The following is a 131,176-nucleotide window of genomic DNA, read 5'->3' as shown; positions in this document are numbered from 1 at the left end:
AGACCTTTCTGATAAAGCTTACTAAATTTTAGCCTTCTCCTTTATAGACTTTAATATTGTTTCCAAGCAGGAATACCCCAGAGACCAATAGCATTTATACTTTCTAGACCACGTCTCCTTTACCAACATGGACGCTACTTTAAGTGAAGTTAACATCAGACTGAAAACATGCACAAGGGCTTATTTACTCATGGCTGCCATGTTTGTACCCATAGTGCCACCTTCTTTCCTTAATTCTGAGCTTAACGACATGATTCCCAAGGAGCAGCTGGCACCTGCAAACAGAGAGGTGGCATTTACTCATCTTTACATTGCAAAAGAAAAATGGAGCATTGTGCTTACATCCTGATAAAGCCATGTGTTAGATACATGGATTCCTTGGCTCAAAGGAAACTCTACCTTGCACTGAACCTTACACTGAACCTTGCCCCTCATGTACAAAAGTAGGCACAACCATAAAAAAAGGCTTGGATAGACGAGTGCAGTTAGGAGTGAGCACATAACATATTGTGTTAGTAAAGTCAGTGATTTTGATATTGCATGTAAATGAACAACACCCATTGGATATAAAACCAGAATAACAGTGGGTACCCCAAAGGGTAAACTTCTGGTCATCAGTACTGGGAGATCAGGATCATCGTTCTGGGCCCCCTTGTTCCACACATCATTCTCCGCCTCTAATTGGAACAGGGACGGATAATTTGTGGCTGCTCAGATGTTTTTCTAGCCATAGCCAGCTGTTGACTGAATGGGATGGTCTTTCTTTACATTATAAATAATCTATAGAACATGCTATGTTTTCTCCAAAATCTGAACACAAATGGACACTTTTAAAAATAATTCTTAAAAAAAAATATTGACCTTATGCTGATTAGATCCATGTTTTGTCACGAGTTTTAATGAAACACAAACTGCTGAACAAGTTGCTTACACTTCCTGATTCTGAAATGAAACACCTGTTCTTTTATTTCTTTTTAATTCCATGTAATTACGTCCAATGAAAAGGGAGCGACACCTTTTAGTATATTGCGTGCTTGGGTATCCATGATTTTCTTGCATCCTCTTCCGAATCTATAATCACTGGAAACTGACAGAAGTCGATGAAGTCTAATGACTGATGAAGTCATGCAAAGCTGCAGAGTTTACTCGAGTTCTAGTAACCCATAGCAACCAGTCCGAAGTTATGCTATGGGCTCCAGGACCTGCTACAAACCTGAAGGTTTTTATTTCTAAAATACAGTGTCATAGAGTAGGAGGAGGTTAAGGTACAGGATATACTTTGCTTTAGATGAGCTCTATAACAATCTATATACATTGCACTAAGAATACTCCAGGAAGGATAGTGGGTTTAACCAGGCAGCCTGCTGTCCGTGCTGCTCTATAACATAGCCATACACTAGGCATTTCTCTTCTTTCTAGCTGTTTCATATAATGGTTGCACTGATTGTTCATTTTTCGGTGGGACTAGCTCAGGCTCACTTCTGGGAATATGATCTTTTGAGTGACACAATAAACATTTTATAATCGTATTCAAGCATGCCTTTGTAGCAGTGGTAATGGGTGTATGGGTTTGTTTCCCGCTTGTGTCTAGAATCAATCAAGTGAATTTATTACAGATAGGCCTAATGCTGGTATGAGCATCCTATTGCCGTGTGGATTAAGTGGATACTTTTTTTTATAAGCATTGTTGGGTCTATTTTACCTAAAGGTGACATCAGAGAGTGAATGTATAACTTGTATGTGTTTGTCATTCGCATTTATACACGTCATGGTGATCGCTCGTGTTGTTTTCTTTAGGTCGGACATACAGTAAAACCCATTTTACACTTTTCAGGGGATCAGCAAGAAAATGGTGTAAAACAGCAAAATGTATTATATACTGCTAGGATCACAAAAAATGGTGTAGAACGAGGGAGAATTTTAAATCAGGGTCAGTAAAATGAAGCTTTTACTGTAATTCATTTACCCCTCTGCATATTACAGTAAATGGGGCGCTCACCATCTCAATAAATTCTCCTGATATCCCAAAAACTTACATTTTTTTTCTAATCTGGATTCTGAAGGGGTTTATTTGATAGAAACGACTCCACATCAACTCTTTTGTGATCTGGGGTATGATGATTATTGAAGGGTAGACCTTCAAGTGTGTGTAGAATCCTCTTGCTCAGGTGATTGGCCAAAGCAGGAATCAGGGGATTTAGGGCTAAGGATTGAGAATATTTGACCTCTTTCATCTGTTGATCTACTTTAGCCTGGTCCCACATTTGTAGGCTGATAGATTAATTATTATGAATAAATCTGTAGTTGGGGGGTTTCAAATTGAAAGTGATAACTCAGCGCATAGGAGAAGTGGCCCAGTTGCACCGGCCCTGAGCCCTCAGCACGGGGAGCAGACACTCAATGAAGGCAAACTTCCACCAGGCAGTCAGTTGAAGGTAAAAGGAGTTTACTGTGTCCACAGCCTGATTGACTGAGTAGGGCAAGAGGTGGCCTGTGTGTGGCTAGCATGTCATGGTGCTATCTGTAACTTGCTTTCTGAGGAACCCCCATGACACACCACATGCATAAAAGACTGAACTTGCTTATAAACAGGGTATTTCCATTTATGTAAACTGGGAAGATTATGGATTACGTAGAGTAGATGGACTTGGTTAAATTACCATTGAAACCAGTGCAATGGTTCTTCTGTATGGATTTAGGCCTAGAATGTTTCCTATAATATGTATTATATTAGACATAAGACACTTGGGAAGTTTTCATTTCTTTCCCAGTTACTACACTGCTTGCCGGTATGATTGTAACTCTCACACTACTCTTGCATAACTGTGTTTAGATTGAGGCACTCATGTAATTGTAAGATTTGTTTTTGCCGATTTATTATTTATTCACTGATTATTTCCAGAAAAGCCCACGGCTCGTCTCGGCTGCCATGCTCACTGGATCTTCTCCATCTTGGCTTTAGAGGAGATATTTGCACCTTTCCTTGCTTATTGTACTGCTAAATAACTTGACTTCTTTCTTTTTAGGTTGACAGATAACAAGCAATGCCAAAATTAGGTGACATTTTTCAAGCTTTTCTGACTTCAGTATTTCTTGAAGGTTTACAATAAAGCTGTTTCTGCTATTCAATAAAGATCTGTCTACAAAACATGTTCAATGCTTGTTTTTTGAATTATGTTCATCAGTTCCTAAACGTTTCCATTAGTCATGAATGTTTATCCTGCAGATGAAAAGCAAGAATCAATTCTCATGTCTGAGTTGGAACTACAGATGTAGAAAGATGCGAGTTCAACCTGGTATTTGTGGAGAGCCTGGGTCTGTTTGTAGACCACATAAAAGTGTGTGTGTTGTTGGTCTAGATCTTGGCCTCTTCATGGAGTTGAGGCTTAGGCTAAGGCCACACTAGGCGATAGCGCCGCGATTTGACTCGCGGCGACTTTTCGCCGCGACTTTTAAGCCGCAATCGCTGGGGAAACTTTTGCGCTGGCGTCTATGGGGAATCGCGAAAAATCGCCAGCGTAAAAACACACGCGGCGATCTTTTCTCTACTGTCGCTCGAAATTGCCTCGCTAGGCGATTTCGAGCGACAATAGAAAAAAGATCGCCGCGTGTGTTTTTACGCTGGCGATTCCCCATAGACGCCAGCGCAAAAGTTTCCCCAGCAATTGCGGCTTAAAAGTCGCGGCGAAAAGTCGCCGCGAGTCAAATCGCGGCGCTATCGCCTAGTGTGGCCTTAGCCTTAAAAGATAAGTAAACCTTTAAAATAAGTGAATGTAAAATTGATGAGAGTGCTAATCTAAGCACTTTTGTAATTTACATTCATTATTTATTCAGTTTGCAGGGATGGCAGCCCTTTCTGTATTTGTACCCTATAAACAAGCTGCTGTGTAGCCGTGGGGGCAGCCATTCAAGCACAGGATACACAGTAGATAACAGATACGTCCTGAAGAATCCCATTGTATACTACAGAGCTTATCTGTTATCTGCTGTGTAACCTGAGCCTTTTCTCCTGTGGAATGGTTGCCCCCATGGCTACACAGCAGCTTGTTTATATAAACTATAGTAGTGTTTCTGAAGCAAACACACCCATTTTACCAGTGCATGCAACAGTCCATTATATTTTAAAACACTTTCATATTTTGCTGTTACTGTTTCTTTAAGGGGTTGGGTACTAAAAGGCACAACGGTTGCTATGGGTGCATCCAATCAGTAGGTACCATGTACTGCTCACTTGTTTTCTTGCTATGGGTTACTGCACCTGGGCAAATTTTGCAATTTTTTTGTGTAAACCCACTCCAATCAAGTTTTTGTGTTGCCAATTTTTCCTTTTTTCTTCTTTCTATTTGCTCCCATTGAGACCAAATCTTGAGGGTATTCTGGTCTTGTTTTCTACACCTGGGCAGACTTTTTGCTTTTCATTCCATATGGATATTGATTCCTATAAAAAAAACAAACCCACTAGGATTCAACTGAATAACGGAATCATAATGTTTAGCAAAGGTGTCCGACTGAAGAGACCATTATAAAATGAGGGATTATGTCCGTAATTCTGCTTTACCGTCTGTCTATTAGAGCGGCCTTTCAGAATGAAGATATTTTTTGCTATCTGAGCAGAGCACCAGCGGGAGGTTTTGGATCGAGGGCACAGGCCGCTAACAGATAGAGACGTCTGCCTTTAACTCGCCGGTTACATAACATCATCTGGGTATTACTTGGCAGCTGCAATATTTATGCTGGAAGCATCAAGCAAAGGCTTCTGGCACAACTGCTGTGACTCAGAAATGATACAATGTGAATGTATTTGTTATGCAGTTTCCAGATAATATAAAGGCTAAAAATCATGGGATTAAGTATTATTTTCTGGTGCCTAAACTACCTTTGCATTCCTGTGCTTTTTATCAGTAACTCCAGATGTCACAACAGACAAATCACCATATTTAAAAAATGTTGAAAGGCTCCTCTGAGCACCTTTTCAATTTACACTTTTTTTTTTACATTCAGCCTGTATAAAGAATTTACACCACCACCGCCTTTTGTTCTTTTAGGCCAACAGGACACAGTTGGTAGAGAATTAAAGGGGTGGTTCAACTTTAGGTTAACTTTTGGTATGTTATAGAATAGCCAGTTCTTAGCAACTTTTCAATTGGTCTTCATTATTTATTTTTTATAGTTATTTGCCCTTTTCTTCTGACTCTTTGCAGATTTAAAATGGGCGTTGCTGACCCCTTCTAAAAAGTAAATGCTCTGTAAGGCTACAAATGTATTGTTATTGTTAATTTTTATTATTTGCCTTTCTATTCAGGCTTCTCCTTATTCATATTTCAGTCTTTCATTCAAATCAGTACATGGTTGCTAGGGTAATTTGGACCCTAGCTACCAGATTGCTTAAAATGCAAATTGAAGAGCTGCTGAATAAAAAGCTAAATCATTTAAATAATAAAAAAGGAAAACCAATTGCAAATTGTGTCAGAATATCAGTGTCTACATCATTACTAAAAAACAGCAAAGTGGATGGGACAATGGAATATTCATTGTTACATGAACATTTACTGCTCATGCCTTTATTTTAAAGTGTTGGATAGCAACATAAAATGTCTGTGTATGGCCATCTTAAGTTAGAGAGCAGAGAAGAGTCAGCTCACATTTTTCTGGTCAGTTCAAAGCAGAGCAACATCAGAAGACTTTCACTTTCCCACTAATTTAATTTTCCGATTGTGTTAAAGAATGATTATACCTTTATAACTAGAAAAAAATGAATGTAAATTGGGATTGTGCTCAGAAATTACATTAATTTGTTCCAAGGGTTCACACTTCATTTAACTAGCAGCCTTGGAATGGTATACAATATGTGACATGTAAGGGCTACATTAATATGGTCAGAAATATCAGAACCAAAAGTGATTCCACCTCAGTGCAGTAAGTATAATAAAGGGGGTGACACAGACAGAACAAGAGGGCAAAGACTTGTCTGATCCCCTACGTGGAAATCTTTTAATAGTCATTGAACTAGGAATGCACCAAATGCAGAAATGTACCAGAGTCCTGCCACTGAGTGTGGGCATCTACAGAATACCTGCAAAGGTCAGGATTTAGGTGGAAAAACACCTGATGTTCTGACCCTGTAGGCAATTGTACCCAGCAGAGTTAGACAGGTATGATGTGGGTGGCTAGCTTGCTGGTGATCTTGCCTCTCATTCACATCACTTCCTGTTCCCAGTGCCCATGTTGTCCCCACTACTGATGTCACTTCCAGTTAACAGAAATTTATAGTGGGGAAGAGGTCGGCCTTTAGGACGCCTCTTGTTTGTAGATTGTACTTAAATATGTAGGTAATTAGTGCAAAACCATTGCACTTATCCCTGGAAGAGATCAAGCATAGAGCCTGTGTCTGTGCACTGTAAGCTGTTACCTAGCAACCAGCTGTGATCTCAGTGCAGCAGGAAGTGACACAGTAGCTAGGTTGGCAGAAAGAGGAAGTCACAGATGCTGGCAGAAGAGAAAAGCCTGGCAGAGAGAACCACATGGTGGAGAGAGAGAGAGACTAGAGATCTGCAGCTGAGAGGCTGCACCAAAAGCATTCATTTGGATCAGGCTGGCACGGGGAAGCCACATACTGTGCCTGAAGGGACTGAGAGTGTGAAATGAATCCAGACTGGAGGAACAAACAGCAGGAGATTCCTATCTGAGCATCCAAAGGAGCCGGTAGTCGCACTGTATGTCTGAATGTGCTGGACTCGCCTGAAGAGAATCTGTAAAGCATCCGAAGAGGATTTGGAGTGAGTATCCTGTTTAAAGGGACAGTACCCTATAGAAGTGCTTGAAGATACAGAGACTGTTTTGTGGAAGGACATTAAAGTACTTTGCCTTCCTTAGTTAAGTACTCCCACCTGGTTAGGAGTGCTATTTGTACTAGTTGGTCATTTCATTTTATATAAACAATTATTCAGTTTAACCAATACTGTGTGTGTGTGTTATTACTGTATTCCTAGTGGGGCCACCCATAGGTGCATTCCCGGATCCCACTAGGTGGAGGCACTACGCTAGTAAATACCAGGTACCCAGTCTCTCCCCATACCACTGCGGAGTGGCTCAGGTTTGTCCCGTGTCATCAGATAAGCGCCACACGTGGAGTGTAACTGACAAAGGGGTGTCGAAAGGGTTACATATATTTTTTAACATCATAATCTGATAGATTAAAAATGTGGGTTTGGATTCAGTTCTGTGTTTGGCCAACTTTACTGTGGCTCTGTGCATTCCTACAGGAACCCAACAGGAACTTTCCAAAAATGTTAGAGCAGAAAAGGTCACCGAAACATCGGCTGTTGCTAATTTCCCTCACAGAGATACAATGGTGTGATGAAACAATTAATCTGTCTGGGTCGCACAGTGATCAGCACATGCAGGAATCTGCTGTTGGCTTCTGGGAGTCTGCAGGGGTTTATATCGGATGCCTTATGCTTTAATGACTTTCATAACTGCCCTCCAGGCCTGCGCTGATTAGGACTTAATCCATTTCTTAATCAGTCATTTGATTCTAACATATTTAGTATCTAGCTGAAGTGCAATAGGGATGATTCATGGTATTATTGAAAAAGCATTGGGAATATATTTCCCCCACTGGTTTTACCTTCTGTAAATGAAATCAGCAAAGCTGAATACAAAATCGAGTTGTGTGAGATACTGCAGAATAGTTGCTGGAGATGGGCACACGATTCCCTTTAATGTGAACTCTTGCAGCAAGAGATGCTTTTAATTAATAACATTCTGCGCAGGGAATGGAGGCGGCTATGATCTGAATGTGCAGAAATGAGAATTCAATTACTGCTGCCATTGTCGAATGGCTTCCAATTCCTCTAACAGTCTATATTGAGGTCAAGCTTTTTAAATAGCTGCTTTTAATTTTATCAGGAGAGAGCTCTGGAAAGTAGGTCAGTGTGCGCATAGATTTCCTCTCCCTGATGCTGGGTGCCCTTGGAGCACATTACGGCCGCTTTATGCAGCTTCACACTGCTTGGAATCAAATCAACAGCAAAAGATTTAACGTATCATTTCACTTCTCAGTGCTGAGGTTGCAGAAAAATGGAAAACATAACTACTGAATGTGCTGTTTGTAGCAAATTAATGGGGAGACAATATAAAGACATTAAAAAAAGTGCATAAGAGGCACTAATGCACTAACCCCCCTTCCACTACCCTCCACAGTGCCTCCTCCCTGCTTCTGCCCCGCATAGGGCATTAGTGAAACGTGGCCCTAATTGTGAAACTCACATATCTGTGCAGAGTAGTGCAGTGGAGCTCAAGGGCGCCATCTTCCACATCTTGGTTTTCTTTGGGAAGGGAATAGCGACATGGAAATAGTTGGTGCATGCGCAGTCCGGTGTCAGGCTGGTGTTGTTGGCGTCAACTGAGATAAATGGAAGAAGGGAAGGAAAAGGATCTGAAGAAGACCGAAGATGCCAAAGATGGTGTCCTTGAGCTCTGCACAGATATGTGAGTTTCACAATTAGGGGCATATTTTTCACTAATGCACTATGCGGGGCAGAAGCAGGGAGGGGCACTGTGGAGGGTAGTGGAAGGGGCTTTTCACGTTAGGGGGGTTTAGTTCTCCTTTAAGGGGTACTAAACCTAAACTACAGAATTACTTTCTACTAGAACTAGTCCCTAGTAACCATCAATCGAATGGGATTAGGATTCATAGGTAAAATAGTGTAGTTTCAAAACCAGAGCCTTCTGTGGCTGACACCTTTTTGGATGCACTAATGCCAGAACGGAGCACCTGGATACTTAATGGAATTTAGTCTTATTGTTTTTATTGTAGAATGGCTGTGGAGATGGCCTCAGTCTGCAGAGTAATGTGCATTTTAGAAGGAAGAACTGAAAACGGACTGTGCTTTCAGTTTATAAAGTTGCATAGGAAATAGAAAAGCTTAGTTGTTTCCGTTGTGTTTGTTTTCCCTAGATTCTATAACAGTTTTAGTGACTTTTTAGATTCATAGTTACATAGTTATTCTGTGCTGAGAAAAATAAACTTGTCCATCAAGTTCAACCTTTGAAACATTAACCAGAATGACTGAACCATAGAGGAACACCCATGGGTGCTGCGGAGGAATTATAAAGGCAAAGAGAAATATTGCTCATAGCTGAAAAACACCATAAACCAAAATAAGCATACATATATAACTCCTTCAATTGAGACAATAAATATAGGTGTGGGACCTGTTATCCAGAATGCTCAGGACCTGGGGTTTTCTGGATAATGGATCTTTCAGCAATTTGGATCTTCATACATTAAGTCTACTAGAAAATCATGTAAACGTGAAATAAACCCAATAGGCTGGTTTTGCCTCCAGTAAGGTTTAGTTAAATAATCTTAGTTGAGATCAAGTACAGGGTATTATGTTGTATAGGAGTTTACAGGAGATTGCCTTCCCATAATTCAGAACTTTCTGGATAACGGGTTTCCAAATAATGGATCCCATACCTGTACTTGTGGTTAGAAAAATAGTGACACACTGTATATGTTCTTGGATTGCATCAAAAAGTTTTATTTTCTTTAAACGTATTGAGTCCTTCTAATAATACAGAGCATTTATATACAAAAAAATGTAGAAATGGCCGACAGAGCAGATGTAACCGGAAGTCACTTAATAAAAATCTTCTGTTTCTGTCCATATACAGTAAATCCAGTCACTGTCACAGGTTTTTCATCAGGATCTTCCATTATAACTGTGTTTTTAAATCAGTCCTAAATCATTACACTTACTCCTTTACATTCTGCTCTCCTCCAGAGGTCGGCTCATGAAGTCTTGAATAGCTTGGTGAAGGGGTAACCACTTATTAATTGACATTTTCAATGCCGTAATCCAGCTGAAAAGATACGTTTCCATGAATAAAAGCAGAACTAGCAAGAACAGTTTCATTTGCAATATTACCTTGTTATAGAACTATAATTCTGTCCCTACAGTCTCAGGGAACTGAACTCCATTGCTCTGGAAAACTGGGGATCTGCTAAATACCACAAATTGCACCATCAGAAGGGCAGCGGCAGGTCTGGATTTGTGGACAGGCAACAAAGGCCTGGGCCTAGGGCAGAAAATTGCTGGGGGTGGCACGTCATCCACTTGCTGCATCAAACTGGGGACTGAGCAGGAGATTTTGATCATTTCTCATTTTAATCTCCCGCCCGTCCAGTCCCAAGCCATCATGGAAACTGCAGCAGAGAAGAAGGTGCAAGCGTGGGGGGCATAGGTGCGAGTGGGTCGGGTCAAGGGGATTTCGTATGCAAGTGTGTGTGTGTGGGGGGGGTGCAAGCTGGGGGGGTGCACCATTTTTAAATCTGGCTCTGAAAGGCAGGGTATGGAATAAGAATGGGGAACTTAAATAGATGGCTCCAGCAGGACTAATAATTAGGGATGCACCGAATCCACTATTTGGGATTTGGCCGAATCCCCCAATCCTTGGTGAAAGATTCAGCCGAATACCGAACCGAATTTATATATGCAAATTAGGGGCAGGAAAGGAAAAAGTGGAAAAAAATCTTCTTTTATGGTGAAAAGTCACTTGATTTCCCTACCCGCCCCTAATTTACATATGCAAATTAGGATTTGGTTCAGCCAGGCACAAGGAATTGGCCGAATCCGAATCCTGCTGAAAAAGGCCGAATCCTGGCCGAATCCAGAACCGAATCCTGAATTTGTGCATCCCTACTAATAATGCCAGTGTGCAAAAATTACATTTAGGCACAAAGCACACAACTTTTATATCACACAACAACAGAAGGTTACTGCATTTATAGGTGCACAAATGGGGGTAAAATTTCTACTAGTCAGTGGCATGCTTTGCTTGTGTGTGCATAGTGGCAGTGCTACATGGGTGTTACTTCTGTGAAGGGTCGGACTGGTGGGTGCAACACTCCAAAGGGTCCCCCGCAGTGCCCCCACACCACCTACAGGGGCCGCTGCCACCCGCCCTCCACCAAGCACATGTAAATGAAACCTAACTTCAGTGCGTCGGGGGGAGGGAGATCAGGTCTGGGCTGGCAGGACCCACCGGGTCTTTTTCCGGTGTTCTATCAGCCCAGTCCGACAATGATTCGGTGGTGACTGTGGCATGTTGAATGTCTTTTCTGGGTGGTGGTGCTGAATATTTTTCTTTGTGGGGCCTCTGTGGCTTGTGTAGTGGTGCTGGGGGTATTGTGTTTGCAGTTCAATCAAACCTTAGACTAATGGAAAGAGTCTGCAATTCAGTAGCTGTTACAGGGTTCCTGCACCAGGAGCACTAATCCCATTCTGCACAACACAGCAATACAATGGAACAAAATAATTGCCCATAATAATAACAATAATAATAACCAAGTGTTAGAGTGGTTACTAAGAAACTTCTTTCAATGCCTTCCATTTTAGTCCTCTTATATCAATGTGTTTTGTGAGAGAATACAGGGAAACAGAAAGAAAAGGGCAGATGACAAGAAATGAAGGACACAGATAATGGAAGAGCAGAAGAAAAGAACAATGAATTGGATTTGAAACAGAGAAAGGAGGGAGAGGAGCCTACAAGTACCGTTTGTTTTCGGCTGCATTCCCCGCACTCAAGTAGAAAGCTTTAAATTCTTCTGATGGAGGCCTGAGCTCAATGATACAGCGGCGGGAATTAACCGACTGCTCAGTGACGGTGTATCCCTGCAGGTAGATACCACCTGTCGTTGAAAAAGAGGGGTAATTATAAATTCACATCCCTAAGCAAAAATGGTTGCACTGGTATATAAACCTATACAAATAGGTTTGTTTATAGACTCATGCACAACCACTCACTGACACAGACATGGCATAAAGCAAAGGGATAAAATCCAAGCCAAACACAGAACTAGAAGTCATTTGGGACATACCAAGTGCACTGGTCGATCGGATGCTAGAATAGAAATACAAGCAGCCATCTTTCAGAATACAGTAGTGATGCATCCACACGTCTTTGTTTCTGTCCAGCTGATGCAGGAGCCCCAAGCACTCTGGGTTTTTGATGGCGAGGGGAGGCAGGCCGAGGTTGTGCATAGTAACATCTACCCACACGTGGTTCTGACAGAAATACAAGGCAATTTTATTGCAATTTATATAACTTTGTCTATATTTTATTGAGTTTCAGTTTGACCAGGGCACTAGGTGTATACGTGGTATTGTGCAAAGTATTTAGTGTATGAGGGTGTTTTTATCCTCTGAGCTGTGATGTTCTGCATCAGAAAACTGCTACATTTAAGGTCTGATTCACCTTTAAGTTAACTTTTAGTATATTATAGAACAGCTAATCCTTAGCAACTTTTCAATTGGCCTTCATTTTTTCTTTTTTATAGTGTAAGACGCGCCAGGAGATTGGCGAGATCTCTTACCTCCCAGCACGTCTTTCCTAGGCTGTTAGTCCGCAGGCGCGCACTTTTGCATTCTGGCACAAGTGACGCCGGCGTCTGATGCGGAGCGTCCTGACACTCGCATTGTGACGCAGGGCTTCATGACGTCACTTAAAGGCGCCAAATCAGCTTTAAAAAGCCAGTTCTCCATCTTGTGAATGCCCAAGCTGGTTCCAGTTTTACTGATCCTGCCGAAGCATTGCTTTGTGATATTGATTCCTGGTTTTTGACTTTTTGCCTGATTCTTGACTACGATTTCTGCCGCCTGCCTTGAACCTTTTGCCCAACCTTGACTACGTCTTCTCTTCAACCCTGCCAGTACCTCGTTTACGGTTTTGCTATGCACTTCCTTGTTGGATTCCGCAGCAGAAAGCCCGGGGCCCCAAATGGGCGTCAGTGAACCTGTGCGTCCGCAAGGTACAGTCACTGAACAAGGTTCCTGATAACGAGGTCGTTACATATAGTTTTTGAATTGCCTTTTTTTCTGACTTCTGCTTTCAAAACGGGGTCACTGACCCCATCGAAAAAGCCAATGCTCTCTAAGGCTACAAATGTATTGTTATTACTAATTGATATTACTTATCTTTCTATTCAGACCCTCTCCTATTCATATTCCAGTCTCTTATTTATATCAATCATGGTTGCTAAGGTCATTTGTATCCTAATAACCAGATTGCTGAAATTGCAAACTGAAGAGCTGCTGAATAAAAAGCTAAATAACTCAAAAACCACAAATAATAAAAAATGAAAACCAATTGCAAATTGTCTCAGAATATCACTCTCTACATCATACTAAAAGTTAATTTAAAGGTGAACAACCCCTTTAAACTCAATGTAAAATGTTTCTCAAAAGCTTGCAACCTGGAAGAAAAAATATCCTAAATTTGTACCTGAGTGAGGGGATGAACTGCTTTATCCATTGCCTCAAGCCACCTAAAACCAAAGAGATGGACGAAACCATGATTATCTGGGTTGAAACAGGGTGAAAAGGCAAAAAACTATACATTAAAAGACTGATCTCCTTTCTGATTTAAACTTTGATATGCTTCGACATAAAGAATGGCAAAATACATGAAATGGCCAAACGTGTCTGTATAACTGCATATCCAACATCCTATAATGAAAATAACTTTAACAGGTAATAATAGGCGTAATGTTTGCCTATGTGCAGTAACCCATGACAACCAATAAGATTGTGCCCAGTAGATGTTACTTGTTCATTGGCTGTTACAGGTGACTAAACCTATAGCATACTTTTACACCTTTTATTGCATAACCCCCTATGGATATTAAAATAATTTTGGTGCTCCCTTTGATAAAACAGCAACATTTTTTTTCTGCTAAAGCGGTCAACTAGATATTGGGATATTAGTGGGATTTGCTCCTCATTGAGCCAAAAAGGGATTGGTGGCACTGATAAGCGATCACCCCTGTTTGGCAGTTGTCATTTATTGGCCTAGAGTTCGAATCCCATCTGAGCATAGGGGCTGAAACTGCAAATAGTCCCCCCATAAGACCTGAAAATTTTAGTTTTCAAAAATAAAATTGTTTGTTATAGTATTATGGTTTGCTTTCATTGGAACCAGGGGTCTTAGCCCACTATTCCTTCTCCACCAAACAGTCATCATTATGAATTCATGCAGGTAGACTTTTCCTGGAGACCTCCAAACCCAAACTCATATGTCAGAATAGCAGATAGTGAAGCTTGAGTCAGCTCATACAACTGTTCCCATTAATAAACCCATACTGCTGATGAATAGTCCTTGTCCTGTCTTCCCAAGACAGTTTGGAACTCAGCAGAGAGTTTCCCAGCTGGGGACATTGTCTATATCAAAACACACTCCTATAACTAGGACTACATGTTGTATCATGATGCACATCTCTAGCTGCACAGGCACCAACACTGCAGACAACGGGACATGTTTATAAAGCTGAACATTCGAAACTAATTGCATTGGTTGTGGAAAGAAATGCTGTAGAAACTGTTACATCTGGTAAAGTTGAGTCAAAACCGGCACTGCTAGTAAAACTAAGTTGGCTAAATAAGTTACAGAATCTTGTTAACTATGACAGTTTCAGTACAGGTATGGGACTTGTTATCCAGAATGCTCAGGACCTGGGGTTTTCCGGATAAATCTATCTTTCCATGATTTGGATCTCCAAACCTTAAGTCTACTAGAAAATTGTGTAAACATTAAATAAACCCGATTGTTTTGCTTCCAATAAGGATTAATTATATGTTAGTTGGGATCAAGTACAAGTTACTGTTTTATTATTGCAGAGAGAAATCATTTTTAAAAATTCAGATTATTTGGATAAAATGAAGTCTATGGGAGGCGGCCTTTGCGTAATTTGCAGCTTTCTGGATAACGGATCCCATACCTGTACTAGTGTCATAGATTTGCACTGTAACTTATTCTTGCATATCCACTGTTATAATTAGAGCTCTATGGCATTATATGTACATATTTAATGTTATGATGATAATGCTGCTATTTTAGCATAAAATGAGATGCACATGATAAGTATTCGCCAAACTGTGGCACATTGGAGCACCTTTTCATCTCTTGATTTGAGGTTGCACAAAAGTAGAAGATGCGATTTCCAGACTGAGGGACACATTTAAACACAAATGGTTTTCCCAGACTGGTATCCACGCCAATTTCTGAGCCTTCCAGTTTAGTCACCTCAAGAGGTCGACATTTTCCTTCATCCTGGGGCAAAAAAGACAAAGACATTCAGCTTCAGTTATTTACTACTACTGAACTATAATCCCTGCACATGAATATACAACTGTATCTACTCATCTGTAGCAGCGGTGTTATAATTCTGGTTTACAGATTTATAATCATCACTATGGGACACGTGGATCACAGTTACTAAAATGGATTCAGTTGCACATTGACTGCATTCATTCAAGTTCAATCCCAGCTATAGTCAGGTGATCCCACTGGTGTCTAATAAAAGGGCAGCCAAGTTTGGGAGTTTTAATGTTGAAAGCAGCAAGTAAGTTGCAGGTAAAACTTAGTCCCTTTGTAAAATGTATAATGAAGCAATAGAATTCTTAATGAATTAGATAAAATTGAGCATATGACTGGCCAGATATGGAATGACTGACGTAGTTGGCCAGTTTAAATATACTGCAATATATGGACAAACAATCCCTGTTTTGTTTAAAGGGTAAGGCATTTTTCAGTAGCAGTATGCACAAAATGTCTCTGTCTTAAATATATTGATAATGGGTTGAGTGCAGAGGACTCTTGTATTTGTCTATATTCGTATAACTTGCTTGCGTTCAAAGTTATTTGTTGCACTTCCAGCCTCCTGTTCTGAATCGCACAAAAATGCACCTCTATAGCAACCCACGTCAGTATGCACAGATGGCTTATTTAAGGGGTTGGTCACCTTTAAATTAACTTTTAGTATGACATAGAGAGTGATATTCTTTGAAATTTGCAATTGGTTTTCACTTTTTATAATTTGCGTTTTTTTAATTATTTAGCTTTTTGTTCAGCAGCTCTCCAGTTTGAAATTTTGGCATATATATGGTTGCTAGGGTCCAATTAAATCTAGCAGAAATAATATAAGTTGATACCAATTACACCATTACTTGCCTGCGCCACTGCTTCTGTCCCACTTAGAAGCCAATAGACTGTAATTTCTGTAAAGGTTGTGGACAAAACAGGCTCAAAACCGCAGAATCTTTGCTGCAAGGTTTATTCAACACAACATGTTTCGAGCATTGTGGCTCTTTGTCAAAGAGCCACAATGCTCGAAACATGTTGTGTTGAATAAACCTTGCAGCAAAGATTCTGCGGTTTTGAGCCTGTTTTGTCCACAACCTTTACAGAAATTACAATTAAATCTAGCAACCAGGCAGTGGTTTGAAAGAGACAGGAATATTAATAAAGGGGTGCCTAAATAGAAGGACAAGTAATAATAATAATAATAATAATAAAAAGCAACAATAACATTGTAGCCACACAGAGCAATAGTTTTTCGGCTTCTATGGTCAGTGACCCCCATTTGAAAGTCGGAAAGAGTCAGAAGAAGAAGGAAAAAAATTGAAAATCTAAACAAATAAAAAATGAAGGCCAATTGAAAAGCTGCTAAGACTAGGCCATTCTATAACATACTAAAAGTTAACCACCCCTTTAACCCAGAGCAAAAGAATCTACAACATCAGACAGTTTTGCCTGAGTAAAAAATATGGTGAATTGCAATTTGCACTTGTGGTAAATGACCCTTTATGTCACAACAATGTAATGGAAGAAATCTTTGAATTAATAAAATAAATATTTAAAATACAATTATATAATATTAACGAAGGATCATAACATTAATGCAGGACAGCTACTATGCAGATAGATATAATTGTATATGTTTAAAGAAAAAGAAGAAGAAGAGCTCTTAACCATTTTGAAAGACTGGAAAGTGTTTCCTATAACAACATGCTGAGCTCATTCTCTAGTGAGACCCGCCACCTAGTGGATATAGCTTGCAACACCATTATTGAACAGGATATTTTTTCAAAATGAAAAGGAATAAATGTACTGGGATTCTTACTTTTGACTTACGCAATTAATCATTTAAATTCCAAAGCTAATGATGGAAATAACATTTGTGTATCCCAGTACTAGGTGCGATACTAAGGTTTTCTGTATTTTGCTCGTTGACACTTATTTGTGTAATTCCCCACCTTTTTGTGCTTATAATACTGCAAACTGCCGTCGTGTTTCAGAACAAACCATCGCTTCCTCCAGCCTTTCAGCAGGCCCGAGTGTGTTCTCTTATGTAGATATCCCCGGCACGATGGCCTCGGGGTGGTGGGAAATCGACTGATATCGGATCCAACCACAAGAGTCAATAGATCTGGACCTGCAATATAAATATCAAAAATTATTATAAATACCTTAAGCAGCATTTCATTAAAAAAATCCTTATTTTACAGTATAATACATATATGTATGTGATATATGCCAAAGATATATGATGGCACTTTGCACACTGCCTTGGAATTCATTCATAACCCCTAATGCCTTTGATTTTGATTTGATTTAAGGGCGAAGTGGCCGTCACTAGTGAAAATTCTCCAGAAATCACATCAACAGGGACATCGCCAGTTTACTAAAAGGTATAGAGGACAATTCACTAGTGAAAAAGACAGTAGCTAGCGCAGTTTCGCGCCCTATCAAATTTTTGCGCAGACGAACAATTGTAAATCCGCAAACTCACTAAAGTGTGACTTTTACAGAACGTTACCTCTTTCGCCAGAGTTTCCTTCGACACCTCAGACCTGGCGAACTGATAAAATGAAGCTACTTCCTCCTCAATCTTATGTCAGTGACATCATATCCTGTATGCCGACGTCATAAAAGTTCTAAAAAACACTGGCGTTTTTCTTTTCATATTTTAAAGCGGAATTGCCTTCAAAAGTCATAACTATTAAAGATTTTTGTGTTAACATTTCTTTCCAACCATTTGAAGGACATGCCACATTTATTTTAGGGTGGGCTCATGTCTAGGGCATTAGAAGATTTATTTTGTCTTTATTTTGCTTCCTTGGACATTTGTAATAATAAGTGGCCACTTCAAGCATTTGCACCAAATATCCAATAAAGCCGTCTATATGGCCTATATGTACCCGCCCTATTCAAATTGACCTAAGGGTAAGAGCACTAACAAAGTTTCACTAGGCAGAAATTAACGTTAGCAAAAGATCAAATGCTCGTTCTGATAAATTAGTGCTAATGAAACTTCACCAGTATCCGCCAGTCCAGACGCAACTTCGTATTTTAGTGAATTAGAGTAGTGGTATTGAATTTTCGTCTGGTGAAGTGACGTGAAGTGTAGTAGATTGTTCACTGGCGAAAATTTGCCCTTTATTGAATTTGCCCCTTAGGGTGATGACACATGGTATGTTTTCACTCCTGCACTTATTCTCCTTCATAGCTGTTGGCAAACTCGTCATTTGCACACATAAATACAATTGAGGTGCCCAAACTAACAGGAGTTCTTCACTTTGCAAAAGGTAGAGCCATGCATTATTTGACTTTCACTCTTCAGTAGTGTTATAAAGTTATTATATACCTTATAAAGTCATATAACATTGATAGACTCTACCTTTCTTTACAGCCCCATGATGGAGCCAGAGCACTGTTTTAGGCTGGGGGTCACATTTATTTGCTAGGCTGGGAGTTGCAGGGAAAGACTTTAAATGCTGTGAGGTCAATGTGACCTTTGTTTCTGGGAGCTGCAGTATTGATTTACATTGCACACAGGATAAAGCATGCATGAAAATGTTATCAAATGAGTCACATGTGTAATGAAAAGTTGCATTGGGTTCTGGTGGCGTGGGCATGGCATACACAAAATGTCAGCAACTCTACCACAATTTTATGTTGCCAGATTCTGCACATTACTTTAAAAGTAGGTGGACTTTTGCTGCTTCCTTTCCCTCCACATTTTCGAGCCATCCACCACTGGGCCAGGTTATGGATTGATTTCATATCAACGACATTTCTAAACCAATGTACCCTTTCCTTGTTTGATGGTGGAGCAGCAGACCTGCAACTGATCTGTTGATTTTTCTTGCTGGTTTGGGCAGCAAAAAAAAAAAACCGATTAGTATTTACACTCTGCAGTGTAACCAGGCCAATTTGATTTAAATGTTACTTTTATAGGGTAATGATTGGAGCACCATTTGTTGAAATGCTGTAAAAGAAAATTACAGTGTGGCCCTAGCATTATTATAATATTGTGGCCCTGAAATTGTATGACAAAATGAACTCAGATTTTCATGACACTGTGGATCCAGCATTTTTCACAGTGACCCCAGTAATTTATCACAGTGACTTCATCAGTATATGACACAATGGCCCCTGCAATGCAAAAAACAGTGACTACAGACCTCAGCAATATATGATACAGAAGACCTCGAAATATATGGCACAGCACCCACAGCATTTCATCACACAGTGGCCTCAGCCTCCGTCCTAGGGGCACATTTACTAAAGTGTGAATCTTCTCTTATTTTAACTTCACCAGAGTTCACCTCACTTTGCCAGGTGTATTTTCACAACACATCTCATATTTACTAACTAACCGTAAGTTCACTCTTTCAAGAGATACGTGGTGAACTTTCTACTGAAGTATTTTCTCTGTGAAAAGTCGCCAATTTACACAACTGCGGTGGGAAAAATTCTCTAGAGAATTTTCGATATGGAGAAAATTAGCATGGAAAGGGCGATGCTGATGGAGAATTAAACATGGCTGCTCTATGTTTATAATTGAAGTTCGCCAGCCGGAACCTGGAGAAATTTCTTTTGGTGAAAATGCACTCGTGTCACATGATAAAGTGAGGTGAATTTACACCAAAGCAAAGACAATTTTCACCACTGTGAAATTGATTCTCCAAAGCTTGGTGTATTCTCCTTTTAGTAAACTGGTGATTTTGAGGTTAAACTACACCAACTTTTCACATTCACCCTTTAGTAAATGTGCCCCCTGGTCTCCAGCTGCTCTCTGTGCCTTTCCATGTACAGAGCAGAGTGTGTCTATCTGTATATTCTCCTCTGTCTAGAAGTCGAGAGGTCATGCTCATGATGATTTTATACCTAAGAAACATCACTCTGGGAGGCAACTGGCCAAAACGGCTGTAAAGTATAAAAAATGAATGCAGTTTTCCTTCTTTCCTACTGAAACACAGGTCACATGTATGGCCAATATGGTTGTCACTGTATTGTATCTCTCACTGCGCAGCCTGTGAGTAGTTGAGTAGTAGAGAGTATAATGTATGTGGGGCATCCAGATGTTCTTTGTCAGACTTATAAGAAAGATGGATGCCAAAAGATGTTACATGCAGTGAAATATTCTACATCTCCCCTTACAGTTCAATATCATGGTATAGAACAATGTGGAATAAGATAAATGATGCATTTCTGTGCTAAATATTCACTGCAGCAATATCATTTCAAGAAGTTAAAGCATATAGAAATGAAAGGCACAGGAAAACTACACTAAAAACCCCACACACCACAGGTGTATGTACATGTATGGCTGTTTCATACTTGCCATGGACCATTCTTCCCATGCCCTACTCAGTGTGCAAAGTGCAAAAAAAAAGCCCTTTTTGGGCTTTGCATGCAGCAACAGGCATTGTAAATAATGTTGTAATCATTCTTTAAATATGTAACTGACCTCACGCAGTTCTCTTATCAGTTACTAAGTTGAGTCACATGTATCTCCATCATAACGGAGACAATCAGAGGTCTGTTTCTTGGAAGTGAAAGAGTTCTTAACTGCCATCGAATCTTTGTACAACCCACTTGCTTGGAAAGTTTCAAAAGTTTCACAAGGTCCTCCCCATCCAAATCACAGACAAAGGTGGGTATGCAGTAAAGCCTTTGTTATGTTTAAATTTAAAGGGAACTTTTGACTGTGGTCTCAAATTGTCAAGAATGTATATTAATGTGTTATCAGCTATTTATCCAACTGCCATTTTATACTGGGGACATTTTATTATGTGTACATTATAGACATACGTCTTATGCAATGGCTTTTCTTAAAGGAACAGTTCAGTGTGAAAATAAAAACTGGGTAAATAGATAGGCTGTGCAAAATAAACAAATGTTTCTAATATAGTTAGTTAGCCAAAAATGTAATATATAAAGGCTGGAGTGAACAGATGTCTAATAAAACAGCCAGAATCCAACTTCCTGCTTTTCAGCTCTATAACTCTGAGTTAGTCAGCGACTTGAAGGGGGGCCACATGGTACATTTCTGTTCAGTGAGTTTGTTATTGATCCTCAGCATTCAGCTCAGATTCAAAAGCAACAGTTATGACCCATGTGGCCCCCCCCTCAAGTCTCTGATTGGTTACTGACTGGTAGCCAGGGTAACCAGTCAGTGTAAACCAAGAGAGCTGAAAAGCAGGAAGTAGTGTTCTGACTGACAAGTTAAACATCAAATCACTCCAGCCTTTATACATTACATTTTTGGCTAACTAACTATATTAGAAACATTTTTTTTACCCAGTTTTTATTTTTACACTGAACAATTCCTTTAAAGATTAAATGCTGATTACATTTATATATATGTATGTTGAGGGCAGCACGGTCTCCTGTCTACCTCTATTCTTATTTCCATAGGGCACCTATTTGAAGGGGTTGTTCACCTTTGAATTAACTTTTAGTAGTGGGTAATATTTGGAGACAATTGCAATAGGTCGTCATTTTTTATTTGTAGATTTTTTTTTAAATTATTGAGCTTTTCAGCAGCTCTCCAGTTTGGAATTTTAGCAAACTGGTTGCCAGGGTCCAAATTACTATAGCAACCAGGCAGTGGTTTGAATGAGAGACTGGAATATGATGAATAGGAGAGGGCCTGAATAGAAAGATAAATAATAACAAAATTGACAACAACAATGAAATTGTCGCCTCGCAGAGCAATAGTTTATGGGGTCATTGACTCCCATCTGAAAGCTGGAAAGAATCAGATAAAGGAAGCAAATAATTAAAAAAAAATAATGATGACCAATTGAAAAGTTGGCCATTCTATAATATACTAAACGTTAAGTTGAAGGAGAACCATCTCTTTTACCAAATAAATGCATGCCCATAGCGCTTGTGTCTTTATAAGCGACAGCTGAATTGATTCCTAAAACAAATAGGTTCATGGCACACGGACATATTCTGTGCTGCCATTTTTCAATCAGCCAAACCCTTGGAGGAGGTTGTTATTAGTATTAAAAGAAGGTATGACAAGTGGATTGTATACAGAAAACCCACACTAATGACGGGTTCATCTGCAGGATTCAGGTGCTTCTCTAGCAATTTGTGTCGGACTGGCCCACCGGGATACCAGGAAAACTCCCGGTGGGCCCAGGTGTCAGTGGGCCTCTTGCTTCTAAACATTTGGCCTATTTCATGGCCATCCCCTATTTCTTTATGGAAACAAAGAGGTTTAAAAATAAAAGAATAGAGTATAGCATGTATGGAAACAAAGAGGTATGCTATAGAGTATAGCATGTAGAGGTAGGAGAATAGAGGAGAATTGTTTAGAAAGTGGGCCCTCAGCCTAAGGTTTTCTGGTGGGCCCCTGAAATCCGAATCTGACACTGCTAGCAATAAGTCCTGTGCCCCATGATATAAGCAATACGACGGGTACTTTAGCAGCAGCTCATTCTAGCTCAAGTGATGGCTTCAGAACAATTGTGAAACTCACTCATAACTTACACATTTACTGATTCCTATATTTGCTTTCTACAATGCACAAAATGCACACAATGGAATATGAGAAAGGGTGACTAGGGTGCAATCTAAAGCTCTCTCCCCAGGAGCTGTCCCTTGGATGGGGATGAGTTTGGAGTGCAAAGGTAGGAATCAAGAAAATCTCCAGCCTTACCATGATTAATGTCGAAAGTAAAGAACTGATGTATATTTCCTATTTTTGGACCATACATGGGGGATACTCGTTTTGAAAGCACAGCCAGCACTGTTCTGTAGCTGCAGCTTTTCTCTGATGAAAAAAATGAATGGAATATTAAAAATGCTATCCTGATACTTTCTGTCCAAGTCTGTGTATGGTGTGGGGAATGGGAAAAGCATGCCAAACAACAATAAGGGGTGCGTGTTATATATATATATTTTTTTAGGGATGCATCGAATCCACTTTTTTGGATTCGGCCAAACCCCCAAATCCTTCACGAAAGATTTGGCCGAATACAGAACCAAATTTGTATATGCAAATTAGGTGTGGGAAGGGGAAAAATTTTTCACTTCCTTGTTTTGTGACAAAAGGTCAAGTGATTTCCCTCCCCGCCCCTAATTTGCATATACAATTTAGGGTTTGAATTTGGTTCGGCCGGGCAGAAGGATTCATCCAAATCCTGCTGAAAAAGGCCGTATCCTGGCCGAAACAAATCCTGGATTTGGTGTGACATGGATTTATATTTATGTTATATATATGGCAGTATTTTCATTTCCAAGAAATACACTTAAAGGGGTTGTTCACCTCTGAATGAACTTTTAGTATGATGTAGAGACTGATATTCTGAGACAGTTTGCAATTGCTTTTCATTTTTTATCATTTCTGGTTTTTGAGTTATTTAGCTTTTTATTCAGTAATTTGCAAGTTCAGAAATCCGGTTGGTAGGGTCCAAATGACCCCAGCAGCCATGCACTGATTTTAATAAGAGACTGGAATATGAATAGGAGAGGGGCGGACTATAAACATAAGTAATTATAAATAGCAATAACAATACATGTGTAGCCTTACAGAGCATTTGTTTTTAGATGGTGTCACTGACCCCCAATTGAAAGAAAAAATATGGTGAATAATTAAAAAACTAATTTAAAAAATGACAGATGAGAAGTTGCTTAGCATAAGCCATTCTATAACATACTAAAAGTTCACTCAAAAGCGAACCGCCCCTTTAATTAGGAATTTATCCCATAATCCTACAAATCAATTATTACATAGAAACTTTGCAGGATCATAAAAGTCATAGTCAAGACTGTGCATCCGTTTTACCATACCATGATAAAATCTTTTGTGCCTATATCTCAATGGATAATTATAATAAACCAAGATTATTTTATTTCTCAATATGGTGCAAAATAAAACACACAACATCCATGGCTATAAATTCACTATAAACAATTCATGTCAGGGCCTACATATAAAGCTTGGATACTACACACTTGGGGCTTATTTATCGAGGTCTCAATATTCGAATGTTGAATAATTTGTGGTTTTCAGAGAAAAAAAAAACTAAGAGTTTTTCGTGATTTATTTAAGTCTGATGGTCTAAAACTCCGAATCCGGAACTCTGGCATCTATTAGCTCTCGAGGTCCTGTATAAGTCAAAGGGGAAGGTCCCAGTGTCTGCGCTGATGTCTGTACCGATATCCGATGAGTTTGTGGTTTTTTGCAAAAAAAAAAAAAACTCAGAAAACTACGATTTTTTTCGTACATTTCTGAGTTTTTTGTGCAGAAACCACGAACAATTCTGAGTTTTTGGGGAAAGCTCCGAAGTTTGCCCGACCCTATTTTTTCTGGCTTTTTTCTTCATAAATATGGTCCTTTCGGGCAATCGGAGTTGCTCGGATTTGTAACTTAGAAATACGCAGATACATTCGGACCTTGATAAATAACCCCCTTAGTGTTATAACTGCAGAAACCCTGTACCTATACAAGAATTTTAGTGGGAGGTCACTGACCCTGTAAACTGTTCTAAATTGATACATTTAGTTGATACACTTCTTATCTTTGTCCCTGCTGAGCAGCATCTCTGGGTTTCATTACAGACAGCTGTTAGAATTGATACAATAGTTGCTAATATTCTAGAGGTGCTGCTGAGAAATGTATCAACTAAATGTTGCAAAATTGTAACAGTTCAGAATCTGCAGCTGCCAGACTCAAACACCAGAGACACAATCATTCAAACTTTAAACTGAGATTTTGAAAACACAGTAAAAAATTAATAATGGAAAGTAATTGAAAAAAAAATCTGGGGAACAATCTGAAAACAACTGAATTGAAAAAAGTGTTTGGAAGGTGAACAACCCCTTTAAAGTATGATGATCCATATTATGGAAAGACCTGTCATCTGGAAAACCCCAGGTCCCGAGCATTCTGGATAACAGGTCCCATACCTGTACACCAATACACTCTCCTCTGTGCTAAATGTGCTTGTGCTCGATTTCTGGAGCAAGGCACAAATATAGAGGCACGGACACAAGGGACCGTGGGAGTTACTTCCCTTTGCTTTTTGCATCTTTACACCTACCTGACTTGTACCTTATGGATCTCATGCTAATTCCTTTTCTGACCAGCAGACATTGCTGTGCTTGAACTAAGGCATTCCACGTCCCCAATGACACAATTATAATGCTGCTTCAGCTTGTCCATGTTTTACCGACGTGGATACAAAGTTGTAGCACTGTTTTGCCAGGGCTTTCAATAATGCTTGAAATAACACTGCATTGTGGGTAACAATATTGTGAATTGTGTGTGACTTTTGCACTTTGCACATGATCATAAATGAGCGTTCCTGCGCGTGTATAAAGATCTACCCAAAGTCTGCATTGGTTAAGATATAATTGTACAGTTAGGGGTTCATATAACATTCATGATAGGAGACCAGCGGGGGCTCACCTTGCCGTGCTAGGCATGCAGCTTCAGAATGTGGAATACTTGTAACATCGGTCCCATTAACAGCCATTACAATGTCACCAACCTGCAGCCCCGCTTCTTCAGCAGCACCATCTAACATGAAATAAGACAGCATTAGAATGAAAGTTCTGCAGATGGTTTGCTTATATTATGTACAAAGTAATAAAACAGCACCTCATACTCAATGTTAATTAAACTAGCACAACTCCATATTGATGACAAAACCATAGTTTTTTTCCATGCTATGTAGTAGCTTTAACAATCGGTGCTCCAAATTACAGAATATAGTGAATAAAGTACCCCCTCTTGTAAAATATAAGGATATTATAAGTTACCGAGGAGTTTCATGACCATATAAAAACACGAGGCTGAAGGCCGAGTGTTTTTATACAGGTCATGGAACTCCGAGGTAACTTCTAACATCCTCATATTTTACAACTGGGGGTACTTTATTTATTATAATACACAAGTTTCAGTGAGTCATGTGACAGAACTCACCGTTTATAACTGATGACATCAGAACTCACCGTTTATAACTGATGACATCAGAACTCACCGTTTATAAGGATATAATTTACAGGATATTCATGGCTTTTGTGTATTATAATATCCTACATGGCCATGTTAGAATTGTTCAGCTTTCACTTGGCTGGGATAGGCTTAGCCTACTCTCCGTCATAACTAATGTATGACAACCGCTGGTGCCAACAAAGACCTTAAAGGGGAACTGTCACCTTAAGAAATAATTCCAAATCCAATTTTATGATGTTAGTGAAGGAAAATACATTTCACTTACAGTAGAAAAACTATTGAAACCTTGTGTTTTTTAGTCTTGGAATTCACAATCACAGCAGGCAGGCAGTTGCCATTTTGTAGACACTATTATTAAGCTTTAAATCATCTCAAAATCTTGTTTATGTGCCTGAATGGAGGACCTGTTACCCCTGCCCATGCACTGGCTACACAATTAGATGGTGAGGAGGGCAATGAAATCTAGGAAGTGCAGAATTGAAAGTGAAAGTAAATACATGCCCCCAGGTCCAGACTGAGAACTAAAATCGGCCCTGGCATTTCAGGTACAGAGAGGCCCAAACAGCCCCTACCAGCCCACTAAATGGTGACTTTCTATGGCACATTATAGCAGCCCCTCTGGCATTTGCCAGAACCGACAGATTGCCAGTCCAGACCTGCCTGCCACTCCCCTATGACTAAGGCATAGAGGAGGGGCAGGTAATATATGATTGACAGCTGAGACTTTTAAATGAGTTTATAACTGGTATGGATGTTTTAATAACAAAAAAAAATTCAGTTTTACGTTTAATTTGAAAAGGGAGTTTATTATACAGCTTTTTTTTGTCTGGGTGACAGGTCTGCTTTAAGGGAAATCTGTCACTGCTCTAATATGGCACCTGTAATGTTTATCTGGTGAAATTGAGCATTGGATATGGTGGAGGTTGGAATTATTTAACAACAATAATGTTTTAGCTTTTTGTAATGACAATGGTATGGTGCTAAAGAGGTCCGGACTGAGAATTAAAATAGGCCCTGGCATTTCAGGTACACAGAGGCCCAAACATCCCCCACCAGCCACTATATACTGAATTTCTATGGCAACTTATAGCAGCCCCTCTGGCATTTGCCAGAACCCACAGATTGCCAGTCCGGGCCTGGTGCTAAAGATCTTTTAGAAAGCCAGACTTAGTCATTAATTCAAACAACACAACAGAAAATAAAGAATTGACTTACTTGTATCAACCTCAGATACAAGAATAGGTTTTGAAAACTGAATTCGGAATCCCCAAGGATAGTCCCCCGTCCCTTTGGCTATTTGCACAGTACGTTCACGAACTGTATCAGAAAAACATAAGAAAAGGTTGATATGCACATTATATTCAAATATAGCAATATAATGAACAGTAACTAAGCTATGATCGGGTTTTCTTTCATGACTCCAAACACATGCATGGAATAACACCAGTTTTTACATATCAGGGCCCCAATCAGGGGGGGGGGAACAGGGGGGACAAGTGTCCCGGGCCCGGGCATGAAGGGGGGCCCGGCAGTGCTGCACTTTTGAAAGAGCTTGGGCCCCCTTCCGAGCGCCGAAGATTTGCGGCCATCTTTGATTCCGAACAGCCGTATATGCCGAAGTGCCGAACAGCCGAAGTCCAGAAGCAGCGAAAAGACCCGAAGTCACGAAAACAGCCGAAGTCCCGAAGCAGCAAAAAGACCCGAAGTCACGAAAACAGCCGAAGTCCCGAAGCAGCAAAAAGACCCGAAGTCACGAAAACAGCTAAAGCAGAAGTCCCGAAGCGGCGAAAAACCCCGAAGTCACGAAAACAGCCGAAATTTAAGTCCTGAAGCGGCGAAAAGACCTGACGTCACAAAAGGAGGCGAAGTTGAAGTCCTGAAGCCATCAGTTCAATTCTACTGAACACCAATTTGTGTTTTTTTTTATTTTTTTAAATCCCATGGCCACCAATGTATTATTTTAATATTCTATAGGCCCTGCCACCAATGTTTTTTTAAAAAATATTTTTTTTTCGGGCCCCAATTTTTTTTAACTTGTAAGAGGGACCCTGGCGCCAATGTTTTTTTAAAAAATATCTTTTTGGGGCCCTAATTTTTTTTTACTTGTAAGGGGGACCCTTGCACCAATGCTTTTTAGAAAAACTTTTATGGGGGCCCTGACCATCAATAGCTTTTTATAACTTGTGTGTGTGTGGGGGGTTACTTTTTTAGCGCTGATGTGTGGTCTTTTAACTGTGATGTGGAGTGGGCGGGGTCTGGGGCGGGACTTGATGCCAGGGTGGGCTGGGCCCAGGGGCCCCGAAAATGTTGTTGTACCGGGCCCCGTGATTTCTAAAGGCGTCCCTGTTACATGTAATACTATGCTCTTTCCTGAATACATGAGCAATATGGGCGTCACCTTGTATATTGAAGCCCTGCACAAATGCAGAATTACAGGTATGATATGGCAAGCAAACACAACAAAGACCTTACCTGGTCAAATAACATCACACTAATGATGTTATCCCATTAATCTTTATATTTCTGCTCATATTTATAACTCAATAATTGCTACTAACATCAGAAACAAGCAGTGGCGTAAGTGTAGAGGGGGCCCAGTGAAAAGGGGGGCCCAGACTGTGGAGTTGGCTTCCTCTATAGCATGAAAATCCCTCTCCCCCCGCTTCCTTTTCAAATAAATATATATATATATATATATATATATATATATATATATATATATATATATATATATATATATATATATATACAGCTGCCTAGGTTTCGTGTGGATGAAGCACTTTGTTAATCCTGGGCACCTCTGACAATTTTTTTTCGGGGGGCCCGGCACCTGCTTGTTCCGCTACTGGAGACAAAGTGCCACTCCATGGAGTAAGACTGATTATATAATTATACACCGAATATATATATTTTTTATCAGGTTCTGCTATGATTATATCAATTACATTTCCCCCTGAGTTTGTCAAGCTGTTGTTTATCTCCACAGGTAAATCTCTTTATACATTATTCTTACTTACTTGCTACTGATCTGGGCCTTTTACTCAGGCATCTAGGGCTATTATCTGGGCTGCAGTCATCACCTCTAAAGATCCATGAAATGGAATGAAAGCTTTCTGTGTACAATCCTTTATCCTTATCAGAACGCACTCCCAGATCCACTGAACGAGTTTCTTCTGAGTTTCCTAAAAGTGCAAAGCAAATATATCCCAGAATCACATTTTGAGCATAAGTATAAGAAGTATATTGTAGCTGATTTTGAATCCATGCAACACAATGTGATGTATTATCTTAATAATACAAATAAACACCGGGAACCACATCATTTTTCAATCTGAATATGAAACATATGATTTATATCTGTTTAATGATGTCATCAACTAAAGATGAGAATAAGTTTGTCCAATCTTAACGCACTCTGCTCTAATCCTATTTTGTTTGTTTTTTTAGATATCATTTTCTGGTATACAGTAGGTGTGAAATTGCATTTGGACATGTAATGATAGCAACCAGACATTTCACAGGGTTAACCAGAGAAGAAAAGTGCAATGTCTTTAAAATTCTGCAAATATACATGTCAGTATATTACCCTTGTAAGCAAAAGCAAAACGATTATGGTTGGATAAAAAGGGTGGGACTCTAAGTATAAGAGGGGCGTAAATTGGTTGATGAGAGCAGGGAAAGAATTGAGATTTTTAACCCATATTTCATCTGTTTCCTATGGGGCAAATTTAGAACTCATGAAAAAAAAAAACAACAACCACTTTCTATGCATGCCTATAGGATTTTTAGAAATGTATTCATCAAATAGTGAACCCTAAATTTTACACACTGATAAATAAAATAAAATGAATATAACTTATTTCAAGTGTATACTTTGGGCAGAGTACATTATTGGCCAAAATCAGATATGTGAGTTCCTCCAAAAAATGTTTAGACAGCAAGCAAAAAAATGCAAAAATGTATTAGGACATATAAGGACATGGCCTGATGCTTTTCGCGCCTGTTGGGGGTACTTACTTATAAAACACTGTATCCAAAAAGGATGTGAGGATCTCCAATAATAAAGAAACAAATGTAAAAAACAGAAAAATGTATTAGGACATGAGAGCAAACGCGTTTCGTGCCTATTGGGGCACTTACTCATAGGCATGAGTAAGTGCCCCAATAGGCACGAAACGCGTTAGGTCTCATGTCCTAATACATTTTTCTGTTTTTTACATTTGTTTCTTTATTATTGGAGATCCTCACATCCTTTTTGGATACAGTGTTTTTGGACTTTGCACCTTGGGACTGAGGTGAACTGTGAGTGTATCCTCCTTTACTATCTTAACCACAAATTTTGTATTTTTGATTTAATATTTATTTGTTGAGTGGTACCATAGATATTTGTTGTAATGTGGCAGTAGCACACACCCTGTTTCTATAGTACTTACTCATAGGCTCATTTGTTCACTTGAGAAATCCTTCTCTTACTAGGCAATTTTGTAGCAGTTTGAGCAAACTTAAACAGGGTCATTTAAAAAGACCACGGGAAAAAGTGCAATAGCATTATGAGGCACAAAAGCATGCCTCTTAGTTTTCATGCAGAGAACCTATGTGCCAACCCCCTCTACCACCCGTGAATAAAATGCTGCTGGAGACATGCAGTAATTTATTTAGTAAGCAAGGCAAGTCCAAATGGTAAATTGTGCCTCTTTTTTGCACTTTGCACCCTGCCTTTCAGTTTCTAAATGAGCACTGTAGTGATATCTATATGTGTTGTCTTGAAGATCCTCTCATTATTGTGACTTATAAAAGTTCCATAACCATAGAAACAGGCACGGTGCACCAAAGAGGGAGAAGTACAGACTTAAAAAATTCATATTTTATTATTCCATTGTTGTTCCATTAAAACAAGCACTCCGTCTCATAAAGGAACCATAGCTTAATGCGTTTCGTGGCCACTTTCTCAAAAGCACACTATAAAGGTTCCTGTTTATTGGAAAGCAGTATCAGTCTGGATGTTTACATATCGTGCACTTGTCTCTGAACAGAAGCTCCCTGCATTAATTGCATTAATTAATAGACTTGAAAACTAATTGAGTCTTACATTGTTTTTAGAGTCAAACCTAGAGAACAGAAAGGGATACGCCAGTGCTTCTTTCAATAGCAATTACATTTACAACCATTGAAAACGTTAAAATTATTTTATATTGAAAAGATGCTTAAGAATTATATTTTCATTTGTTTTGCAAAAGGTTTTTTGCATCCATTTAATGGCTCCTTTTGTGCTCCACAGTCCCTTTCTCTGGATCCTTCTGTACATACAGTATATAAAATAATCTTTATAATAGTCACTCTGCTATACTGACCTTCAGCCTGACTGGCATTTAATATGGGCCACGGCACCAGGGCCAGAGGGGGGTCCAGTCTACAGCAACAGAGGGGTTAATGTGAAAATGCAGAGGTGGGTTGTTTTGAGAGATGGTTTGGATTCAAGACTGAAATCGTCACACTGTATATTGTAGTCTTGGAAGGAACCAATCCCAATCAGCAGATGTATTAAAAGGCAACTTTTATATAATTAAGAGGAGTATGTAAGATTTGGAGTTATTATTGATACAAATTAAGAATAAGACAGAAGCCTGACCAGTGCACAGTTGTACAATTTTAATAGACATAGAGGTAGCAACACAAACCTCTTATAACATATGCCACAGTCCCCTCCTACAGCACAATACAGGTATGGGATCCATTATCCAGAAAGTTAGGAATTACGGAAAGGCCATCTCCCATAGACTCCATTATAATCAAATAATCCGATTTTTTAAAAATGATTTCCTTTTTTTTCTTGTACTTTATCCCAACTAAGGTATAATTAATCATTTTACATGATTTCTAGTAGACTTAAGGTGTAAAGATCCTGATTATGGAGAGACCCAATACCCTGAAAGCCCCAGGTCCCGAGCATTCTGGATAATAGGTCCCATACCAAATTTAGGAACAGTGCACATTGGTGCCTATTTCTGCCTGTTTTGGAGTGACAATAAAAGGCTAATTTCTCACAAAGAAACCTGTGCAACGCTAATGATTTGATACTGTGAGATTCAGTTGAGCTGATATACGGTAATAGGAGTAATTTAGGGAGAGACACTGCACCCACACAGGATGTATTCATTTAACTTACAATCTGTACTTTGCTCTGCATTATTTACACTCATATTTACAGTTCTGGGTGTTACTCCAGTGAACCTCCACTGACCAAGCATTACTTACAGCCATTGCATTCAACTGCCCAAAGATATTAGAGCCATATCTCACTTTCTGGCTCATTAAATAGCAACTGATCATGATTATAGAGCCTAGCAAGCTGATCTGTAATTCCTGATATACCTTAGGTATTTTTGACACCATTTAAAAAGTAAACTGTATGTCAACCCCAAGACCTGATTTCCTAGAAATTACAATTTTTTTTCAAACTGGAGGATTTTAGGCTTGAATTTGTCCACATTCTCCTTAACAAGTGGACAGTAACTTGACTTCAAAGTGCCCCAAGTGAGCTGGATTTGACCCAAAGCAAAAACACGGGGGCCTTTTTATCAAGAGTCTAATTTTTGTGGTTTTAGTGATTTTTGAAACCATGACTAAACTCTAAAACTATGAATGCCATGAGATTTATTAAAAAATCCGAAAAGAAAGCATGAACGAGAAATTAAGCTGAACAATGTGCTAAAAAAAACCCTAAAAATTCTAGTTTTCCTGACAATTCCTAATGAACAAAAATATATAAACCTCTAAAAGTCTGAATTGATTTAAACAACTCTAATAGGATCAACCCAGCTTCCACTGACTTCTATAGGACCTCAACAACTTTTACCTGGCGAAGTTTTGTATTATAGGTTTTCGTGGTTTTTACACAAATTTTTAGAGATTTGTGGAAAAGAAATCAAAATCCAGTTGTTTAATTATTCTACCCTTATTATGTATTTGTTCTACACTATAAAATGTAACTATCCATGATCATGTCATATAAAATATTTCATTTGGAAATATTTCATACTGGATTCACAGGTAAGAAGACTCTCTGTAGGACAGCAACATATTAAACTGTCAGTTGAGAGAACTACAAGTGAATTATTTGGCCACAATTCTCACATATGACTGGGAAAACAGAGGAAGCTTTGTTCAACTCAGGGCCTTAGAGAGTAATACTTGAGATGACTTTAGGGACTTACTATTTTCACCTAGGGCTTTGCAATATTAAATACAGTGTGACAGTCTCTGAAAGGCAAATCTACTCTACTTGGAAAGTCCACCCATCACTCATTCTAATTGTAGATCTGTAGTTGTAGAACTACCTACAGTCCCTAACACCTAGGGAGGGGGCGCAAGAGAGAAATAACTCTTGTTCTTGAGAGCCACAAATCTGTTTATGTATACAAAGCTATAGGGGACATTTTAACCTTCATGCCTCCAGCTGTTGGAAATCAATTCCCCGTCCCCACAACAGCTGCCCGAGAGGGTCATTTTGGGGGTTGTAATTCCATAATGCACATGGGACTATATTGATGGGTTCTGACACTGAGAGATTTTATACTAATTGCTTAGTCTGCATGCATTAGGGGCCAGTTGTTGATGGCTTGACAAAGAAAGAAAATCAGTTTGGAGATTCATGCAGTACATTTAAATATAACAAACCCACTGCATCTACAAATACAAAGCAAACCCTCCCCTGTTTGTCATATGAAAGTTATCTCTACCATAAAAGAAAAGGACATAAGCCAGATCATTGCAAGATCATATGAATATGTTACTATTAAAAATTAGACTTAAAAGGGTGGTTCACCTTTAAGTTGATTTCTTGTATGTTATAAAATTGCCAAATATAAGCATCTTTTCCATTGGTCTTCGTTATTTTATTTTTAATTTTTGAATTATTTGACTTCTTCTGACTCTTTCTAGCTTTCAATGTTGGTCACTGACCCCATCTAAAAGTCAAATGCTCTGTAAGGCAACACATTTATTCTTATTGCTACTTTTTATTACTCCTCCTTTTATTCAGACCCTCTGCTATTCAAATTGCATTCTTATTCAAATCAATGCATGGTTGCTAGGATAACATGGACCCTAGCAACCTAGAGAGCTGCTGAATAAAAAGCTAAATAACTCAAATATCAAAAGTAATAAAAAATGAAGACCAATAGCAAATTGTCTCAGAATATCACTCTCTACATCATACTAAAAGTTAAATCAAAGGTAAATAACCCCATTTAAAGGTACTAAATTATAACAGGACATAAATATATACATAACACATCGGCCCTTTTTCTGGGTGAATCAAACTATGAAGTTTTTAAGGTAGCTGTCTGGATAACGTTAAAGTGAAAGATTTCAAATTTAACTTACGATTTGTTACATGAATGTCTAACTGCATGCAGCAGCAAGGAAAAATAGTCAGTATAACTGACAATATACTTAAGCTTGCAAGTAAATGATTGTGGTATAACTGATACATATATACATTCCTTTTATACATAAACACATCCTCTTTGTTGTGCACAAATTTTAACTAAACTGAATGATATAACGTTTTTGATATCAGCAATTTTTTAATATAATCAAATATACATGATATCTATTAAGAGACACAGTTCCATCTACAGTTCAGTGAATGGATCTCACCCAAGAAAGGAGACAACGTAGACTCAAGACTTCAACATTTGCTAATCCCTTATAAAAGTCACATTAGAGAATTCATAGGTTGTGTGTTGTGGCAAGCACAGCAGAGGCCACAGTTTTGCTACTCCAGAGACATAGACAGCAAAATAAACTCCCACTAATCTTCCTGCCATGCACATTTTCCTCACACGGAACCAAGATCAGGCTAGAAAACACACGAGCACAAAATAATTACCTTGGTGTTCATCCTGCAACGAATAATTCTCCATTGAACATGGCTAAGGCATCATGCTGCCTATAGATCCAGGAAAAAATGCTACTTTGAAAAACAGGTATATTTATCGTATCCGTGCTGTGTTTATTTCATTTCTACAGAAAGCATTATTTGGATGTATGAATCATCAGGGATCTGGTTAAAAACACAGTGCTAATAACAGATGGTTACATAAGCTGCAAAGTCCTTTGAAGCAGCCAACGCATCCGCTATACATGTCACAGTAAGACAGTCAATTTCTCAGATTTCTCTGATGAGTAACATGGAAAACAAATATATGTATATGTATAGATCACGGAGAATACATATAATAAAATAAATACATTTACTTATCAACAACATTAGAAACGAAACACATACCATGCAATGTTCCAATAACATACACTGGTTTTCTTCCTTTAATCTACAACCTTATTTATCTCCTCCCTTTGGGCTCTCTGTTATACCAGAAGACCACAAGACTATAGTCAAGAATAAAAATGATTTTGAAGAACATGGTCATTGAAGTTCAAGTTCAAGTGTGGTAGACATGACACAATTACAAAAAATAATAGACTTTATTTCCCCATAATGTAATATATAAATATTTGCGCATAAATAAGTTAAAAATACAATAACACTTTATTTACTGTACATACATGGTTCACAAAATTCTTCCCCAGACCCTAAAAACAACAATGAGTTGAAAGGAGGGCCCCCTCCAAATGGTTTCTTGGCCTTTACTGATTGTAGACCATGTATGAACTCCAACAATTATGAATCATATATGGTTCCCTCCAGCAGTTTTTTGTGATTAAAGGTTATAATGACCCACAACACTCAGTGATATATTAGATGAAGTTTGCCCTCTGGCTTTGGTTTCTATGGAGGCTACAATAAGAATACATACATAAAGGGATTTGCACCAAAGTATATGATCGTGTAAGATAAATGATATTTAAGCTTTTACTGTATGTTCCTGCATTCCTTATGGAGTTGCTGAGTTCCCTATTTATTTCCAAAAAGGTTGACAAAAACAGATGAATAGTTATCAGACTGGAACTTAAGAGGGCATGTTTAATTCTTATGTGGCTCTGTTATTAACATCCCTGGAATGCAGTTTTAGATGTAGTTTATAGACATGCTTGGGGAGATGATAAATAGGCCTCTGCATATAAATAATAGCACCATGTTACAAAAATGATAATTGTGTTTTACTATAGGTTTGCACAATATTGATGAAGGTAACAGTAAAATTGTGACAGACTCAATAATAGCAAATACAGTTAGGGGGTTATTTATTAAAATCCAAATGTTCACTAACAAACTATTTTTTTCTGTCAATGGGAGAGACACCTATCTCAATTTGAAGTTATTCTGGTCTGCACTGGGTTTAGCCTGAAAATCTGACTTTTTCAGGGTTTTCGAGCAAAAACTCGAAAAATTAGAGCAATTTGAGAAAAACCCCAGAAAATCTAGCAATTTGGAAAAAAAGTCCCCAAAATTAGAGCAAAGTTTTCGCTTTATTTTATCGAGTTTTTCTACCATCCGATTAAATCGAATTTTGTTTAAATCAATAAATAAGCTAAAAAAGGGCATGGGAGTTTGGATGTGTTTTTTTTTAAATAAAATATGAGATAAATTCAGATTTAAGTACATAACACCCTTTCAGTTACAGCCGAGGTGGCCAATCATGCTAGCAGCTGAGCTTTAAAATCTTTCATGATTCCCACTTGTAGAACAGGAGATCATTTTAGCAAATGCTAAATAGGCTAATCCCTTGCCAAATAAGCCCTTTCCAGACTTGTCTGGGTCATTGTAGTTAATTTGGAGGAAGCGCTATACCTGCTCTACTGTTTTCATTACCAATAATGCTATGAAATCTATTTTACATGACCCAGTTCTTTTTTTATCCACTTGAACCCAGCCTTAGGCTCTTGGCACATATAGCAGCACCGGACAAAACTAACTAAGGCTTGCAATTAGAATTTAAGCAAGCAGCATGTAAAAGATAAATTCTGTGGACTTTGGGTGTTATTTACTAAACCTCAAATTATCTGTTTTTTTTTGGGGCAAAAACTTAAATTTTTATACCCCAATGCATCAAAAAGCCAGAATCTGAAAATCCGCCATCTCAGACCTGTCAAGGTCGTCTATAAGTCAGTGAGAGAGGCACATATCTCAAGTTAAAATTATTGTGGTCTGCGCTGGGTTTAGCTTGAAAATCCAAAAAACACGAAAAAAACAAGTGATTCAGTAAAAAAGCCAAAAAATGATTCAGGTCTTCGCTTGATTTTATGGAGTTTTCCGCAATCCAATTAATTTGGGTTATTTTATTAAAAAATAAGGTCAAATCAAGCATGGGAGTTTGGTTGTGTTTATTTTTAATAAAATATGAGATAAATTTGTATTTTAGTAAATAACCCCCTTCATGTTTATATTTATACCCACTTGCTAGCTTGTGAAGAGTGTTATAATTGCATTCAAAGTAGATAAAAATACTGATGATATTTACAATGATAGGACACTGCATGCTGTCACATGGCTACAATGAATGATTTAGGCTTAAAGGGCACCTATCACAGGCAAAATGAAACACATATTTACAATCTGACCAGTACAAGCTAAACACATTTAATCAAACTACATATATAGTTTTTTTTTTTTTTTTTTTTTAAAAACTGCACTTTTTAAAAAATCCCTTACTTTGTCAACTGGTTTCTTTCACTGAGGGAGGCCAAACTGAGACTATAACAGAGACTATAACATGCAAATTTCAGGAGCATGCTCATGTTGTAGGACTGCCTTGAGTATTCTACCCAGAATGCCTTGTTTTAGTAAACTCCTCCACTAGAAATATCAGGAGATTTCCCTTTCTTGTCCCCTGCTGGTGATGTTATTATACAAATGAAGGGCACACACTAACTTCCAGCAGGTGTCAGCACTACTGAACAGCAGCTAACACACAGGTTTGGCTGATTTGAAAATAGCTTAGAAGGGTTCATAAGCAACCAAGGAATTTCAACTGAGCATGTGCGAGATTTCAGAGCTACAGTAAGTTGGGAAGATCTAGGTAGGAGGAGCCAGTGAAATTCAAGATGCCTGCCTCAGCTAGAACTGCAGTGGAGATCTTGCAGAAGGTATAGTGAGCTGATGATTTACATTATACAAACAATTCTAACTGTTTTAAAATTTGGATTTCTTGAACATTCACTTGGGGGCATATTTATCAAAGGTCGAAGTTCGAAGTTAAAAAAACTTCGAACTTCGAATTCAAAAAGACCAACCCAATTGAAATCGAAGTTTTTTGGGGTCGAAGTGGGCCGAATTTGGCCTACTTCGAATCGTACGATCATACTTCAAATCGTATGATCGTACTTCGATTTCACAAACTCACCCAATTGCCTGGATACAGGTTCTAGAAGGTCCCCCCGTAGGCTAAAACAGCACGTCGGCAGCTTTTAGGTGGCGAATGGTCGAAGTCGAAGTTTTTAAGAGACAGTACTTCAAAAGAATTCGACCTTTGAATTTCGAAGTTTATACAAATTCGAATCGAAGTTGGACTATTCCCTAGTCGAAGTACACAAAAAATAGCTCGAAATTCAAAGTTTTTCAATTCGAAACTTCACCTCGACCTTTGATAAATCTGCCCCATAGTGTATGTACTTAGTAAATGATTTTAGTTATAATTGGTGCCTAAGGAAGGCAGTGAGCTGCCAGATTCTCCTATCAGTATGAAAATTCTGATAAGAAAAATGAAAGAAAGAAAGATATCAAATCCAGGTAATGTAGCAGCAGCAGGTACATGCATGTACAATAGCATGAACTGTGCCTAGTACAAGTGTTTTTACTAAGCTTGTGATGAGCAAGATCTTTTGCCAGGTTTCTCTGTTAAATAAAACGCCCATAGATGGCAATGGCCTCAAAAAAGTTGTGTGGTATGCCATGAAAACTCACCAATTGGCATTTTGCAACTTTTTTGCCGTTTCACAAATTTTTCAGCAAAGCGGGACAGATTTTCTAATCACTAAGCACAACTACTAAAGGCTATTCTAAATTGGATTTCCTTTGAAAAAGATTACTAACCTGATTCTTCAGTGATGTTGCTTGTAACCGAACTCCCTCCTGAATTGCAGTTCTTGGTTTCTTTAAACTGTTTTCTTTTCTTAGCCCATCGATCGGATGCTTCTTCATGGGCAATTTCACATGCCCTTGATTCTTTTAGCACTGATTCCTTAGGTAATCTCAAATGTTTGTTGACAAATTCTGGTTTTGCATCTGATGCTGTATATAAAGAAAACTGTGTTACAGTCATGAGTTTATTTTTGTTTCATGGCTTCACTGAAAACATCATATTATAAAATGCATAAAGGTCCTTTATTTGGAAAACCCCAGGTCCCAAGCATTCTGGATAACAGGTTAGTTGCATGCAGTAACTTTTTCTCAGGAAAAATTCGGTTACAAAACATCAATATGGCACTAGCTTGAAAAGAAAGGTATGAAACACCTAAACTGAACCTACCAAATTATGTTTCACCACAAGGAATAGAATTTTTAATTGGGTGGTTTCTATTTAAAAGTGAGATTTCATATTAAACAAAAAGTTGCAAGGAACATTCACCTTTTTTGCCAAACTTCTTTGGTGTTTCAGATATCTCATTTTTTTCAGCACGTTTCACTCCATTTTCTTCAGAATCTGATTTTTTCAAGGAAGAAAGTTGACCTGCTATGGACTCAAAAGAGGTCCCTGGTATAGCGCTATCAGAGCTATTTCTCGGAGATGTGTCATCAGCTGGAAAATTCACATCACTACCTTTCTCTACTTGACCAGCTTCTTGTGTGTCCTCGAAGTTGCTTTGATTTTCCACTGCTAAAAAAGGGTCAAAAGACTGAGATGTCTGGGAAGAAATATCCTTATGTGTTGGTTGACTCTGTTCCTCAAAAGAACTATCAACATCTAAGACAGGTGTTAACACAGAGTTTCTTTGTACAAATGAAGATCTTTGAATATCTTTATGCAATTCACAATGTCCTCGAGATGAAATAGAATCACTGACAGCTTGGTTATCTCCTTGGACTAATAGTCTTTGCTCTAGGTCCCTTGTTACGACAGTAACAACAGAACCTCTTCGCTTCCTCTGTGACATTTCATGTATTGCTGAATTTGATTGAGATATTTCTGTTGTCTGTGATACAGATGTTTGCACACAATCATTTGGGAGTTGAATATTGACATTTTTCTCAAGAATATATTCTCTGGAAGCACTTCTTGAGGGTGGTGTAACTTGAATTAAAAGACATTTATTTTGCAATTCTGAATACTCTTGGGTTTCAATAACATTATCGACATCTTGCATTTCCTCATCAAATCCACTTTCAGTGAAGTCAATGTGATCATTATGTTTTAGGTCCTCAAAGTCCTCTTCTTCATAATTGTGTTCGTTATTGATCTCTAAATTATGCAAAGAGCACAGAGAGCCCATATCTGGCGGATCTGGAGGATCTGAGCAACTGCTAACAAAGTAAGTATCCTCAACAGTATTAACAAAGTGTGAAGCTGCCATTTCTGAATGCAATAAAATGGATTTACTCTCTGTCTCATGCTGGTCATATACAAAGTTCCTACAAGGTAAATCAGTAAATGATCTGCGGAGCTCAATAGAAGAACCATGTTTCTGACATCTTTCAGGGCAACAGTTAGAGGTAGAGGACAGTCCTGGGGGTAGAGTGCTGGAAGCCAAAGGCTGGTCTTTATGTTTGCAAATAGCATGTCTACAATTGTAAGAATATATGTGTGGATTATAATAGATTTCTGGCAATGTTTTTCTTCTGACTACTTTAGAGTCAAATAAAAAGTTTTGGTTTGGATGGTGAATGCAACCAGATGGGCTTGCATTTGTTTCCTCAGGGCAGATTGATGAAATATGATTGCAACTCATTTTATATGGCTTCATAGTGAGGTGAGAGCAAGGGGTACAGCTGTTCAAACAGGACAAACAAAGTCTACTATCTAACACTGGCATGTGTCCAGCTATGGAGCATTCATCTTTTTTTGGTCTCTTCTCAGTTTCTGACTGAGAAGAATGAGAAGAGAATATTGATGGTATAGAACTGGATTCCCTTATCAAATCATCATGGATTAAGGCCTCATTTGCAACATTAGTATTTGGGGATGCACATCTTCCATCAGCAAACTCTTCTGGGGGAGGAATGTCTATACAGCAATCAGGACAACCAATCTCTTCTCTTTGATAAGGACTAACATCTGAACTGTAAGAGCTCCAGGATCCTTCTTGCAAGTCATCATTGCTATTAGAATAACGTGCTTCTTTTTCTTCCCTTTCATTATCTCTTTCAATGTGAACCGTTAGATGACGGTCAATAGTCTTATATTTCACTTCAATACCTTCTCCTGTGATCTGTACTTTTATTAAAGGCATTTTACCATTTTGCTTATTTGTGTTTTCTTTTCCATTTCCATTGACTTCATCTACAAAAGCATCTATGTTGTAAGCATTGTGTTGGCTTTGCTGATGCTGGCTGTCATGGTAACTGCGACTCTTCTTAAGAGACTTCTGATTTGTTATTACAACTTTGGTTCTACTATGTGACGAGGACACATTCCTGATTTCCAGATGCAGATCGTCAGATGTTACCTGTGTTGTCACTTCTCCGCTGTAATTAATTTGTGTTTGAAGATTTTGACACTCATCATTTCTTTCACTTGTTGGAACAGCAATGACATCTTGTAAATCACCATTTATCGATTCCTCAGGTGTTGAAGAGGTAGGGAATATGCTGTGCTCACGTGATTCAGTTTCATCTTCATATTGTTTATCTTGTACTATTTCTTCATGGTTTTCTATTTCCGCTGTTATTTTTGATTTATACAAACAAGAATATTCACTTTCATTTTCTTGCTCACAAATCAAATTAGAGGAGACAGACATTCCAGGACTTTTGAATGCAGTATCAATTTTCAAACCGCAAATGGATTTCTGGAAAGTAAGCAAATAAACAAAGTTAGCAATTTTTGATTACTGAAAATGGAATGTGAAGCCATTCTACACCAAGGCAATGGAGAGAGAGAGAATAGTAACTCCACAGTTGAATATCTATCTCCTAATTCACCCTTCAGAAGCTCCTGTGTTCCTGTAAATGCTCCTGTGAGAGTAAGTAATAAAGTCAGAGGGGAGTAGATTTGTAGTCTCTTCTCGTGATTTAAAAGGTTTGTCTACCTTTGTGTTAACTTTTAGTATAACGTAGAGAGTGACCATTTGCAATTCGTTTTCATTCTTTCTTATTTGTGTTTTTTGCGTTATTTAGGATTTTATTCAGCAGCTCTTTTAGCAATCTGGTTGCTAGGGACCTAGCAACCATGTATTGATTTGAACAAGAGACTGAAGTATGAATAGGAGAGGGCCTGAATAGAAAGATGAGTAATAATCAGAGAGTCAGAAGAAGAAGGCAAATAATTAATAAACTGCAAAAAATAAATAATGAAGACCAACTGAAAAGCTGCTTAAAATAGATCATACTATAACATACTAAAAGTTAACTTAACCGTGAATCACTCCTTTAAGAAAATTGTCAGTTATACACCAATTAAACCCCTCACTTTTCTCTGTAAAACCATTTACAGTTGTAAGCTTTGTAATGATTTTATTTTGTTAAATTCTGCCATAAATTCTGGTGTTGGTTTCATAAAATCTGTGTAAAAACTGGCACAGAATTCCTCTACTCTTCACAAAGCATCTTTGTCAACTTTTCATAACAGAAATTCTAAGCCAACGGAATTATTTCCATTGACATAAGGAGGTCGCACCAGGTCTGAGTTTGTGTAAATGACTGTCATAATTTTCAAAAGTAAAATAGTTGACCTTTAGAAATACTACAATGTTGCTTAATATATATGCCAAATTTTACACCAGTTGGGTGAATCATTGTAAGAAATGCTAAAATGTGTGTTTTCTTACATGATTCTCAGTAAACCCAGCGTACAATTAAATAAATCAGCTGCCATGTTTTTTTTTCTTTGTACCTTTTTGTCCATCGATTTTTGTTGTTTGGCAATCACTTCTATCTTATAAAATATAATACCTAAAACAACAAAATTAATACAATGATCTAAAAGTCAGGCAGGGAGGATGGTCTCTACAGGAGACAATAGTATATATGTTATAATTGAAAAAATGACCAAAAATATATACCAAATTTAATGGGATTTTGTCATGATCATGATGGTGCAGTTTTTATTTCTGAATTACACTGTTTACATTACAAATAATTTAGTCAACCATATAAAATTTTACCAAAAATTTGAACCAACGAGTATATTTTCTGTAATATTGATCTGTAGGCAGCCATCTCAGGTCATTGTGCCTGATCCTGTGCTTTCAGAAAGGGGCAGCACATCATGATGGAAATGCTTTCCGTTCAGCTGTTGTTCAGGCGGCAGCACTCCTTCTGGTTGCTAGGGGCGGCAGAAATGCTGCTCCTGGTAACTAAGAGCCGAATTTCTGGTTTTCAAGCTGGAAATCCGGCTCTTCTAGTGCAGAGAGCGCAATTACGTTCTCTGCACTAGCGACGTGCACCGCCCCCGAACCCCTCTGGTACTGAAAAGGTGAGTGCTGTGAGAAGGGGTGGGGGCGGCAAAGGAAGACTGCCTCAGGCGGCGAAAAGGCAAGAATCGCAACTGAAGGGATGGGTGACTTCACTCTAACTAGAAGTGCGGCAGTAAAGAGTAGCAGAAGTTTATCAGAGCACAAGTCACATGACTGGGGGAACTTGTAAACTGATAACATATCTAGCCCCATGTCAGATTTCAAAATTAAATATAAAATAAATCTGTTTGGGCTTTTGAAAAATTGATTTCAATGCAGGATTCTGCTGGATGAGTGCATTTAGAAAAAAAACATGTTTTCCCATAACAGAATACCTTTCAGAAGTATGCATTTTTATTATGTACAATACACCGCAAATGAATGCTTATACACATGGATACAACTTTGCAGTTGCAGTCTCTTTTATGCATATTCTCTCTGAATTAAAAAAAAAAGCTTTTATTATAAACAACCTACTCACCAATATATATCTATTTCTTTAGTATTTATATTTTCCAGAGTCTCATCTTTTCGTTCCTGTTTTTCTGGCGTTTTCTGCTCATTTTCCTTTGCTCAAGCACTCCAAATATAACCTAAAATGGTGAAAAGGATGAACATTTTTGAAGACTGGGCATTACAAATTGCATTAAGTAAATACAATAAAATTATACTGTATATAATAAAATTATGAGATTTATGTAGTAGGCACCAAGCGCTAAATCATTCATAGTTTGCATTCCTTTAGCCAGTTAAAACATCCATCAGACATGTTTACTGCAGTATCAAGGAGGTTGTATTAGTCAGGCAGGGACAGTCCTGTGACATGGAGGCCATACTGTATATGAAAGAGCACTTGTGAGCCTTTCCCGTTGCACTGCCGCCTACTATAGGATCTATATATCTGCCAATAGATAAGCCATCTACAAACTGAATAAGCAGCATACACATGATCATATTATGTTGTATAAAGATACTTATTGGGAGAATAATGCACACTGAATTTGCAGGAATTATCACCAATAAAATGTGCAAAAATAACAAATACGTGCATTTTGCAATGTAATATTTTACATTAGGCACCATTATTCATTATTCCATTACAATTTTAAAATGTGTTTAATATATTTTTCAAGTCTCTTTTATTAAATTTGTCCCTCTTTAGGGGAAGATGTATTAAAATTTGAGATTAAGATTAAAAAAAAAAACATGGCAAAATGTGATCCCAATGCAACAACAAATGTGTATATATATATATATATATATATATATATATATATATACACACACATACACAACACTGGTGTCCTGAAGTAAGATGCCACCCTGATAAACTGATATCTTTCACCATAATTTGAAAAAGTTATCAAAAATAATGAATAGTGATGTGTGAATCTGTCCAATTTTGGTGAAAAATTCGCAAAACCTAGTGAAACCTTGATGAAAAATATAATTCATCACTAAGGGGGTTATTTATCATAGTCCAAATTTATCTCAATATTTTCTGCTACAAACTCCAATCAAATCCGCTTGGGTTTTTTTACGCTTATTTACTATTACCGTTTTCCGAAAATTTGCTTTGTGGGAAAAAAAATCAGATTTTTGAAGTTTTTTTCCGCATTTTCCCATCCGATTTTCACGATTTTTTTTTAAAATTTCAACTGAAAAATCCAAAAACTTCCGGGTATTGCACGAAACCCATCGCACATCAAAAAATCCTTGAGACTTCTCCCATTGACTTATATGCAACCTCGACAGGTCTGAGATGCCGGATTTTCTGATTCTGACTTTTCCATCCTCGGGGTTTAATGAAATAAAATTCGTGATTTTTGCATTTGGAGTTTAGTAAATAAGCCCTAATAGTCAATAGTTAGGGGCCCATTTATTAAACCTTTTAGGGGGAAAACTCAAATTTTTCGTGGGGAAATAAACTAGAATTTTTAGATTTATCATACCCCAAAGCTGATAAAATTCCAAATCTGAAGATACACCATCTCAATCCTGTCGAGCTCATGTAGAAGTCAATGGCAGATGTCCCTGAAGTTGTTTCTTGACATAGTGATCTGCGTTGGGTAATCCGAAAAATTTGGGTTTTTCCGTTTGATAATCCAAAAAAGTAGAGTTTTAGGAGCGTCAATCGTACGATTCCAACTGTGGCATGATTTTGTCGTGGCGTTTTTTAGGAAAAATTAATGATTTAAAATCGTGGAAGGGAGTTTGGTCAGAGTTTTAGTAAATGTGCACCTTAATTTGCAATCACTGCAGTTTTGCTGATTAAAAACTGTCCGGAAACCACAGGATTATCTGATAACCCAAGGCATAAAGCTTATATGCGTCCGGATTTAAAGGGATAAGATGGCAACTTTACTTATGGTGAATAAATGTTTTTCCCATCCAGTCATATGTGGCAGGTTATTGTACTGTTGTTTACTAAAACTATGCACTGTGTGTATGTGTGTTTTTTTCTTAATCATTGCTCAGAGTGGACCTCTCTCTCTCTTAATAAAGGGCAACTATGAAATGAGTTTACTATGCAGTGCAGTGTTATTGGCCAGGGTACCCACAACCTATGTATCTGAAGACATTTTTGGAAACGTGTTAATTATACTGTACATTAGCAAATCTCTATAATTAGCTTCATTAAGCAATCTTAAGTGTAACATTTATTAGATTAGATGGAAAGCAGGTCCTGTTGTTTTATGATTAAAAATGTAACCTGTATGCTACGGACACTCGTTAAAACGTGTATTGCTGGCACTTTTTCCAAAAATGTTTCCACTTTTATAAATTCTCTAAAGTCTGTAAAGATATCCTAACAAGCCATACCCTTTTTTTATTCGTGTCTCCTAAAGACGGTGTATTTTATTCTCCTAACATGGTGCATGTCCTGGTATTGTTAACGCTGGACACCAGCAACAGCTGGCATTAGACTGGCTGATGTCAATTCCAAATAAACATCCATAATGTAAAAAAGTGCTCATACTTTCCAATGTCATATATAAATATATCAGCTCAGACTGCATTTCATGTATATGTCGGGAGGAATGCTTGTCTCATGAGTTTTTCCAGATAAGTGGAACAGTTATGGGATCCATTATCTCTGTAACAGTAAAACAGTACAATGTACTTGATACAAACTAAGATATAATTAATCCTTATTGGAAGCAAAACCAGCCTATTAGGTTTATTTAATGGTTACATGATTTTCTAGTAGACGTAAGGTATGGAGATCCAAGTTACGGAAAGATCTGTAATCTGGAAAATCACAGGTTCAGAGCATTCTGGATAACAGGTCCCATACCTGTATTATTTGTATTTTGGAGCACCATGATTTAGGGGGTTATTTATCAAAGTTCAAGTAATTTTTGGGTACTTCGACTAGGGAATAGTCCAACTTCGATTCGAATTTAAAAAAACGTCGAAATTCGAAGGTCGAAGTACTGTCTCTTTAAAACTTCGACTTCGACCATTCGCCACCTTAAAGCTGCCAAAGTGTTTTAGCCTATGGGGGACCTCCTAGAACCTGTATGGAAGCAATTGGGGGAGTTTGGGAGGTGAAGGTCAAAGTTAAAAAAAGTAGGCCACTTCCATCTCAAAAACTTCGACCACCATTCGATTGGTCTTTTTGAATTCAAAGTTTTTTTTAACTTTAACCTTCGACTTTTGATAAATTTGATAAATGTTGTTTTTGTTTTATTCATACATATTAAAGAAAATTAAAATCATTTTTTAAAAAGTCTGCTTGATAAGCAAAGTAAGCTTTTAATTGTTTATGGAGGTTTATTTTGCAACACAAATAATAACTTTTCCAGTAAGTTTTTCTATATACTGGTGCAAAATATAAAATTCCCAGTATTCACTGGCAGATGAGCTTGCCACATGCTTTCTGGGTTCACAAATGCTAAATTAAACTCACACAAAGGAAAAATTGTTTGTTTTGCATTATTTTTCCATTAACTGCTTTTATTACATTCCTCTACATGAGTTTTATTACAAAACACTTTACATTGTATTTAATCTAATCTTTGGTGGAGTATTCGGTATTTGCCACATAAAATGTATCCTGAATAGAAAATGGATAGCAGTTTGCCTTAAAATTAAAATTAGTATAGGATTTTCTTCTATCTATTTGCCTTTCTATCTTGCATCTCTTCGCCCTTAAATTTATCTGGTTGCTTGGGTCACTGACTAAAATTAAATGATACTGGATTTTTTTTGTTATTAATATTTATTTCCTCTTTTACTACAACTTGTATTCAGACTCTCACCTTTTCATCTTCCAGCTTGTCATTTAAACCACTGATTACTAGTTTAGATACCAAAAAATGAAAAGCTTGCAGATAAAAACTAAAGAAAAAGCTAAAATAATTTGTCTTCAATATACTAAATAATCTAAATAGTACTGAAGAAAAATTCAAGATGAACCACTTGGTTAACAGAACTCTATTAAAAATGACCCAAGCTAAAATGAACCAATAAAAATTACCCAATATAGTTATAACAAGTATGGGACCTGTTATCCAGAATGCTCAGGACCTGGGAGCTTCCAGATAAGGGGTATTTCCGTAATTTGGATCTCCTTACTTTGGGGGTTATTTATCTGAGGTCGCATTTTATAGCCTTGTAAGCTTTTTTAGACCTTGAATGAACTCACAACTTGAAAGGTTTCTAATTTAAGAAAAAACTTGATATTTTCGGATTCAAGCTATTTCCAGCTTTGGGGTATAACAAATCTTTTTTTTTTTTAAAAAAAAAACAAACACAAATTATTTAAAAAAATTGAACCCAAAAATTTGAGTTTTGACTGAAAATACCATTGAAAACTCGAATTTTCATGGAACAACTTGATCTTTAATAAATCAGTCCTTTTAGGTCTACTAAATATAACTTAAATATTACATAAACCCCAATAACATTGTTTGGCCTCCAATAAGGATTAACTATATCTAAAGTTGGCTAAACAGATAACAATTACGAACTTTCCTACAACCAATGTTTGCAGGAAGGATCGTTCTTTTATATTACAAACATTAAGAGCTGAATAATCAGATAAACAATAGAATTCTACCTCTATCCCAAACAATCTTAGATGATAGACACGCCACCCAATATCCAAGTCTTTGCTGATCAGTCAGCTGGTCTCCCGCCACACACGCATCGAATACAAAATATCTATACGTGTATGGCCGCCTTTAGTTAGGATTGAGTACAAGGTACATTATTATAATTGTTATTATTATAATGGAAAAGGTACTCATTTTTAAAAATTAGAATTATTTGTTTAAAATGGAGTTTAAGGGAGATGACCTCCCCATAATTCAGAGCTTTCTGGATAACAGGTTTCTGGATAATGGGATCTATACTAGTTTTGTTTTTCAGATGGCCGTTACTTTAGAGCTTTAGTGGAGCTTTAGTGGGGTAGCAGAATAAACTAACAAGTAACAACAAAACATTTTGACATCAAGATCTTGATTAATATAGTAAAAATAAAATATTTCATACATTAAACAAAGAAAAAATGAAATACATTGACATTTATAAAGTGTAAAATATCTACATTCTATTTTCGGTAACATGGGTTGAAATGAAGAAAATGCTGTGCCACATTGCACACTGAAACAGCAAATGGAATAAAACAGGAGAATAACTCAGATACAACAGCTAACAGAATCTGGGTGCAATAGTAGCCCTATTAAATTCAACTTAATCAATGTACAATAATGTCCCATCTTAAATGCACTTCACCTAATTCTCTTCTCATTTATCCTCACTAAAACATTTTAAAATCTGAAGAAAACCCCAAAGTTGAAGATTTCTGATTTTAGGGACCAACAACCTGTGGTTCTTGGATGTTCAATTCTGATCCAAAGACAACCCTGTTCTATGAACAGTAATAAAGTGAACACAAATGGTTTGTTTAAAAAAAGAACCATTTTAAAAGTCAGCACAGGTATAATACATAGGTGTGACGTTTAAGAAAGAAGAGAAATAATATTGAAACTCACCACAAAATTGGCTGCCGATATGGTATAATATTTTCTTAAGCAAGAGGGACGCCAGTTACACTGTCCAGCGTTTAGACTTATTCTGTTTCTCATCATTGCTATTTTTGTCGTCTAAGCTCAGAATCTGATTATCTTATTTAATCCCAAGTAGTAGCGAGATGGTTGGTCTCCTTTGCCTTAATCAGCCTAGCAGTATCATGTTTCAGCGTGGTATATCTTTTGAAGGTCTTGACTAATAAATTCAATTCTGCACCAATATATTGATTTTCAGTCATTTAAGGGCAGATTTATTAAGGTTGAATGATAAATTAGAATTCTAATTTTCAAGTTGAACTCACAAATTCAAGATGGAAAAAATCCAAACTTGAAATCGAATTTCGAGATTAATCATACCTCGACCCTGAAAGTAACTTGAATTCGATAGGTCGCCACCTATGGTGACCTATCGAAGTTTATGTAGAGTTTATGTAGAAGTCAATAGCAAAGGTCAGTTGACCCATTTGAAGATGTTAATAGACTTCCTGACATTCAAGTTTTTTTCCGGAGAAAAAACGGGTATTCGAATTTTCGGGTCGGTAAAATTCTTTCAAATTTTAGACGTTCAAGTTTTTTCTTAAATAAAATACCATTCGAGTTTCGAGGTCATTCGAGGTAATCAGACCACTTGGTAGACCGGGCTGATTCCTGAACCCCCTCTATGAGTAATAACTTATCAACAGTTCCTTCCAATATTTAAATAAAAATAATATATATATATATATATATATATATATATATATATATATATATATATATATATATATATATATATATATAAATATATATATATATGGGATGCACCGAATCCAGGATTTGGTTTAGGATTCGGCTAGGATTTAGCCTTCTTTAGCAGGATTCAGATATGCCAGAATCTTTGTGCCTGACCGAACCAAATCATAATTTGCATATGCAAATTAGGGATGGGAAGGGAAATCACATAGCTTTTCGTCACAACAAGGAAGTAAAAAATTTGTTTTCTACTTTTTTCCTTCCTATCCCTAATTTGAATGTGCAAATTAGAATTCGGTTTGGTATTCGGCCCAATCTTTCATGAAGAATTCCCAAATAGTGGATTCAGTGCATCCCTAATATATACATACATATATATGGGGAACTATTTCTGGGATCTCAAACAAGTCTATCTGAAAATCACTCTGTGCAAGTGGAGGGCAAATTAATTTTGACATGGGTTAACAAAGACCCTTTCTTAATAGTTATAACTTGGGGGCTGAACTAGAGAGAAACATAAGAAAGAAGGTTCTCTGCCCTGTCCTGACCCTTTAAAAAAGTATTTGTAATTGGGAAATATTTTTTTATTTTTATAAAATAAAAGTTATAAAATGTTTTTTAAACTAATATTTCTTATTATACAGGGAAAAAAAAAACTTTTTCTGGAAGGGCTGAGAACAATATAATAAGAATCCCTTTAAAAACAACATAGTCTTCTTTAGTCTCTATATTGATGATCTAATCGCCATTTGGCTAGGCCCATTTGTTGAGTTTCAGAAATGTGTAGACTATACGAACAACAATATCATAGGACTTAAGTTCACATACTTTCATGACCACAAACCTATTAATTTTCTAGACTTAAATTAATATTAAAAAAATGGGAAAATTGTTTCTACTATTCTACTTATAGAAAACCAAACTGTCTGCTACAAGCCACTTCTTGTCAACCCAAATACGTAATTAAAGCAATACAGGTACGGGACCCGTTATCCAGAATGCTCAGGACCTGGTGTTTTCCGGATTATGGATCTTTCTGTCTTTTTGATCTTCATACCATAAGTCTACTAGAAAATCATGTAAACATTAAAAAAAAAAAAAACAATAGGCTGGTTTTGCTCTCAACAAGGATTAATTATATCTTAGTTGGATCAATTACAAGTTTTATTATTACAGAGAAAAGGGAAATCATTTGTAAAAATTTGGATTACTTGAATAAAATGGAGTCTATGGGAGCCTTTCCTTAATTCAAAGCTTTTTAGATAACGTGTTTCAAGATAAAAAATCCCATACCTGTACCCATAAGACAATCAATGAGACTACACACAAGAATTTATCTTTCAATCTCACAAACATCAACAAAGTTTCTGTGCCAAGGGCTATTCTGAATCCCACCTAAACTATGCCAAAGCATTAAACTCTAGGCTGGACATAGGGCTGAAGTGCAAGAGAACAAGGGGTGTACAATTGTACCACTCAGTACTCACAGACAGAGCACTTGCATCCGGGCAACGTCAGCTGAAAGTGAGGAATCAAATACAGTGCTCAGTTGCACTATACAGCATCCAAACCTATTAGCCTGTCCATCTAAATATCTTTCAAGCTAGGGGGGGATTTCAGGGGATGCAAACATGCTGTCTTTTCTGAATGCAGTAATGCTGAGTGCTGCATTCAGAAGGGGGAGAGTTGGGGTTTCAGCACAAAAAAAGGGGCAATTCACAAAAACAGGGCAACAGGACTTATTTGTGCACTTTGCACACAATGCCGCAGACTTGATAAATGAGCTCTGTAAATGTTTGGAAATTACAGTGTCACACGCTGCACATAATCATAACTCAATGCTGTGTATCAAAAAAATGAATAAAACTTGACACAGACTATAAAGTGAGGAGTCCATTGCTCATTGTGAAACTGATGAATACAAACCTTAGCAAACCCTACTGCTCTTCATTCTAGTCCTGATCCCAGCAAGTTCTATCCAATGCCATCATATACCTTATATTGAGCAAATGCAGATTTTGAGTTCACAGTATGCCACCATCTGCTTAGTCTGGCGAAGCTCCCAGAATAACTGAGAGCCTGTAACAAGAATGATCATGAGTCAATTTCTCATCTGTTACACTGCTCACCTAAACCAAAGGAAAAGGCAAACTGCCAGTCGATTGACAGTACAGCCAATGATCACTGAAATGGATTTATAAGAGAAGCAGCTCTTCAGACAAGGTCACTGCTGAAATAGTTCTGGTCCCTCATTAAAAAATATTAGTGTGAATTCAAGAGCACACAGAGAGGCTCAACAGAGATTACCAGGCCAATATGTATTTGTTTTTACATTCTAAAGAAATCAAAATGAAGTGATACAGCAGAGAGGTTCACAAACTGAAATAAAACATGAAAATAAATGAGGCTGCCGTGGCCAAAAAGGCACAGTTTAATAAAAACAATTAACTATGCTACTAGCTTATGCAAAATAATTGTTTTTTTCTCAATATATATACAATATATCAAGCAATGTCTGAGTAATCCCAATACAGTAGTAAAGAAAGCATAAGGACCACTAACGTCTAAAATAAAATGGGTTTTAATGTATATGTGTGTGCTTGTCTCACAATCCCTAAAAGAAAAGACGGTTCATTTGCATAAAGTCTGGCCTTGACAAAGCATTAGTGGCCAATTTACTGGCATTACTATTATTTTCATGAATCATATTTTTTCCTCTAAAAAAGTTCATCGTCGATCGAACGATTTTTACTTTGATCGATCGTAGGATTTGTGCTAAATCCTTCGAATTCGATGGATTTAAATTTGAGGGTTTATTAACCCTTGATATTCGACCCTTAGTAAATGTGCCCCTATATGTTGTAAAATAAAAAAACATCAAGAAAGGGAAAAAAAGAACAGATGAAGAAGTAAATGATTAAGGATTGCTGTTCTTGAAATAAAAAAAGAGCTTTTTTATGCCCACCCCCATCCTTTTGGGGTCAGTAGCACTGATTACTGCATTGTGCAATGTTTTTATGAGCATTTATGCCCTATTTGCTATATTTGGCTATAAGTGGGCAACAAACATACATCTGCACTTAAAATTCTCATCTGAAATGCAGCATATTTCTTTCAAATGTCAGCTTATTAAAATGCTCTCAGAATATATGAAGAGACTAAATTAGCCATCTGCTAGCATCCCTACCTCCCATTGCACTCGCTGTGTAATCCGGCAGGAAGAGAAGTGAAGCACAGGATAACAACATTAAGTGGAATGAGGCTGCTAGGCACTTGTGGAGCACTCACGTTTCTCTGATAACCGCTTCCTGCACCTGGGCATGCTGCAGAAAAAGATTATTCATAGATATACTGCGTACAGAGGAGTTTTTTGGGGGGTTTAATATGCAGTTGCAGAAGTGAAAGGATTCCTAGAAAGGCTATTTTCTTTAATTTTTACAGCATATGCATTTACATTTAAAATGATTAAACCCAAAGGGGCTGTAATTGCTATAGTGCCTATGGTGATTACTATGATTGCTGCTCATCATGGATGGTCACTGCCTAAACCGATTCCAATTTCATGCTTTTGTTTTGTTACATTTGATGGCACAATTTAAATAATCAGATATGGCAAATTTAGCAGAAAATATGTTTACACAATATGTTGCACGCTTCCAAATGAAGTCACATAATACCACAAGTAGTACAGAGTGCTTTGAGCCTTAAAGTGGACCTGTCACCTACACATAAAAAGCTGCATAATGAAAGTCCTTTGCAAATTAAATATGAAACCCCCAAAAAATTTTTCATTAAAACATCCATACCTGTTATAAAGGTGTTTAAATATCTAAACTGTCAATCAAATATTACCTGCCCCGCCTCTATGCCCGTGGCATAGAGGAGGGGCAGACAATTACTTTCACTTTCCATTCAGCATTTCCTACATGTCACTGCTCTCCCCACATTCCCCCTTCCCTCCTCAGGCTCTATAATTGTGTAGGGACCTGCACATGGACATTAGGTCCCCCATTCTGGTGCATACACAAGATTTTGGGGTGATACACAATTTCCCTTAATAACTGTGTCCACAAAATGGCTGCTGCCTGCTTGCTGTGTTTGTATAATTCCAAGACAGAAGGAAACAAAATTTAAATAATAAATACAGTGTAAGTAAAGTTTATTTTGCTCAACTAACATGATAGAAAAGAATTTTAAATTATTTCTTAGGGTGACAGGTCCCCTTTAACCTGAGTGAGGTTTGGAGACATCTTTTTGAGTGATTGGCCTTTCTTTGATTTCATACACCTTTTCGACAAAATATCAACAGCACCTTAATTTAGTTGTGTCCACGGTTTCCCATGCTGTGTGCCAATTTCACAGACAAAGAGGTCTATGGAGATCTTGGTCAGGCTGAGGGGGGCAAAAACATTTCTTGGAGGATCCACATCTGGAATGCAGGCCTTTAGTTGGACAGCCTGCTTTAAATCATGGATACAATGGTTGTATGCAATATACATGGACAAGTTATTAATATGTTTTAAGTATAAATAAAGTTGCTTGGGACCTGGGAGTTTCCAGATAAGGGGTCTTTCCATAAACTGGATTACCATACTTTAAGTTTACTAAATAGCATTTAAACATTAAATAAACCCAATAGGACTGTTTTACCCCCAAGTATGGATTTGTGCAGCTTAGTTACCAACAAATACAAGAAAATGTTTTATAATTACAAAGAAAAAGGATTTTTTTTTTTTTTTTTTTTAAAAATGAGAACTTAAAATTATAATGGACTCTATAGGAGATGGCCTTCCTGTAATTAGGAGCTTTTTGGATATTGGTTTTCTGTATAAAGAGTTCCCATACCTGAATTAGGTGCAGTATACCTAGAGAACACAATTTAATGGAATCAGTACATTCTATAACAGACTTTTAATATGTAACCCAAGCATTATAAGTCCCAAAAGGCCAATTGAGCTTAAGGTTAAAATTGAAACAAATACATGTAAAGGATTTATTATCAGGAATGCTTGGGACCTGAGGTTTTTTTTATTTTCATAATGAAGTCTGCCATTTCACCATTAAATAAACCCAATAGGATTGTTTGGCACCAATATGGATTCATGCAGCTTAGTTACCAACAAGTACAAGGTACTGGTTTATTGTTAAAGAGGAAAAAAGAAATACTTTTCCAAAATTAGAATTAATTGCTTAAAATATATTGGAATTGGCTTTCCCATGATTCAGAGCATTCTGGATACCGGGTTTCTGGATACATTTTCATTCTGCTTAAATCTTGACGGCAGCTGGGATTTATTGCATTGATTATACTGTTTATGTCATCCTGTAGGTGCAACGATGATACATCCCTATGGAAACTGCATTTCTCAGTTCTTTAAATAAACATGTAAAATGTATATTTAGATCCCACAGATTTGAAGATTTAGAGATTGGCATTCATTCCAATCCAATGCTTTATTAACTGATAGGCAATGGCTTGCCTTGGCGGTACAGTTAATGCCTGATGGTTTCCTTTAATCACCGCATCTACAACCTGCAATACAAAGAACAGATTTTGTTATAATCATGTATGATTTATATGACATTGATCCTAATGTAGAACACAGTATTATTTCCTGGAATTACTATCTTTGCCTGGACACCGGGGCTCCATTCGGAATCCCAATACATTTGTTAGAAGCGAATAATGAGAAACATTTGTGTTTCTTCTCATTATAACACCACACATTAATGCCAAGAATAGTTTCAGTGCAGAAAGTGTATTCATGTATCACTTCTGTATCTGCACCTTTCCAGGAAGGGTAAATTAACAGTAACTCCCTCCTAATAAATTATACACAGTATTTATGAGCCTGGAATTTACCCTCTAGTAGAGTGTCGCTAGGGGGTATATTAAAGGGGTGGTTTATCTTGAAGTTAACGTTTAACATGCTATAGAATGTATTATTCCTAGCAACTTTGCAATTGCTTTTCATTATTTGTTTTTATAGTTTATTATATTTTTTTTTTTTATCGTTTTCAAATTATCTGACTTCATCTTCTGACTGTTTCCAGCTTTCAAATGGGAGCAACTATCCCCAGCAGCCACTTTGAAGCAACAATTTTATAATTATTGTTACTTTTCATTACTTAACTTTCTATGCAGGCACTCTCCTATTCATATTCCCATCTCTCGTTCAAACCACTGCCTGGTTGCTAGGGTAAGATCCTGGCAACCAGATAGCTGCTGAAATACCAAACTGGAGAGCTACTGAACAAAAAGCTAAATAACTAAAAGCATAAGAAATAAATGAAATCAAGATGAATTACAAATTATCTTAGAATACCAAAATCTACATTAGTGAACAACCCATTTAAAGGAAAACTAAACCCTATATGTCTAAAAATGCCATATTTTATATGCTTCACTAAGTGCACCAGTTTCTTAATAGCAGCAATGATACAGGACTTCAAACTTGTCACAGGGGGTCACCATCTTGGAAAGTGTCTACGACACTCACATGCTCAGTGGGCTCTGAGCAGCTGTTGAGAAGCTAAGCTTAGGAGTTAGCAAATTATCAAGGAGAAAATGAGGTTTATCTGTAATATAAGCTGATGCTACATGGCTGATTATTACATTCCTATAAGGGCTGAACTCCATGACGCGACTTCTTCAGATCTGATGCGCAGAGAGGAAGCGCATGCGGCAAGACAGATGCGCAGAATATAATGTTAGCAATAGAACTATCGCACCTACAAATGGCATGCATCTGACACGTCACAACTGTTGTAACATGCGGTGTTCACATCCGACAGTCGTGTCGTATGCATGCAGTTTGTAGGTTAGATAGTTCTATTACGTACATTATATCCGGCACATCTGTCTTACCGCATGTGCTTCCTCTCAGCGCATTGGATCTGAAGAAGTTGCGCCATGGAGTTCAGCCCTAATAGTTGAACTGGTTTCTGTGCCGCCATGTAGTAATTATCTGTATCAATTACTAATCAGCCTTATATTGTGACATTTCTATTCTATATGTACTGTATATTGTGAGTGGGTCCCTAAGCTCAGTAAGTGACAGCAGCACAGAGTATGTGCAGTGAATCAGCAGAAAGAAGATGGGGAGCTACTGGGGTATATTTGTAGTAACAGATCTTCACTGCTAAAGGGCTGTGGTTGCCTTGGGTTGGCACAGAAACCCACAACATAATGTACAACATTTCTAACTACTTCTTTAGTAAGCTTTAGTTCTCCTTTAAGGCTTAGCATCAGTGTGTACAGGACTGATTCTACTCACTTACTTCAGATGCCAGGCCAGCAACCCTCTTCTTCCAAAAATCTCTTTTTAGCACTGTGACCCCATACTCTTCCAGCATCCTCTGTGCTTAGATATGGGCAGTAAATAAAGTAATAAAAGTAGGGAAGAATTCCTGTTCAGAGCATATACTCGCTCAAGCTGGAGCAGAGGATGTTGGAGCACCACTTTTCACAACAGGAATTCTTTGCCACCTAAATCTGCCCTCAGTGCACCTACACAGGATTATTCATTGGACAAATATGGGCTGCAACATTTTTTTTAAACAGCCCTGCATGTCCACGATGGCAGCTTACCTTGAATGTGGCAAGGAATTTCCAGTAATTAATCATTTAAAGTGGACCCGTCACCCAGACATAAAAATCTGTATAATAAAAGTCCTTCTTAAATTAAATATGAAATCCAATTTCTTTTTTTTATTAAAGCATTCATAGCTGTTGTAAACTCATTTAAAAATATCAGCTGTCAATCAAGTATTGCCAACCCCTCCTCTATGCCTAGGCATAGAGGTGGGGCAAGCAATTACTTTCACTTTCCATTCAGCACTTCCTAGATGTCACCGCTCTCCCTAGATTCCCCCAGCTCTCTTAACGATTTAATTGTGTAACCAGGGCATGGGGATGGACATTGGGTCCCTGTCCCCTGGTGCACAAACAAGATTCTGAGATGATACAAGGCTTGTCTTAATAACAAGTGTCCACAAAATGGCTCCTTCCTGGTGGCTATAATTATGAGTTCCAAGAATGATGGAAACAAGATTCAAATAATTTATACAGTGTAATTAAAGTTCATTTTGCTTGACTAACATTATAAAATAGGATTTGGATAATTTTGTTTGGGTGACGGGTCCCCTTTAATAACCTTAGTTTTGAGGAATGAATAAGGTTTAGGACTAGTACCAGATGTGTATCAAACACAAATACTGCAAATAATGGTAACACATGATGCATCTGACAGCTAGGAATTAATGTGTGGTTCTGTATAAATCACTTCCTGCACAACTGCATAACATAAATGTGTTATTTAGTATCCTTTATTTGTATGGTGCCAACCTGTTTACCCAGCACTTTGCAGAGATAGTTCCTGCCCCAGTGGAGCTAATAATCGGCGGCACCTATCGAACTCACAACACATGGGTCAGTTTCATCAGAAGCCAATTAACCTGCCTGTGTGTTTTTGGGGGAGAAAACTAGAGTAGCCGGAGGAAATTCAAGAAGACAGTGGGGAATATACAGTCTCCTTGCAGAGAGTACCCTGTCAGAACTGAACTCAGGACCCATGGCTGCTAGGCATACATTAATAGGCTTTAACTTTAACTACACACTAGCTTGTCTTTGTTCAGGATGCTGCAATTACATTGTTTTATAGTCTATTTCCCATTTGCTATGGAATTGTTTTCCTTCACATGACAGCTGAGAACAGAGGTTGACTTGAAAATACGCTGCTGTTATATTAAACAAATCACATTTCTTTTCTCTCTATCTTTCACTTAAGATCATATTTTGCTGTTATTACAGAAAGAACATTTTCGTGCGGTGACATGATTTGCATTTTTAAAGGCAATGAACAATATAGATGATTTATGGCTAGAAAGGAATGTATGATAAAGCAAGGCAAAGAATCCAATAAAACCTGTGCTTCCAACAGAGGAAACAATAAAAAGATTACAAGACAAAAATGCAGACTTTGGAGTGTCCCACTGTGCATCACTCTGGTCTCTAAATATGCAGAGAAAATTGAATTACACATGAAAGAATTTAATCCTCCAAAGTCTGTGGATTTGGAAAAAGTGCTGAGATTATATTCATTACTGCTTTATAACAAAAATGGTACAGATGGAGGTATAAAATGAGAGGAAGTGCGCTGGCCATTCATGGGATTTCATGGGGTTTATAACACCTCTGAAACTCAAGTCTGCTGGCAGGTTCCAAAGAGAAGAGAAATCCATTAGATGAAATGTGGGTGCCCATGGTGCAAAGAATCTGCTCAGCAGCCTTGCCCACTGCTCATCCAAACGGAGAAAATCCCACATGATTAAGAGAACACTGAGGACACGTTCTAAGGCAGAGTTGTCGGCATGCATTTAGCAGCATTCACGTGGAACTTTCTGATTACAGAAAATGTGACTATTGTAGGGATTTTATCCACAACCAAATGTTTTCATATTCTAACTGTAAATATAACACTAAGGGGGTTATTTAATAAATCTTAATTTATGTTATATTTTATTTAAAAAAAACCATGGATAACTAGTTAGAGTCTGCTCAAATTAACCCTCAATTTTAAGTAGCCAGGTGCACGTACCATCAGTGGTCCATCATCCACCAGGGACAGCCAAACAAAAACGCTTCGTACAGCACCTTGTAATTTAAAAATGCCTTTATTCACAATTCCACGGCAAAACCTGGTCAACAACGTTTCAGGCCTATGTGTGGCCTTTTATCAAGCTGAATATAAAGGCCACACATAGACCTGAAACGTTGCTGACCAGGTTTTGCCGTGGAATTGTGAATAAAGGCAATAAAAAAACCATGAACAAACTCCCATGCCCAATTTTATCTCATTTACCAATAAGAAAAACTCAATCGGATCTTAGAAAAACTTGATAAAATCAATCAAAAGCCTGAATCGCTCAAATTTTTTTGGCTTATCTTGAATTGCTTGAATTGTTCAGTTTTTTTTTTCCTGAATCATACAGTTTTTTGAGTTTTTGCTCAAAACCCCCCCCAAAAAGTCAGATTTTCGGCCTAAACCCAGCGCAGCCCACGAAAACTTAAAATGGAGATAGGTGCCTCTCCCATTGACTTATACAGTACCTTGACAGGTCTGTGAGGGAGGATTATCGGAGTCTTTTTGCAGCATCAGGCTATAATAAATAATGTTTTTTTTTCTCAGAAAATTCGAGTTGTCTAGGGAAAAAAACTAGACTTTTTAGAGATTTTAAAATTCAGATTTTAATAAATAACCCCCTAAAGGGCAGATTTGTCCTGTGAATTTAGGATGATCCATTAAAACTATTGTTACATGGAGGGGAGCAAACGATCACAACATTTCTAATAGTCCCTGCAACATCATCATACCAATCATACTAAAAAAATTTTTAAAAATCTACTCTTACTCTACAGATACACAATTGGCAGTCTACGCTAGGGATACCTAGGTAAGTAAAATAGCGACACAGCACTCAGTTATTCCATGGGCCAGTGCAATTTTCTTAGAAAAAATGTATGTATTGCTGTCACAATGATCTGTTTAAGAGAGGTTTATGCAAAACAATGATATATTCATGACTAAGGGTTCAAGAACACAGGCATATTCAGACGCCTGTCGACTAATCGCCTCTTCTTCGGAGCGACAATCTCCCCGAACTGCCTTCCCCCTGTCTGCCGCCTGCAATAATGAGAAAATGCCAGCGCCAATGCACTCGCAGTGCTTCGATTTCCGAAGTGGCTTGAAGTTGCCTCACAAGGAAACTTCGGCGACTTCGGAAATTGAAGCGATGCGGGTGCATTGGCGCTGGCGTTTACTCGTTATAGCAGGTAGAAGGCAGTTCTGGGAGATTGTCGCCCTGAAGAAGAGGCTATTAGTCGCCAGGCGACTAAATCTCCCCGAATCTGCCCATGTGCTTGAACCCTAAGATATAAAAACTTGCAGTGCACGAATACCAAAATCTTAAAAAAGAGGGTTGTTTTCTTCATTTTTTATTTTTACTTTGTGCTTTTCAAATTATTTGAGCTCTATTTTTCTTTTCTGTGAAGGTGTTACTGCTTAGCTTGCATTTTACCTGCGTTACAGATTTCTTGCTTGTTTTTTTATGTTATTGCTTTTTTTCTTACTTCCTGTGACTGTGTATTCCTCCAGACCAGAAAACAGCAGTTCATTGCTGCTTTATGGGACTCTTAAAAAGATCATGAATATTTCATATCCTCCGCAGAAAAAGGTTAGTCAACAATTATCAGAGCCTCACCAATAAGAAAGGTTCATTTACATTGTTCATTTAATATGGTGATCCCCAACCAGTGGCTCCTGAGCAACAAGTTTCTCCCCAATCACTTGGATGTTGTAGTTACCACAAAGCAGGTGCTTATTTTTAATTCCAGGCTTGGAGGCAAGTTGTGGTTGCATAAAAAAATCATATATACTGCCAAACAGAGACTCCTGAAGGCTGCTAAGTCCACATAGGCGTTACCATATAGCCAATTACAGACCTTTTTTGGTACCCCCAGGAATATTTTGGATGCTTGTGTTGCTTCCCAACTCTTTTCACATTTGAATTTGGCTAATGGTTGTATTTAAATATAAATAAATTAATATCTACCTGTTCTCTAGTGAACCAACGGGCATCTTCTATTTCCACTTTGTCAACTTTAATTTCAGTAGATATTGCAACTGCCAAGCAGCCAATCATTAGGGATGAAGGCATAGGCCATGGCTGACATGATACATACTGAACATGACCAACTTTTACCCCGCTCTCCTCTTCAACCTCTCTTCGAACTGCATCTTCAATAATTTCTCCTGAAAAAAAAGCAGAGAACATAAAACTGTATAGTAAAACCTCTATAATGTCACAACTCAATTGAGATTGCGGAAATATTCTTGGGAGAGTTGGCAGCCAATGTAGTGCCAACCACTATATTCAGCAACATTTAAATACTACACTGAAAGGTTCCATCAACCTAACTTCTCAGCTCATACTGGCTGAAACATCTGCAGGCATTATGTAAAAAAAGGCAGAGGGAGCAGCTCCTCTTCTGCCCATCAATATGAACAACATAGTGGTGTTCTCTTGCAATGTTGACATAGAGAGGTGACATTTTGGCCACAAGTAGTCCCCTGAGGTAAGCTGAAGTCAGAAGGGGATAAACATTCCGCAAATCCTTCTGGTTGCACAAGGTTCAAATGAATAGAGATGAAAACTTACCAGGTTCAATAAATCCTGCTAAACAAGAGAACATGCCCACAGGAAATCTCTTCTGTCTTCCCAGCAGACAATGGTTTCCATCAGGATGAATAACTAACATTATCACCACAGGATCTAAGCATAAACAGAAGATATGCTTTAGAAGCCAATACTAATACACTATTAAATATTTCATTGATGGCAAATGTAAAGGGGTGGTTCACCTTTGAGTTAACGTTTTGTATGTTATAGAATAGCCAATTTTAAGCAACTTTTCAATTGGTCTTCATTATTTATTTTTTATTGTTTTAAAATGATCTTCTTCTTCTGACTCTTTCCAGCTTTCAAGTAGGGGTCACTGACCCCAACAGCCAACAAAAAAATCTGTTGCTTTGTTAGGCTAGAATTTTATTGCTATTGTTATGTTTTACTAATAAGGGCAGTGATTAATTAAGCAAAATTGCGGGCGACAAATCTCCTGAAAATGCTTCTCCATTGGAAATAACTGAAATATTTGGCAGCAAAACCAACAAATCATGCAGTTGACCAACGTTTCCTTCCAAGGCAACTTTGAGCGACTTTGGAAGAACGAATCGATTTGTTGGTTTTACCACCAGCGATTACAATTATTTCTAATGGAGAGGCATTTTCAGGAGATTTGTTGTCCCGCAGTCGTGCATTTTTATCTTGGCGACAAATCTTCCCATCCGCTACTGCCCTTATCTTTCTCTTCATACCCTTTTCTATTCATATTCCAGTCTCTCCTTCAAATGGCTCCCTGACTGCTAAGGTAAGTTGGACCCTAGCAACCAGATAGCGGATACAAACTGGATAGTTGCCGAACAAGAAGTGAAATAATTAAAATAAACACAATTAATACAAAATTAAAATCAATTGCAAATTGTCCCTACCAAAAGGTAACTCAAAAGTGAACAGCCCCTTTAAAGAGATTGTTCACCTTTAAATTAATGTTTAGCATGCAATTAGTTTCATTTTTATTATTAGTGGGTTTTGAGTTTTAGCTTTTTTTATTCAGCAGCTCTCCAGTTTGCAATTTCAGCAATCTGGTTGCTAGGGTCCAAAATACTCTAGCAACCATGTATTGATTTTAATGAGGGACTGGAATACGAATAGGGGATTGTCTGGATAGAAAGAGGAGTAATAAAATGTAGCAATAACTATACATGTGTCACCTCTTTTTCCTACAGGACATAAAAAAACAAGTTTATAAATGATGGTCTTACCAACTCTTGGATATGATGTATTGTGGATCCCTCGCAGACTAGGACATTCATTCTTTAAGCATGTTCTTTTGTATCCACCTTCTTCAATGATTGTTGCACTGCCGCATGTTGGGCAGAACTTGTACCGGCTGTGCCATGCCAGAACAGATCTTGCTTGGGCTAATATACCTTAACATATATAAAATGCAGATCAGTATGTTACTAAACAAAGCATTTTGGACAAAATCCACTGCTCCAAGGGTTTTGCAGTAGCGACTTTTCTACAGAAACATAGGCAAAAACTTATTCAACTGTCCCTCATTGATTCCAGGCAACAGTTCTACAAACATTACATAATTTATAGTTGCAATTAAGGCACAAAAGGCAATGACTGAAGACAAATCCATATCAACACTATTTTTCCAAAAACAAAAAAACTGCTGTAAAAATGCTGATCCAATGATTCCATTAACCCGTGTACAAACTAAAAAAAAAACAATTGCACATGTTTATGAATGAAAAGCTACAGGGAAGTTTGCCTTAGTGCAGTCATTCTCTCCCACCGAAGTCCACTTTAGCTTCTCTGTGAGTTTAATATGATTACAGGGAAACGATATTCAGGGGAGTGTGTAATTCATTCCAATGCAACCATTTCCAAAAGAAAGGAATTGTATCACAGTTTCTGAATCACAAGAGAACCAATTATATCTATGAAAACATTATAATCAGAAATCTCCTGCAGCTTTGTGAGCAGAAAAAGTTCCAATTTACAGTAAAAAAAAGTCCAAAAATTTTTGTATATTTCTAAAGCTCAGGTGTTTCAAATAATGCCAGGTTCTCCTTTTCCGAAATTCTCTGGAGGGTATATATTGAAAGTGCGTACACTAGAGTCACAGTGGCAGTTATTTAGGTATTTTTAATTTTTGTGTTAAATATACAATATAATACAAAGTGAATTATATAGATAAAAATTATACAAATATGGATTCTACTCAGGACCTGGCATTTCTGCATAAGGGATCATAAAGGATGTTTTTGTAATTTGAATCACCATACATTAAAGGGCAGATTTATTATGTGATGTAAAAAATGGTGGAATAATTTGCCATACAGTGTAAAAAAAAGGAGTAAAAATGGAGTCACTTTTAAAAGTGTTTTTCATTGAGCAACTTCTGTCGGAACTTACAAAGGTCTGAAGCAGTGTAAAATAATAATGGAAAATCTGGCATTCATATGACGTAAAATAAAACACACCTTGATAAATTTGCCATATATTTTACACAGCTTCTTACACCTTTTTTTTTGGGCAACACACACAGCACAATAAATAGGCCCCTAAGTCTACTTAAAATGTATTTAAACATTAAATTATCCCAACAGAATTATTTTGCCTCTCATAAGGATTAATTATAACTTAGTTGGGATCAAGTACAAGTTACTGTTTTATTATTACAGAGAAAAAGGAAATCATTTTTAAAAATTTAGATTATTTGGATATAATAGAGTCTGAGAGATGGCCTTTCGGTAATTTGGAGCTTTCAGGATAATGGGTTTCCAGATAATTGATCCCATTCCTGTATATCTACAGCTTGTAGATATACAGATATGGGATGGGATCATACATTTGTGGTGCTATCAAAATGACATTGCAATACAATGGATATTGTGAAACCCACTGCATGTAATGGAAATGAGTATGAGAAATTGACCAACAGATGTAAATATGCAACCCTTTAATTTCTTACTGCCAGCATGTTATCATTTTTACAATTCTCTCTGTAGATCTGTCAAAGAATAAATAAACAGCTAAATCAGGGTTTCTTTTTCTTTTAATCTGAAAATATTGCTGATGCATCTTGCAGTTTTGGACTCCTTTGAACTTCGCTGTGCAAATCTACAGATTTATTGCAGGTCAGCTGAAGGCAGCTTGGAGGGGGCAGAGGAGGGGAAGTGTAGGGTTTAGTTCTCCTTTCAGTTAACTTTTAGCATGTTATAGAAAGGCTAATTCTAAGCAACTTTTCAATTGGTCTTCATTATTTTTTTTTTTATATAGTTTTTTTAAATTATTTGCCTTTTTCTTCCGACTCTTCTGACTTTACAGAGTTCATATGGGGGTCACTGACCCCATATAAAAACAAATGTTCTGTAAGGCTACACATTTATTGTTATTTCTACTTTTTACCACTCATCTTTCTGTTCAGGCCTCTACTATTCATATTCCAGTCTCTATATCAAGCTAAAAGTTAATTTAAAGGTGAACAACTACTCCTTTAATAAAGGGTTCTGAAAAAAAAATATTGTCATGGAGGTTAAGATTAAGGACAATCACTTATGAATCTTTCTCACCTGCTTCTTTAGGGCTCAGCTGCATAAACGCAGGCATTGGGGGCTGTAGAAAATAGCACCCTTCATGTTTCTTTTCAAACTGTTCAGTAGATACATTGTCTGCATTAAGCCCAAACCATGTGATCAGTCCATCATCCTCCCCACCAAAATCTTTTTTGGGTTCTGAGGAATTAACAGATTTCGACTGCTTTTCAACACCAAGAAATATCACAGTGACACCTTCAGACTTGAACAGGTATTCCTTCACTTCCTCCGACTGCAGCCTGCAAAGCTTGATTTCTGGTTCTTCTGGAGTATCTCTGCCCCCAACTAAATGAACTAATGGATTTAGGTTGGAAAACAGGATATAAACAGTGCTGGCCTGAGTTTGTTTGGACTTTAGCCAATTAATATCTGTCCTCTTATCACTCCTTTTGTCCAGAATTGTACTACAAAAAAAATTATCGTATTCTTCTATAGCATTTAATAAAAAGTGGGGTTTTGATCCTCCTTTTGTATAAGTCAGTAAGTCAGCAATGTGTTTGTGACCCCAAAACTTGGCTATATCCAAAGCAGTCTGGTTTGACTTATTAACCAGTGTTCTGTCACACCTGGAGGGAAACAAACACAACTATTAATACATGTTCTTTGTGTACTCATGTCTACACAACATGGACCTCTGATGAGTTACATTATATCATAATATATTAAGTATAACAAAGTGCATTTAGCACATATTAAAGTAGACATGTAGGATTGGTGAAAATCCACCTAATATTGTAGGTAACAAAGAATAATAAATGGTGCTGGTTTTACTCTGGGCTAAAAGTTAATATAATCTCTACGAGTGGCCCCTTTATTAGAGCTCCCTATAGTTCTGCTACGGTCCTTATTTCAAATTAGGGGTGGGCATGTACTAACAGTCTCTGCCATAAGCGCACTGGGATGGGATAACCAATCACAGCCCTGCAGTCACACAGGCAAAGACAGACTTCAGTTTCCTATCAGGTCTACCTAGATGCTGATTGGTTGCTATCCTACAGTACGCTGAGGCTCTGAGCCAGAGAATTCAGCAGGCAGGAAGTGTAACAGATGGGCAGGGCTAGTGGGGTTTTGGGGGACTTTTTCAATAAATCTGCCCAAAAAACGCATATATTTCTAGGCCATTCCTTCTATATTTAAAAGAATATAATGTACTGGCAGATTCTTGTTTTTACACAGTATATAACCTTCTTTAAGAACTGTAGCCATGATTTTAGTGTACTCCACATGCTTGTCTTCTCTTTAATTCAGATTCTATCAATTCCAACTGTGATTAGTTGCTAAGTCAAGTCAGAAAATGGCACACAAATGTGTTTTTATCACACCGTGCAATCTGACTGAGTGTCAGACGTAGCAGCAATTTAGGAATCTAATCGGTCTGTTCTACAATCACATGCCCATTTATCTCCATAGAATCACGTTCCCATTCATCAATCACAATGAAAATCTTCATTGGCTTTTTCTTAACCTTTCTTTAAACTTTAGATACAACCTCTTTGCATGACAATCACATAATATGCAGGTTTCCTTTACTGGACATAAACTGCAAGAGTCCAGAGAAGATATGCATGAGGCCTTCTAGTGATACAACAGTAAAGAAATAAATACATACCAGCATAACACTGGTCTGATATACTTTAAAGTACGGTAAAAGGGTGCAGTAAGCAATAGCTATGTAACTGTTTACAACTATAACTACATACATCTATAAGTGCATCTATCTAGCTATATATACAAAGCAGAGCAACTGTTGCAGCATTTTGTTAGTAGTAACAAATTGCTAAATCACAATCTATGAAGGAACATAGGGTGCAAAAGTGACTCTATAGGACATGGTAGTCCTGTAGTTTGGATCCTTCTGCATTATGGATTTCCATATACAGGTATGGGATCCATTATCTGGAAACCCTTTATCCAGAAAGCTCAAAATTATGGAACAGCTGGCTCCCATAGACTCCATTATAATCAAATAATCCACATTTTTTAAAATGATTTCCTTTTTCTCTGTAATAATAAAACAGTACCCTGTACTTGATCCAAACTAAGATATAATTAATCCTTATTGGGTTTATTTAATGTTTATATGATTTTCTGGTAAACTTAAGGTATGAAGATCCAAATTATGGGAAGACCCGTTTTCCGGAAAACCACAGGTCCCGAACATTCTGGATAAGAGGTTCCATACCTGTACTACATCCCCTACAAGTACATGATATGTGTTAATGCCCCAAACCACGGATCGACACAATTTTTATGCAGTATTTTTAAAGGGGGGAGGAGATATTGGTTAAACACCTTAGGCTAATGCCAACTGGGGCTGATTCTCAGGCTGTTAAAAAATGCAGGCCGAGAATCAGCCCCTACTCTGGCAACAGTACCTGGGCTGATGCAGTGGCTCTGGGTGCAGGCAAGGAAGAAGACTAATGCCAGCGTAGGGGCTGATTGAATGGTTTGAATCAGCTGAGTGGCATTAGCCTTAGGACTCATTCCCTTATAGGAAAGCAGTGTGCAAAGTGCAGAAAAACAACAGCATTAGTCATTTTACTGCCTTCCCTTCACCCACAATTTCTGCAGGTCACTGACCTCCATTTGGAGCACAGAGACCTTTAACTGGCCAGATCAATACAGTGCTTTCTACATTCAGCAGTGCTATATTGCCTGCCCCTACCCATCCATACAGCAGCCAGTAAGGACAGATCTGTGCCACCTAATGTGCGCTGCACAGCCATTCCCGCAGGTAGAAGTACTCTATGCATTACAACTATGGTGCAAGTTCTTGTGTTCCTTAATTTTCTTGCACTTTTGCTCAGGGCATATTAAATATCCACATTTGTGTGCCCTTAATAGGGCTGAGTTATGAAGTTTTTATAGCAAGCCAATTCAGGGATTATTTGGTTCATTGGCTGAAAGTACCGGTATATTCCTTAGCCAGGCATCATTCTTTCCTCCACCAATGTGACCACTCTGAGCAAACAGGAAAGTGAAAGACATGTACATTTATTTACCCTTTCTCCAGCAGCATATTTACAACATCAAAGTGTCCGTTTCGAGCACCAAACATAAGAGCGCTCCATCCATGTTCACTTGTTTCGTTAATGATTGAGGCTGAATGGCTGAGAAGAGCGTGCAGCTTAGTCGTATCACCCAGAGCACAAAGGTTGTGGAGCTGAGAAATCATTTCCTTTCTTGGATTCTGCATTCTGTAAAAAGTATTTCATTAAAGGTACATGCAAACCCCTATCATTGGTACAATACAAAGGAAATGGAAGGTGTTTGTACAGCTCCATCATAATACATAGCGATTTACTGACTTTACCTTTTCTCAGCTGAATGTAAAATGCTCCCATAATTGACCTGCATTCACTATTTGCTACGATCATAAGATAACATGAGTGTGAAAGCTACATAGAGATATTATATACATTGGAGAACTGCCATATTACCAGATTAACTTCTCATTGTGACTTTGGAACACTTGTTTATTTATGACTGAGTATTTACTTATCTGTGTTTGGGGAATTAACAAGCCAAGGTGCAGGCTGGCACACAAGCACTTAAACATCGCCATTATTTATGGTAGCCAAGGAAATTAACAAGGCTAATATTATCTTATAATACTAATTTGTAAACATAGGTCTGTTAGCAACAATATGTTGTCTTCATCGTGCAAACAAATGCAAATATAAGTTTCCATCATGAGCCAGTAGGGTTAATTTCAATGCACTAGACACAAAGATGCATGTAAATCAACATTTTTTTTCCCACCGAAAAAGCAGTATTTTTTTCACCCTGAAGCTCAACCTAAAAAGACCATCTTGCATAACCAAGTGAGCTGCAACTTTAAAGGGGTTGTTCACCTTTGAGTTAACTTTTAGTATGATGTAAAAAGTGATATTCTGAGACAATATGCAATTGATTATTATTTTTTATTATTTGTGGTTTTGGAGCTATTTAGCTTTTTATTCAGCAGCTTTTCAATTTGCCTTATAAAGAATCTGGTAGCTAGGGTCCAACTTACCCTAGCAACCATGCAGTCATTTGAATAAGAGACTGGAATATGAATTGGAGAAGACCTTACTAGAAAGATGAGAAATAAAAATTAGCAATAACAATACATTTGTTGGCTTACAAAGCATTTGCTCTTTAGATGGAATCAGCTGGAAAGAGTCGGAAGAAAAAAGGCAAATAATTATAAAACTATACAAAATAAAACCAAAGGAAAAGTTGTTTAGAATTGGCCACTATACTAAAAGTTTACTTAAAGTCGAACACAGGTGAAACTCACTTTGGTGCATACCACCTGCATTCAGTGGTTCCCAGCAGTGACTATAGTCCAAAGCTATAGTGAATGATAACAGTGAACAGTAACACAAAAAAATGAAAATGGGTATCTGGAGTTGGAGTCGCCAAAAATGTAACGACTCTGACTCCTAATAAGTTTAAATACAAGCACTGAAAATAATAAAATCAGATTTAAGAGCTTCTATGAAGGAGGATACTGCAGAGGCAATTCTGTTGCTAGGAACAATACTTTAGTTCATTTTGGATTGTATTTAAGCCTGCAGAAAACTGCATGCTAATTGTGTTTGAAATTGAGAGATTGTAGGGTTCAAGTGCAATAGCACTAAGGGGTACAAAAAAATGGCCCAACTTTGAATAGGTTTTTGATCAGAACAGAGTGAAAATTGCCACTGGCATGTGTAAGTGGTAACGGGCAGACGACTCTGGCTCTAAACTTGTAATTCCCAGTAAAGTTGGGTTCCACCGGTGTCAGGTGCTTACATGCGCCTCAATGAGTACAGCTCCATCATGAAGCACGGGTTGTGTCTGTTATTTCATTCCCTAGTGGTGGAGCACATAAAGGATTAACCTCAGGGGGGAGCAGGAATAAATGCCATGTGTAAAGGCCCTTATTAAAATCACAGAGATTAAAGCACCTTGCATAACATAATCCTTACTAAGTCACCACAACTAATATGTCTGTGCGTGTTATCCTGCCCAGAAACGCCTGTGCAGAAAGGGATGATAATCTGGGCACCAAACTGACAGTTTAAAGGGATTTTAGAATTTCTAGAATATCTGTAGTGACTGTGAGCCTTGGAAGTACAAGGGTTACTGTGAGAGTCAGACGTTTTGCACAACATACACAACCAAGGGCACACTGCCACTTTATGTTTCCTCCCTCAACAGGTTTCATAACATGACTCAAACTCCACCCACTTGCAACAGGAGTACGTTTACAGAAGTAATAATGATAATAATAATACACCAATAAAATGACTTCAGATGGGCTGAAATAATGGGCACGTGTTAACCAAAACAATTGATGATATAACAGCAAGTAGGAGGCCATGAAACAGTATTGCACAGGGAGTATAGGAAGCAGCAATATTAATAACAGCTCTTCTACATCTGATTCACAAACGGGTAGTTTACCTTTAGGTTGGAAATACAAGATTGTCAAATTGAGGAAAGTCACCGGAAAATGTGAGAATGCATTAAAGGAAAACTATACCCCCAAAATGAATACTTAAGCAACAGATAGTTTATATCAAATTGAATGACATATTAAAGAATCTTACCAAACTGGAATATATATTTACATAAATATTGCCCTTTTACATCTCTTGCCTTGAACCACCATTTCATGACTCTATCTGTGCTGCCTCAGAGATCACCTGACCAGAAATACTACAACACTAACTGTAACAGGAAGAAGTGAGGAAGCAAAAGGCAGAACTCTGTCTGTTAATTGGCTCATGTGACCTTACATGTGGTTTGTATGTGTGCACAGTGAATCTTACGATCTCAGGGGGCGGCCCTTATTTTTTAAAATGGCAATTTTCTATTTATGATTACCCAATGGCACATACTACTAAAAAAGTATATTATTATGATAATGGTTCATTTACATGAAGCAGGATTTTACATATGAGCTGTTTTACTCAGTATCTTTTAACAGAGACCTACATTGTTTGGGGGGTATAGTTTTCCTTTAAGAGGGACAGGAGACTGGGGCACAGAGTCTGAAATCTGGTAACTACACAAAATCTCCACCCCTTGTTTTTAACTGATTACCCCCCACTCCAGAGGTCTCTTGCCCCAATCCCCGGAGCCTCCCCTGAAAAGTCCCTGAGTCCCCTGTAGCAATGTAACTGCTGAGCTGCCTTTAAAGGGGTTGAATTAACACTTAGTGGTGTATTTATCAATCAGTTTGGGGGTTGCCAGCCAAATTGGGCAACTAAATTAAAACCCAGGTCTAAATTAAAACTCAGGTGGGTTTTGAAAGTATAAACTAGGGACAGGAGACTGGGGCACAGAGTCTGAAATCTGGTAACTACACAAGTCAGTCCCATTGCATGCTGGGTATTGTAGTCTTACATTAAACTTGACAGTCGACAAATTAAGCAAAAAACTACATTACCCAACATGTACTGGGAGACACAGGCTTGGCACATTAGGGCAAGAAAAACTTTGGCTGGTTTCCAAAGTACAAACCAGCCAAAAAGTAGCCCAAATCCCTACCTTGGCTAGTTTATACTTTCAAAACCCACCTGGGTTTTAATTTAGTTGCCCAATTTGGCTGGCAACCCCCAAACTGATTGATAAATACAGCACTAAGTGTTAATTCAACCCCTTTAAAGGCAGCTCAGCAGTTACATTGCTACAAGGGACTCAGGGACTTTTCAGGGGAGGCTCCGGGGATTGGGGCAAGAGACCTCTGGAGTGGGGGGTAATCAGTTAAAAACAAGGGGTGGAGATTTTGTTCTGTAACCTTGAGAGCCTAATTACAAATTCTATCAATTCACTCTATAAAATCAATGGTAAAAGCTTGCTGGGAGTTGTAACACAGCAGCCCATGCAAAGCCAAGGTTAAACAAGAGTCTGCTAGCTCATTATTAATGATATGTACAAACAGAAATGATTTACAATGATAACAGCTCTGCTAAAGCAGGATGAATTGACCCCAATACATAAACAGTAATAACACGAGCCCCGTGTAGTGGATCTATACTGAGGTACCTGCAGATATGAGGGGTTACTGGCACAGCAGACTTCTTATAGGAGAGTGCGAATGGCTCCCTGGGAACGCAGCTACTTCCTACTACCGTATTTTCTGTGAAAGCTGCGCCCTCAGCTACAGAACGCCCACCTCAGGCGGAACATGTGGATTCTAAATGGTGAGATAAGATTAGAGTGCAGCAAATACATCTCCTGACATTTTGGGGACCCTAAAACACTGAAAGTAAATTTGCAACGGGGCCTGTTTATCGCACCACTGCTTTTATGACTTTTTTTTTTTTTTGGAAGAGGAATATATCTGATTTATAGTGACAATATACAAGCACTAAACAACAACGCAGGACTGCAAATGCAATCAAATCACCGAACTAAAATGAAAAAGTAAATGATCAGCGCACTAGTCACTAGGTTTAACACCTGGCGGTAAAGCTGATGCTAAAGTTATTAATAGGGAAAGAATATAAAAATATAGCAAGTCTTTTTTACAATAACCCCCCTGCTGGTCACACAGCGCAGTAGAATACTTTTTAGGCAAAAAAAAGCTCTGATATGATAAAAATTAAAAAAAGATGAGAAAGTATTTGAATGAATATGTACTTAAAGTTTATTTAAAGTTGTGTGCTTGTGTTTCACCTGCAGGCTGAAGTGCAGGGGGGTGGCTGAAGTGCAGGAGGGTGGCTGAAGTGCAGGAGGGTGGCTGAAGTGCAGGGGGGTGGCTGAAGTGCAGGGGGGTGGCTGAAGTGCAGGGGGGTGGCTGAAGTGCAGGGGGGTGGCTGAAGTGCAGGGGGATGGCTGAAGTGCAGGGGGGTGGCTGAAGTGCAGGAGGGTGGCTGAAGTGCAGGGGGGTTGCTGAAGTGCAGGGGGGTTGCTGACGTGCAGTAGGGTTGTTGAAATGCTGGTGGGCTGGGGGGCTCTGAATGCTAAAATCTACTCACTGCATGTCTTATGTTGTTGTTGGTCCCTTGGGCAGCAGTTGTTCCCCAGGGGTACGGTTGCCACCAGGCTAGTATTTTACCGGCCTGGCCGGTAAAAATGATGGCTGATCCCAATGTTATTAATAGGGAAAAAAGATAAATATATAGGAAGGTCTGTATTTTTTTCCATAAAAGGTGGCAACCCTACCCAGGGGCCAGGCTCTAATGCTCCCCAGGAGCCACCCATTCCCCTGGTCTGCTTGTTGCCTCAGGGAACAAGTCACAAAATCCAGTCCAGTTGCAGAAAATGAAGTGTATCCATTTGTCAAATGTGCAGTGTGTGGCCCTTAGTTCCTTTTATCCACAGATCCAAATATTTGTGCCATAAATATACTGGCCTTCGGTCTCCTTTTTTATATGCTCATGGAACTCTTCGGTAACTTATAATATCCCTATATATAAAAAAAAAAATATATATATATATATCATACCTTCCAACATTTTGGAAATAGAAAAAGGGACAAAAAGAGTTGCCACATGTAGCGCAGGGGTATTTTGACCACACCCATTTGTGGCCACACCCCTAATTACCTTACCATGTTCATTTTACAAAATTTGGCAGTTTATGAAAGTTTGAACACATTTCTGTGTTTTTTTTTTCATTTATTACAGTTTTGATATTGAAGGTGAATTGCCCTTTAAGCTGTGAGTCTAAGTTCTCCCAAGAGACATTTTTATCTTAATTGTTAATTACTTATTTGCTTATCTCAAAATTGTTGCAAAAGTATCACAGTGCACCTGGTGGCTGTTCTGGGCTCTCTGCCAAAAGCCAATTCAGTTAGAAACTTTGTATATTTTACTGGCTGTTTAGTGCAGGAGATCAAATAGAAAGTTGGACATTTCAGTACAAATGCAGGACTGCGGGTTAAGCTGTCAAAAGCAGTACTGTCCGGCTCAAAACGGGACAGTTGGGATGTATGATATATATGCATATATATAAATATATATATATATATATATATATATATATACATGGCCGCCATCAAGGGGGCACAGCGGGTACAGCTGGCCGGCAGGTTTTTAAGCTTGACGTTGCGTTGCTAAAAGAGCCGAAAGCCTCCTCCACCCCAGCCGAAATCAGATTGGCCACCAATGTCTTTTTATAACTTGTGGGGGGGGGGGGCCTGGCCAACAATGATTTTTTTTAACTTGTGGGGGGCCCTGGCCACCAATATTTGTTTTTTAACTTATAAGGGTGGGCCTGGCCACCAATTTTTTTTTTTACCTATAGGGGGGCCCTGGCCACCAATGTCTTTTTATAACTTGTGGGGGGGGGGGGCTGGCCAACAATGATTTTTTTAACTTGTGGGGGGCCCAGGCCACCAATATTTGTTTTTTAACTTATAGGGGGGCTCACCAGGAATGTTTTTTTTAACCTATAGGGGGACCCTGGCCACCAATGGCTTCAGAACTCACCACCAATGGTATTTAACTTGTGGGCGGGTCAGTCCACCAATGTTTTTTATTTAACTTGTGGAAGGGGGGCCTGGCCACCAATGCTTTTTAAACTTGTAGGGGGGCTGGCCACCAATTAATATTTTTTAACTTGAAGGGAGGCACTGGCCACCAATGACTTGTTATAACTTGTGGAGGGGGTTTACTGTTTTAGCTCTGAAGAATGTGTGGCCTTTTTACTGTGGGAGGGGCGGGGCTTTGGCCTGGGATGGGGACCAGGGGGCCCAGAAAATGTTGCCGTACAGGGCCCTGTGATTTCTGATGGTGGCCCTGTATATATTTATATATATATACACACACACTGTATAGAACTCACTGACTAGGCACTTTCACAAATGTATATGAAAATGCAATAAAAATGCAATATATAGATAATATTTATATATAGCTTTATGATACCTGAAGACAGAGAACTATAGGAAAATAATTAATGGGAACTATAGTTTAGTCTGTGGAACAAATCAAAGCTCTACTTACTGTATGCACTGTGTGTGAAGGAAGGATTGTGAAACTAATAATACGGTTGATTAAACAAGCAGCCAATATTTTTGCCGTAAAGACGATTACAATTTATTGCATTAAACATTTATTTCTCAAACTATTCTTTAAAACACTCACCTCAACACTTTCTACCTTTGGGGCCATCCAAAGGTACTCTAACTAAAGAGATTAATATACAGTATGTAGAGCAGTAGAGTTTTAGCTTTCCCTTGATACCAGATCCATTTAGGTATAGACATGCCCGGTGGCATCCTAGTGATTAAAAGCAAAGGAATCCAAAGGTATAATCCAGGGGCAAGTAAGAATGTAGTAATGCGAAGATCCTTGGGTAAAAGATACGCCTCTGTAGAATTGGGGAGAAGGGACCCAGTTATTATTATAAATATTTAGAAAGCACCAACATATTCCACGGATCAATAGATGAAGTGGAGGTAATGAGAGTCCATCTGAAGACCCAAGAATAAGGACTAGATGGCCTTGTAAACTTACTTAAAGAAAATTGTTAAGTCAAGTCATTTTGTACCAATCGTGAGATCAAGTGATAGGTAAAAAAGGGTGGCACCTAGGAACTATATTAACCCCTTACATCCTGGGCAATGTTAAATCAACACCGTGGTATATCTATTGGGGGTGCAGCTGCACCCAGGCACACACTCCCCTGGGTTATGGCGTGACATGGAGGCTGGAATCAAAATGGTGTTTGCACATGCCCGTGTCTGAAGGGGAGGGGCCAGAGCCAAAATCCTGCACCAGTGACTGTATTAAATCATTGAATCTACAGCATGACTTACTGTTACTTTGGTTTTCAGGTTTCCACTTGATTTATGACACTCTGGGGGTTATGTAATAAAAGGGACTAAGTCAGTAACCCATAGCATCAGCAGTTAGAATTTACTAATCACCTGTTTAAATGCAAACATCTGATTGGTTCCTATGGGTTACTGCTCCTGGGCAAACCTAGTGCCATATTAAATATGGGGGTCTGTGTATTAATGCAACCACGTGGAGGGAGCTTTGGTATTTTTTTTATGTTTTATAGCAAAAGAGAAAACTGTGATTTCCACTAAATTGTTTTTAATTTGGTAGGGGTCAGTGTTGCACCTTCTACATTCAAGCCATCACCTTCTTCCTCCCCAGCAAAAAAATTTCAGTGTGGCCCGGCAGGTACCAGTACCAGCAGGCTCTGTCTCTTTTTGTAACAATCTCACTAAAACTTACAAAGTATAAAAGCAGAAGTTTTACTATAGGAAAGTATATGGAAGTCCTACTGAAGGGCACTTTCCCTTGTCGCTGAAGGATAAATGACAGTTGTGTGTCATCAGTTTTTATGGTGTGCTCTTGGGGCACGCCTCTGACAAAGCCTGCTGTCTCCCCATATGCTGTCTTTGAAACATTATATAACTTTACATATTGCACTGTCAGCAGGATACGGTTACACTTTCTTACATCAGCTGGACTTTTATATTTTACCCTTCTCTGCAAACTGAATGAAAGTGTTTGTTGCCTTTGGAATTTTTTTTTTTTAAAAAATAGATGCATTTATTCAGACTAATAGTACCTTTAAATATAATTGTATAGCATGATATATATAAATCTGAACATGGATTTGTGTAGTTCATTCACACATTGTGTTAAATTAGAAATGTGCTGGTATATTTTCAAGGTAGAATATTCTCAAGGCATTGAAATATTTCCACAGTAAGAAATTATATATATATATATATATATATATATATATATATATATATATATATATATATATATATATATATATATATATATATATATATATAGTTACATAGTTAGTTACATAGTTAAATTGGGTTGAAAAAAGACAAAGTCCATCAAGTTCAACCCCTCCAAATGAAAACCCAGCATCCATACACACACCCCTCCCTACTTTCACATAAATTATATATACCCATACCTATACTAACTATAGAGTTTAGTATCACAGTAGTGATAGAGTGAGATACTGAAGAATAACTTGACTATTTCTTAAACAAAACAGCATTTTTAATTGATTTTATTTAGAAAGTGTCTCATTTCAGTGAGATGAAGTATATATTAAATGTTCATTTTCGCAATAGATCCCCTTTAAGAGAAACCAAACATGCCAGCTGTAAGTTATCTTTGATATCCTCATTAGACAACTGTCCAGAAACCACTTATCTGTTCTTAACAGACACAAGGCCAACTTATTCTGTTTGTGGAACGCATTGCTTCATTACTTTCTGACTGTGACTTCTCCTAATAATTACAGCAGCAGACAGATCTTATTCTGAAAAAAAACCTGTCCCTTCTATTATTCATTAATTGCAAAGAAAGTGAAGTCAAAATAACAAGCTGTTATTATACCTAATATGAATCTGAAATAACCTATGAAGTATAAAGCAATTTAGTAGAAAGAGAGCTGACATTTCATTAGCTTTGCCTGTTTGTACCATTCCCAATCATAGTAATAATGAAAGGGGAATCTAATAATCTTTCAAAATGTAAACTCAAGAAAAGCAGCTACCGGTGTGGAATTTGTTATCTGGAATCCTGTTATCCAGAGAGCTCAAAAATGCAATTTCATTATTAATTTTTGATTGATATGCTTTTCTTCTGTAATGTGTCAAGAGAGCTAATTTACAAGAGCAGCATCCAGAGTGCTATTTCTGATGCAATTTGAAATGTTTTACCCATAATGCAGCATTCCCCCACAATTCCAGTGTAATTGTGGCTGTATATGGATTTGCGGTTGGTGCAATAGCTCCAGAATTGTCAGGATGAGTGATCAAAATATTGTTTAAGGGTTATTCTTTGTGTATTGATGCAGCATGTATTGGGAACCCTGGAATTACAACCATTTTAAGGGTCAGGCCACACTGGGCGTTTTGGGGAGATTTGGTTGCGTGGCGACTAAACGCCTCGTTTTTGCGGCGACCAATCTCCCCGAATGCCTCTTCTCACTCTGCGCCGGCTAATGGAAAAACGCCGGCACTAATCACACGTGGCAATTCGTTTTACGAAGACGCCCGAAGTTGCCTATGAGGAAACTTCGGTCGACTTTGGAAAACGAATCGCCGCGTGTAAGTTAGGGAAGGCGTTTGGGGAAAAACGCCCAGTGTGGCCTGACCCTTAGAGTGGCAGTACAGTAAGGCCATGGTTCCCCTGCATCAGTAGACAAACTGGTGTACAATTCATTAGCCAGACTGGGTAGATGCAAATGAGAGGAACATGTTTATGGGCCAGTACCTTATATAACCTTAATTCATACAAAAATTGTGTCTATTTGTATGTGATTGCAATCATGGCTGTATTTGTAAATGAGCTCTAGTACCTTTTTATCGATATCTCTAGTAACGTACTACGATGCTCCATATAATGAAGAAAACCCCAGGGGGTATACTTATTAAAGAGTGAAGTTAGAGATGGCCACAGTCCGTTAGACTGAAATATAATGGGATTTTTAATGGCGTATTTATCAACTGGTGTACTTTTACTTTCACCCTTTGATGAATACACCTTTAAAAATCCCATGGAAATGAATGTGGACAGTATTGATCTCTAACTTCACTCTTTGATAAAAATACCCCCAGGTCTAGTGATACATGTTGTTGACCCGCACCAGACCCTAACCCACTTCTCAAAAACTGTGCCTGACCTTGCCTGTCAGTGCGCATCTATTTATATACCAACGCCTGCCCCGTCCATCTCCTCCGTGATGTCAGAAATAAACCCGCCCGACCTGCGGGTAAAACTGTGGGTCCTGTTGGCCTTCGGGCCAGCCTGCAAATCACTACTCAAGCAATCCAGATAATAGTCCATGCCTGTAATTTATTTCAGATAATATTTACTCAAAATGGGCTAATACATTATTTTACAAAAGCTGTCAAGATTGGGGAATGTCTAGTTTAGAACATTACTTCCACATTGGTTTCTGAAGCTAGATAAATTTCTAAACCATATAAGCAGCCGTAGATCATTTTGTTGTTGAGTTCACTCAAAAATTGAACCATTCGCTGGTTGTAGAGATTCCAGTTGCATGGCAACCACTGATGAGCCAATCAGCTGTGATTCAGATTGCTATCAGATTTGGATAAAGTAGAACTAAGATTAGTCAGGGAGATATGTTGATTGATGATTATCTTGCTAAGTGTCTCAAATGAGGTTAGAAATTGATCTGAATTTGAAGAACCTTGATGTTCTGTACAAAATGTGCTTAAATTCCTCTGCATTTGTTTTTTTCCCTTAAACACATAGAGGGAGGGGCACACGTCTCCTGAGATCTATCCCTTTTTAACATCAGAAGTAAGAACCACGAGTACAGGACCATCTTTAGAAGTGGTGAGCTCTGGGGCCAACCAGGGTTTTCTTGCAACAAATAATCATTTCAGACTTGCAGTGGGAGACATTGTGCAAGGTAAGGGAGTATCCCTGAACTAGGACTAGACAGTAGACATCCTTTCAAAATGCTATATTGTGAATGTGGATTATGTGGTACCCTGATCTGTTTAAAGAGATACTGGGGGTCATTTATAAAGTTCGCGCAGCAAAATTTTTTCGCAAATGGTTGTATTACGCATGTTTTTTCCTGAATGCTAATATATTGCACTGCTCTGCCCGTCTTTCCGTTTTTTGCGAATTCACAGTGTGAATAAATTTTCACAAACGGCGCGCAAATGAGATGGGAGTTTGCGCGAGCGCACCCAATGTGCAAGGTTGTTGTGCATGAAAATAGCATTGACAGTAACTTAAATTCGCAGTTTGCGAAACTGTTTTGCGAATATTTTAACCGCCACCAAAGTTGTGGCGTAATTGAGTCGCAGTGTGTGCACATAAAGATTCGCAATTTGCGAATTGTGACATATTTAAAAAGCTCCTATAGACATTCGCATTGTGAAAAAAAATTCACAATTCTGTTTGCACCCTCTTATTAAGCTTTATCAATATAACCATGCGCAGAGCAAATATATTAACTTTGCGAACCAATATGCCCTGTGCAAAGTTTATAAATGACCCCCAGTGACACCTAAATTTACACCTTTTTACATCTATCGTAACATTGTCTTTGCATGTTATTTATAATTTTGCCATAAAAGTATTTGACCAACGCGTTTACATTACCCATCTAATCCCCCATATCTGCCATATTTGTGCAGCAGTTGTCCGTTAGCATTAGAAACTCTGACTGACAGGTTATCGAAGGGACCGTCAGGTTGGCCAAACAGTCACGTTTAAGTAATTATTACTTACAAAAGCAAACCTATCAGAGAAAAACCATCAACATTATCTATATGTCACTTTTTATGTACATTAATATTTTGAAGAGTAGTTTATATATATATATATGGAGCACTCCAAGGCTAAGTAAAAAATATATAAATACCATGAAAGTGTGGTCATCCCGTAAAAAAAAACAAAAAACAGAACAAAAAAAAAAAACATACTTTGCACCCTGTTCTGAGCTTTGTAAATGACTTCTAGGATGTTCTATTTGAAATAGCAGACATGATTTGCTACTTGCTAACTGGGCAACGAATAACTATTAACCTTAAGCCTGATTTTTAATTTTGCCAAATAGGACTCTCCTGTGTATGGGATATACTTGGGGCTTTTATTTCCAATATGGAGTCCTGTGTGATATCTTTTTATTCCAACCAATTCTTGAAACAGTAACTAAGATATGGAGATGTTTTATATAACAGTATTCCATTTCGGAGTATAGATACTGTAGAGGGTAAGGAAATCTAGCCCATAGCACTTAGTTTGATTAGACAACTGCTGTTACTTCATAAACCCATGTCTTTAGGAAAGCAGTCAGACAAAGAGGTGTAATGCAAGACTCTGGATCTGATTCTGATATCATCTCTGTGCAAATCTGTGCAATAGAAACTACAATATAATGAGTAGAAATGCATTGGAATCATTTATATAATTAGCAGTTGGTGAGGTTCTGTAGCTGGTTGAGGAAAATGTGCACACACACATTCAATGGGCATCGCTTCACCATTTCAGGTGGGTCTGTACAGCAATCGTATGTTAAATGTAAACACTTTGGGGCAAATTCCCCAACCGGTAAAAATTCGTCAGTGACAGCTTCGCAGCCATTGCAACACTTCGCCAGGCATAAATCCGCTAGGTCAACGGCAATTCACTAAAGTGCAAAGTTGCGTCCAGGGCGCCGAACGCTGGCTAATTTTCGCTAGCGTTAATTCGGCAATCAAAGCGAAGTTGCGCTAGCATTGCCTTATTTGCATACAGTGGGAAATGATAATGTTACATGGACGTATATTTTGCAGTAAATACATCACATTACACAAGCTCAGGGAACCTTAATAAATAAAATAGAGTTGTTAGAATGGCATACACATGAGCCCACTGTATAGTTTATGTTACATATGTTAGAAAATGGAGGGGTAAACCGGTTACCCAAAAAAATTTTTACGGACCTTTGCAGGCTATCACTCAGAAAATAGGAAAAGACGCCAACGTTTTTTGGGACTAAAAATTTAAGTCCTATGCACTCCATTGCACTTCGCCTGGTCTGAGCTGGCGAAGGCAAGCCTGGCGAATGAGATTCAGTAAAAATCCACATCTTAGTGTGGAGTTACGTCTGTTCGCCAGAGCGAAAATTCGTCTGGCATTAGAATGCGAAGCAACACTAGCGTCTATTTCCTTCGCTAGTGAAGTGACACCTGCACCTGTTAGGAAATCAGCGATGTTCCGAAATGACGTTCCGCTGGGGAATTTTCGCTATGGGTACGTTTTAGTTTTGGGCTTCATTTGACTTTTACAAGTAATCAGTGAAATGTACACAGTTTGCATCTTGCAGTGTAGGCGTATGCATTAATCCAGGCTAGTAATTGTCCAAAATAAATGTTATGGGAATTATCTACCTTCCATTCTCAGCACTTTGTTTTGATAGTAAAAAATATATGTTTGACAATGAAAGGAAATAAATATCTACGTGGTTGCTACGGCAGCTGGTACAATTTAGAATTAGTCCAAGTCCAGCCAATAACCAGCAGATGGCAGCATCATAAAGTAAAAGGCCTCGGCTGTGTAATCGCACACCTTTTTGTATAACAATTTCTTTCAACTACAGAAAAGAGCAGATCATTTATCATTTTAAGTAAAACTTTACAAACATACAATACTTACTATGCTCTCTGTTAAATAGGAGCATTAACTGATCACTGGACTCTGCTTGATTTATGGTAAGTGAAACCAGTTCAATAGTTTATCATCACCGGACTTCTCTTAATAATGGAATACATAGGAACTCTATCTATAAAGCAGCCGAGAAAACAAAAGGTTTCTGTAAATGTATCGCTAGGCAGGAAAAACAGACTGTTCTTAATATTCCGAAAGGAAAGTAGTCTTTTTTTAAGGTGGTAACACGAGATTATACTTAGTTTTCCTAATTTAGACATCATGTTTAATAGGAATTTATTAAATGTTCTTCTGGTTACAGAAAGGGCTTATGTTCCTCTATAGTGACCTCTGAATTTATATATAAATATTGCTTTTGTAGAGGAATGGTTCTACTGTTGCTTTTAGGGCAAGCAAGCAAGGGCCCTATGCTTAGTACAGGAATGGGATCCGTTATACAGAAACCCGTTCTCCAGAAAGCACCAAGTTGTACTTGAACTAAGATATAATTAATCCTTATTGGAGGCAAAACCTTTTGGGTTTATTTAATTTTTAAATGATTTTGCAGTAGACTTAAGGGATGAAGATCGACATTATGGAAAGATCCATTATCCGGAAAACCCCAGGTCCTGAGCATTCTGGATAACAGGTCCAATACCTGTAAAATATTGTACACTAATAGATTGTACATTAATAATCAGGGTCACCACTTTTTTCATGTCAGCCTTCCTATTTCTGTCACCCTTTATCCCTATTAAGAACATTGGCATCATATATAATTTTGGCAAGCAAGCACCCCTGATTATAATGGGTACTAAGGGCTTTTAGATTAAAAGATAAGGAGGCTTGTGTACATCTGCCAGTGCAGTTGTGGTCCCTACAATAACCCTGCAGTCAGTTGCACTTTAAACTACTTTCATTAAATGTACTTGCATCAAGTCACTCCTTCTACTTGTGTATAGTTGTGCTTGACACCACTTACTCCTTACTAGTTGAGAAACTCGCTTCAGGTGGTAGCAGCCCGCAAGTTACCAGGGGCGGCAAAAAGCCTCTCCTGGTAATTTAGAGAGTCAAATTTACGGTTATTATTAAATAAAAAAAATTGGCTCTTCTAGTGCAGAGAGCACAGTTGCACTCTCAGCACCAGTGATGCGGCCCCTCAGGACCATCTCCTGCGCAGGAAAAGTAAGTGCTGGGGAGGGAGGTATGGGCTATGGGAACTACACAGCTTGACCTTATACATTTCTATAAACTTTCAGATTTGAAGCACACAGTCGCCTATTGCTTAGTAAAGCCATACAGCATAAATATGGCGATCGTTTGGCACGCATATAAATCAGAAACAGGCATTCAATACGTATGTGTTTTGACAATTTATCATTTCTTTTTCTTTTATTCTTGTTAATATTTTAATTCATAGTGTGTTTTTACTCTTTTTTTCTTTTTTCCCCTTTTTTTTTTTCTTTTTGGCTTGGTTCCCTCATCTCTCATTGAGTATAGAACATTCGTAAAACAGAGGTTACTGAAATAGTGATATCATACAATGCTGAATGTGTCACTTGCAATGTTTACTGCTTTCTATGAACAAAAATAAAACTACAGGTATGGGACCTATTATCCAGAATGCTCGGGACCTGGAGCTTTCCGGATAACGGGTCTTTCCGTAATTTGACTCTTCACTCCTTAAGACTACTAGAAAATCATGTAAACATTAAATAAACCCAATAGGCTGATTTTGCTTCCAATAAGGATTAATATATCTTAATCTTAATTGGATCAAGTACAAGGTACTGTTTTATTACAACAGAGAAAAAGGAAATCATTTTTAAAAATGTGGATTATTTGATTATAATGGAGTCTATGGGAGATGGTCTTTCCGTAATTCTGAACTTTCTGGATAAGGGTTTCCGGATAACGGATCCCATACCTGTATAAGTTACAAAAAGAAATGCATGCACAGTTGTGGTAATTTGTGGAATTAAGTGTAGTTGTGGTAGGCGCAGGTAATTTTGCCAATCGCATCACCCCTTATGACTGCAAAGACACTGGAATTCTGGGAAAAATGCTGCATGGCAATTGCACTTTGCCCACTGCACTTGTGGATTTACATATGCCCTAAGGTTTATTATGGTAATCCGACAATCACAAATACTTTATACCGAGAGAGGATCTGTTCACATAAATATAATCATATATTTATTTATAAGCCTCAGTCTGCAGAATTTGGATTGTCATCTTAGTGTGGGGCACAGACACTAAACAACTTGCCATAGGCCACAGTGGGCCACTACTGTAGCCGGCAGGGGATTGATCTGGAATACTTTCTAATGGAGTTGAAAAATAATATTTGAAAAAAAAAAAACTTCAGTGGGATATAGGGGGTAGATTATTGTACAGTTGCCCTGCACTGCTAAAACTGATCTATTTGCTTTAGAAATCACTATAGTTTATATAAATTAGCTGCTGTGTGACAATGGAGGCAATTTAAATAGGGCTGAATGGCACATGTTAAATAACATATAAACTCTGTAGAACAGAGTTATATTCGTTATATTCTACAGAGTTTATCTGCTATCTACTCTGTAATTTAAGCCTTTTCTCATTTGAATGGCTGCCCCCATGACTACACAGCATCTTTTTTATATACTAATATATAACTATAATAGTGTTTCTGTAACAACCCGTTTAACCAGTACAGGACAACGGTGCAATATATTTTAATTACTTCAAAACACTTTCATTTTTTGGTGTTACTGCTCCTTTAATAAGTATTTAGATTTAGGTTAAATCTTCAAGTAGGCACATTAGACCTATTATTACATAATTTACATAGGACAAGGGACATGTGGTGGTATGATTCAATGTATTTCTGCAGTGCTATATACTATAAATGCTGCTGTAGGCTGTAGAAAAATCTTTAAAATATATATATGTATAATATCTTTTCTCAACAATGTGCACAACCAAGCTGTGTTTATTAATAAAAAATATGTTAACAAGATATATTTTTACTTTATGACTTTACTTTAAATAATATTATACAATTGCATCTTGTGAATGTACCCCAAATTTGAATGACACTTCAAAAGATATGTTGGTAAATTGCTTTTTTATATAATCTCAGAGGTCTTTTGACCTGCTTGGAACTAAACATCATATGGTCAGAATGTTATTCTAAAAGCATTTTGCATCTCTATATAATCAACCTTGTTAACAGTCAACCTGGGCAACAATTTTCCAGCGTGCGTTTTATCTAACAATGGAACTTGTTAAATTAATGAAAACAATGCTTTCCTTAATCCTCCCTCCATATCTGCTCACAGCGGGCTACAGCTACAGAACTGTGCCATGTGGTGTTCTCCCAATTTTCCTTGCTGTGACAGAATGAGACATAAGATCATACCACAAACATTGCCATTATTTTAAGAGGAGGCAGGGGTACTTTCTAAACAAAGTAATGTGACTCTTTGATGTTTTGCATATTGATGTCATATGTAGAGAGAGCTGCTTTGACTTTGCTTTGACATTAGAACAGATCAGACTAGACCATGGATGCAGGTACTTTAGTTATTATGTATATTATTTAGATATATGAAGTGCTTATGTGAGGGCAAATTTCGCCAGCACACGCGCCCCACTTTGCCAGGTGTAAATTCATTAACACTATGCTTTATGAGTCTCAGCAGCCGAACACTGGCAAAGTTTCGCTAGCGTTAATTCATCAGCACAAGCATTTCTTAGCGATCTTTCGCTAGCATTCAATTCTAGTCTATACTTCGTTCCATAGTTTGTATAGACGGCTTTATTAGAGATGTTGGGGCAAATAGCCACTTATTATTACAAATGTCCAAGGCAGCAAAATAAAGACAAAAGAGATCCTCTAATGCCCTAGACATGAGCCCACCCTAAACCAAATGTGGTATCCCCCTCAAATGGTTGGAAAAAAAAAATGTTAAAACAGAAATCTTTAATAGTTAGGACTTTTGAAGCCAATCCTGCTTTAAAAAAAAAATGCCAAGGTTTTGTTTTACAACTTTTATGACTTTTCAGGATACAGGATATGAAGTCACTAACATTAGACTGAGGAGGTGGTAGCTTCATCTTATCAGTTTGCCTGGTCTAAGGAAACTCTGGCGAAAGAGGTAACGTTCTGTCCACTGGAGTGAAAATTCACCTGTCGATAGGACGTGAGACTGCACTAATGCTCATCTTTTTCGCTAGCGAATTGTTGTCTACATCTGTTAGTAAATTGGCGATATCCCTGTGGATGAGATTTCTGGTGAATTTTAGTTAGTGGCGGTCACTTCACCCTTTAGGAAATCACTAAAGAGTACAAAATTAGGTGTGCAAGACAGCCCTTTCCTTATCACCAAGTGACACAAAGACACAGCTTCTAAGCACCATGTCTGCTGGCACACCTTAACTTGCGTGTGTGAATGGGGAGCAAGTAAGGGTAAGGGTGGAAGGTGGAATTGGGGAACCCTACATGCCCCCCGAGTCCGAGTTTGACGTCACAGCCAACTCTTTTGTCCCTGCCCCCTCCACCGGCCAGTGGGAATGTTATTAAAAGGTGGCAACCCTAACTTCAGACCTTTCATAATCCATTAATGTGAAAAAATTCAAGCAGCAAGTAAGTAAGAAAACAGAAAAAGCTGGAAAAAGCGTGATGGATAACTGCCATGTTTTCCCATAGCATTTTTAAACAAGGGCTTCCGTTTACACCAGATTTTTACACAGAGGTGCGCGATCACTGAAAATGAATACACAGTTTGATTCAAATGCTGTTGTTTATACATTGATATCTGGTGATCTGTAGTGTCTTTTGTCTCCATTCTTTTACACAGCATAATAAATAGGCCCCTAAGACTGCAATGCATGCTCATAAACAAGTCTGGCGAGTCTGCACAATCGTCTGCAAGCTGTGATCATTTCTGATGATTAGGAGTGTGTGTGTGCAGAGGGAATGTTCCGCCGTCTTGATGATCTCAGCAAGTGAAAAATGATGCCACGAAGATTCAAGTATCATTTTTTACTAAAAGCTGATAACTGGCAAAGTGGGGCAAAAAAAAGCACTGTGATTCTTGTAGAGCTATGGATAGTTTCAAACTGTATGGGTGTAATGATGTTTGGAGGGGTTTCCTCATCTTTTCACCTTGTTCACCAAGTTAACTTTTAGGGGCACATTTACTAAGGGTCAAATTTCGAAGTGGTAAATCTTCGAAATTCGACCATCGAATTGTAGAAATTCGATAGTCTAAGTTTTTTTGAGTGAATTTAGCCGTTTTCGATCAAATTCAAATCGTTTGATCGAACGTAGAAATCGCTCGAATCGAACGATTTAATCGATCGATCCAACGATTTTCAAAAAAAACAAACTTTGACTTCTAAAAAGTTAGCCAAATACTGGCTATAGGTTCTAGGAGGTCCCCATAGGCTAACATAGCAATTCGGCAGGTTTAAGGTGGCGAAGTGTCGAAGTCAAAGGCCATTATAGAATGGTCAATTATAAGAAACTTTTCAATTGTTTATTTTTTATAGTTTTTATAAAATAATTTGCCTTTTTCTTCTGATTTTTCCAGCTTTCAAATGGGGGTCACTGACCCCATCTAAAACAAAGCTACAAATGTATTGTTATTGCTACTTTTTATTACTCCTCTTTCTATTCTGCTCCTTTTTATATTCCAATATCTTATTCAAATCAATGCATGCCATTTGGGCCCTAGCAACTAAATTGCTAATATTGCAAACTGGAGAGCTGCTGAATAAAAAGCTGAATAACTCAAAAGCCACAAATAATAAAAAATGAAAACCAATTGCACGTTGTCTCAGAATATCACTCTCTACATAATGCTAAAATAAAACTGGGTAAACAGATTAATATTTTTCATATAGTTAATTAGCAAAAAATTGAATGTATAAAGGTTGGAGTGAACGGATGTCTAACATAATAACCAGAAAACAACTTGCTCCATTGCAGCTCTCTACATCTAAATACTTAACATTAAGGTCAGATTCAAAAGCAAAATCTATGACCCTTGTGGACTCCCTTCATGTCGCTGACTAAATAACTGAACAGTTATGTCCCATATGGCCTCCTTCAAGTCACTGGTTGGTTACATAATGGTAGCAGACTATATTAGAAATATTTTTTATTTTGCACAGGCTATTTTATTTTTACACTTAACAATTCTTTTACCAGCCAACAGATAAACCCAACACAAATCCTAAAAAAGTAGTTATTGACCCACAGACAATATTTCTAATATGGAATCGAGCTGCATCCATATTCAGAGTCTGAAATGTAACAATACCCATGATTTGTTTTATTGTTTTAGAATGTCCATCCTATGTGTAATAATACAGATAGCTGAAGTTTTAAGCTGATATGCAAAACCCAGCAATGAAACATTTCTGACCTACAAACTGCATTGGGTTGACGGGACTTTTAACCTCTTGCACGGTATTGAATTTAGAACAAAATAATCCATATCCATAATCCATATTTACATGATAAATCTCAGGCATAACATTCATGTGTGGCAGGAGTGCATGTTTGCAGTAATGGCACAGACCTTGATGTTGTCCTTTCCATCTTGATTATCTTATGAAATGTTTACTTTACATGTCCTAGGAATTGCCCACAATAAGTCATGGAGGATCCAGGGAGATGCATTAAATTGATTAATGAATAATTTCATTGTATGGGAACATACAGATGCTGCCACCTGAATGGCAACTATAAATCCAGTTGAAATGAATGATGCCTTTGACAGAATGAATTTGTGTTCAGCTGTTGTAGATAAACGACAGATGTACATTGTCAGAAAAGAGATCCTTTAAAAGGCACAGAAAAGGCCAAGTGATCTCAGAAAGGAAACAAGATATATAGATATATATATATATATATATATATATATATATATATATATATATACATACATACTACTAAAGAATAGAGATGTCGCGAACTGTTCGCCGGCGAACTTGTTCGCGGCGAACATCGGGTGTTCGCGCTCGCCGGAAGTTCGCGAACGTCGCGCGACGTTCGCCATTTTGGGTTCGCCATTGTTGGCGCTTTTTTTTGCCCTCTCACCCCAGACCAGCAGGTACATGGCAGCCAATCAGGAAGCTCTCCCCTGGACCACTCCCCTTCCCTATAAAAACCGAAGCCCTGCAGCGTTTTTTCACTCTGCCTGTGTGTGCTGAAGAGATAGTGTAGGGAGAGAGCTGCTGCCTGTTAGTGATTTCAGGGACAGTTGAAAGTTTGCTGGCTAGTAATCGTTTTGATACTGCTCTGTTATTGGAGGGACAGAAGTCTGCAGGGGTTTGAGGGACATTTAAGCTTAGGTAGCTTTGCTGGCTAGTAATCTACCTTCTACTGCAGTGCTCTGTATGTAGCTGCAGTGGGCAGCTGTCCTGCTTCTGATCTCATCTGCTGACTGCTGCAATAACAGTAGTCCTTGTAAGGACTGCTTTTATTTATTTTTTTGTTGTTTTACTACTACTACTACTACTACTACTATAAGAGCCCAGTGCTATTAGTCTAGCAGTGTTGGGGAGTGGGACTGGTGTGCTAATCTGCTGCTCCTAGTAGTTCAGCAGCACCAACTTTAATTTTTTTTTTTAATATTCATTTTTTTTTTATTTTACTTTTTTTATTTTACTACCGCTGTAGTAGTGTATAAGTTGACCTTTTAGGCATTATTTGCCCTGTAGGCATTATTTGCACACTGTTTTCTTCAACCCGCCATCGAGCTGTGTGACCTTGTTCACATTCTGTCTAAATATCCATAATATTACCGTCTCCAGAAAAAACACCGGAGTCACTTTTTTCAAGCAGCCATAATATATTTTACGTAATCCGTATCCACCGCTGTAGTAGTGTATACGTTGGCCTTGTAGGCATTATTTGCACACTGTTTTCTTCAACCCGCCATCGAGCTGTGTGACCTTGTTCACATTCTGTCTAAATATCCATAATATTACCGTCTCCAGAAAAAACACCGGAGTCACTTTTTTCAAGCAGCCATAATATATTTTACGTAATCCGTATCCACCGCTGTAGTAGTGTATACGTTGACCTTGTAGGCATTGTTTGCCCAGTTTTTTTGGCCGCAGCCACTGAAGCACAGAGGCCAGAAAAAATATGCCATATAAATGCTGAAAATAGTCATTTTTTGCCATACGTTGACTCAACGTATATGGCAAAAAATGACTATTTTCAGCATTTATATGGCATATTTTTTCTGGCAACTGTGCTTCAGTGGCTGCGACCAAAAAAACTGGGCAAACAATGCCTACAAGGTCAACGTATGGCAAAAAATGACTATTTTCAGCATTTATATGGCATATTTTTTCTGGCAACTGTGCTTCAGTGGCTGCGTCCAAAAAAACTGGGCAAACAATGTCTACAAGGTCAACGTATGGCGAAAAATGACTATTTTCAGCATTTATATGGCATATTTTTTCTGGCAACTGTGCTTCAGTGGCTGCGTCCAAAAAAACTGGGCAAACAATGCCTACAAGGTCAACGTATGGCAGTTGTTTAAAGAGAACAGTAGATTACTAGCCAGCAAAGCTACCTAAGCTAAAATGTCCCTCAAATCCCTGCAGACTTCTGTCCCTCCAATACAGAGCAGTATCAAGCAGATTACTAGCCAGCAAACTTACTATCATCTGTCCCTGAAATCACTAACAGCTCTCCCCCTACACTATCTCTTCCAAGCACACACAGGCAGATTTTTCAGATACATTTTTGCCCTTGATCCCCCTCTGGCATGCCACTGTCCAGGTCGTTGCACCCTTTAAACAACTTTAAAATCATTTTTCTGGCCAGAAATGTCTTTTCTAGATGTTAAAGTTCGCCTTCCCATTGAAGTCTATGGGGTTCGCGAACCGTTCGCGAACCGCTCGCATTTTTGCGCAAGTTCGCGAATATGTTCGCGAACTTTTTTTCCGACGTTCGCTACATCCCTACTAAAGAAATTAACCCCAGCACTCCAATATATAGCCCCCTCGGAAAACCTATTTTGCACATCTGAACTGTAACTCTAGTAAAAAAAGACACTTTTAGTTACAAAGTTTGTACAAAGCATAAGCTGACGCGCCCCGTCAAGGCGGTGTCCAAGCGTTAGTCCTAACTAAGTGAAAAAAGAGAAAGTGTTATCTTTGGGGGGAGAAAGACCAAACCTGCTTTTCTCTTTATTTAGCATGATATCTTCCAAAGACACCATTAAGTGGGGGTTGGCAAAGCAGGCATTGAGAAGAGAGACACCTCCCCATAATGTAAAATTAAAACAACAAAGAAATGCCGCTCATCCCTTTTTATTGGGTGCACATGGGTCAGGCTTGATATAGACACCACTACAGAAATATATATATATATATATATATATATATATATATATATATATATATATATATATATATATATATATTAATTTAAAGAATGTATAGTTATGACTGAAACAGCTCTCGTCTTTCATATGGACCTTAGCTGAATGTATTTTCTTCATACTGTGATCTGTGAGTATTATTATGGAATGTAAAATTTTCATGAAAATTTGAAAAAATAAATAGATCCAAAAGATCTATACAGACGAAAGAATGGTGCAATATATAGTGGCTAATATACCCCCCTACTGTAATTTATAGTGAATAAAGTACCCCCTCTTGTAAATTATAAGGATATTATAAGTTACCGAGGAGTTCCATGACCATAAAAAAACACGAGGCCGAACGCCAAGTGTTTTTATATAGGTCATTGAACTCAGAGGTAACTTCTAATATCCTCATATTTTGCAACTGGGGGTACTTTATTTATTATAATACACAAGATTCAGTGAGTCATGTAACAGAAATGACATCAGAACCGTTTGTCATATATTCATGGCTTTTGTGTATTATATCATTAATAAAGTACCCACTATTGTAAAATATAAGGATATTATAAGTTATCGAGGAGTTCCATGACCACATAAAAGCACAAGGCCGAAGCTTTGTGCTTTTATTCAGGTCACGGAACTCCGAGTTGATATTACTAAGCACCGTTTACATGGATATAATTTACAGGATATTCATGGCCTTTGTGTATCATAAATATATTATAAATTAACACAAAATTATTATTAGTATTATTAGTATCTGGCGTGCGTGACAGTATCCTTATACATTTTAGCAGGGGATACATTATTCATTACAGTCTACGGTTAAATGTATATATAGTGTTAGTCCAGAGCTTTTTCTCTTTCCTGCATAAAAATGGCTGTTACAAATTTGGCATAGGGTATGATTTTCTGAATATTATTTTATGGTTTATTGGATAAAAATGTATGGGCAGGATTCAATTTGAGGAGAAAACAATTTCTCCTAATTCTCCTAGTTTTTCAACCGTGGGCCTCATTCAAATGTAAACAGAGTTGGGGAGCAACACAAGCATGAACCATTCTCCTGGAAGTGGGGTCACAAATAGGGCTGTGATTGGCTATTTGTTAGCCCCTATGTGAATTGGCAGCCTACAGGAGGCTCTGTTTGGCAGTACACCTGTTTTTATGCAACCAAAACTTGTCTCCAAACCAGGAATTCAAAGATAAGCACCTGCTTTGAGGCCACTGGGAGCAACATCCATGCGGTTGGTGAGTAACATGTTGCTCCTGAGCCACTGGTTGGGGACCATCGCCATAGAGTTTTCAAGTGATAAACCGTGAGAAGTTTTCACCTTGTTCAATTACATAGGACAATCTGGAGAAGAGCATCTTTTACAATATATAATACTTGTCATTCTATGTAGAATACACCCGCCAACATTATAGAAACTGTGTATAATGTATGTTTAATATGATGCATTGATTCTATCTCTTTGATCCATAAAATAAGAGAAAACTGTATGCAAAGATTTCCTGGGGGGTTTCAGCATTTGGGGGATGTAGCTGAGCATATAGGGACTGCCTATAGGGTATTATGTTTTTAGGAATTTTTAAAACGACAGAACTGAAAACGAACGATGTTGACTCAATATGAAAACGTATCAGATATATCAAACCTTTTTTGAACTATTCAAGTTCAAGCCCATGCTGATATGTCCATCGATTCGTATAGATTTTGGGACTTCCAACAAAATGTTTTCAGGAGAAAAAATGCTGGACAGAAGACACTGAAAAATGTACTAAATATCAAAATATCTCAGCAGGAAAAAAAATATTATAAATATTTTCTTTAATCGAGGTGATTTGCAGAACATTATCATATGCTTTTGAAATATATTGCAAAATTTGCTGTATAAAGATCTATGTTGTACCTTGCAGCCTTATGAACAAAAATAATAAGGTGGGCTTGGCAATCTCTTTAATTGAAAATCCCATGAGTCCAATCTTGTTTTGGCCTAAATATTTTATTTTGTAATGTTCATCTCCTTAATAGACATTATAGAAGAGATTGATTTAGGAAGGTATCCTCTTCCCCTGCCAGTCACTCCAACCTTTCTTCTAGTAACCCTAAACTGTCTGTTCTGTTTGGTTTGCTATTCCTGCTCCTAAAAATATTTTTAGGACCATAGACATTGGTATTAATGATGTGCGAATTTATTAGCCAGGTGCAAATTCGCGGCGAATTCCCGTGTTTCAATTTGGTATTAGCAATCTGTTTATTCATTACACAAATTTTGATTTTCCTAGATGATGCCTTAGTATCTTCTTCTGTTATAAATACTAAGGCATAAAAGAAATGAAAATGAATTGACTTTGTCAACTGACTGAAAATACACCATTTTATGCATTCCAGCTACCAATATATGGAATATATCTCCATATATCAGAATACTGCATCAGAATCGCTCGACTTGGATATAAGAATGCCTAAATAGAATGCATTATCTCTTGGGAACGCACTAGATGATACTGAGGTTCATGCTGTCTTGAGAGAAGTGTATTGTGACAGACCATGGATTGGTGTTGTACAAATAAACAATTGGGAAAGATTGTAATACAAATAGAGACAAAATGCATTCTTGCTGAGTGTTTCACTAAGGAGAGTGATTTCAACATTTCTTGATGTAAACTTCAAAATAGTTTATAGATAGATATGTATTTTAAGCAAACAGATTTTTCCTGCTATGCGAGTGGAGGGGCATGGACTGTAGAACTCTCTGGGCAATATACAGGCTTGTTTTGCATCTAGGTGTATTAGTTCAGTAAGTCCAACAACTAATAGTGCCCTATACATAAGTATTCAGGCAACCAGAGGTTTCTCAACCCCTGCAACAAAAGAATGAAAACAAACACAATGGGAAATACAGATTTATATCTTTATAGATAACTTTTCTAAACATTATAGTGTTTGTGCTGTCTGGTTACTGGAGGGCACTGCAACTGAAACCAGTTTGACTTTCATAGCATTTCATTGAGTTCAACCTGTCAAATTGGATACTTCTAGAGCAAAGACATAAGATAATTAAAAGTGGCAAAGACAGAAAAATGAAGAAAAGCTGCAAAATGTGTTACATTTTTACTGACAAGTCAAGAAAGGGTGTTAATAGTGTCACGCACATGAATGCAGATAGCTATAGATGCTCATTGGAAGCAGTGCTCCCCTTTCAATTTCAAAACCCCACTGCAAATTGCAAGCTTTTTTCGGTGTTGGATCAAATCATTGTACAAAAAATTATTGCTCTATGAAAATGATATAGCAGAAATGATTATGTGGATCAACCTTAATAAGTTATCTTTTGTCAAGCAATATAAACTTCACTTACTCTATATACATTATTCAAATTATGCATCTTTCCGTCTTGGAGTTTACAACACAGCAAGCAGGCAGCAGCCATCTTGTGGAAATTATTATTTAAGCAAGCTTTACATCATGACAACATTTTGTTTAAATATTTTGAAATTCCTTTGTAATGGCTATGGACCTGTTAGAAAAAATCCATGCAGTTGTCAGTTATGCCTGGGTGACAGGTCCCCTTTAAATATCACAGTATTAATTGTAGACTGTAGAGCATTGGTTTGACCCAGTATGTGGAAATAACTGAATGTTACTGAAATCTGGTCACAGGACAATGGTAACACCAAACACAGATCTGAATTACTCTTGAAATGTTTTAGTTCTCTAACACCTATGTGGATTATGTAATAAAATTCATTAAGTTTACCCAGGAGAAGTAACCCATAAGAACCAATCAGCAGGTAGAGTTTACAGTTCACCTCCAAATATATTATTGGTTGTTATGGGTTTCTATTACTGGCAAACTTATATATATATATATATATATATATATATATATATATATATATATATATATATATAGGGGTATATGTTATAAATGGCACTAAGTTTGCCCAGGTGCAGTAGACCATGGCAACCAATATGGTGTTTACTTCTAAGTAGGTGATCAGTTAAAATTGCCCCCTCCTATGCCAACTTCTTTGTGGCTTGGTGGGAGCAATCCAACATCTATGGACATAATAACCCCTTTTGTCACAATATTTTCTGGTACAGGTGATACATAGATAACTTTATATTAATCTGGACAAGATTGTTTTCTGATTTGGAATCTTTTGTATGAACTTTAAATACTAATGATTCTAATTATTATTTATTTAAACAAAAGTAGCGTTTCTGAAGCCAACTCCACAGTTTTACCAGTGCAGGGCAACATAATAAATTTTTTTGACGTTACTATTCCTTTAATAACATACCATATGGACAGTATGTAAGATATAGGTGCATATGTTCTACAGTCCAAATCTAAAATGAAGCCAAACAATAGGGGGCAGATTTATCAAAGGTCGAGGTGAATTTTCGAATGAAAAAATTCAAATTTCAAGCTATTTTTTGTGTACTTCGACTAGGGAATAGTCCAAATTCGATTAGAATTTGAATGTAATTAAAAAATTCGAAAATATCGAAAGTTATCATGTACTGTCTCTTTAAAAATTCGACTTCGACCATTCGCCATCTAAAACCTGATCTAACAAAATAACTGACTTTGGCACAAATCCTGCCTGTTATTTTAAGAAATGAACTATAGGCAAAGGAGTCTCCCAAAAGCGATATTAATATTGCTGTAACTATTTACATGATATAAATGTATATTCAACGCTGATTGATTGGCATAGTTTACTGCACCTGGGCAAACCTAGCATGTTTTATTAAATAACCCCATAAGGGTGCACATTATTAATGAATATAAAGTACAGTACTGCATATTCCTGCTTTTCCCCCATGGTTTTAATGACATTTCAGAATTATTTGAAAAACATTTCAGTTGGCCCCAAAAAGTAGGTTTATTTAACACTTTAAATTAATAAAGAAAATTAAACTAAATTCTTATTTCTGAGAGATTAATGTAAGATTTTGAGAACTACAAAAGATGATATGCAGTTTCATTAATACAACATGAAGGGGCTGATTCACTATGGGTCGAATATCGAGGGTTAATTAACCCTCGATATTCGACTAGGAATTGAAATCCTTCGACTTCGAATATCGAAGTCGAAGGATTTAGAGCAGAAAATTCGATCGTAAGATCGAAGGATTATTCCTTCGATCGAACGATTAAATCCTTCGAATCGAACGATTAAATCCTTCGAATCAAACGATTCAAAGGATTTAAATCCAACGATCGAAGGAATATCCTTCGATCAAAAAAAGTTAGGCAAGCCTATGGGGACCTTCCCCATAGGCTAACATTGACTTCGGTAGCTTTTAGCTGCCGAAGTAGGGGGTCGAAGTTTTTTTTAAAGAGACAGTACTTCGACTATCGAATAGTCGAACGATTTTTACTTCGATTCGTAGTCGAAGGTCGAAGTAGCCCATTCGATGGTCGAAGTAGCCCAAAAAATACTTCGAAATTCGAAGTTTTTTTACTTCGAATCCTTCACTCGAATTTAGTGAATCGGCCCCGAAATGTCCAGTTTTTTTGTATTAGTGGTAAAGAAATGTGTCTGCAACCTGGAAATATATAACAGAATATTACAAATGAAGTTCTTTCAGCTGCCACCGCTAAATTAAAAAAAACTAAGTACATTATTCAAGCAATTAAAAAGTAGTATTTATGTTTACAAGTACATTATATGGATTTTTTTCGAGATGGTTTAAGCTACTAATAAGCCAGGACTGATTAAATTGCTGTAGGGAATGCATGTCCTCTTGTATATAATGAGCTATAGCTATGAGTGGCACTAGAGATGAGAGGACAGCCCTCTGAGCCATTATTAAAACAGTTCATAGAAGAGTTCAGAACACTTATGAGCTTTGGGTCTGCTGCTTAAATGCATTAAATTCTATGAGACAGGGAAAGAAATCATTTAATTACTTGTCCATTACTTCAACAGACTAGAAAAACATGAGGTCTTGAAGGTTCACCAAAATAAGTATATGTTAGAACTCAAATTGGAAATGAGGAAAGTACAAAATTAAAATCCAGGAGATTTTGGATCTAAAACATAAAAAATTGAATTAGCCCAAATTGGTTGGTTTATTATTATGTTTTCATTAGTATTGTTTTGCAAATATTAAAACCAATGGACACTATGACCATTTTAAGCTCTGTGCATCAAATGGTAATAATAAGATAACATTTTAATCTATTTTAAGCCTAGTATTTTAGTTAACATTGGCGTAACAAGTAGGTGTTGGACACCCCTGCAAAAAAATCTCTGGAGGGGCCTGGTGCACAGCTATTCAATCCTGCCCCCTGCCCACCTGTGTTCCTCACTCCCCACTCGCAGGAAGGAGAGTGGTTGTGGAGGGGGTACTTCTTTAAAACTATAGAGGAACCAGACCCCGGGCTGCCTATGATTGTGCTGTCTGCTTTTTCGTTAGTTATGTCAGTGGTTGATTAGCACTAGATATACAATCCTTCTACATTTCTAGGAGGAGTGAGTGCTGAGTAGGAATGTCATTTTTGGAGATGTAACAGAAACAATTTATAAAAATGTGGTCCACTTTGGGTAGTGGTGTTTATTACAGTCCAGGAAATGCATTGGAAAAGACGTTGTTCAGTTATTTTATATTAGCTAATATTCCAGTACAGAATAGTAATTTCATACTAACATATGTTCTCAGGTTAAGTAAATAAAGCTCCATATTTTACATTGAAATCATGTGATTTAAGATTAATGTGTTGGAATGGTGGGAAATAAGAAACTAGAAGGTGGGAGACAAGGCAGTTGGTGTAGATTGACTCAATAATAGAAATTAAAGAACATCCACACACTTAGATTCATAAAGTGGAGGGAAAGAGACCAAACAGAGTCAGGGCTGGTGGATCATTACTTAAATATCTGTTTTTGTATAAACATAAAAGTCAAAAGTGAATGTAAGCATCTAGAGGTCAGCAGAACAGAATCAAGAACATGCATTTGTAAATCGAGGCCAAAACTACAAAAATAAGGGACATACAATGAAGAATGCAAATCTGCAGTTTTGACGAGCAGCCTTGCAGGACACAGTTCAACATATATAACAATCTTTGAGAATCTGAAAGGTAAATTAATTAAAAGTGGTTCTAAAATATTGTGCTATGAAGTGTAGTGCAGTGCTTTTAATTTGTATTCCTTTATTAAACAGTTGGTCCCTATTCCCTCTCTTCTCTAAAGATGCTCATTTACTTAGGGTCTAAAGCTTCTTACCAAGACCTTACACTGGGACTAGGGGGAGACCAAAGAAGAAAAGTAATTAGCTCCCTCCAATTCAACCTATGTACAGGGCCCAGTCAGAAGATCTCTCCCACAGGCCACAGGTAACAGAAATGGGACTTCCTGAACAGTAGGATGAATTGTCTATACATATTCTCATTTATCCAGGTCATGAGATATAGTATCTAGTATAATTAAGTCAAAGGCAACTGGACATTTAGAGGTTTTCTTGAAAACGTTTCACCACTCATCCATGTGGCTCCTTCAGTTCAACTGAAGTGGTAGGGAATTCTTTGGCATTTAAACCCTTGAGGGTAGAAAAGTCATAGACATCCAATCACAATGGCTCCATTGAACTTCAATAAGGTGTTGGCTGTAACTCACAGATGTGTGAAAGTGTGATCCAGTCAGGAGTTCATCTTTCAGTGTACATGATTGGAAGTGTGAAGCCACAGGGCTAAGGTTGTCAAAGCTGCATTGTACATTGATGACAAAAAAAAATGAAATCAAAGCCAAACAAAAAAAAAAAACAAATCAAGAAATAGAGGGGAGGATCATAACAGGTGAAGTAACATAGTCATCCCATATGTGTCCAGAAAATCAGAAAGACTGAGGAGAATTATTTAAAAACACATTCCTGTGTATTTCAAACCCAGCAACAGCCTAAGACAGAAGTTGGTGCACCCAAAAGACCCAACACCAAAGTACATAAAGCAATGTGGTCTATGCTGTCCAGTGTAGTGAAGATCTAAATATTGGGGAGACAAAACAGCCGCTTTGTAAGAGAATGGCCCAACATAGAAGAGCTAACACTTTAGGTATACATCTAAAAAAAAAAGGACACTCCTTTGAGGACACCAATGTGCACATTTTGGATTGAGAGGACAGATGGTTTGAAAGAGGTGTGAAAGAGGCCATTTATACTAAAGTTGAGGAACCTTCCCTGAACAGAGGAGAGGTGCCTGCCACCCCATTTGTCATTAACGTACAATGCCGCTTGGACATCCTTACCTCCGTGGCTTCACAACAAAAGATTAACACCTGCCATTTAAAGATTAAGACCTGCCTCAATGAGCCAGCACCTTACTGAACTTCAATGGAACCATTGTGATTAGATGTCTATGATTTAGTAAACCCTCAAGGGTTTAAATGCCTTGAAATCCCCTAGCGCCTCAGTGGAACTGAAGAAGTCACTCGATTGAGTGGTGAAACATTTTGAAGAAAAACTCCAGCAGCCTTTGACTTAATTCTACTAGATACTGTAGTAGGAGGAATTAACGGTTTCCTACACTTCTTTATAGAGCAGCTAGAATCTCAACCAAGTAGCTCATCTATCTATACACTCACATACAGTATATAAACTATATGTAACAATATCTATGCTAATTGTAGATTTTACCACAATAGCCTTTGATATAATGCTTATCAATAAATCATCCAATCACTCTTATAAGTGATTACATCTTTCAAATCTCTTACCATGAACCACCATTTTGTGATGCTCTGTCGGCTGCCTCAGAGATCACCTGACCAGAAAAAATGCAGCTCTAACTGTAACAGGTAGACATGTGGAAGTAAAAGAACTTTGTCTGTTAATTTGCTCATGTGACCTAAGCTGTTTAGTTTGTTTGTGTGCACTATGAATCGTAGGATCCAAGGGGTCGCCCATAGTTTAAAATGGCAATTTTATATTTAGGATTACCCAATGGGACATGTAGTACTGTACTACTAAAAAAATCTATTATTATGAAAATAGTTTATTTACATGAAGCAGGGTTTTAAATATGAGCTGGTTTATGCAATATATATATTTTTCTACATTGTTCAGGTATTGTATTTATTTGAAGTGAAAATATAAGTTTCATATTTCAATCTGTGTCCTTTTATGTAATTACCCCCAATTAATATTAAGGTTCTTACATTGCAATTTGTACAAGTACAAGTACAATTTTATGTAATCAGTACAAGCATTTTGTGTATTTCAGCCGAAAATGCATTAGTTCAATATGATATTCCTCTAGCTCTTGTGAAGTAAATTACCTCCATGTCTCAGAGTTCTAATATGGTGCTTTTGGCAGTGTTTTGTTTCCTGTTTACCAACGTGAGTCCAAAACAAATAGTTTGATATGAGAAGACATTGCTTAAACGTGTAAATGTTTTTTTTTAAAACAAGATACAAGACAGGAAGGCTATTTAGAAAATGGCATTTCAGTTTTTAACATTCTTAACAGGTCTTTTACTTGTAGGTTTCCACTGTGACTCAGTCATTTATTGCCAGCAGGCAGCAAGATAAACTTGAAATTTAGTTTGCTAAGGTTTTAAACTCTAGTGTAAGTATTTTGCCACAAGCACAGACTAATATTCGGTTCCCTGCTGCCTGACTAGTAAAGCAAATAAGTGAGGTGCTTTAACTCATTCTAATTATTAGCATGACTTGTTCTATGCAGTAACAGTGTGGTTGTCTGAAAAACACAAATAATTTACAAATTAATATTATATATATATATATATATATATATATCCTATTTAGGATTACTGAATGACATACTACTAAAAAAGTATATATTTATGAAAACAGTTTATTTAGATAAAGCAGGGTTCATCACATATGAGCTGTTATATGTGTTTACATTTTTTGTATTATTATATGATATTTTTATAGACCTAAATTGTTCGGGAATAGTTTTCCTTTAATAGTTCAGTCCTTTCCATTAGGAAAACCATATCCGCATGTCCAAGAAAGCCCTATTTATCTAAAGCTCCACATTGAGCAGTGTCTACATTTTAGAAAAATAAAAAATATAATACAGTTATTTGTCGTTTATATATATTTTGGACTTGGCATCATCACTTTGTGCCCATAGGTACAGCTCATTGCCTCTCCAAAATGAACAACATGTTCTTCTCCCATGATTGTGTTCAACAGCATTGTATGTGGACTGTGCATGGTTTATGTGCTTCTTCCAGGACACCATCCATCTCATTTATGTGCCATTCAGATGTTCAAGCCAGGGAGGGAGAAGGTACACTAGGGTCCTCTACTTACCTATTGCAGTTAGTAGGCACAGGTCTGTGTTATGCATGTTATGCACCAGATTCCTGGATACAAGTGCTTCCTGAGAGTTGCTAAACTACCCTTAATAGGCTTGTTAAGGTACAGGTAATTTTTTAAATAAAAAAAAGTAAACCTCAGATAAATATATTATTATAAGGATTTACATTATGGCATATATTTTTTTTTTAAAAGTTTTTATTTAACAATTTTCAGTTTAACAAGACAAACAATTGCAATGTCTCACATCAGTACAATCACATTGGGTCCGTACGTACACCATTCTAGACAAATAGCTTACTACAAAAATTCCATAGCTGCAGAGAGGGAGAAGCAAGTATCACCCACAATTACCCTCGTGGAACAACCGTATCCTGCAAGTCAATCCAGTCACCCCATATCGCCTGAAATTTACCAGGGCAACCCCTAGCTAGATAAACAGTTTTTTGCAATGGCAAGACATCATTAATCAAGGATTTCCATCTAGCTAAAGTAGGGGGGGCAGTATCTTTCCACGCAAGAATAATGGCCTTTTTAGCAAAATATAACATTTGCAGATAGAACTGCCTACGGTAAGGGGAAGGGTGAGAGGTTCAAGAAGTCCCATGAGACAAAGTTCCGGAGAAAGGATATTAGGAAGTGCAAACTTGTCCTGAATGAAACCCAGGACCTTCCCCCAATATCTCTGCATGTGAGTGCACTCCCAAAAAACATGGTACAAAGTTCCCACCTCAGTCCCACATTTGTAGCATGTGTCCGGGGTTCCCGGATATATCCTGGCGAGTCTATGGGGGGTCAGATATGTTCTATGAAAGAATTTAATCTGAATAAGCCTGTCCCTATTCGAAATATTGACTAGTGGAATTTGTTCCAAGACCTCACACCATGCCTCCTCATGTAGTCCTGGAATATCAGCCTGCCATTTTAGACGCACCCTCTCTAAGTGGGAGTCCAAGGGTTTTAGCAAAATAGCATATATCCAAGAGACCACTTTCTGCAGCCCAGGTCGCCTCAGGTATCGTTCAAGGGAGCACTGTGTAATATCAAGGGGTCTAGCCTGGAACTGCCTTTGAAATGCATGACTCAGTTGTAAATATCGGAAATCATTCTAGCTGGTAGTTGGAATTCCTCTTTAAGGACTGGGAAAGCCTTAAGCTGCCCACCCTCAACAATTTGGACTAGATACTTAATACCCAAAGAGGCCCAGAGTCCGGCATCAGCAAGCTGTTTAAAGTGGGGGAATTTTGGGTTCTCCCAGAGAGGGGTGCCCGGGGACCATGTTTCTGGGCGCGGGTATAGCTTCTTCATATACATATCATAAATCTTCATGACCGGAGTCATGGAGGCGGTGCATGGGAAGGCAGAATGTGGACCCCTGTATAAATGATTAGCCAATGCCTCCAGCGAGGAGGCACTCGCCGCCTCCACCATCAGGGCAGGATTATTCAAGTCAGGCACTAGCCACCAGTGGGCATACACCAGTTGAGAGGCATGATAATAAAGCAAAAAATTCGGCAGTGCCAGACCCCCTTTCGATGTTGGGGATTGAAGAGCCGATAGGCTAATGCGTGAAGCCTTACCCGCCCAAATGAAGGAGCTAGTGACTTTGTCTATTTGTTTGAACCAGCTTTGGGGTAAATAATTCGGGGCATTGTGCAATCTATACAAGAATTTCGGCAAAAAAATCATTTTGACAATGTTGGCCCTCCCCACCAGAGAGAGAGGCAAATTGACCCAAGAGGTAGTTTTCCTACGATATTCCTGGAGAACCGGTTCCAAATTGTCCCGTATATAATTAGCCGGGTCTCTAGAGATAAGTACACCCAAGTATTTAAACGAGGTGGTCCACTTCAATCTAGATGGGACTGAGTCCCGAGCGGCAATGTCATCAATCGGAAAGACAGTGGATTTCTCCCAATTTACTCTAAGCCCCGAGTAAGTCCCATACTCATTCACTACTTGAAGCAGGGTGGACAGAGAAGCCTCAGGATCAGCCAAATACACCAACATATCATCGGCATAAAGGGATGTCTTTTCTTCTAGCTGGCCCTGCCGCAAACCTACAATTTCCTTATTGTTACGAATTTGAATAGCTAGGGGCTCGATGGCGAGCGCAAACAAAAAGGGGGATAAAGGGCAACCCTGCCTCGTACCTCTACGTAACTCGAAGATCTGTGAGAGATAAGAGTTAACTCTGACTTGGCCCACTGGTGACTTGTATATCCCCTTCACCCATCTAATAAAGCCATCCCCAATGCCAAAGCGGGCCAGCACCTCCCACAGGTAGGCCCACTCGACCGTGTCGAATGCTTTGGCCGTATCAAGGGAGACTACGACTCTGGAGCCTGTATTGTCATGACGAGTTTGCATATTTGAGTATAAGCGTCTAATGTTAACATCGGTGGCTCTCCCCGGCATAAAGCCAGTTTGGTCAGGGTGGATAAGATGGTCAATAACCAATTTAAGTCGGGAGGCAAGAACTTTGGTGAAGATCTTAACGTCTACATTAAGCAAAGAGATGGGCCGGTAGGAGTCACAACAGTGGTCAGGTCTGCCCTGCTTTAAAAGAACCGCTATTACTGCCTGGGTACAAGAGTATGGGACTTCACCCGTCTCCGAGGTGGTATTCCAGAGAGAGGCAAGAATGGGAGCAAGGGATTTGGTATTTGCCTTAAACCACTCAACCGGCAGTCCATCAGGGCCTGGGGATTTGTTATTAGGGAAGCTAGCTATTGCGTCAGCAATTTCCTCCTTAGTGATGGGGGCATCTAAAGCAATCGCTTGTTCCAAAGTCAATTTAGGGAATGGTATGGGAGCTAAGTACTCCGGAATCCCAGCGCTGGAAGTCATTCTAGAGCCATATAAGTCTTTATAGTACTCGCCAAAGGCATTCGCTATATCTTGCGGGTCCTGTATCTCGTCCCCCGAGGGCAGGACTAGCCTAGGAACGGCAGTTACTTCGTGCGGCTCCTTGACTTTATGGCATATATTTAAATATATAACGCAGTGCTACGCAATATGTACAGTGCTACGCAATATGTTGGCGCTATATAAATACAGGTTAATAATATATATATATTTATATATATATATATATATATATACAAAGCACATATGGGTATTATTATTATTGTTATTATTAACTTGTAATGTAAAAATGTATTTGTATCTTGCATAATTCAATAAGAAATATTTATTTGATATGTTCAGTGAGTGAATAAGTGTATATAAATTAGTGTTTATAATTCCTCTGGTGATTTCTGAGGTCATATAGTGGTCAGTTCATGTAAGGCAGATACATTATCTTTCAGAAGAGCCACTGAGGGTTCTTTAGACAAGAATGAGTGAATATATTATTTAAAATTCATGATAATAAGTCGTGTGTCAAAGTTTGTTTACTGCATTTTTTTCTCAACTCCTCCTTGACTAACAACCTCATGAAAGTTCATGGAAATTCTCTCTGACCTCGACCTAGAGCTATATCACATTGGGGACCATTCCATGCAGGTTTCTTTTTATTTCCTAGAATAATAACTGTAAACAAGCAAGTCTCAACTGTATATTTATATGACCCAGCTCTTTAAACGAGAAGCTATATTCAAACAATGACAGTACTAGCTGGAAGAATTTATTTATCCGGCTCGGAACAGTAGTTTTGGAGATAAGTGTCCTTCTCCTGAATTGTATACTGTATTTAGTTGATTTAAATTGCCATACATTCTGCAAAGTATAACAAAGAGTTTTCTTAACACCTATGCTAGCACAAATTGTTCAGTAAATCTGACATCGCCATTATGTATTGTTCGTTATTGGTTTTGTCTCTCCTTTGGTTTTAATGGCCCTTTGGGATTTTCTTGCTCAGGTCACATAAGGTATGTTTTATTCTGCTACACGGCTTTTGCAAATTCAGTTAACCTTAAAAAAGCAAAAAGTCCAATTTGGTAAGGGAGTTTATTTTGTGCAAATTTAGACCCCATCCTGTCCTCCCTTCCCAGTCTTCTTGAAGGTTATTCTCTGTAATTGAATTAATTAAAATAGACTTGCAACTAATAACAAGTTAGCTATCCAAGTCTGTACTGATATTATATAAGCAGACATGATACTGTTTGCTTTTCAAGTTGGACACAAAGGCAGAAGCAAACCTATGAAAAATTGTTGTAAATTTTCTTTTGCTATAGGAGTACTGTTATTATGATCATACTTATTGCTGTAGGTTACAGAACATATCATATTGATTTGTGGCATATTCCCCCACCCTCTGCCACAGATTTCCATAGGAAATCCGGTGATGGGTCTGTGGAAGTGACGTCACGCGCATGGCGCGCTGACGTCACTTCGACTGAACGTGTTGTGTGACATCAGCGTGCATGGCGTTGGAGCGTGCCATCAGCGAGCCAGCGCGTGCCGTCAGCACGCACGACGTAGGGACGTGTTTAGGTCTGATGTCTAGGGCAGTATGAGACCTAAATACAGCCTTGAATATGGCACCACCATTCTTCACAGTGTCCTGTTTATTAGAAGAATATCTTAATTTTTTATGAATTTGCCTTTTCTCTGTAATTCAGCTGTGCAAATTTTAAATTGGGCAGAACAATTATTACTACTTTTCAACCAGCTGTAGGCAGGATAATCAAAGTTACATAGTTACATAGTTAAATTGGGTTGAAAAAAGACAAAGTCCATCAAGTTCAACCCCTCCAAATGAAAACCCAGCATCCATACACACACCCCTCCCTACTTTTAATTAAAATTCTATATACCCATACCTATACTAACTATAACCATTCTTAAAGGCATTAACTGAATCAGCCATCACAACATCACCTGGCAGTGCATTCCACAACCTCACTGTCCTGACTGTGAAGAACCCTCTACGTTGCTTCAAATGAAAGTTATTTTCTTCTAGTCTAAAGGGGTGGCCTCTGGTACGGTGATCCTCTTTATGGGTAAAAAGGTCCCCTGCCATTTGTCTATAATGTCCTCTAATGTACTTGTAAAGTGTAATCATGTCCCCTCGCAAGCGCCTTTTTTCCAGAGAAAACAACCCCAACCTTGACAGTCTACCCTCATAATTTAAGTCTTCCGTCCCTCTAACCCAGTGATCCCCAACCAGTAGCTCGTGAGCAACATGTTGCTCCCCAACCCCTTGGATGTTGCTCTCAGTGGCCTCAAAGCAGGAGCTTATTTTTGAATTCCAGACTTGGAGACAAGTTTTGGTTGTATAAAAACCAGGTGTACTGCCAAACAGAGCCTCAATGTAGGTTGCCAATCTTCATAGGGGCTACCAAATGGCCAATCACAGCACTTATTTGGCACCCCAAGAACATTTTTCAGGCTTGTGTTGCTCCCCAACTCCTTTTACTTCTGAATGTTGCTCACCGGGTTCAAAAGGTTGGGGATCCCTGCTCTAACCAATTTAGTTGCACGTCTCTGCACTCTCTCCAGCTCATTTATATCCCTCTTAAGGACTGGAGTCCAAAACTGAACTGCATACTCCAGATGAGGCCTTACCAGGGACCTATAAAGAGGCATAATTATGTTTTCATCCCTTGAGTTAATACCCTTTTTTATGCAAGACAGAACTTTATTTGCTTTAGTAGCCACAGAATGACACTGCCCTGAATTAGACAACGTGTTATCTACAAAGACTCCTAGATCCTTTTCATTTAAGGAAACTCCCAACACATTGCCATTTAGTGTATAACTTGCATTTATATTATTTTTGCCAAAGTGCATAACCTTGCATTTATCAACATTGAACCTCATTTTCCAGTTTGCTGCCCAGTTTTCCAGTTTAGACAAATCACTTTGCAAAGTGGCAGCATCCTGCATGGAACCTATAGTTCTGCACAATTTAGTATCATCTGCAAAAATAGAAACAGTACTTTCAATGCCCACCTCCAGGTCATTAATAAACAAGTTGAAAAGCAAGGGACCTAGTACAGAGCCCTGCGGTACTCCACTAACAACACTGGTCCAATTAGAAAATGTTCCATTTACCACCACTCTTTGTAGTCTATCTTTTAGCCAGTTCTCTATCCAGGTACAAATACTATGTTCCAGGCCAACATTCCTTAATTTAACCAGTAACCTTTTGTGTGGCACTGTATCAAATGCTTTAGCAAAGTCTAAGTAAATCACATCCACTGCCATCCCAGAATCGAGGTCTCTACTTACCTTCTCATAAAAAGAAATTGAGTTAGTCTGGCAAGATCTATTACGCATAAAACCATGCTGGCACAAACTCATAGTATTATGATTTGCTATGAAGTCCAGTATCTTATCCTTTATTAACCCTTCGAAAAGCTTTCCTACCACTGACGTCAGACTAACTGGCCTATAGTTTTGAGGCTGAGAACGGGATCCTTTTTTGAATAGAGGCACCACATTAGCAATTCGCCAGTCTCTCGGCACTATGCCAGATCTCAATGAATCCTGAAAAATTAAGTAAAGAGGTTTAGCAATCACAGAGCTAAGCTCGCTAATTACCCTGGGATGAATACCATCTGGCCCTGGACCTTTGTTAATCTTAACATGTTCAAGTCTCTTTTGAATTTCTTCATGTGTGAACCATGCATCATTAGTTGTATTACTAGAATTGGGACTGTTAAGAAGGAAACCTTCACTTACTGGTTCCTCATTTGTGTAGACAGATGAAAAATATGAGTTCAGAATCTGCGCTTTTATTTTGTTTTCATCAACCAGCTGACCCCCCTCTGATAGTAAGGGTCCCACCCCTTCCTGCTTCATTTTTTTACTATTAACATATTTAAAAAATAATTTTGGATTTTTTTACTGCTTGCTGCAATATCCTTTTCTATAGCAATTTTAGCTTGCCTTATAGCTTCTTTGCAAGTGAAAACTTTTAATAAGTTTTGGCTCAGGGTCAAATGGGATATCTTGCTTTTGGCAAGCATTACCAAACGGAACTCCGGTTGTGTGTTAGTAGAGTTTTGTTTTTTGATGCGATGGAAAATATTCTCCTGGGCAGTAACCTATGGCAACCAATGATATTTTTGCTTGCACATGGTATGCTGGGGTGGAGTTAAGTTGTGTGGCTATAGGTTACTGCCCATGTGTAGATGTGCCCATTATTGGTACATGAGCCCCCAAACTAAATGCTTTTTAAAGCACTTTAGAAAAATCTTATTCCACAGTAACTTCATTTTCTTTTATTTCACAGGAAATGTCTGCATTGCAGTCTGGCAAACTTTCGCTTCTAGTGGGTATAAGAATGGACAAGCCTTGCTGATATAGGAATATGTACCACAGTTTTACTTTGCTTATCACTCATCAAAGAGGAGCAGTCCTCGAGTGTCACTTAGGGAGACAGTAAGACGTTCAGATCTTACAGCAGGGTGTACCTAAGGCACCGATAAATGCACTATGAGATAAATTTGATTAAGTCAGTTAGCGTGAAAATGTCAGAGTATACTGTAAAATTACCTGCAAGTTTTTCTTTGGAAATAAAAAGATACTTTATTGCTATGTAGTCCAAAGGCATTACTGAGAAAAATGGACACATATCAAATTCAAACTAAGCAAAAATTACAGGCATTTATTTTGTGGCAGTCTGTTCTAATACTTAAACCTGTTTTATTCTTTTACTGGAACACCGTGACACCACAGGCTGAAGCATTTCAATTACTGCGCAGTATATTATTGTCTGCATATTAGAATTCATATAAACAAGCATCTTTAGAACATAATAATTTGTTTTAATGCCACCATCTGTTTACTAAAGAAAATAAATTACACTATTGTAATTTTATAGTATTATAATAATAATATCAAGTAATTGAACCATGATCCAAATTTTGCATACAAATGATTACAGCTTCTATGCCATTTTAAAGTTAAAATATTTAAAACAAGCAGCAGTAGAGTATATTGGGTTTTTCCTAAAACAAGCTTTATACATGATGAGATATAATACATAAGATGATAATTCAACTTGCTAGAATAGGTCTCTGAAGGTGGCAAATTGAATTCCACAATGTAGGACAGAAGGGTCGACAAAAGGCCATCAAAACAAAGGTGGTTCAGAGTAATTTTAATAATAATTTTGTTTTATAGACTAAGAAGTGGAATGCATGGCCATGCAGAGGCGCTTTCACACATGATGTTAATACAGAATTTGACAGTTGCTTCAGTTCTGGAACATTTCACTGCTCTTATTTGATAGAGGTTAGCTCTAGCAGGGCCACTTGTACAGTTATGGGATTAATTTCATGCTGGAATACAGGATCCAGGATTTGGCCCAGTCCTGGAACTATTTGTGGAATTCAGGTCTGGACACATTTTAAGTGTGCAGCTGAACTGAATGCATACCCTTAGGGGGTTATTTATTAAAAATTCTTATTTGTATAATTTTAGAGGTTTTTCTACCATCAATAAACACATTTAAAAATAAAAAAAACACACATTTTTCCTTACATATTAAAAAAAATTGGAATATATAAAGCCAGATTAATAAAAGCATGGAACCAAATAGGAATAAGAAAACCTCATAATTCAGATTTTTTTGTTTTTAAAAGCAAAAAAAAATTGAAAACCGTACTTTACAATTTGCTAAGGGCAGCTCCCATTGACATCTACAGTACATGACCTTGACAACTTTATATGATATAATTCTACAAAAACCCAATAAACAGAAAAATCTGAAATATGGCCAGGACTGTATTTATATATAGGCGGCATGGTTTTGGGGGCGGCCCTCCGGTGCCTATTTTTTATAATACATAAGATGATAATTCACCTTGCTAGAATAGGTCTCTGAAGGTGGCAAATTGAATTCCACCATGTAGGACAGAAGGGTCGACAAAAGGCCATCAAAACAAAGGTGGTTCAGAGTAATTTTAATAATAATTTTGTTTTATAGACTAAGAAGTGGAATGCATGGCCATGCAGAGGCGCTTTCACACATGATGTTAATACAGAATTTGACAGTTGCTTCAGTTCTGGAACATTTCACTGCTCTTATTTGATAGAGGTTAGCTCTAGCAGGGCCACTTACCAGTTATGTAAATAAATAAATATTCATAATATTATATTAAATAGCATCTCACACCCTAGTGAACCAGGTGATGTATGTGTTTGAAACTAACATTTCTACATATTTTTTAGTATGATTAGTTCTTTATATAATTCCTGTGAGGGACAATAAAACATAATAATATAGCACTCCATGAGAGAAAGCATACTGCCATTATCTGTTGACTATTTCATCATTAACTGAGAAGGACCTGGGGATTTTTGTGGCTAAAAAGCTGTGTAACTCTAGGCAATGTCACTCAGTAGCTGCTAAAGCAAATAACGTACCATCTTATTTAAAAATGGGCATCAACTCAAGGGATAAAAACATAATTTCTTATGCTTCTTTATATGCCCCTGTTAGGTCTCATCTTGAGTATGCCATGCAGTTTTGGACCCCAGTTCTTAGAAGCATATTAGTGGTATGGAAAGAGCGCCGCTAAGATGATAAAAGGATTAGAAGATTTAAACTTTGGTTAAAAGGTAGAAAGGGTGGAGGCAGGGACCTTGTAGTAATGACCTACAAGGTGACTTGTAGTCTATTAATGCTTTAAGAGAGGCTTGGAGGAATTCTTGAATATTATATTTGTTTATATTAGTTATATTTGTCATTTTGCAACAAAAAAAATTAACTATGTAACTATAGATAAAGAATGAAACCAATGGTTAAAAAAAAAACATTGTCGATAGTATATTATCACAGTCGAGGGACTGTTTCCCAGGAAGGTTGGGACAATGTTAAATAATGATTCAGATTAGATCGGTCGATTTTTATAGTAATCTGATCAATTCAAACATTAATTGATTTGATCAGAATTCCTACAAAGATTGCATGGATAGGAATCCCTAAGTATGCAGGATTCCCCATGTAATCTTTAATAAAGAAATAACAAAGAGTAAATTTGATATTGGTTAATGATATTATGGAGATAGATGAATTCAATGGCTGAAGGCAAATGGGTCATTTTCACATGTATTTCAGTAAGCAGGCAAATTCTTTAGTAGCCATTGGGGCCTTCAATCAATAAGTTGTTCTGGGGGTAAAATTAGGCAGGGAATGAATTACACCAACTTTTGTGCTTTCATACTTAAAGGGGTACTGTCATGGGAAAAAAAAATTTTTTTCAAAATGAATCAGTGCTACTCCAGCAGAATTCTGCACTGAAATCCATTTCTCAAAAGAGCAAACAGATTTTTTTATATTCAATTTTGAAATCTGACATGGGGCTAGACATTTTATCAATTTCCCAGCTGCCCCTGGTCATTTGATTTGTGCCTGCACTTTAGGAGAGAAATGTTTTCTGGCAGGCTGCTGTTTTTCCTTCTCAATGTAACTGAATGTGTCTCAGTGAGACATGGGTTTTTACTATTGCTTAGATCTACCAGGCAGCTGTTATCTTGGGTTAGGGAGCTATTATCTGGTTACCTTCCCATTGTTCTTTTGTTTGGCTGCTGGGGGGGGGAAAGGGAGGGGGTTATATCACTCCAACTTGCAGTACAGCAGTAAAGAGTGACTGAAGTTTATCAGAGCACAAGTCACATGACTGGGGCAGCTGGGAAATTGACAATATTTCTAGCCCCATGTCAGATTTCAAAATTGAAAATAAAAAAATCTGTTTGCTCTTTTGAGAAATGGATTTCAGTGCAGAATTCTGCTGGACTGATTCATTTTGAAAATTATTTTTTTTCCCATGACAGTATCCCTTTAAACACAAAGGTTCGAATATCGAGGGTTAATTAACCCTCGCTATTCGACTGGGAATTAAAATCCTTCGACTTCGAATATCGAAGTCGAAGGATTTTAGCGCAAATAATGCGATCGAACGATCAAAGGATAAAATCCTTCGGATCGAACGATTCGAAGGATTTTAATCCAACGATCGAAGGAATATCCTTCGATCAAAAAAACTTAGGAAAGCCTATGGGGACCTTCCCCATAGGCTAACATTGAGTTCGGTAGCTTTTAGATGGCGAACTAGGGGGTCGAAGTTTTTTCTTAAAGAGACAGTACTTCGACTATCGAATGGTCGAATAGTCGAACGATTTTTAGTTCGAATAGTTCGATTCGAAGTCGTAGTCAAAGGTCGTAGTAGCCCATTCGATGGTCGAAGTAGCCCAAAGAAAACTTCGAAATTCGAAGTTTTTTTACTTCGAATCCTTCACTCGAAGTTATTGAATCGGCCCCTAAGTGTTATTAGAAAGGTCTATATAAATACACCATTAAACATTCAAAGTAATGCTTCTCTGATTCCTCTGCTAAAAGAAACATCACATTCCTTCTGTGTGTGTACACATGGGCTTCTGTACCAGACTTCCTTCCTTCAGCTTAAACCTCGGGGCATGGGCTTGAGCATGCTCAGTTTGCTCCTCTATCCCTCTCCCTTCTCCCTCCATCCCATCCTGCTACCTTAGGTAGAGTTCTTTTAAGTCTGTGCAAGTTATTGCTAGATAGCAGTATTTTTTCTCTTTAACAATGACACAGTGATAATATGTTTCCTTGTTTTCTTGCATCACTTGTTTACTTTTCTTATGCTTGAGGCAATTAGTTACTCATCCCTATACATTATAGTGAGTCTCCTTGTTCTGCTTTCTGTTATATTATTACTTAATGGCAAATATGTGGAAGTTTGAGCTTGTTAGTTCTGTCTGGAAAGTTATCATCTTTCAACAAATTATAAGTGTTGATTATCTCAAGTTATACTATCCCATGTGTTAAATTGATCTTTCGCAACAAGCGTTCATATAACTCTTCACACCAAACATTTGGTACATGAGAAATAAAACAAATTTACCCTCAGCAAATTTCATATTATAATGTAAGGGAAAATACAGTATTTTATAAATTCATTCATTCAAATGCTACAGTATTACAGACGTGCATCTTAGATTATCTATGTCTAATGGAGTGTTTCATTCCTTTTGATCATATGGAAATAAAGGCATTCAAATCTTTGAATATATTTTAACAGATACAAATCCTAAAAATGATGCAGCTTTTCCATGTAGTTGTAACTAACACACTACAGTATATTAAGAGCTTTCTTGGCCGACTAACCTGAGGAGTCTATTATGTCCATGGATTCTTTGTCAAAGTATTTGAGAAAAAACTTGTTGAAAGTCACTCCAGGCTGATACATTAATTTATTAGTTGCAGTAATATTTCTCACTAGTGTTATACAACAATTGACGTAACATTGTCGGACTCCAAATTATGCTTCAAATAAAATATTTGATATGGAATGTGTCCTTGGAAGACTTGCACATGTTCTATCTCATAAAAATGGTGATACAGGTATAGGATCTGTTATCCGGAAACCCGTTATCCAGAAAACTCTGAATTACAGGAAGCGTTTTCCTTTTTCTCTGCAATAACAAAACACTACATTGTACTGGATCCCAACTAATTAAACCTTATTGGAATCAAAATAACCCTATTGGGTTTATTTAATGTTTAAATAATTTTTAGCAGATTTAAGGTATGAAGTTCCAAATTACACAAAGATCCCTTTTCCCCGAAAACCCCAGGTTCTGGATAACAGTTTCTATACCTGTATAGTGAATATGTGCACATTTTTTTAGTAGGTGTAGGGACACATAGGGTTACCAGACCTCTACAAATTGCTAATCCCATAGTACCTGGTACTGTATCTGAATGATCTATATGGGATATCTTTGTTATTGGTCCATAGAGTTAATGACGCCTGAAGTTTCCTCGTGAGGCAACTTCAGAAAACGAAGCACGCTGATTGCCATCTCGGCCGGCAATCTACATTCTAGCCTGTGGGAGGCAGTTAGGGGAGATTAGTCGCCCCCAAAGAAGAGGAGATTTGTCGCTGGGCGACTTATATACCCGAATCTGAGCATGTGTCTTTGCCCTTAATGTATATCTTAGATCTCCACAGTGGTGTCATATAGCTAATCTCTGCCTTGATTGTATCTGAAAAGACCTCAAAGATCCATCAATAACCCCTGTTGTGTTTCACAATAAACCTTTTTGTTATATGTTCAAGAACCTCTGGCATCTAGCATAGAAAAAAAGGTTTACTTATCCTTAACAGATATATATTCGGGTAAAGTGAACGGAAAGTGAACCTGCACCTTAAAGGCAAATTTAAGAAAGCACTTTTGCAGTATAAACAGCCTTTTTAACCCGGTGCCCATATTGACTTTATGGGGGAGGGGTTACAAGAGCATTGAATGGACTTGCAAAAGGAATGTGAAGTGTAACTCAAGGGTAACTCAAGCAAAATAAGGAAACTAGCAGGGAAAGGAAATTCAGCTCTGAAAAAGCTGTCAGGTGTGACATCACTTTTGGTTGCAGCAGTTAGTGGATGCACAGGTGGAACAAACGAGAGAGGGAGACACCGGCAGAATCTGTTTGTATGGAAAAGGTTCTCCTCCACAGTCTGCACCATAACACTGAAGAAAGTGATTGATATGTGCTCAGAAGTGAGAATTACTTAAGTGCAAGTTTTTAAACCTTTTTAAAAAAGGCAAATCACACTATGGACACTGCCCCTGCTGCTTAATATCTTTACAGAAAAAGAAATACCCTGGAGTTGATACTGATGTAGGGATGTGAAAATCTTAGACACCCTTACACATTACAGACAGGCACATCCCTAGTTATATGGACGCCTAAAAGGTCCTTATGGGGACCTTGTGCTTATGTAACCCCTGTAGTTCACACAGTGTACACCAGATGGCACTGTGCCAGAAAAGGTTTAGGAACCATAAGGTCTGGGTCCATTGCTTTAGCCCAACCAAGCAGGCTGGAAGGGAATGGCGCCTTGGCCCTAGTAATTAGACAGCTATACTCGTTTATAGATCACTCTAGGAGTGATATAGAGGTTTTTTAGTTGAGCAGCTCAAGGCTCCGCCGAGAAGATTAGAGGGATTAAGATCCCAGGGTATTACTGACCCGGAGTAAGGACCAAGTGTTGAGATAGGGATGATAGGAGTTCCCCTAGTCTGCCACTGGAAGATATCCTGAAAACTGGGCAATACCCATCACATGCTGTCAACTTACTCTCTGCTGTATATTCCCTAGCCTGTGGGGATTCAGCCTATACGTGCTGAGTATATGCTTTATGCTGCTGTGTATGTTCTATACTCCATTGTGGATCAATGTGCTGAATGATCTATGTGCTATTGTTCAATAAATACAATTCTATGTTCAACGTTAAAGAACTACTGGCGCCCATCATTGTGCTATCGCACCTGGTTACAGTTACACTACACCCTGCCTCCACCGCGTTGCGAGGGCTTACCCCTGAGAAAGAGAGCTCATCTGTGGTATCAGCCCACAAAGGAAAGTAGCCAAAACTGCCCTCACGCAAGTCAGTTTACTATAGCGCTACACTGATATGCTCTTTTGAAGTCAGGAATCTTGTAAACTGCTAATCCCACCACATAATGAGTTTTATTACTTGAAGAAAACACCAATGCACCTTGCTTTAATTCATTCTACTTTTTGAAGAAAACACTATAAGCACCTTGTTTTGGAGATAGCACTTTGTAAAAATCACTATAGCACTTTAGAATGCACAGGAAAAATCTGTGCATATACTTTCTATGGTTCAAGACACACACAGAATTGTGTTAAAACACCCTGGTGACTGTACTGAATGTTCACAATATTTTGCTAGGTTCTGTTATTTGTTCTTTTTTCCATAGTCTGTGGCGCTGATCTTTAATTTTATCTTGATTTGGTGATCCAGTGGAGGAACTGCAGAAAACATTGGCAAAGGAAAAAATTTTGTTACGTTCCCTTTAATCTTGTAAATTGTGTTTGTTTTGCAAGGATGCAACAAATTGTAGGACAAATCCAGGACTCGGCCGAATCCTTCTGCCCAGCAGAACCAAATTCAAATCCTAATTTACTAATTGGGGCAGGGAGGGAAATCGCATGACTTTTTGTTACAAAACAAGGAAGTAAAGAATGTTTTCCCCTTCACACCCCTAATTTGCATATGCAAATTATGATTTGGAATTGGTTCGGTATTCTGCCAAATCTTTTGCAAAGGATTCAGGGGGTTGGGCCTAATCCAAAATAGTGGATTCAGTTCATCCCTAGTTATTTGCCATATAAGGGTATCTACAACTAAATTAATTAGCAAGGGAGACAACAGACAATTTTGTCGGAATGTGTCAAAATTAAGGCTATTGGCTGATAAAAGTAGCAGGTGTGGAAGGTGAAGCTTTTAAATAAGTGGATCATATGAATCCCAACATTTTAGCAAGTGCAGTATGTGTGCATATGAGTTTCTATTGAAGGCTTTGTCTGTGTTGCGATTTTAATTACATAAACTCTACATTTTGGATTAAACGATTGGTAAATGTGATTATTTTTATTTAATACTTCAAAATCTGGGGAAATCAACATTTGTTGCAAATAATTCAGAGCTTTCTGAGATGTAACTTTCTGAATACATATGCTCAAATTATTTTCGCGACATCAGGACAAATATTGTCCCTTTTAGAAAAACTCTTAAAGCTCTGACATTACAGCAATTTTAGGGCAGGAGTGACATGTAACTTTTGTACAGAACCCAATGACCTTTATATTCGTCCTGTAGCAAATAACACTGACAACTGGAAAATGATTGACAACCTATTACTGATCATTTTGTAAATAATTCAATAAATGCTTTCTTCCAAGCTGTGATTTAGCAACATTAAAGTTCCTAAAAAAGAACTGCTCTTTCCCAAAGTTATTATTTACTCTGCACCCCTGTTTCTAGCTACTTTACAATAAGCACTTTGAATCTGATTTATATAAAAGTGGGAAAGAGTGGCTATTAGATGTTGCTTTGTGTATTATTGAGTGCAATTTCACTGTTCTTTCACTTTATGTACAGTTGCATATTTAAATGGATGTTCAATGCACACAGATTTTTGCTCAAAGCTAAATATTGCTTGTTAACAATTTATGTTTGGTATTGCACATTAGGCAGAAGTGAACATTAGCAACTTTTTTTTTTTGTAAGCATTTTTTTCAAAATCGGGTGAATGGGATTGACCCGCAAAATCTAATCAATCTAATTCAAATCTAATTCGAACCAAATTCAAATCCAATGCGAATCCAATTCGAATCCAATTCGAATCCAATTAAATTCTAGTTTTTTTAAGAAAAAAACCCGATTTTCAGGATGTCTCCAAACAACAAATTGATTCCAGGACGTCCCCCATAGGCTAAAACAGCAATTCGGCAGGTTTAAGGTGGCGAATAGTCATATTTGAATTCTTAAAGGGCCAGCACATGATACATTTTTTAATCGAATTTTAACTATTCCCTAGTCGAATTTCACTTAAAAATACTCAAAAATTCAAATTCGAATTTTCACTTCGACCCTTCATAAATCTGCCCCTTAGTGTTTTCCAAATGAAAACTCTTTTAATGAACACGAGCCACCAACAATCTGTCAAATATATCCATATAAATGGTGCTTAGTAAATTTCAACAGATTGCAGCAGACACTGACAGATCAACGAGCCTGTAGTTTGTCTGGATACTTAGGGGCATATTTATCAAGGGTCGAATTTCGAATTGAAAAAATGTCGAAATTTGAAATCAAAAAGACCAACCGAAATTACGTTTTTTTGGTCGAATAGGTCCGTATGCGGCCAAATTCGAATCGTACGAATCTAAAGAATACCGCATTCGATTTTCAACGTCCACCAATTGACTCCAAATAGGTTCTAGGAGGCCCCCATAGGCTAAAACAGCAATTTGGCAGGTTTTAGATGGCAAATGGTTTTTGCATTTTTTTTCAAATTCGAATCGAATTTGGACTATTCCCTAGTCGAAGTACACAAACAATAGCTCGACCTTCAAATTTTTTTCATTCGAAAATTCACCTCGACCTTTGATAAATCTGCCCCTAAAATGTTTTTGCAATAAAGTGATACTGTTCACTTATCCATTACACTGACCTCCTTGAGTTATAGGTCTGGGGCATTTGCACTTGGACCCCACATTTCTACAGGTGAGTTTTAATTTGTTATTAGGTTAAATGCACATTATATTCATATTTTTCATATGTTTCCTATCAATCTAATGAATTATGTAGGTCTATGTAAAAAAAACATATTTATATTTTTGGAAGCTCAGATACAGCTTATGCTCCATTTCAACATACACCCTAACTGAATGCGCTCATGTCAAACAGTAAGTTTACATCAATTAATAATCAGTCACCTATGGAGGTGCAGCATCAGCATGTGGGCAGTGAGGCCTCTAGCTCACTAAACTGACATTTATGGGAGTGCCAGTTAATGAGATACAGTACATACAGTGCAATTTAGAATAGTGATGTTAGGTTTATGGCACCTTTTCAATGAAGCATAAAGTTTTACCCTGTGTGGCTTAAATAACTACTATAATGAAATACTGTGTTTAGTTTGGCATAAATTAACACATAAATAAATGATATATTATTATTAGACACTAATCCATATCATTAACATATTTTTTGCTTTCCTACTGCCAATGCAAGGAACATATATACAGTATGATCAAAATTGTTGCTGTGAGGTTTCAGTATTGGCCACTGCCTGAAATGTTAACTGTTGGAAATGATGTGAAATGCATCAACCTGATCAGCTTACCCTCTTTGCCAAAGGCATGTTAAGTCTTTATGACGGGTTTTGTCTGCTGAATACAAATGGAACAGACAAACTGCAAAGCAAAAGCATTGCATTTCTTCAGCAGTTTAAGGGTAGAACTACACAAGCGATTTTACCTGTGATAGCATCCGTTCCGACGCACTGAGATCAATCGCAGGCGTGACGTCAAATGCGCTGGATCTAAGGTAAGTAATAGGAATGTCGCACGTTGTTGATGCGTGCATCTGACACAACACGACTGTGCGTTGCGCCTTCATCCGGCAGTCGTGACGTGTCAGATCAACGGATTCTATCGCAGGTAAAAGCGTTTGTATAGTTCTACCCTAAATGAGAATTAGGAATCATTTTGCCTTTGTTCATCAAGTTGGAACATACCAAGCTGACTCCTATTCTTGCATTCAGAGCTTTTAGGATGGCGACACTCTAATGAACATGAATTTGAGTTGTTTTATTTTTCTGTGTAAAATAAAACACAATACCTTTTTGGATTTTCATATACCTGTCCCTTATATATAAAAATGGACACAGATACTACTCCACAGCCTTTAAAGGGGTGGTTCACCTTTAAGTTAAATTTTGGTATGTTATGGAATGTCTAATTCTAAGCAACCTTTCAATTGGTGATAGCTGAGCATGCATTTTTAACACTGATGACACTGTGATACTGTCAGGGAGCCGGGAGCTCCCTCCAGGGAGGTTGTCTGGATCAAGGAGGAAGCCCTCTAGTGGGAGCAAGGTCGCGGTATCCGAAGGGTTAAGCAGAATCAGTAGTAGTGGTCACAGTCAGGAGTTAACGAGGGCAGGCAGATCAGATGCAAAAGTCCAAAGTCCAGGCAAAGTTCAATAACACAGGCAGGTAATAGGAATCACGGACAGGGAGCAGGAATCAAGGCTGGAAGCAGGAATCAGGGCTGGAAGCAGGAATCAGGGCTGGGAGCAGGAATCAAGGCTGGAAAACAGGCAGTACAGGAACCCAGGATCAGTAGTGATTTGAATCCTATTCTTGGGCGCCATCACAGTGTTTTGGGCGCCCTTTTATGACGAGATCCCGGCACCAGTGATGACATCATCATGCAGCGACGCTGCAGCCATGTGTTCAGCATGGGCGCCGCCATCTTGGATCTTCACTGTGACCGCCGGGAATGTAAACAGCACCGTCGGGTACTTCTGGCAGTCCTGACAGATACATTTTTTACTAGTTTATAACATTTTTCTGCCTGTGTTGTAAACTAATATGCAAAATGTTATGATTAATCGAAGCAGCGAGCATTTTAGAAATTGGTGTATTATGGAGTACCATACCCAGACATATTAAATATTGTTCTCAGCTGATAGCAATTGCCGAATGGTGTATTAGTTTTTTTATATGAAGATATTGTGATACATATGAACCTGTAATATGAAAAGTTTGTAAACATAAAAGGTTGACGTTGTAACTGTGATTAATTAAACATTACTGCTCACTAGTTCTACTTGTAAAGCCATATTTATCATTTGTAATTCTCTTTTTCCAAATATATGTATAATATGAGTGGGTTAAATTACTGTTAGGGATGTTTGGGATGAAACTCAGAAACTGAGCATAGTGTGATTTGTTTGCAGGGACAACTCCATGTCAGCATTTCATATCTTCTCTAAAATCACAACATAGTAACGTAGTAAGTTAGGTTGAAAAAAAGACACGTCCATCAAGATCAACCTTTTAAATTCATATATAACCTCTGTGTAAGTTGATCCAGAGGAAGGCGAAGAACCCCATCTGCAGCCTTTCCAATTTGCCTCAGAGGGGGAAAAAATTCCTTCTTGACTCCAAGGTAGCAAAAAGACTAGTCCCTGGATCAGCTTGTACTATGAGCTATCTTCCATAACCCTGTATTCCCTCACTTGCTAAAAAGACATCCAACCCCTTCTTAAAGCTATCTAATGTATCAGTCTGTACAACTGATTCAGGGAGAGAATTCCACATCTTCACAGCTCTCAACCCTTCCGAATATTTAGGCAGAACCTCTTTTCTTCTAATCGGAATGGGTGACATTGTGTCAGCTGGAAAGACCTACTGGTAAATAAAGCATTAGAGAGATTATTATATGATCCCCTTATATATTTATACATAGTTATCATATCAACCCTTAAGCCTCTTCTCCAGCGTGAACATCCCCAATTTGGCCATTCTTTCCTCATAGCTAAGATTTTCCCTACCTTTTACCAGCTGGACGCTCTCTAATACAATAATGTCCTGTTTGAGTGATGGAGACCAAAACTGTACGGCATATTCTAGATGGGGCCTTACCAGTGCTCTATACAGTGGAAGTATGAAAATGCCATGAAAGTTATTAAAAAATACAAATAGAAAAATACAAACTGAAAAAAATACGAATATTTCTAATACCTCTAAAAATGTATGTTTTCATACAATTATTAGTGAAAAAAGTATTTGAAAACCTCTAAAAGTCTGAATGATTAAAAAAAAGTCCAATAGGATCAGAGCAGCTCCCATTGACTTCTATAGGACATCATCTGCTTTTACATGGAGCAGTCTTGTAATACGTTTTTTTGTGGTTTTTATACTTAATAAATCTCATAGTTTTAGAGAAATAAACAGAAGAATATGATTCATGAAAAAAAGGAAATCCCAATTTTAGTAAATCGTTCCCCTAGTGTTGTCTTTTATTAATGTTCCCTGACAGAACATCTGGTCACTTACAATAAATAAAAAATAAATACCTACATAAATCTGATTGAAGTGGAGTATGTGGTCCCTTTAACCCTTAATATTTTTATGTCAGACATGTCAACTCACCTGCATTCTTCGGGTGGCACCCTCACCTATAGTAACAGGTCCGCCACCCAGTGTCAGCAATTTGCATGCAAAAAGTCATTGCCCTGTAGTCCTCTATTATCTTCCAAAGCAGGGAGCATGGGGGGGGGGTCTGTTACAGAATGGATGTGAGGGGCAGGACACGAGTGGTAAGAACGCAACAATTTGGCATCTTTGTTAAGTACGATGTATGTTGTGGCAGGTAACACAGAGTTAGTCAATAATTAGGCACTAAAACCCAAGCAGCTGTTGATTAAACGACATGCCAAAAACTCAGTTACTGTACTTCATTATGGAAAAAGATGGTGCTCGTGTAGCAATTTTGTCAAATTTTGTTACGTATAAGCAACTATGCATTCTACAGAAGTGTATTATATATTGCAGCAATATTGGTATTTATATACAATGTTATCTAATTAAAGTAATTTGATTATTATAAGCGAATGGGTTTGCGCTTGTTGCAAAAAATCACTTCCCTGCAGCACCAACTTAGGGGCAGAATTTCAAGCTATTTTTTGTGTACTTTAACTAGGGAATAGTCCAAATTCGATTCGAATTTGAAAAAAAATTTAAAAATTAGAATATCGAAATTTATTATGTACTGTACTTTATTATGTATATACTTTAAAAATTCAACTTCATCCAGTCGCCATCTAAAACCTGCAGAATTGCTGTTTTAGCCTATGGGTGACATCTTAGAACCTATTTGGAGTCAATTGGTGGACTTTAAAAAATCAACGTTTTTTGGGGAAAAACTTCGAATTGAATTTGATCAAAATGGCCTATTTTTTTTAGATTCATATGATTCAAATTCATCCGAATATGGACCTATTCGATCGAAAACTGACCTATTCGACCCAAAAAAACCTTCGACTTAATTTTGGTTGGTCTTTTTGAATTGGATTTCAAAGTTTTTTTCAATTCGAAATTCGATCTTGATAAATATGCCCCTTAATGTATGGGATCCACTTATCCCTGAAGTGAAAATAGCAAGTGAAAAATAGCGGTGCGCTTTGAAGACTTGAAGTGTGTCTGTTGGGGAGAGAATGCGCTGATAGTGTAATAATGTTAAAATACAGAAATTGTGTGATTGATTGAAGCTACTCACATTCGGTTAATTAGCACTTAGGTAAGGAAAACATGTACAGTTTTTCCTCTGCTGGTCGCATTTGTAGCTTTTGTTGAAACGTTATGGTGTATTCCCTTCCCTGATGGCGTTTCTTCCTCGTGGGTCCCAGCTCCAAAATGGTTCCAGTCTCCAGGCCCTCTCCGAACTCTGCGGGACTATGCTAGTTCCGTGGGAGCAGTTTTTTAAAATCACAACCCAATTTTTGTGAATCAGCCAGACTACTCTCAATAAACATAAATTAATTGAACTTTATTGGATTAAAAAGCCCAACACGTTTCAAATACACTATGTATTTCCTCAGGGCCAATTGGTATTATACACAAACTGACTAGATAGTATTAAAGTACATTAATCCAGACAGAATTAACAAGTCTAGATTGTAAATCATAGCAGCAGCAATGTATATAACATTGGGAATACCTAAAAACATTTGCACTCCACCAAATAAAGGGAGATGCGCATACTCACAAAAGCGAAATTAAAAATGCTGATCCAGAAATAACATCAGTATGCCCAAAACAGGACTGTTTGCTTTAATTCAATCCTTTGCCTCTGGACTGAAAGCAAACTGAGAGACAGAAACCTGTAACCAGAGCTCCTCCACTGCAAGCCGTGGCAAGTATTCCAGGTAAGTGCCTAATTAGTTCAGCTAGCTAGGGCTTAGCAGTATTATCAGCATGTTTAGCAAGGGAACCAGAACTGGAGATAAATCCCAGACCAATTCTTGTATGAAATACAGGCTTTCAGAGACCTGCTTAATGCAAGACTGAACAATAAGGTGCCTGATTATTTATTGCTTTTCATCTGGAACCTTGATAATAATAATCACACATGGAAAAAACGTCCTAATTAAGGGATGCGCCTCTTTAGTTTATAGCATGGAAGGATAAAACATTCTTATCAGAGACTTCTGAGGGTAACACAGCCCGGAAGTACAGTGAGGCCAAGACCTTTCAGGGTGCCTGGTAATTCTTGTCTTCAGCTGCACATATACCAGCATGCAACATACAAACATAACAAGGTATCAGTGTCTAAAGGATCCATCTTACTTATCAAAAACAGAATCTAAATGCAAAATTCAATATTATCTTACCTATTCAATGAGTCCATAGTCCAGACTTCACAGACAACCAAATACCTGACTTCTCCAAAAGGCCACCTTCTGGTTGAGGCCTGCTGAGTTGGACTGCCTGAGTTCCTAAGCAGAAGAAAAAAAATACCTGGGTTGGAGGAAGCTTTACAATTTTAACTTGGGGACAGACTTCTGCCTGGGGTCAAGATGGAGGAGCTCCCTGTAGTAAGACTGACATGATGATGGCCGGGTAAAATGACAATTGTAGTACCATAATAATTCTATTGGGTTAGTGCTTCAGAATACATACTGTGACGTTATTAAATTAGTAAATTACTATGATGTATCATCCAAACTCCTCCTATAATCTCCAATTAGTATTCTTTTAATAGTGGGTCCTTACAACACAGGTTACTAGGCTGTGGCCAACTCAGAAAGTTGTGAAATAGTAGGAAAAATTAAGCCTACACCAAAACACATATTCCAACATTAGGAAAGTTTAACTGGCCATTTTCCTTTTCAGGTCTCACCCATATTCATCAGAAAAGATCACTTTCATGCAGCATAAACCAAGATTGCAGTATTTATTTGTGTATTGCATTAAAATATACTAGACAAAAATCACAGTGCTGTGATTGGTTCTTACCCCATTCTTTAGGGTATATGCGAATGAGAAACTATAAAAACACCAGTCAGTGGAAAACTGGTGTATCTGTTCCAGTATTATTTCTGTTCCGACATAATTAATTATAAAAATGGTGTTTTTATAAATATTTGCTTTGCACAGACAGTTCCTAGTTTAAGTTATTTTGATTTATCCCAGCATTAATGGTAACCCTTGATTTAATGGCAGAAACCAGTTCCCTACTTATGATGTTGTTATTCATATTGAATGTTCTAATGCTTCATCACATAAAAGTTGTGTTGAGTCTGTTGTTTCTAAAATTAGAATTTCCTTTAAAATGTCTTTTTTATGTGTGAAATAAAACTATTTTATTACTCTGAGCACAATTACTTTTTCTGTCACCCATACAAACATCTGCTCATTACTTACGACTTCATAAATTTAGTGGACAGATTGGTAGCAAACACAAAATGTTCTGAATACAAATAGCGGAGACACTGCACATCCAAGTTATTCAAGTAGAAAACACATTTCCATGCATTTAGTTCAATAATAATAAACCACTCTTGAAAGACTAAAATCATTTGGAGCAATTTAAAAAAACAATGTACTTTTCAAAAGAAATATGGCAAAAGCAAATGGATGATGCACTTATAAGTCTAGTGGCTGCATTATTTACTTTTGTACTTACACATGTATTAAGCCAAAGGTTGGCAAACATGGATGAATTGAAGAAATTCAACGTAACCAGGATAATCTTGATCTTGCTGGCTAAACTTTCTGATTTATCCTACTACTCATCCCCTGGTTCTGAAAAGGTCTTGCACCACACTGGGAAAAAGGTCATCACTTGTATTATTGTGTTGTTTACCAATAATCTTACATTTCTTCTTGCTAAGAAACACACTGTTATCCCCATGTTTGGGAGATTTATTGTTCAAGTGTAATGTGTTCATATAGCCAAGGAACTCTTTTGCAAAACAATTTGATCACAAGATGCCAGTTCACTGAATATTTGATACATAAGGATATCACATGAACCAGTGTGGCAGCTTCCGGTAAGACACATCCAGGACTAATTCTATGTGGGTAGCTGTATGGGGTGCCGTTTGTCCCAAATACATTCTGTATACAAAACTATCCCTAATACACAGAATGAATGTCTCTCATGTTATATAATTATTTGTGACCATACACAGATAAAAAAATATACAAAAGACTTATTTCTATTAAATAATGAGAACAAAATCTAGTTAGTGCACAAAAGGATGTCATTATATCACAAACTCCATTCTGTACATTTTAACAAGCAATCTGTCACACAAATGTATAACCTCCATTTAACAGACACACTTATGTGCAAAGTTACTTACAGAATGAATTATGTAAAAAAAAACTTGGACATAATATATAATAGTGTAACTAACTAGTGCATGTCAAGCTAGATTTGAATGACAAAATAGATATTTCTGACAAAAAGCAAGATTTTAAAATCTTGGGGCCCCTATACCTCCTGGCCTACCCTGCACCCGCAGGGTCTACTTCCTCTGTAGTTACCCCCCAGCTTCAGGTACATTTATTACAACTTGGCAGGTGGGTGTGGCCTGTCCCATTATTGCTCTCAGCTTAGACAGGAAGAGGGAAACAGGAACAGTAGTGGATCATAAAACAATGGCAAAACAGCAGGAATGCCCTTAACCAAAATGGCCACACAAGCAGGTTACTACAATAAGAATAGCTATATCACCTAAAATGATCATATTTATGTTTTGCATACTTTTCTTTCTCTACAATCATTATAAGTGCAGCATTATATTTCTCAGCCATTTGTAAGAACTTCCAATTATGAACTTGTAGTGTTTAACAGCAGCCCTTTTAGGAAATGTTTGTTCATGTTTATTACTATGCAGCACAGGGGACATTAGAGGGCGCCCTCTATAGCAGGACAGATACTATGCCTTAGGGATGATGCAGCCATGTGGAGCAGAGCTGGCAACTTCTCATCTTGTTTGTTATATGGCAATAAGCTTTGTTCTTATTGGTTCAGGAATGTGACTGACAGTATTGATTCACAGAATGGATATTTTATCTGTTTTGTGAAACTGAGCTTTCATTTTGTAGAAAGAATGAATCCTGTACTATAAAATCTTGCTTTTTGTCACAAATATCTATTTTGTCATTCAAATCTAGCTTGACAAGCACTAGTTAGTTATACTATTATGTATTATGTCCAAGTTTTTGTTTACATAATTCATTCTGTAAGTAACTTTGCACATAAGTGCGTCCGTTACATGGAGGTTATACATTTGTGAGACTGTACAGAATGGAGTTAGTGATATAATGACATCCTTTTGTGCACTAGCCAGATTTTGTTCTCATTCTTTAATAGAAATAAGTCTTTTGTATATTTTTTTATCTGTGTATGGTCACAAATACTTATATACCATAAGAGACATTCATTCTGTGTATTAGGGATAGTTTTGTATACAGAATGTATTTGGGACAAACAGCACAGGTTGAAACAAGTGGATCTTCCTTTGTATGGCCTAGGGATGCACCGAATCCACTATTTTGAATTTGGCCAAACCCCTGAATCCTTCTCGAAATATTCGGCCGAATACAGAACTGAATCTGAATCCTAATTGGTCTGGCAGAAGGATTCGTCCGAATCCTGCTGAAAAAAGCAGAATCCTGGCCGAATCCTGAACTGAATCCTGGATTCGGTGCATCCCTAGTATGGCCACCTTAACTCTTTCTTTCTTGCTGTAAATAAATGAAAACAAGCAAAACCTGGAAAAGGTAGAAAAGGCTAATGAAAAAGCTAATGCACTGTGTTCCAGAAAGTGTCCCGCTAGGTAAAACCCCATGTCCCAGCAGGCCTGGCTAAAATTGACAGTATTAGAAGTTAGGGTGCTCTACACTATTAAGTGTAGAGCAGTGGCAGTACCTGCCAATGGATTACCCACACTCATATTCTGGTGGTAGTGGCTAGGGATTTTTTTTTTTAATTTTTGGTATTGTTTTCGAAAGGGGGTTTCAGTTATTTGACTGACCTAATTCAGTTGAATTTAGGGTTTCTTTGCATGGCAGTTTTCTGGTTTATAGTGCTGAGAATGCACTATATATGCAGCTATATTGGGGTTTTGAGGCATGAAATCCATATATTAAAATATCGATGCTTTGTAGCTAAAGGTTTGATACAGAGGGTATCAGCATAATGAAAAATGAATAGTAAACTTAAAAAAAGGCAGGGAAGGATGATCACGTTACCAGCCTCAGACCTATAAAGACATTACTTCATTTGCAATCTGTTCTCCGTTCTGCTGATACCGTATATGACCAATATGATGCTGCACTAGAAAACTGCCCAATGGCCTCAAGAACAACTGTTTCTAATTATTCTTCTGTTCATCAGTCTGTTGGACCTTCCAGTGTACAGTGATCCAGTTAATGTACTGTACACTTCCCTTTAATGCACTCACCAAGCTGTGCAAACTATACAGGTATAGAACAATACATACGGTGTAATATCTGCAGTATATATCAAGACAATTTACAGCTATAATCAGCATTAATAAATGAACACAACAAAAAATAAACAGTAGATCACCAGATGGCAAGCGTCATTTACAGTCAGTAAGGCTCCATATCATCTGCCGGCATTAATAAAAGTTAATTATGTTCCTTATCATAAATAATCCCAGTTTTGAAATATTGAAATCAAGTTTTTTGGAAGGCAAGATTTATTTTAAAACTGTGTGTTGCTGGAATGCCTTTTAACACAGGGATGCAATAAAACAAATGAAAATGTATGTTGTTTTTTTTGCAAATCTTCATTTTTACTGTATATCTGCCACAGAATAAGAGACAAAAACTTACTGGTTTAAAATACCGTTATCTATGAGGCGAAATGGGATACAAATGAAAATGAGTTTAGGCCAGACTGCTAAAATCACATTTGGATGAAAAAGGCGTGAATGCAATTACAGCTAATTTAAATTTTATTCTTAGATTTCTTTAGATAAGGAATAAAAGCTCTTTCACTTGCAAACACAACAATCCACATTGAAACAATCTTTTCACAGTGTATAAAGTAAGTAACGATTAATAAGAGATTTCCGAATTTTAAACTTAGTTAATATCCATATCCAGCTTTTTTTGCATGGGTTTTTATATTTTGTTTTCCATTAAATAATTTTTTGTGCTAAACTCAAAATATCTCTACGATTAGAGAAAAAAAGGCAGAAAGCCATATTTAGAGCAGCATGTAAATATCCGAATTATGTAAATGATATTATTTTTCTTCCATTTGCAGTAAACTGCTATTTCTGCCTTTAAGTGTTTCGAAACATAACATTTTTTTTGCTGATATCAGAAAAGCTTTCTGGTAAATAACCTTACAATTATGTTGAAGCAGAGTTGCTGATAAATATTTATTTGTGTGGTGCTTTGTTGCAACTGATTATGCGTCTAATAGCATTATCATCATTCAGCATCCAAGAAGACTCATAGGTGCTTTGCTTAAAATTACTTTATCTTGAACTAGGACTTCTGCTACCCGGCAGGGCAAAGTGCAAAAAACAAGGCAGACTGAGGCAATTTTTTACATTTTGCACCTTTCCCTGCATTTAGTAATTGACCCCTACATTTTTTTCTGGAAGTTGGGTTACCATGTTTTTAATAAAGATTTACCTGCAGGCTGTGGGGGGTGATGAGAAGAGGAGGCAGGAGTAGGACATAAGGGGCAATGAAGAATTGGGTAGAGCACTAAACCAGTTGAGGATCAAGGGCAGATTATAAAGAGCTTGAGGTGGAGAAAATGGAGGCATTGGGGTGAATTGGAGCAGTTCAGTATGAAAATAAAAACTGTAAATAGATAGGCTGTGCAAAATATAATAATGTTTCTAATATAG

At 37.8% G+C, this 131,176-nt stretch overlaps 2 protein-coding genes across 7 annotated transcripts; both read right to left on the bottom strand.

The window, feature by feature from the left end:
* Positions 1 to 9,521: 9,521 nt before the first annotated feature.
* Positions 9,522 to 54,117, bottom strand: LOC108695678. 3 transcript variants are annotated; one of them, XM_041568373.1, is made up of 14 exons: positions 53,576 to 54,117; positions 44,100 to 44,211; positions 39,637 to 42,013; positions 39,102 to 39,299; positions 29,122 to 29,286; positions 27,320 to 27,421; positions 25,556 to 25,666; positions 22,802 to 22,915; positions 17,097 to 17,275; positions 14,954 to 15,111; positions 13,288 to 13,330; positions 11,885 to 12,071; positions 11,560 to 11,695; positions 9,522 to 9,867 (listed from the first exon to the last, which is right to left on the bottom strand). In XM_041568373.1, the coding sequence occupies exons 3-14, from the start codon at positions 41,963 to 41,965 to the stop codon at positions 9,768 to 9,770; spliced, it is 3,822 nt and encodes a 1,273-aa protein (XP_041424307.1). In that variant the 5' UTR covers positions 41,966 to 42,013; positions 44,100 to 44,211; positions 53,576 to 54,117; the 3' UTR covers positions 9,522 to 9,767. The 3 variants fall into 3 exon arrangements, with proteins under 3 accessions (XP_041424307.1, XP_041424306.1, XP_018080132.2); XM_041568372.1 differs by lacking the exon at positions 53,576 to 54,117 and adding an exon at positions 49,621 to 50,150; XM_018224643.2 differs by lacking the exons at positions 22,802 to 22,915; positions 53,576 to 54,117 and adding an exon at positions 49,621 to 50,150.
* Positions 54,118 to 55,512: 1,395 nt separating this feature from the next.
* nudt12.L (nudix hydrolase 12 L homeolog) lies at positions 55,513 to 73,250 on the bottom strand. 4 transcript variants are annotated; one of them, NM_001094886.1, is given in 7 exon segments: positions 55,513 to 55,921; positions 62,002 to 62,201; positions 62,608 to 62,721; positions 63,831 to 63,998; positions 66,156 to 66,745; positions 69,182 to 69,376; positions 73,200 to 73,250. In NM_001094886.1, coding segments are annotated over 6 exon segments (1,377 nt in total). In that variant the 5' UTR covers position 69,376; positions 73,200 to 73,250; the 3' UTR covers positions 55,513 to 55,810.
* Positions 73,251 to 131,176: the final 57,926 nt, after the last annotated feature.

Source organism: Xenopus laevis, chromosome 1L, assembly GCF_017654675.1.
Source record: "Xenopus laevis strain J_2021 chromosome 1L, Xenopus_laevis_v10.1, whole genome shotgun sequence".
NCBI classification, from domain to species: domain Eukaryota; kingdom Metazoa; phylum Chordata; class Amphibia; order Anura; family Pipidae; genus Xenopus; species Xenopus laevis.
Note: the sequence above shows the minus strand (reverse complement) of the source record. Positions and strands in the feature narration are given on the sequence as shown.

Bases quoted from the DNA above. Each gene is read 5' to 3' on its own strand.
- LOC108695678 (XM_041568373.1), bottom strand. From the start codon at position 41,965: ATGTCTGTCTCCTCTAATTTGATTTGTGAGCAAGAAAATGAAAGTGAA. The intron at 27,422-29,121 runs GTAAGTAAGAAT...TTTCTGATACAG, and splicing joins AAGGCCCAGATCAGTAGCAA to TTCGTGAACGTACTGTGCAA. The intron at 25,667-27,319 runs GTAAGTCAATTC...ATTTCATGTTAG, and splicing joins TGTATCTGAGGTTGATACAA to ATGGTGCTGCTGAAGAAGCG.
- nudt12.L (XM_018248450.2), bottom strand. From the start codon at position 70,987: ATGATGGAGCTGTACTCATTGAGGCGCAT. The intron at 63,999-66,155 runs GTGAGAAAGATT...ATATATGTTAAG, and splicing joins GCTGAGCCCTAAAGAAGCAG to GTATATTAGCCCAAGCAAGA. The intron at 62,202-62,607 runs GTAAGTTTTCAT...CTTTTTTTTCAG, and splicing joins AGCAGGATTTATTGAACCTG to GAGAAATTATTGAAGATGCA.